The sequence below is a fragment of the Nycticebus coucang genome, chromosome 2 (genome assembly GCF_027406575.1).
Source record: "Nycticebus coucang isolate mNycCou1 chromosome 2, mNycCou1.pri, whole genome shotgun sequence".
In the NCBI taxonomy this organism is placed as follows: Eukaryota; Metazoa; Chordata; class Mammalia; order Primates; family Lorisidae; genus Nycticebus; species Nycticebus coucang.
The window spans coordinates 57319370-57463548 of NC_069781.1; the positions used below are offsets into that span (position 1 = coordinate 57319370).

Consider the following 144179-nt stretch of genomic DNA (forward strand, 5'->3'; position numbering starts at 1 on the left):
GCCCCACCTTCAGAGAACCTAGAGACCAAGGCTCAGGGTCACCCACCTCCCCAAGCCCAGCAGCATCTTCAACATCCACAATGGCCTTGCCCTTCTCTGTCCTGATGGCCCTGGTGGTGCTCAGCGGCACGTCCATCTGCTCTCTGGGCTGTGATCTGCCTCAGTCCCACAGCTTGGGCAACAGGAGAGCCTTGACTCCCCTGATACAAATGAGGAGAATCTCTCCTTTCTCCTGCCTGAAGGACAGGAGTGACTTCAGATTCCCCCAGGAGGAGTTGGGTCGCAGGCAGCTCCAGAAGACTCAAGCCGTCTCTGTCCTCCATGAGATGACCAAGCAGACCTTCAACCTCTTCAGCACAAATGACTCATCTGAGGCTTGGAATAAGACCCTCCTGGACCAGTTCTGCACTGGCCTCTATCAGCAGCTGAAGGAGCTGGAAGCCTGTCTGATGCCAGAGGAGGGAATGGAAGAGACTGCCCCGATGAACCTGGACTCCATGCTGGCCGTGAGGAGCTACTTCCAAAGAATCGCTCTCTACCTGAAAGAGAAGAAATACAGCCCTTGTGCCTGGGAGATCGTCAGAGCAGAAATCCTGAGATCCTTTTCTTCATCAACAAGCTTGCAAGAAAGATTAAGGAGAGAGGAATGAGACTGGTTCAACGTGGCAACCATTCCGTTGACATCGTCACTATCTTACTCTTTCATGTGTTCTGCCATTTCAAAACTCTCAATATTGTTATAACCAACCATTATCGAATCAACTATTTCAAGTATTTTCCAGAATGTCAGGCAAAATGGTCTTCAATTTTATAGCCACTTACACATGACCTTTGATGATGGATCTCTTTGTTATTTATTGAAATATTTATGTATTCAACTATTTGTAGGATTTAAGTTATTTTTGTTCAACAAATAATGTGAAACTTTATGATGTTAATATAATAAAACATGTTCTCGAAATTTATCCAATTTATTAATTTGCTTTGTTCATTAACTATTTGCTACTGCTACTGGAAAACTTCTGGTATTTGTTTATTCTTCTAAAATGGAACTCCAAGCTTGATTACAAAATGTGATTAAGTAATGCATTGTACAATTCTTTTACCTGTCATTGTTATACTCAGGATATAAGTCAAAATTAGTCTAATGTAAGCTACTGCTGTCTGTTTCATTCAGCATATAAAGATGAAAACAATAAATACAGTTCTTCACTATTGAAACTTTGGTTCTGGGAGGGAAAGAAACCTAAAAACAGTAACCATAGCCAATTCGTGTCAATTAAGTAAACGTTATAATGAGAACGATGAGAAATCAGGGCAATCCTCTCGGAAGAAGGTAGACTAAGGTATGCCAGGAAATAAAAAATAAAAGCGGCGATATTCTTTATAAATTGACAGGTAAATATGTAAGTGAAAATGTCTTTTATGACTTGGGGATGCATGAGTTTGACATTTGCAAGCAATTCAATGCCTGGAACATTATGAGGGCAACTGAAAGGACAAATGATGAAGGTGGTCTTGCGGGGAGAGATAGCAAGAGAGTGAAACAGACTCATGCTTGATTCTGAGGACCTTCCACTCTTAGAAGGACTGGAGAGAGCAGCTGCTATGGAAACAGTGGTGATATACCTTACATCAGAAGGACAGGGAGAATGGCAATAAGAAGGTCTTAAAGGAAAGAAATGTGCTCAGAAGAAGAATCAGTGGACTTACGGAAATGTGGATTGAAGGTGTCCACTCTATCAGGAGAACAGACAGCACAGCGAGAGGTGTTTGGGTGGAAGTCATCAGTGGAAACCACACTGGAGTAGGTGGAAAAGTGAAATGGGACGAGAGAAATCAGTGTCTCGTATACAGAAAATGTTACGGTTATGGGAAGGTTGCCTTGGAAATGGACAGGAGAAATAGGATTGAATCTTCAAAAGAATGAGGGCGATTTTGTATCAGCATAGTTTTTCATTCCATAAAGTATGTGTACCTCTGAATAGATTTTGCGGTTTTGATATATTTGTAAAACATATCCATATTTTAAATATATTTTATTTATTTCAATCATAACATAATACATTCTTCCCAATTATACTGGATCATCAGTTTTGCATTATGTGGACTATCAGGGAAACTGACAAACTTCCTTCATTAAAAAAATTGGGAAACTGGAGCAGATGACCTCTGTCTCATTAATAAGGTAAAGAAGGAAAACCTTGGGGAAAAAACTACCTGAAACTACTACAGAACCAAAATATGTAGACAGGGCGAACAAGAATAGTCTATAACTATGAAGTAAAGAGAGATTTGGCAGTTCTTGCAGAAATTCACAGTATCAACCTTACAGCATCAGATGGATTACAAATGACAACAGAGTTCTACCTTGCAATTCCATTCTGCTTGCTTCAACAGGTGATGCTCAGGAACCCAATAAACCTCTCTGAGACCTTGTTTTCTCATATAAAATAAATGTGTTCTCTCTATTGTATATTTGTGAATCTTCAGTGAACACATGGATTTCAAAGCACTTAACGAAGCATTCTCCATTGAGTGTGGAGTTATTAACAAGATCTGGTAGGTGTTTCCCTATTTTTCTCCATAGTGCTGTAGATGAGAATGTTACTTGTCTTTCTATAATGCTCACAGTAACTGTGTCCTTCCATTCAGGGAACTAAGTTCCAAAGGAGGCAGCCTCACGAAACAAATTTTGTAACAAATGGTAGAGAGGATTCCAAATCGTCACTCCCCTTTTCAAACACGTGTTCTCTCTATACTCAGAAATTAATGGCTCGTATGAGTGCCTGAAAGGGGAATTATCGTCTAGGAGGAATTCAGAAAAAACGCAATATCTATTTAGTGAGTCTAGCCCTTGGCACATGCCCACCCTCATCCTCACTCAGCATTCCACAATACACCCTCCTAGCACGTGGGTTTCCTGCCTCACCAGGCAGAAACCCCATGGGACCCTGGTCATTCACTGCCTTCATCTTCCGGACCATAAGTACAGAGCTGCTTTCTGTTCTGCTGTCATTCGGGCTTCATGGTTTCCCTAAAGAGCAGAACGCCACAAGTAGAAAGCAGAGCTTACAGAGAACACCTGTGCTCTGCAGTGACATCTGCAACGCAGAGGTTCGAGGATTTCCGCTATGACATCATGACAGATGTATCTAAAATGAAAGAGAAAGCAGGGTCTAGCCTGTGTGTGGGCACTTGTAGACCTCCCAGGGGATGACAGCCCCCTGGTGGCCAGAAGTGACCAGGGTGGCCACTAAACCAGACCTGAAGGCTGGTTTCAGATCTATGCAGAAATTTCACCACTTCCTGGGGATTTCTCTTCCTTCCTCAAAAGCCAACTCCTCAGCAAGAACAGATGCCATGTGTCATCGGCCTGTTTCCTTACCCCTGCACTATGACAAAGAGAATGAGTGTGTGGCTTGGGGCACGACATGGCATCCATGGGATTGGAATTTGGGAAGAGAGTGACATGTAGTCGCTGTCTACAGCGGGCTGTGTAGACCAGGGTGTCCACCCGAGCATCACACCCTTCCCCTCCTGAAGGTTCCAGGCAACAGGCAGACCTGCCAATCTGGGTGGGAAACTCAATACCATTCAGGAAAAGCTCCGGATTCAGAGTGCAATTCTCCTATGTGAAGTATTTTGTCCCCTTGCACATTGCACTCCAAGGGTGAAGTCAGAAAGAACCCGTTCCACAATTATTTACATGATTTGTCCATTTTTAAACATAATGCTTTTTTTCTGTTGAGATGTTCAAGTTTCTTGTATGTCCTCAATATTTATTCCCTGTCACATGGGCAGTTTCCAAATATTTTCCCCATGCTTCTCTTTTGAGTCTGTTCATTGCTTCCTTTGCAGTGCAGAAGGAAGGCTTTTCGTTCAATATAATTCCATTTATGTAATTTTACTTTTGGGAGAGGCTCCCAAATCATAACTCAGGTGTTACACATCAACTCTTCTCCCAGACCAATGTCTGGAGTAGTTCCCTAAATGTTTTATTCTAGTAGTTTTGTTGTTTAGTGTCTAAGATTCATGATTCTTATCTGTGTTCAATTGGTTTTAAGAGAGTGGGGTGGGGGTCCAGTTTCATTCATCTGCATATGGATATTCAGTTTTCTCAGTCCTATTTACTGATGAGACTCCTTTTCCCAATGAGCATTCTCGGCACCTTTGTTCAGAATAAGTTAGCTGTAGATAGGTGGACTGATCTCCAGTTTCTCCACTGTGTTCCATTCTTCTGTGCACCTGTTAGTATATAGCATGCCACGCCATTTTGCTTAAGACAGCTTTGCCAGATATGTTGAAGTCTAGTAGTGTGATCCTTCCAGCTTTCTTCCTGTTGCTCAGGATTGCTTTGGGTGCTCATGGCCTTTTGTGGTTACATAGACATGTTGTTTTTGTTTTCTTCCTATTTCTGTGAAGACTGTCATTGTTATGTTAGTAGAAATTGAAGTGAATCTATAGCTTGCTTTGGGTAATACTGTCATTTTAACAATACGATTCTTAAGATCGACAAGCACAGGCTGCCTTTCTATTTGTTTGTCTCCTCTGCTATTTCTTTCCCCAGTATTTTGTGGGTTTTTTATTGTAAAAGGTTTCCATCTTGTTGGTTACTTTTATTCCTGAGTATCTCATTTCATTTTCATACCTATTATAAATGGGGTGACTCTTGATTTCCTTGCTAGTAAATTTGTTATTTTTTTATGAACCAAAATCAAAAATCTAAGTACACTAAAATAAATGTTGAAGATTGAAATTTTAAAATATTTGAAGAATTTTGAAGAATTTTGCTGTATTTCATTACATTGAGTACTATAATACACATATTTTTAGAATTTTACAATTATTTCTGCTATTTCACACATTATAATTTTTCTAAGTAAATAAATCAGATTAAAGTCACTGACCAAACTTAGTCATGAAGTTAAGTTAAAAGTCAATAGCTAGTAAACAGAACTGCTGCATTTTAACTTAAACTTTTCATTTGTAGTACATTTTCAACCCTGCATTGAATACAGAGATTCGTTGGCATTCATTGTATAAAAAGTGGAGAAATACATAAACTACATATTAAGAGATGCAGTTTACCTGTATGAAAGGTTTACAGAGCTTCAATTCGAAATAATCTTAGAAGGCTCACTGGTCAAGGAGTGGGGAGACAATAATGAAAAGAACACGAAAATAACATGGGTGAGAAAATGCTCTAAACCCAAGTAGAGGGTGCATCAAGAAAGCAAAAACAGGAGTAGAAAGTAATGCGGGGACATCCAGAAAGCAGAAAGTAGTTATGTTCCCTATTTAAGACCAAGGCCCAAAGCACCATCTTCAGAGAACCTGGAGACCAAGGCTCAGGGTCACCCACCACGCCTAGCCGAGCAGCATCTTCAACATCCACAATGGCCTTGCCCTTCTCTGTCCTGATGGCCCTGGTGGTGCTCAGCGGCACGTCCATCTGCTCTCTGGGCTGTGATCTGCCTCAGTCCCACAGCTTGGGCAACAGGAGGGCCTTGACTCCCCTGGTACAAATGAGGAGAATCTCTCCTTTCTCCTGCCTGAAGGACAGGAGTGACTTCAGATTCCCCCAGGAGGAGTTGGGTGGCAGGCAGCTCCCGAAGGCTCAAGCCGTCTCTGTCCTCCATGAGCTGACCCAGCAGACCTTCAACCTCTTCAGCACAAATGACTCATCTGAGGCTTGGAATCAGACCCTCCTGGACCAGTTCTGCACTGGCCTCCATCAGCAGCTGAAGGAGCTGGAAGCCTGTCTGATGCCAGAGGAGGGAATGGAAGAGACTGCCCTGATGAACCAGGACTCCATGCTGGCCGTGAGGAGCTACTTCCAAAGAATCGCTCTCTACCTGAAAGAGAAGAAATACAGCCCTTGTGCCTGGGAGATCGTCAGAGCAGAAATCCTGAGATCCTTTTCTTCATCAACAAGCTTGCAGGAAAGATTAAGGAGAGAGGAATGAGATGAGTCCGACGTGGCAACCATTCAGGTTCACACAGTCACCATCTCACATTTTCATGGGTGCTGCCATTTCAAAACTCTAAATTTTGTTATAACCAACTGATATCAAATCAAATGTTTCAAGTATTTTCAGGAATGTCAGGCAACATGGTCTTCAATTTTATGGGTGCTAGCCACTTACATATGACCTTGATGATGGATCTATTTATTATTCATTTAAATATCTATGTATTCAACTATTTATAAGATTTAAGTTATTTTTGTTCAAAAAATTATGTGCATGTATGGTGCCCCATGATCGCATTAATGTACACAGCTATGATTTAATAAAGAAAATGAAAAAAAACATAAAATTATGTGCAATTTTATGATGTTAACATAATAAAATATGTCCTCTATATTTAGTCAGTTTATTAATTTGTTTTGTTCGTGAAATAGTTACTAAGGGAAACTTCTCGTATTTGTTTATTCTTCTAAAATGGAACCCCAAGCTTGATGATGAAACATAATTAAGAAATGCATTGTACAATTCTTTTACCAGTCATTATTATATCCAGGATATAAGTAAAAATGAGTCTAATGTAAGCTACTGCTGTCTGATTCATTCAGGATATAAAGGTGAACATAACAAATACAGTTCTTCCTGTATTGAACCATTGATCCTTGTAGGGAAAGAAACCTACAAACAATAGCCATAGCCAATTCATGTCAATTAAGTAAATGTTATAATGAGAACAATGACAAACCGGTGCAGTCGTAACAGAAGAAGGTAGACTAAGGTATGCCAGGAAATAAAAAATAAAAAGCAGCGATATTCTTTACAAATTGACAGTTAAATATCTAAGTCAAAATGTCTGTTCCCATTTGGGGATGCATGAGTTTGCCATTTCCAAGGAATTCAATGCCTGGGACTTCACACCTGGCAACTGAAAGGACAAATATGAAGGTGGTCATGTGGGGAGAGAGAGCAGAGAGTGAAATAGACTCAAGCTCGATTCTGAGGACCTTCCACTCTTAGAGGGACAGGAGAGAGGAGCTGCTATGGAAACAGGTGGAATACCTTAAATTAGAAGGACAGGGGAAATGGTAATAACAAGATCTTTAAGGAAATAAAGGTGCTTAGAAGAAGAATCAGGGGACTTATGGAAATGTGGATGGTACTGTCCACTCTACCAGGGAAATAGACAGCACAGCGAGAGGTGTTTTGGTGGAAGTAATCAGTGGAAATCACACTGGAGTAGGTGGAAAACTGAAATGAGAAATCAGTGCCTCGTCTACAGAAAATGTTAAGTTTATGGGAAGGTTGCCTTTGAAATGGACGGGAGAAATCCGGTTGAACCTGAAAAAGAATGAGGACGATTTTGTATCTGCATATTTTTTTATTCTATAAAGTATGTATATCTTTGGATAGATTTTGCGGTTTTGATATATTGGTAAACTGTATCCATATTTTTAATATATCTTATTTATTTCAATCATAACATAATAAATTGTTCCCAATTATACTGGATCATCAGTTTTGTACTATATGGACTATCATGGAAACTGACAAACTTCTTTCAGAAAATAAAATTGGGAAACTGGATCAGACAATCTCTTTCTCATTAATACGGTAAAGAAGGAAAACATGGGATAACACCACCTGAAACTACTCCTGAACCAAAGAAATGCAGACAGGGCAAGAAAGAATAGTCTATAATCGAGAGATTGGGGAGTTCTTGCAGAAATTCACAATATCAACCTTACAGCATCATATGGATTACAAATAACAACAAAGAGTTCTACCTTGCAATTCCATTCTTCTTGCATGAACAGATGATGCTCAGAAATCCACTTAATCTCTCTGAGATTTGGTTTTCTCATAAAAAATAAATGTGTTCTCTCTATTGTGTATTTCTTAATCATCTATGAACACATGGATTTCAAAGCACTTAACGTAGCATTCTCATTGAGTAAGGAGTTATTAAGAAGGTCTGGTAGGTGTTTCCCTATTTTTCTCCATAGTGCTGTAGATGAGAATGTTACTTGTCTTTCTATAATGCTCACAGTAACTGTGTCCTTCCATTCAGGGAACTAAGTTCCAAAGGAGGCAGCCTCACGAAACAAATTTTGTAACAAATGGTAGAGAGGATTCCAAATCGTCACTCCCCTTTTCAAACATGTGTTCTCTCTATACTCAGAAATTAATGGCTCGTATGAGTGCCTGAAAGGGGAATTATCGTCTAGGAGGAATTCAGAAAAAATGCAATATCTATTTAGTGAGTCTAGCCCCTGGCACATGCCCACCCTTATCCTCACTCAGCATTCCACAGTACACCCTCCTAGCACGTGGGTTTCCTGCCTCACCAGGCAGAAACCCCATGGGACCCTGGTCATTCACTGCCTTCATCTTCCGGACCATAAGTACAGAGCTGCTTTCTGTTCTGCTGTCATTGGGGCTTCATGGTTTCCCTAAAGAGCAGAACGCCACAAGTAGAAAGCAGAGCTTACAGAGAACATCTGTGCTCTGCAGTGACATCTGCAACGCAGGGGTTCCAGGATTTCCGCTGCCTATGACCTCATGGCATCTGTAGCTAAGGAAAGAGAAAGCAGGGTCTTACCTGTGTGTGGGCACTTGTAGAACTCCCAGGGGAAGACAGCCCCCTGGTGGCCAGAAGTGACCAGGGTGGCCACTAAACCAGACCTGAAGGCTGGTTTCAGATCTATGCAGAAATCTCACCACTTCCTGGGGATTTCTCTTCCTTCCTCAAAAGCCAACTCCTCAGCAAGAACAGATGCTATGTGTCATCAGGCTGTTTCCTTACCCCTAAACTGTGACAAAGAGAATAAGTGTGTGGCTTGGGGCATGGCATGGCTTCCTTGGGATTTCAGTCTAGGAAGGGAGAGACATGTAGTTGCTGCCTACAGTGGGCTATGTAGACCAGGGTGCACACCCAAGCATCACATCCTTCCCCTCCTGAAATTTCCAGGCAACAGGCAGAGCTGCCAATCTGGGCATGAAACTCAGGAAAAGCTCCGGATTCAGAGTGCATATTCTCCTACGTGAAGTATTTTGTCCCCTTGCATATTGCACTCTGAGGCTGAAGTCAGAAAGAAATTGTCCTACTATTGTTTACATATTTGTCCATTTTTAATCATAATGCTTTTTTACTGTCGAGATGTTTGAGTTTCTTGTATGTTCTCAATACTTATTCCCTGTCAGATGGGCAGTTTCCAAATATTTTCCCCATGCTTCTCTTTTGAGTCTGTTCATTGCTTCCTTTGCAGTGCAGAAGGAAGGATTTTCATTCCATATAATTCCATTTACATAATTTTACCTTTGGGAGAGGCTCCCAGATCATCACTCAGGTGTTACTCATTAACTCTTCTCCCAGACCAATGTCTGGAGTAGTTCCCTGAGAGTTTTCTTCTAGTAGGTTTGTTGTTTCATGTCTGAAGTTTGGTCTGCGCTTTGTTTTTATAGCAGTGCCATGCCATTCTGGTTAATACAGCTTTACTGGATATGTTGAAGTCAATAGTGTGATCCCTCCAGCTTTGTTCCTGTTGCTCAGGATTATTTATGCTACTCATGTCCTTTTGTGGTACCATACAAGTATTTTTTTCTTTTTTCTATTTCTGTGAAGAACATCATTGATGTTAGTAGAAATTGAACTGAATCTGTAGCTTCCTTTGAGTAATACTCTCATTTTAAGAACCTAATTCTTAAGATCCACAATGATGGGCTGCCTTTCTGTTTGGATGTCTCCCCTGCTATTTCTTTTCTCAGAATTTTGTCCTTTTGTTTCAAAAGTTTTTCATCTTCTTGGTTACCTTCATTTCTAACTATCTCATTTCATTTTTGTACCTCTTATATATGGAATGTTCTCTTGATTTCTTTGTTAGTAACTTTGTTATTATTTCATAAACCAAAATTAAACATTGAAGTACACTGAAATAAATGTTAAAGATTGGAATCTTAATAGACTTTAGCCTATTTGAAGAATTTTTCAGTATTTCATTACATTAAGTACTCTTATATGCATATTTTCATAATTATTAGTGTTGTTTCACACATTACAATTTATCTACATAAATAAATTAGATTAAAGTCACTAATGAAACTTAGTCTTGAAGTTAAGTTAAAAGTCAATGGTTTGTAAAAATAATTTCTTAATTCTGACTTAAAATTTTCATTTGTAGTACATTTTCAACCATGCAAATGAATATAGAAATTCAATATTGCCATCCATTGTATAAAAAGTGGAGAAATACATAAACTACATATTAAGAGATGCAGTTTACCTGTATGAAAGGTTTACAGAGCTTCAATTCAAAATAATCTTAGAAGGCTCACTGGTCAAGGAGTGGGGAGACAATAATGAAAAGAACATGAAAATAACATGGGTGAGAAAATGCTCTAAACCCAAGTAGAGGGTGCATCAAGAAAGCAAAAACAGGAGTAGAAAGTAATGCGGGGACATCCAGAAAGCAGAAAGTAGTTATGTTCCCTATTTAAGACCAAGGCCCAAAGCACCATCTTCAGAGAACCTGGAGACCAAGGCTCAGGGTCACCCACCACGCCTAGCCGAGCAGCATCTTCAACATCCACAATGGCCTTGCCCTTCTCTGTCCTGATGGCCCTGGTGGTGCTCAGCGGCACGTCCATCTGCTCTCTGGGCTGTGATCTGCCTCAGTCCCACAGCTTGGGCAACAGGAGGGCCTTGACTCCCCTGGTACAAATGAGGAGAATCTCTCCTTTCTCCTGCCTGAAGGACAGGAGTGACTTCAGATTTCCCCAGGAGGAGTTGTGTGACAAGCAGCTCCAGAAGGCTCAAGCCATCTCTGTCCTCCATGAGCTGATCCAGCAGACCTTCAACCTCTTCAGCACAAACGACTCATCTGAGGCTTGGAATCAGACCCTCCTGGACCAGTTCTGCACTGGCCTCCATCAGCAGCTGAAGGAGCTGGAAGCCTGTCTGATGCCAGAGAAGGGAGTGGAAGAGACTGCCCCGATGAACCAGGACTCCATGCTGGCCGTGAGGAGCTACTTCCAAAGAATCGCTCTCTACCTGAAAGAGAAGAAATACAGCCCTTGTGCCTGGGAGATCGTCAGAGCAGAAATCCTGAGATCCTTTTCTTCATCAACAAGCTTGCAGGAAAGATTAAGGAGAGAGGAATGAGATGGGTCCGACGTGGCAACCATTCAGGTTCACACAGTCACCATCTCACATTTTCATGGGTGCTGCCATTTCAAAACTCTAAATTTTATTATAACCAACAGTTATCGAATCAAATGTTTCAAGTATTTTCAGGAATGTCAGGAGACATGGTCTTCAATTTTATAGGTACTAGCCACTTACATATGACCTTGATGATGGATCTATTTATTATTCATTTAAATATCTATCTATTCAAATATTTGTAAGATTTAAGTTATTTTTGTTCAAAAAATATGTGCAACTTTATGATGTTAATATAATAAAATATGTTCTCTATAGTCATCCAATTTATTAATTTGCTTTGTTCATTAAATATTTACTAACCAAAACTTCTTGTATTTGTTTATTCATTTAAAATGGAAGTCCAAGCTTGATTTTGAAACATGATTAAGGAATACATTGTACAATTCTTTTACCTATCATTGTTATACTCAGGATATAAGTAAAAATGAGTCTAATGTAAGCTACTCTGTCTGATTCATTCAGGATATAAAGGTGAACATAACAAATACAGTTCTTGTTCTCTTGAGCCTTTGATCCTTGTAGGGAAAGAAACCTACAAACAATAGCCATAGCCAATTCATGTCAATTAAGTAAATGTTATAATGAGAACAATGACAAACCGGTGCAGTCGTAACAGAAGAAGGTAGACTAAGGTATGCCAGGAAATAAAAAATAAAAAGCAGCGATATTCTTTACAAATTGACAGTTAAATATCTAAGTCAAAATGTCTGTTACCACTTGGGGATGGATGAGTTTGCCGTTTTCAAGGAATTCAATGCCTGGGACTTCACAACTGGCAACTGAAAGGACAAATATGAAGGTGGTCATGTGGGGAGAGAGAGCAAGAGAGTGAAACAGACTCAAGCTTGATTCTGAGGACCTTCCACTCTTAGAGGGATGGGAGAGAGTAGCTGCTACAGCAACAGTGGTGATATACCTTACATGAGAAGGACAGGGAGAATGGCAATAACAAGGTCTTTAAGGAAATAAATGTGCTTAGAAAGAGAATCAGGGAACTTACGGAAATGTGGATTGAAGCTGTCCACTCTATCAGGAAAACAGCACAGTGAGAGGTGTTTTGGTAGAAGTATTCAGTGTAAACCATACTGGAGTAGGGGGAAAAGTGAAATGAAAAACGAGAAATCAGTGCCTCGTATACGGAAAATGTTATGGTTATGGGAGGGTTGCCTTTGAAATGGACAGAAGAAATGAACCTGGAAAAGAATGACAGCAATTTTGTATCTGCATAGTTTTTCATTCTATCAAGTACATATATCTCAAAAAACAAATTTTAAAGTACATATATCTCAAAAACAAATTTTGTAGCAAATGCTAGAGAGGCTCCCAAATCGACCCTCCCCTTTTCAACATGTGTCCTCCCTATACTTAGAAATTGATGGCTTTATATGAGTGCCTGAAAGGGGAATTACCATGTAGGCGGAATTCAGAAAAGATGCAATATCTATTTAGTGAGTCTAGCCCCTGGCACATGCCCACCCTCATCCTCACTCAGCATTCCACAATACAACCTCCTAGCACGTGGGTTTCCTGCCTCACCAGGCGGAAACCTCATGGGACCCTGGTCATTCACTGCCTTCATCTTCTGGACCATACGTACAGAGCTGCTTTCTGTTCTGCTGTCATTGGGGCTTCATGGTTTCCCTAAAGAGCAGAACGCCACAAGTAGAAAGCAGAGCTTACAGAGAACACCTGTGCTCTGCAGTGACATCTGCAACGCAGAGGTTCGAGGATTTCCGCTATGACATCATAACAGCTGTATCTAAAATGAAAGAGAAAGCAGGGTCCAGCCTGTGTGTGGGCACTTGTAGAACTCCCAGGGGATGACAGCCCCCTGGTGGCCAGAAGTGACCAGGGTGGCCACTAAACCAGACCTGAAGGCTGGTTTCAGATCTATGCAGAAATTTCACCACTTCCTGGGGATTTCTCTTCCTTCCTCAAAAGCCTACTCCTCAGCAAGAACAGATGCCATGTGTAATCGGCCTGTTTCCTTACCCCTGCACTATGACAAAGAGAATGAGTGTATGGCTTGGGGCAGGACATGGCATCCACGGGATTGGAATTTCGGAAGAGAGTGACATGTAGTCGCTGTCTACAGCAGGCTGTGTAGACCAGGGTGTCCACCCGAACATCATACCCTTCCCCTCCTGAAGGTTCCAGGCAACAGGCAGACCTGCCAATCTGGGTGGGAAACTCAATCCTATGCAGAAAAAGCCCCGGATTCAGAGTGCAGTTCTCCTATGTGAAGTACTTTGTCCCCGGGCACATTGTCCTCCAAGGGTGAAGTCAGAAAGAACCCGTCCTATTATTGTTTACATGATTTGTCCATTTTTTATCATAATGCTTTTTTTTCTGTTGAGATGTTCGAGTTTCTTGTATGTCCTCAATATTTATTCCCTGTCTGATGGGCAGTTTCCAAATATTTTCCCCATGCTTGTCTTTTGAGTCTGTTCATTGCTTTCTTTGCAGTGCAGAAATAAGGACCTTGGTTCAAAATGACTCTATTGACGTAATTTTACTTTTGTTTCCTGTGCTTTCCAGGTGTTCCTCATAAACTCTTCTCCCAAACCCATGTATGGAGTAGTTCCCTAAATGTTTTATTCTAGTAGGTTTGTTGTTTCGTGTCTAAGGTTCAAGGTTCTTATCTGTGTTCAATTTTTTTTAAGAGAATGAGGTTGGGGTCCAGTTTCATTCACCTGCATATGGATATTCACTTTTCTCAGTCCTATTTACTGAGAGCAGGCAGCTCCTTTTCCCAATGAGCATTCTTGGCACCTTTGTTCAAAATCAGTTAGCTGTAGAGAATTGGATGGATGTCCAGTTTCTCCATTGCGTCCCATCCATATCCTGTTAGCATATAGCAGTGCCACGCCACTTGGCTTAAGACAGCTTTGCCAGATGTGTTGAAGTCTAGTAGTGTGATCCTTTCAGCTTTGTTCCTGTTGCTCAGGATCACTTTGGCTACTCATGACCTTTCGGGGTTCCATAGAGATGTTGTTTTTGTTTTCTACCTATTTCTGTGAAGACTGTAATTGGTATTTTAGTAGAAATTGAAGTGAATCTGTAGCTTGCTTTGAGTACTACTGTCGGTTTAAGAATACAAGGGTTTTTTTTGTTTGTTTGTTTGTTTTTTTTGAGACAGAGCCTCAAGCTTTTGCCCTTGGTAGAGCACTGTGACATCATAGCTCACAGCAACCTCCAACTCCTGGGCTGAAGCGATTCTCCTGCCTCCACCTCCCAAGTGGCTGGGACTACAGGTGCCCCACAGGACACCCAGCTATATTTTGGTTGCAGCCGTCATTGTTGTTTGGCGGGCCCGGGCTGGATTCGAACCTGCCAGCTCAGGTGTATGTGGCTGGGGTCTTAGCCGCTTTAGCCACAGGTGCTGAGCCAACAATACAATTCTTAAGATTGACAAGCATGGGCTGCCTTTCTCTTTGTTTGTCTCCCCTGCTATTTCTTTTCTGAGTATTTTGTGGGGTTTTCGTTGTAAAAGGTTTCCACCTTGTTGGTTACCTTTCTTCCTGAGTATCTCATTTCATTTCATAACTATTATAAATGGGGTGTGTCTTGATTTCCTTGCTAGTAACTCTGTTAGTTTTTTATGAACCAAAATCAAAAATCTAATTACACTGAAACAAATGTTAAAGATTGAAATTTTAGAAGACATTAGCCTACTTGAAGAATTTTCCTGTATTTCATTCCATTGAGTACTGTAATACACATATTTTTATAATTTTACAATTATTTCTGTTATTTGGCACATTATAATTTATCGAAGGAAATAAATTACATTAAAGTCACTACCCAAACTCAGTCATGAAGTTAAGTTAAACGTCAATAGCTGATAAACAGAACTGCTGCATTTGACTTAAAATTTTCATTTGTAGTACATTTTCAACCCTGCTTTGAATACAGAAATTCAATATTGCCATTCATTGTATAAAAAGTGGAGAAATACACAGACTACATATACAGAGATGTAGTGTACCTGTGTGAAAGGTTTACAGAGCTTCAATTAAAAATAATCTTAAAAAGCTCACTGGTCAAGGAGTGGGGAGACAATAATGAAAAGAACATAAAAATAACGTGGGTGAGAAAATGCTCTACACCCAAGTACAGGGTGCATGAAGAAAGCAAAAACAGGAGTAGAAAGTAATGTGGGGACATCCAGAAAGCTGAAAGTAGTTATGTTCCCTATTTAAGACCAAGGCCCAAAGCACCATCTTCAGAGAACCTAGAGACCAAGGCTCAGGGTCACCCACCTCCCCAAGCCCAGAAGCATCTTCAACATCCACAATGGCCTTGCCCTTCTCTGTCCTGGTGGCTCTGGTGGTGCTCAGCGGCACGTCCATCTGCTCTCTGGGCTGTGATCTGCCTCAGTCCCACAGCTTGGGCAACAGGAGGGCCTTGACTCCCCTGGTACAAATGAGGAGAATCTCTCCTTTCTCCTGCCTGAAGGACAGGAGTGACTTCAGATTCCCCCAGGAGGAGTTGGGTGGCAGGCAGCTCCAGAAGGCTCAAGCCATCTCTGTCCTCCATGAGCTCACCCAGCAGACCTTCAACCTCTTCAGCACAAACGACTCATCTGAGGCTTGGAATAAGACCCTCCTGGACCAGTTCTGCACTGGCCTCTATCAGCAGCTGAAGGAGCTGGAAGCCTGTCTGATGCCAGAGGAGGGAATGGAAGAGACTGCCCCGATGAACCAGGACTCCATGCTGGCCGTGAGGAGCTACTTCCAAAGAATCGCTCTCTACCTGAAAGAGAAGAAATACAGCCCTTGTGCCTGGGAGATCGTCAGAGCAGAAATCCTGAGATCCTTTTCTTCAACAATAAGCTTGCAAGAAAGATTAAGGAGAGAGGAATGAGACTGGTTCAACGTGCCAACCATTCCGTTGACACCGTCACTATCTTACTCTTTCATGGGTTCTGCCATTTCAAAACTCTCAATATTGTTATAACCAACCATTATTGAATCAACTATTTCAAGTATTTTCCAGAATGGCAGGCAATATGGTCTTCAATTTTATAGGTACTGGCCACTTACACATGACCTTTGATGATGGATCTATTTGTTATTTATTGAAATATTTATGTATTCAACTATTTGTAGGATTTAACTTATTTTTGTTCAACAAATAATGTGAAACTTTATGATGTTAATATAATAAAACATGTTCTCTATATTTATCCAATTTGTTAATTTGCTTTGTTCATTAACTATTTGCTACGGAAAACTTTTGGTATTTGTTTATTCTTCTAAAATGGAACTCCAAGCTTGATTACAAAACGTGATTAAGTAATGCGTTGTACAATTCTTTTACCTGTCATTGTTATACTCAGGATATAAGTCAAAATTAGTCTAATGTAAGCTACTGCTGTCTGTTTCATTCAGCATATAAAGATGAAAACAATAACTACAGTTCTTCACTATTGAAACTTTGGTTCTTGGAGGGAAAGAAACCTAAAAACAGTAACCATAGCCAATTCGTGTCAATTAAGTAAACGTTATAATGAGAACAATGAGAAATCGGGGCAATCCTCTCAGAAGAAGGTAGACTAAGGTATGCCAGGAAATAAAAAATAAAAGCGGCGATATTCTTTATAAATTGACAGGTAAATATGTAAGTGAAAATGTCTTTTATGACTTGGGGATGCATGAGTTCACCATTTGGAAGGAATTCAATGCCTGGAACTTCATAACTGGCAACTGAAAGGACAAATATGAAGGTGGTCATGCGGGGAGAGAGAGCAAGAGAGTGAAACAGACTCATGCTTGATTCTGAGGACCTTCCACTCTTAGAAGGACTGGAGAGAGCAGCTGCTATGGAAACAGTGGTGATATACCTTACGTCAGAAGGACAGGGAGAATGGCAATAAGAAGGTCTTAAAGGAAAGAAATGTGCTCAGAAGAAGAATCAGTGGACTTACGGAAATGTGGATTGAAGGTGTCCACTCTATCAGGAAAACAGACAGCACAGTGAGAGGTGTTTTGGTGGAAGTCATCAGTGGAAACCACACTGGATTAGGTGGAAAAGTGAAATGAGACAAATGAAATCAGTGTCTCGTATACAGAAAATGTTACGGTTATGGGAAGGTTGCCTTGGAAATGGACAGGCGAACTGGGGTTGAATCTTCAACAGAATGAGGGTGATTTTGTATTGGCATAGTTTTTCATTCCATAAAGTATGTGTACATCTGAATAGAGTTTGTGGTTTTCATATATTTGTAAAACATATCCATATTTTAAATATATTTTATTTGCTTTACTTACTGTGTTCTTGGCTGTGCGGAAGATTTTTAGTTTGATCAAGTCCCAGTAGTGTATTTTTGAAGCTGCTTCAATTGCCCGGGGGGTCCTCCTCATAAAATACTCGCCCAGACCAATTTCTTCAAGGGTTTTCCCTGCACTCTCCTCTAGTATTTTTATAGTTTCATGTCTTAAGTTTAAATCTTTAATCCAATGAGAGTCTATCTTAGTTAATGGTGAAAGGTGTGGGTCCAATTTCAGTCTTCTGCAGGTTGCCAGCCAGTTCACTCAGCACCATTTATTAAATAGGGAATCTTTTCCCCACTGAATGTTTTTAATTGGCTTGTCAAAGATCAAATAATGGTAAGTAGCTGGATTCATCTTTTGGTTCTCTATTCTGTTCCAGATATCTACTTCTCTGTTTTTGTGTCAGTACCATGCTGTTTTGATCACTATCGATTTGTAGTAAAGTCTGAGGTCTGGTAGTGTGATTCCTCCTGTTTTGTTTTTATTTCTGACTAACGTCTTGGCTATTCGAGGTTTTTTCTGATTCCATATAAAATGAAGTATTGTTTTTTCAAGATGTTTAAAATATGACAGCGGAGCTTTAATAGGGGGTGTGTTGAAATTATATATTGCTTTGGGTAGTATGGACATTTTGATAATGTTGATTCTTCCCAGCCATGAGCATGGTATGTTTTTCCATTTGTTAACATTTTCAGCTATTTCTTTTCTTAGAGTTTCATAGTTCTCTTTGTAGAGATCTTTCACGTCTTTTGTTAGGTAAATTCCCAAATATTTCATCTTCTTTGGCACTACTGTGAATGGGATAGAGTCCTTAACTGCTTTTTCAACTTGACTGTTGTTGGTGTATATAAAGGCTACCGATTTATGGATGTTGATTTTGTAACCTGAGACGCTGCTGTATTCCTTGATAATTTCTAGGAGTTTAGGTTTAATAACCAGAATCCACAGAGAACTCAAACGCATCAGCAAGAAAAAAACAAGGGATCCCATCGCAGGCTGTGCAAGGGATTTGAAGAGAAACTTCTCTGAAGAAGACAGGCGCACGGCCTTCAGACATATGAAAAAATGCTCATCATCTTTAATCATCAGAGAAATGCAAATCAAAACTACTTTGAGATATCATGTAATTCCAGTGAGACTAGCCTATATCACAAAATCTCAAGACCAGAGATGTTGGCGTGGATGTGGAGAAAATGGAACACTTCTGCACTGCTGGTGGGAATGCAAATTAATACATTCCTTTTGGAAAGATATATGGAGAACACTCAGAGATCTAAAAATAGATCTGCCATTCAATCCTGTAATTCCTCTGCTGGGCATATACCCAGAAGACCAAAAATCACAACATAACAAAGGTATTTGTACCAGAATGTTTATTGCAGCCCAATTCATAATTGCTAAGCCATGGAAAAAGCCCAAGTGCCCATCGATCCACAAATGGATTAATAAATTGTGGTATATGTACACCATGGAATGTTATGCAGCCTTAAGAAAGATGGAGACTTTGTCTCTTTCATGTTTACATGGATGGAGCTGGAACATATTCTTCTTAGTAAAGTATCTCAAGAATGGAAGAAAAAGTACCAAATGTACTCAGCCCTACTATGAAACTAATTTGGGGCTCTCACATGAAAGCTATAACCCAGTTACAACCTAACAATAGGGGGAAGTGGGAAAGGGAGGGGAGGGAGGGGGGTGGTGGGTAGAGGGAGGGGGATTTGTGGGATCATACCTGTGGTGCATCTTACAGGGGTATTTGCGAAACTTGGTAAATGTAGAATGTAAATGTTTTGGCACAATAACTGAGATAATGCCAGGAAGGCTATGTTAACCATTGTGATGAAAATGTGTCAAATGGTCTATGAAGCGAGTGTATGATTCCCCATGATCATATCACTGTATACAGTTATGATTTAATAAAAAATTAAAATAAATAAATAAATAAATATATTTTATTTATTTCAATCATAACATAATACATTATTCCCAATTATACTGGATCATCAGTTTGGCACTATGTGGACTATCAGGGAAACTGACAAACTTCCTTCATTAAAAAAAATTGGGAAACTGGAGCAGACGATCTCTGTCTCACTTACAAGGTAAATAAGGAAAACCTGGGTGAAAAACCACTGGAAACTACTACGGAACCAAAGAAATGCAGACAAAGCGTGCAAGAATAGTCTATAACTGTGAAGTAAAGAGAGATTGGGCAGTTCTTGCAGAAATTCACAATATCAACCTTACAGCAGCATATGGATTACAAATAACAACAAAGAGTTCTACCTTGCAATTCCATTCTGCTTGCTTGAACAGATGATGCTCAGAAACCCAATAAACCTCTCTGAGACCTTGTTTTCTCATATAACATAAATGTGTTCTATCTATTGTATATTTGTGAATCTTCAATGAATACATGGATTTCAAAGCACTTAACAAAGCATTCTCCATTGAGTATGGAGTTATTAACAAGATCTGGTAGGTGTTTCCCTATTTTTCTCCATAGTGCTGTAGATGAGAATGTTACTTGCCTTTCTATAGAGCCCTAGAAACTGTGTCCTCCCATTCAGGGAACTAAGCTCCAGAGGAGGCAGCCTCAAAAAACAAATTTTGTAGCAAATGGTAGAGAGGCTCCCAAATCGACCCTCCCCTTTTCAAACAAGTGTCCTCTCTATACTCAGAAATTGATGCTTTATATGAGTGCCTGAAAGGGGAATTACTGTCTAGCCAGGAATTCAGTGAAGATTCAATATCTATTTACCCTGGCACATGCCCACCCTCATCTTCACTCAGCATTCCACATACCCTCCTAGCACGTGGGTTTTCTGCCTCACCAGGCAGAAACCCCATGGGACCCTAGTCATTCACTACCTTCATCTTCCGGACCATGCATACACAGCTGCTTTCTGTTCTGCTGTCGGTTGGGCTTCGTGGTTTTCCTAAGCAGAAGGCCACAAATAGAAAGCAGAGCTTACAGACAACACTGGTGCTCTGCAGTGACATCAGCAACACAGTCGTTCCAGAATTTCCGCTGCCTATGACATCATGGTAGATGTAGCTAAATAGAAAGAGAAAGCAGGGTCTAGCCTGTGTGTGGGCATTTGTAGACCTCCCTGTGGAAGACAGCCCCCTGGTGGCCAGGAGTGACCATGGTGGCCGCTAAACCAGACCTGAAGGTTGGTTTCAGATCTATGCAGAAAGTTCACCACCCCTGGGGATTTCTCTTCCTTCTGCCAAAAACCTACTCCTCAGCAAGAACAGATGTCATGTGTCATCAGCCTGTTTCCTTACCCCTGCACTATGACAAAGAGAATGAGTGTGTCGCTTGGGGCACGACATGGCGTCCTTGGCATTGGCATCTAGGAAGAGGGAGACATGTATTTGCTGCCTACAGCGGGCTGTGTAGACCAGGGTGCCCACCTGAGCATCACACCTTTCCACTACTGAAGGTTCCAGGCAACAGGCAGAGCTGCCAATCTGGGTGTGAATCTCAAAACTATCCAGGAAAGGTTCCGGATTCAGAGTGCATATTCTCCTATGTAAATTATTTTGACCCCTTGCACATTGCGCTCCAAGGGTGAAGTCAGAAAGAACCCATTCTAATATTGTTTACATGATTTATCCATTTTTTTCTTCTTTTTATTGTTAAATCATAGCTGTGTACATTAGTGCAATCGCCTGTACCCATTCTAAGATGCACCATAGATGTGGCCCCACCCAATACCCTCTCTCCACCAAAACCTCCCCCCTCCCTTCCCCTTCCTTGGCCCTTTCCCCATAGTCTTGTGCTATAGTTGGGTTATCATCTTCATGTGAAAGCTATAATTTAGCTTCATAGTAGGGCTGAGTACATGGGATACTTTTTCTTCCATTCCTGAGATACTTTACTAAGAAGAATATGTTCCAGCTCCATCCATGTAAACATGAAAGAGGTAAAGTCTCCATCTTTCTTTAAGGCTGCATAGTATTCCATGGTATACATGTACCACAATTGGCTAGTCCATTCGTGGGTTGATGGGCACTTGGGCTTCTTCCATGACTTAGCAATTATGAATTGGGCTGTAATAAACATTCTGGTACAGATGTCTTTGTTATATTGTGACTTTTGGTCTTCTGGGTATACACCTAGTAAAGGAATTATAGGATCGAATGGCAGGTCTATTTTTAGGTCTCTAAGTATTCTCCAAACATCCTTCCAGAAGGAACGTATTAGTGGGCATTCCCACCAGCAGTGCAGAAGTGTGCCCTTTCCTCCACATCCACGCCAACATTTCTGGTTTGGGGATTTTGTTATGTGGGCTACTCTTACTGGGGTTAGGTGATATCTCAGAGTAGTTTTGATTTGCATTTCTCTGATGATTAAGGATAATGAGCTTTTTTTCATGTGTTTGTAGATCTTGCATCTGTTTTCTTTAGAGAAGTTTCTCTTCAAGTATCTTGCCCACCCTGAGATGGAGTCATGTGTTCTTTTCTTGTTAATACTTTTGAGTTCTCTGTGGATTCTGGGCATAAGACCTTTATCGGAGGTATAACCTGCAAATATTTTCTCCCATTCTGAGGGCTGTCTGCTTGCTTTACTTACTATGTTCTTGGCTGTGCAGAAGCTTTTTAGTTTGATCAGTTCCCAGTAGTGTATTTTTGATACTGCTTCAATTGCCTGGGGAGTCCTCCTCATAAAATATTCACCCAGGCTGATTCCTTCAAGCACTTTCTTCAAGTATTTTTCTAGTTTCATGTCTTAAGTTTAAATCTTTTATCCAGTGAGTCTATCTTAGTTAATGGTGAAAAATGTGGGTCCAGTTTCAATCTTCTACAGGTTGCCAGCCAGTTTACCCAGCACCATTTGTTAAATAGGGAATCTTTTCCCCACTGAATGTTTTTAATTGGCTTGTCAAAGATCAAATAATGGTAAGTAGCTGGATCCATCTCTTGGTTCTCTATTCTGTTCCAGACATCTACTTCTCTGCTTTTGTGCCAGTACCATGCTGTTTTGATCACTATGGATTTATAGTACAGTCTCAGGTCTGGTAGCGTGATTCCTCCTGCTTTGTTTTTATTGCTCAGTAATGTTTTGGCTATTCGAGGTTTTTTCCAATTCCATATAAAATGAAGTATTATTTTTTCAAGATCTTTAAAGTATGACAATGGAGCTTTAATAGGAATTGCATTAAAATTATATATTTCTTTGGGTAGTATGGACATTTTAACAATGTTGATTCTTCCCAGCCATGAGCATGGTATGTTTTTCCATCTGTTAACATCTTCGGCTATTTCTTTTCTTAGAGTTTCATAGTTCTCTTTGTAGAGATCTTTCACGTCCTTTGGTAGGTATACTCCCAAATATTTCATCTTCTTTGGCACTACTGTGAAAGGAATAGAGTCCTTGACTGTTTGTTCGGCTTGGTTATTGTTGGTATATATAAAGGCTACAGATTTATGGGTGTTGAATTTGTAGCCTGAGACATTGCTATATTCCTTGATCACTTCTAAAAGTTTTGTAGTAGAATCCCTAGTGTTTTCCAGATATACGATCATATCATCTGTGAAGTGTGAAAGTTTGATCTCTTCTGACCCTATGTGGATACCCTTCGTTGCCTTTTCTTCCCTAATTGCAATGGCCAAAACTTCCATTACAATGTTAAAGAGCAATGGAGACAATGGGCAACCTTGCCTGGTTCCTGATCTAAGTGGAAATGATTTCAATTTAACTCTATTCAATACAATATTGGCTGTGGGTTTGATGTAGATGGCCTCTATTAGTTTAAGAAATGTCCCTTCTATACCAATTTTCTTAAGTGCTCTGATCATGAAGGGATGCTGGATATTATCAAAAGCTTTTTCTGCATTAATTGAAAGCACGCCACCTACCAAGACTTAGCCAGAATGAAGTGGAAATGTTGAACAGGCCTATATCAAGTTCTGAAATAGCATCAACTATACAAAATCTCCCTAAAAAGAAAAGCCCAGGACCAGATGGCTTTATGTCAGAATTCTACCAAACATTTAAAGAACAACTAGTACCTATACTACTAAACCTCTTCCACAATATAGAAAAAGAAGGAATATTACCCAGCACATTCTACGAAGCAAACATCACCTTGATCCCCAAACCAGGGAAAGACCCAACAAGAAAAGAAAATTATAGACCAATATCACTAATGAATATAGATGCTAAAATACTCAGTAAGATCCTAACAAACAGAATCCAGCAACACATCAAAAAAATTATACACCATGACCAAGTCGGATTTATCCCAGAGTCTCAAGGCTGGTTCAATATACGTAAATCTATAAATGTAATTCAACACATAAACAAACTTAAAGATTTATCCATTTTTAATCATAACTTCTCTTCTAAATGGAAATGAAACATACCTGTGTATGCTATTCATTTGCTGACTCTCATACCTGACACAGTTATCCCTTCCTTCATATTCTCAATCCCATTCTTCCCTTCCATGTCTCAATAGTTTCCTTCCTCTTGATCTAGAAATCCCTCCTGCACCCTCCTCTTGGCTTCTCATTAACCTACACTGCTGGTATGTACAGCTGTTTGCTGTTCTCTGGAGGGATATCTTCATCAATTTTTCCTTAAGTATATAAAGCCACTGTTAAAAGCAGAAGTTGTATGAAAGTTCTAGGTTTTGTATAAACTCTTAAATAAAAGACGTTTTACTATTCTTACAAGAAATATTTCCGGTGGTGAAAGAATTTTACTGTTAATAATGATATAATAGTAGCTGTAGCAAAAAGGAAATATAGGCAATGCCCTAGTTCTAAATATCCCCCTGATGTATCACTCGTACTTATGAATGGAGACTATCATAGGTAATCGGTAAATGTACCTATTCCAATTTACATCCACATTTAACAGAACTTATCTCGTTCCTAACCTGGGGATTGCCTATAAGTCTTTTTCCATATATAAGGAACTATGAATACAGTTACATGGGAATTGCGCCACCTACTGGCCACAGTGGACAAAGACAGCCGCTGAGTGTGTGGAGAGCCACCTTTTCTGTTTTCTGCAGAAGTCCACCCTTTGGCCAGAGATTTTCTTTCCTTCAGAGGCTTTTTCCTGGAAAGAATTGACCACAGTAGTAGAATAAGTCCATTTCCTTAACTTTTATATCTTAGACAGGAAAAGTACTCCCAGATTCAGTCAGGCTATTTCCTCCTTGGATAATGGGCAGCTATGTGGGGAAAGTGTCAGAAAGCGTCCCTTGCCCCTAGCCTGCTCAGCCTTCCAGAGCCTCCTGACTTATCAGTCCCTTTTATGTCAAATCAATCTGTGTCGGCAACTGCAAGAGAAATCAGGGGGAAGCTCCTGTTTGATGGTGCCTTAACTCTTTTTGAAGAGTTTTACAAATTGATGCCTATTATCAGGTTATGTGCCTTGACTTTATAATCAGGAAAAAATTCTCATTCTCACTTTGAATAACAAAGGAACTTGCATCACTTTCACCTCGATTCGGTAGTTAAGAGAGATGGAACATAAGCAAAGGAATTTCAGAGAACACATGATTGGCAGTTGATATCTAGGGACTATTTGGGTAGAATTGAGAAATATTGAGGTAAACAGCATGATACTGTAATTATAGCAGCTAATTAGAAAGCATGTATGAACTGCCCAAGTGTGAATTGCTCAAGTAGCAGGGAAGAACTTCAGTTTTGCAAGGATATCTCAAATGTCTGTCTCAGCTTAGAGATAGTCTTCTCTCTTATGGATGGGATAGAAGGCCCTAATATAACATTAAAGGATTTTTGTCCCTTACCTTTTTCCCTCCTCTACTGCTAGTCAGGGAAGCAGTTTAGGAACAAGGCCACACAGACATTTTTAAATAAACCAGGCTCTGTCCTTATGATTTCCTAATGCTTCTTAAATACTGTGACTCCTTTCATTCTTTCTTATACTTTTTTGTAAATTACCTTTTCAGGGTGCTGAAAAGTTCTGATTTGGCTGTTTACTGTCACATTGCCCTGGAAATCTTTCTAGCCATATCTTGTTTTGTATCCTGAATTATTAACTTATTATACTTATTATATCTTCTACAGTATTGGGGACTGAGCAGCAGGTCTGAAAGGACTTGAGCAGGGTTTGCAGTGGGTTCTGTGAGTGCTGAGCTGCCCAACCTTCTTGTGTCTGGCTGAGGAGTCAGACTTTATTCCCCCCTCCCCACCTCAGTTGAGGCACATCTAGTCCATCTGAGAAGGGGCACAGGGAGGCAGATTTCAGTGCCCCAATGCCCAGGGAGACATGAAGAGGGGTCACTTTGCAATGACAGCTGGAGATAGCCAAGGTTTTCCAGACTCAGGCAAGAATATGAATGTGGCCCTACCCAGACACTTTCTGTCCTGTGTTTCATGAGCTACAGGGGTCAAAACCCACTGATGTCCAGTCTGCCACCAAAACATATGAAATTGAGTAAACCTTGCCCACACATCTACACCCAAAGATCTAGGAAAGAATCCAGGAGGTCATTTGTACCTCTGTTTAGATGCTTCCACTTCCAATTCCTGAGGAGATTGGACCAGGCAAATGAAACTCCCCTGCTAAAAAACCAAATTACATGTCATGAATTTGAGAGAGTTGAAGAACGAGAAGCAGAAAAATTGTGTGACCCACCACCTTGCTTTAAAATTTCCTTAGTTTTTCTTACTTCATCATGACTTAGAAAGTAATACAAGAGTGGAAAGACAAATCTTGTCCAGTAAACCACCTTGTGAAAAGAAATATCATGGGGGCAGAGTAAGATGGTGGATGAGAAGGATCATTCAGCTGAGCTCTCATAGAAGGACCAAGGAAAAAGAGAGAACCCAGCCATATGTGGTGCGGGGACCTTACCCAGAGTCATAGCTCAGGGAGTACTGATAAGGTCTTGGTGGATAGGGGCTACCATTATGGGAAGGTCATGAAAAAGGTCTTAGTCAATATGAGACCTGCCCCTGAAGGATTCCTGTGAGCTTTAAGATGTCAACCTGGCAGGGTAATAATACTGAGGAAACAATCAGGTGATCACTGAAAACAACCAAGTGTAGAATAAGGACCATAGAGGTTGCTGGCTGTGCTGTCTGTCTCCAAAACAACCCACAGTACCACCTAGGGTCCTGGCAACATATTATAACATACTGTCATCAAGAGCAAGGACTTCTGTTTATTTGGCCATAGGAAGGGTTTGGCTTTGCTCAGGCTGAGGCCGCTTCAAGACCTAAGCTCTGAGACAAGGCAATTTGAAGTAAAGGAGGCAGTGAGAAGGGAAAATGAGGACAGAGAGATTAACAAGAAAAAAGAACACATGACAAGAAGCCCAGAGAAAAATTCAGGCAACATGAAAAACCAAAACAGAGAAACTCCCCCAAGGGACCATGAGGCAGCTACTACAGAAGAGTCCACCTATAAAGAATTAATGGACTTGACAGAAAAGGAATTTAAAATATGGATTATAAAGACAGTAAGTAATGGACAAGAAAATGGAAAGACAAAACCAAAAGGCAGATAAGAGATATATAGAAAAGATATGGCAGAGCTTAAGGAAATGAAGGAGACAAACAGGGAATGTAAAGATGCAGGGAAAAGTATCAAAAAGAGGTTAGACGATGGAGAAGAAAGAACCTCAGAGCTAGAGGATAAAGTTTTTGAGTTAACCCAGACAGTTAAGGAGGCAAAAAGGAAGAGAGAGAAAGCAGAACAGGCACTTAGAGAACAACAAGACTCCATGAAGCATTCAAACATACAAATGAAAGGGATTCCTAAAGGGGAAGAAGATTGGCCCAAAGGAATGGAAGCCCTTCTGAAGACTATTATAAATGAAAACTTCCCAAGTTTTACGAAAGACCCCAACATACTCCTTTCAAATGAATGTCGAACCCCTGGTCATCTCAACTCAAAGCCTCTCCAAGACACATTGTAATGAACCTGTGCAAAGTCAAGATGAAAGAAAAAATTCTGCAAGCAGCCAAGAGTAAACGCCAATTGACCTACAGAGGCAGAGCCATTAGGATGACAGCAGACTTTTCAACTGAAACCTTACAAGCCAGAAAAACATGGTCATCCACCTTCAACATTCTTAAACAAAATAATTTTCAGCCCATAATTCTGTATCCTGCTGAACTAAGCTTCAAAATTGATGGATAAATCAAATCCCTTGCAGATATACAAGCATGGAGGAAATTCACCACAAGACCAGCTCTACAGGAAATACTTAGACCTATTCTACACACTGACCATCGTAATGGACCACCAGCAAAGTAAACATGCAAAAGCTAAAGGTCAAAACTTAGCTTCCACAATGGCACAAAGGATAAAACTATACAATGGACTTACACAAAATAAGATGAATAGAATTCTATCACACTTATCAATTCCCTCAATAAATGTCAATGGACTGAATTCATCACTGAAGAAGCACAGGCTGGCTGAATGGATAAAAACTGTATATGCCATCCATATGCTGCCTCCAGGAGACACATCTGGCCTTAAAGGACAAGACTCAGGATTAAGGGATGGAAAACTGTATTTTAAGCAAATGGAAATCAGAAGAAATGAGTGGCTGCAATCTTATTTTCAGATACAAGTGGATTTAAAGCAACTGAAGTTAAGAAAGACAAAGATGACTGGTCAAAGGAACAATGCAGCAAGAAGAAATTTCAATTTTAAACATTTATGCAGCCAATTTAAATGCTCCCAAATATATGGAACAGTCCTTGATTGGTCTAAGCAATATTATATCTCATAACAACACAATAATCAGGGACTTTAACATCCTTCTGACAGAACTGGACAGATTCTCTAAACAGAAACTAAACAAAGATATAAAGGACTTAAATGTGACCTGAGAAAAAATGGGATTAATAGACATATACAGAACACACCATCCCAAAGCTAAAGAACATACATTTTTCTCATCAGCTCATGGTATGTACTCAAAAGTAGACCACAACCTAGGATACAAATCAAACCTCTGCAAAATTAAAAGAATATAAATTATACCTTGTATTTTCTCAGAACAAAAAGCAATAAAGGTGGAACTCAACTCCAACAAAAACCTTCATCCCCACACAAAGATTGGGAAATTAAACAACCTTATGCTGAATAATAGTTGGGTTCAGGAAGAGATAAAAGAGGAAATTATTAAATTCTTCAAACATAACAACAATGAAGACACAAGGTACCAAAACTTTTAGGATACAGCAAAAGCAGTCTTAAGAGGGAGAGTTACCACATTAGATGCCTACATTCTAAAAAAAAAAAAAAAAAAGAAAGAAAGAAAGAGAACATCAACAAACTCACAAACCAGCTTATAGAATTGGTAACAGAAGAACAATCTAATCTCAAACCCAACACTCCAAGAAAGAAATAGAAAAGAAGAAAATAAATAACCAAAATAAAAGAGATTAATGAAATTGAAACAAAAAATTCAGAAAATTAATGAAACAAAAACTTGACTTTTCAAAAAAATAAATAAAATCAATAATGTTTGGCCAGATTAACTAGAAATAGAAAAGTAAAATCTGTAATAAACTCAGACAGAAACAATAAAGGGGAAATAACAGATGCCACAAAAATACAAGAGATCATCTTTTTACTACAAGAAACTCTATGCCCAGAAATTTTACAATGTGGATGAAGTGGATAAATACCTGAAATCATACCCTCTCCCTAAACTTAACCAAGAAGAAATACATCTCTTGAACAAATCAATTTCAAGAACTGAGATCAAACCATACAAAATCTTGGGGGAAGGGAAAAGATGGCTGACTAGTAGCAATACTAGGCAGAGACTCCTGACCAGAGGGAGAAAAACTGGACAGAATCAGACTCTATGAAACAAAAAGTGGGAAGTTGAGCCAAGAAAGAAGTTCAGCAAGCTGTGAGTCCAAGGAAGAGCATTCAAGTAAACAAATTATAGGTACAAAGCCTATCACCTAGAGGATGGGAGACCCATTCCCCAAGCTGGAGGCTCACTTTGGGCTCTTTGCAAGTGAGCAGGGTACAAAAGACCTCTCATTTTATTTCACTGGAGAGAGCTGATAAACACTGGGTCTCTTTTTCCAGGCAGGTCCCACTTATGAACCTAGACACTACCCTGCCCAGCATAAAATTGAACAAATATTTTCCCCACAATTCTGAACTCCCAATTCATCCCGCTCCTCTCACATGGAAGTGTGAAGTTCTGCCCACTGCAGAGCCTAGAGTGTTTGGTCTATTCCTGAGAGATCTGGGCATAGCGTGGACCGCAGAACATAAGCACAGAATCTGTGACTCATAGGGAAGAAGGAGAGCATGGGAATAAAGGGCATGTGGCAGGAGGAGGAGCAGTTCCTGGTTATGACTATGCCTGGCCAGCAGTGGGGTTGACCCTTGGTTCTGGTTGTGTCTGGCAGGAGGGGGTGTAGAAACCCTGGCTCTGAAGGTGCCCAGAAGTGGGGGAGTAGACTGAGCTCAGAGGGTGGTGGCATGGTCCTCAGCTCCAACTGAGCCAGTGAGCAGAGATGCAGACTCCAGTGTGAACTGAGTCCAGCAGACAGGGGTGAGGATCCCTGGCTCCAGCTGAGCCAAAGCAGAGGCATCCCAGGTGTGGATTAAGCCCTGCAGAGAGGGCGTGATCCTCTGGCTCCAACTGAGCTGAAGACCAGAGATACAGATGCAACAGTGGACTGAGTCCAGCAGGTTGGGGCATAGACCCTGGATCCACCTGAGCAGGCGAGCAGAGAAGTGGATGCCCAGTGAAATCTGAGTCCAGTGGTAGGGTACCATACCCCCTGCTTTGACTGTGCCCAGGGGGCAGGGGCACTGACTCCCAGTTGGGACTTTGACAGGCAATTGGCAGATCATCAGAGGGGACTGGGTGCCATACCCTCAGAATTGCAGGACAGAACTCTCTGTGGATTTCAATCCACAATTAGAGACACTTGTATCCCTCTCTGTTGAGCAGGGTTTGTACTGCCCAACACAATTTGATTGGAACTCATGTCTGGGGCTGTCCACCCAGGGACATTCTGAGGTTGACCTTTGAAGTTCTGTAGCAGAAAAGAACTGAATAGTGTGGGTAGGGTGCCACAGCTGTCTGTATCTCTCCCCAGCTAATTAGATTTAAACCTAATACCATGACTTCATAGGATAAGGTAGAGGTTGATTTCAAAATAGGGCCAGACTTGTGCTATCTCACCAAGTAGGTTCTCAGAGTCTCTGGCCAAAACTCTGAAAGGGGCCTTTGTAACGTTGTAGGGGATAAGCCACAATTATAAGGACTAGCACTTTGATAACAGGCTGATTAACGCTACTACCTGGAACCCCAATTCAATCTCACCCTATCAGCTTTTTTTTTTTTCAAAGAGACAGAGTCTCACTTTGTCGCCCTCTAGTGAGTCTCACTCACTCACTAGAGTGCTGTGGTGTCACAGCTCACAGCAACCTCCAACTTTTGGGCTTAGGTGATTCTCTTGTCTCAGCCTCCTGAATAGCTGGGACTGTAGGCACCCACCACAATGCCCGGCTATTTTTTTGTTGCAGTTTGGCCAGGGCCGGGTTCAAACCAGCCACCCTCGGTATATGGGACCAGCACCCTACTCACTGAGCCACAGGCACTGCCCTCACCCTACCAGTTTTAATAACCAAACAGTGAAAAATAATCATGGGATAGAACCAATGAAATAACTCTGGCAACATGAATAACCAAAGTAGATCAACCCCACCAAGGAATGACAAAGGAGATACAACTGAAGATGCCATGCATAGACAAATGGCTGAAATGTCAGAAATCGAATTCAGATGACAAATAAGATGAATAGAATGGAAGAAAAGATAGAAATTGAAATCCAAAGAGTAGTTCTAAAGTTGTCTCAAGAAATTAATAGTTCCAAAGACAAAGTCACCAATGATATGGACACAATGCAAAAAGAGATAGCAGAGCTCAAGGAAATAAAAAAATTATTTGAGGAGCTCTGAAATACAGTAGAATTCTTCAGTAATAGAGTTGATATGACAGAAGAAAGGATCTCTGAAATTGAAGACAAAGCTTTTTAACGTTACCAAACACTCAAAGAGAATGGAGTGTAAAATGGAGAGTAAAACAATGGAGAGTAAAAACTGATCATTCCCTGAGAGAGTTGTGGGATCACTCCAAAAGAACAAACATTCATCTTATAGGAATTCCTGGAGAGGGGATGGTCCTAAAGGTACAAATATCTACTTCAAGAAATTATGAGGAGAATTTCCCAAGCATTGCAAGAGATATAGAAATTCAGATAGTAGACAGTTTCAGAACCCCAGCAAGACTCAGTCCAAATAAAACATCTCCTAGACCCATTGTGATTAACTCTGCCACCGTTAAGATGGGAACGAGAAAAATTCTGCAAACACCCAGTTGTAAGAAAAGCATTACTTACAAAGGGAGAAATATTAGAATGACTGCACATCTCTCAGCCAAAACCTTTCAAGCCAGAAGAGGGTGATCATCAACTTTCAATCTCTTAAAACAAATCAACTGCACATCTCTCAGCCAAAACCTTTCAAGCCAGAAGAGGGTGGTCATCAACTTTCAATCTCTTAAAACAAATCAACTTATGCCCAGGATTCTTTATCCACCTAAACTTAGTTTCATTTATGATGGAAAAATCAAATACTTTACTGACATACACATGTTGATGAAATTTGCCATAACTAAATCAGCTCTCCAGGATATTCTCAAACCCATCCTATACAATGACCAGCACAATGCTCTACCACCAAAGTAAACTCACCCAGCATTCTTTGAACAAAGCCCAACTTCCACAGTGGTGAAAGGAATTAAAAATATCCACTGGACATTTGAAAAACATGACACCCAAAACACTATCATGCTTATCAATTCTCTCAATTAATGTGAATGGTTTAAATTGTCCTCTGAAGAGGCACAGGGTGGCTAACTGGATACATAAACTCAGACCAGATATCTGCTACATACAAGAATTTCATCTTACCTCAAAGGATAGAAATAGACTCAGGGTGAAGGGATGGACTTCTATAATACAGGCAAATGGAAATCAGCAGGGGTTGTTATTTTATTTGCAGATACAATTGACTTTAAACAAACAAAGATAAGGAAAGATAAGGATGGTCACTACATATTTGTCAAGGGAAACACCCAACATGAAGGAGCTTTCGATATTTAACATTTATGCACCTTATCAGAATGCTCCTCAATTTATAAAGCAAACCCTAATGGAGTTGAACAACTTGATATCTTGATATCAAGATAACAACTTGATATCTTCCTATAATAATTGGAGATTTTAACACCCCTTTGACAATTTTGGATAGAACCTCCAAGAAGAAACTAAACAAAGAAATAGTAGACTTAAAGTTGACCCTAGAACAAATGGACTTAACAGACCTTTACAGAACATTTCATCCTAATAAAACTGATTATACATTCTTCTCATCAGCCCATGGATCATCATATCTTAGAACACAAGTCTAACCTCAGCAAATTTAAAAGAATAGAAATTATTCCTTGTATCTTCTTGGCCCACCACAGAATAAAAGTTGTACTCAACAGCAACAGGAATCTTCATACTCAAACAAAGTGATAGAAACTAAATAAGCTTAGGCTGGGTCAAAGACAATATTAAGAAGGAAATCATCAATTTTTTGGAACAAAATGATAATGAAGACACAAATTATCAAAACAGGTCTAAGAGGGAAATTTATAGCATTAGAAGCCTTCATCAAGAAAACAGAAAAAGAGGAAGCCAACAACTTAATGGGTCATCTCAAGCAAGTGGAAAAGGAAGGACATTCCAACCCCAAACCCAACAGAAGAAAATAAATAACCAAAATTAGAGAAGAATTAAATGAAACTGAAAACAAAAAATCATTCAGAAGCTAAACAAAACAAAAAGTTGGTTTTTTGAAAAGATTAATAAAATTGATAAACCTTTGGCCAAGCTAACCAGAAACAGAAAAGTAAAATTTCTAATATTGTCAACCAGAAATGATAAAGGAGAAATAACAACAGACACCACAGAAATTCAAAAAACCCTCAATAATTAAAAAAAACCCTCTATTCTCAGAAATATGAAAATCTGAAGGAAATGGACCAATACCTGGAAATAGACCAATACCTGAAAATCTGAAGGAAGTGGACCAACCAGAGAAATGCAAATCAAAACTACCCTGAGATACCATCTAACCACAGTGAGAATGGCCCATATCACAAAGTCTCAAAGCTGCAGATGCTGGCATGCATGTGGAGAGAAGGGACTCTTTTACACTGTTGGTGGGACTGTAAACTAATACAACCTTTTTGGGAGGAAGTATGGAGAATCCTCAAAGAACTCAAATTAGACCTCCCATTTGATTCTGCAATTTCATTACTAGGCATTTACCCAAAAGAAAAAAATTCTTTTATCATAAGAACATTTGCACTCAACTGTTTATCGCAGCTCAATTTACAATAACCATAATGTGGAAATAGCCTAAATGCCCACCAACCCAGGAATGGTTTAACAAGCTGTGGTATATGTAAACCATGGAATACTATTCAGCCACTAAAAATGATGATGACTTTCTCTTTCATATTAACTTTATCTTTTGTATTAACCTGGATGGAGGTGGAACACACTCTTCTTAGTAAAGCATCACAAGAACGGAGAAACAAGAATCCAATGTACTCAATTCTAATATGAAGGCAATAGATGAGCTAATACAAGGTGGGGGCAGGGAAATGAGCAAGTGGGAAGAGAGGACGAGGAAGGGGGATGGAGATCACACTTCTTGGGGGCAAGACACAAGTATATGAGGGACTTTATCTATCAGATTCAATCAGTGTAACCTAATACTTTGTATCCTCAATAAAAAAAAAAAAAGAAGTTTCAGAAATTTAAAATGAAAAAAAAAAGTCACAAACAAGTAAAGGAAAAAGGCCTCTATGATACAATAGCTGGGGGCTAAATTCCCTGCCTTGTAGAGTGAGGCAGAGGAACAAAGAACCTCAAGAGAATCATGCTGACTGGATGAAAAAGTGAAAGTCAATAGTTTCTATAATGTAAGCTTCTAATGAAAGACACCATTACTGGGTCTCCTTTCCCCACCTGAGAAACACAGAGGATAGTAATAGCTTAAGTAAAAGAATTAAACAATAACCTCCATATCTGAATACTGAAGGGAAAATAATTGTAATTGGATAATTCCTTTACTTCCTTAGACAAAACAAACTTTTACTATCAGAATCAGAGAATTGTTGACAGGATACTTGGGGACGTAGGTCAGGTGAGAAGGATGTCATCCCTGAGAGTTGGGCTTCTAGAGTGTTTAGGGGCAAGGGCAAGAGTGTTGAAGGGTTAATTGTTCTGCTGATAAAGAAACAAGTCCCTTCTCAGTAAAAGAGTTCTAAAGACATCAGGATGTGGTGAACCAGCTCTCTAAAAGCATCTCTGGAAGAGTTTGGGTGGAGGACACTTTGCTACCACAGAGGAGAAGATGTCACTAACTGTGATGACTACCTCGTGAGTGAGATAATGCCAGGAGTATAAAGTAGGAGTATAAAATCTAGGGATTATAATCTCCACTCTCACATGCACCTGGGAAGAATGAAGATTTCTACTAGGATATTGACACAGCCAGAGGAGCGCTACAGGCCTCAGTAAGAAAATGGTGGGAAGAAAGGGCAATGTCTGTTCTAATCCTGACCTTGTGGTCCCAGTGAAGTGTAACTACTGACCTCCATGAGTGTTTCCTACCAGGAAGAAAGGCATCAAAGAAGCTTATTTACTATCGTCATTCTCTGTTGTGAATAAAATAGCAAACAAATCTTCATTCTTGATGCTAAAGAACTTATTTTCCCCAGATGGTCTGGTAAAGCCCTAACCAAATAGAGAAACCCAAAGGGCCTGACTTCCTATGTTAAAGAAGGAAGGCAATAAGTGGAAACTAGCATATGGGCTAAAATGTGTGCCTAGAACATAGAAAAGCTGTGTGCGTGTTTAAAATATTCAATAATAATATATACCGGTAACAAAAGATGAATACCAGTCATGTTTGAGCACCTCTTGTAATTGCAGAAGTCAAATGTGACTTGAATATTACAATTGTAATATACTTTTTTCTTTTCTTAAAATGTGTATATATATTTTTGGCACATATGTCTGTATTTATATAGTTAGTATATGTGTGTTTCAAGATCTATATATATAGGTATAATAGAAAACCTTATGGCTTTAGAACAAAAACATGTTTCATTTGATTGATAAGTTTCCATTTGTATTGATACATCTGCAGTTTACTTTCTTCCTTTCTTTTTTTTTTTTTTGTAAACTGATGTTTATTTTCCTCCAACTTTATTTCCATCTCATTTAAGAGCCTGTGGAGGAACAGCTTAAGACCACTCAGTGGTTGTTCCTACCCATTCAGTGGCCTGAGCAGTGAGAGCTGCAGACCAGTCTTCAGTGGCAGGCTGGGCGCTCCAGTCTTCAGTGAGGACCTGCTGAATAGGCACAGAGGGCTCCTGCAGCCTGCTGACCAGTCTGCAACCTCTGCTTGCGTAGCAGTAAACTCAGGCGCTGGAGCAGTCCATTCACCCTGAAATTCCTCCTTGGTCACAGCTTTCTCAGCAGCAGCCTGCTCTTCCTTTTCAATCTCTTCAGGATGTCTGTACAAGTAGAGATCAGGCATGACCTCCCAGGGATGTTCACAGGAGATGGTGCCACGCATGCGGAGAACTTCCCAGGCCGGCATCCACCACATCAAACCTACTGAGTGAGCTCCCTCATTGTTGCATGAGATGGCAATGGCCACATAATGCAGAGGAGAATCTGTGTTACACAGAACATTGGTAGGCAGGTTAACATAAGATGCCTCTGTGAGAGGCTGGGGCTCAGTAACCAGTAGAAGAGGAGGCTCCTGGAAGGCTGCCTGGATTTGGTTACTGAAGGTTCCAGGAGTGAAGCGGCCAGCAATAGGAGTGGCTCCAATGGCAGCAGCAAACTCCAGCACAACTCGCTGACCAGTATTCTTAGAGGATATGACACTGACGTCAGCAGGGTTTTCTTTTTTTTTTTTTTTTTTTTTTTTAATTTTTTTATTAAATCATAAGTGTATACAATGATATGATTATGGGGCATCATACACTCACTTCATAAACCATTTGACACATTTTTATCCCAGTGGTTAACATAGCCTTTCCGGCGTTATCTCAGTTACTGTGCCAAAACATTTATATTCTACATTTACCAAGTTTCGCAAATACCCCTGTAATATGCACCACAAGTGTGATCCCACCGATTCCCCTCCCTCTACCCACCCCCCCTTTCCCACTTCCCCCTATTGTTAAGTTGTAGCTGGGTTATAGCTTTCATGTGAGAGTCCCAAATTAGTTTCATAGTAGGGCTGTGTACATTGGATATTTTTTCTTCCATTCTTGGGATACTTTACTAAGAAGAATATGTTCCAGCTCCATCCATGTAAACATGAAAGAGGTAAAGTCTCCATCTTTCTTTAAGGCTGCATAGTATTCCATGGTATACATATACCACAATTTATTAATCCATTCGTGGATCAATGGGCACTTCGGCTTTTTCCATGACTTAGCAATTATGAATTGGGCTGCAATAAACATTCTGGTACAAATATCTTTGTTATGTTGTGATTTTTGGTCTTCTGGGTATATGCCCAGCAGAGGAATTACAGGATTGAATGGCAGATCTATTTTTAGATCTCTGAGTGTTCTCCATATATCCCTCCAAAAGGAATGTATTAATTTGCATTCCCACCAGCAGTGCAGAAGTGTTCCCTTTTCACCGCATCCACGCCAACATCTCTGGTCTTGAGATTTTGTGATATAGGCTAGTCTCATTGGAGTTAGATGATATCTCAAAGTAGTTTTGATTTGCATTTCTCTGATGATTAAAGATGATGAGCATTTTTTCATATGTCTGAAGGCCGTGCGCCTGTCTTCTTCAGAGAAGTTTCTCTTCAAATCCCTTGCCCAGCCTGCGATGGGATCCCTTGTTTTTTTCTTGCTGATGCGTTTGAGTTCTCTGTGGATTCTGGTTATTAAACCTTTGTCAGAGTTATACCCTGCAAATATCTTCTCCCATTCTGAGGGCTGTCTGCTTGCTCTGCTTACTGTGTTCTTAGCTGTGCAGAAGCTTTTTAGTTTGATCAAGTCCCAGTAGTGTATTTTTGAAGCTGCTTCAATTGCCCGGGGGGTTCTCCTCATGAAATACTCACCCAGACCAATTTCTTCAAGGGTTTTCCCTGCATTCTCCTCTAGTATTTTTATAGTTTCATGTCTTAAGTTTAAATCTTTAATCCAATGAGAGTCTATCTTAGTTAATGGTGAAAGGTGTGGGTCTAATTTCAGTCTTCTGCAGGTTGCCAGCCAGTTCACCCAGCACCATTTGTTAAATAGGGAATCTTTTCCCCACTGAATGTTTTTAATTGGCTTGTCAAAAATCAAATAGCGGTAAGTAGCTGGATTCATCTCTTGGTTCTCTATTCTATTCCAGATATCTACTTCTCTGTTTTTGTGCCAATACCATGCTGTTTTGATCACTATCGATTTGTAGTAAAGTCTGAGGTCTGGTAGTGTGATTCCTCCTGTTTTGTTTTTATTTCTGAGTAATGTCTTGGCTATTCGAGGTTTTTTCTGATTCCATATAAAACGAAGTAATGTTTTTTCAAGATCTTTAAAATATGACAGTGGAGCTTTAATAGGGAGTGCGTTGAAAGTATATATTGCTTTGGGTAGTATGGACATTTTGATAATGTTGATTCTTCCTAGCCATGAGCATGGTATGTTTTTCCATTTGTTAACATTTTCAGCTATTTCTTTTCTTAGAGTTTCATAGTTCTCTTTATAGAGATCTTTCACGTCTTTTGTTAGGTAAATTCCCAAATATTTCATCTTCTTTGGCACTACTGTGAATGGGATAGAGTCCTTAACTGCTTTTTCAATTTGACTGTTGTTGGTGTATATAAAGGCTACCGATTTATGAATGTTGATTTTGTAACCTGAGACGCTGCTGTATTCCTTGATCACTTCTAGGAGTTTTGTAGTAGAGTCCCTAGTGTTTTCCAGATACACAATCATATCATCTGCGAAGAGCGAGAGTTTGATCTCTTCTGATCCTATATGGATACCCTTGATCGCCTTTTCTTCCCTAATTGCGGTGGCTAAAACTTCCATTACAATGTTGAAAAGCAATGGAGACAATGGGCAGCCTTGTCTGGTTCCTGATCTGAGTGGAAATGATTCCAATTTAACTCCATTCAATATGATATTGGCTGTGGTTTTGATGTAGATAGCCTCTATCAGTTTAAGAAAAGTCCCTTCTAGACCAATTTTCTTGAGTGTTCTGATCATGAAGGGATGCTGGATATTATCAAAAGCTTTTTCTGCATCAATTGAGAGAATCATATGGTCTTTGTTTTTTAATTTGTTTATGTGCTGAATTACATTTATAGATTTACGTATATTGAACCAGCCTTGAGACCCTGGGATAAAACCAACTTGGTCATGATGTATAATTTGTTTGATGTGTTGCTGGATTCTGTTTGTTAGGATCTTGTTGAATATTTTTGCATCTATATTCATTAGTGATATTGGTCTATAATTTTCTTTTCTTGTTGGGTCTTTTCCTGGTTTGGGGATCAGGGTGATATTTGCTTCATAGAACGTGTTGGGTAGTCTTCCTTCTTTTTCTACATTTTGGAACAGGTTGAGTAATATAGGTACTAATTCCTCTTTAAAGGTTTGGTAGAATTCTGACGTGAAACCATCTGGTCCCGGGCTTTTCTTTTTAGGGAGGTTTTGTATAGTTGATGCTATTTCTGAACTTGATATGGGTCTGTTCAACATTTCCACTTGATTCTGGTTAAGTCTTGGAAGGTGGCGTGCTTCCAAGTATCGGTCTATTTCCTTCAGATTTTCATATTTCTGAGAATAAAGTTTCTTGTAATATTCATTAAGGATTTTTTGGATTTCTGATGAGTCTGTGGTTATTTTGTCTTTGTTGTTTCTGATTGATGATATTAGAGATTTTACTCTTTTTTTCCTGATTAGGTTGGCCAGAGGTTTATCTATTTTATTGACCTTTTCAAAAAACCAGCTTTTTGATTTATTGATCTGTTGTATTATTCTTTTGTTTTCAATTTCATTTAATTCTGCTCTAATTTTGGTTATTTCTTTTCTTCTACTGGGTTTGGGGTTGGAATGTTCTTCCTTTTCCAGTTGCGTGAGATGTCCCATTAAGTTGTTAACTTCCTCTCTTTCCGTTCTCTTGAGGAAGGCTTGCAGTGCTATAAATTTCCCTCTTAGAACTGCCTTTGCAGTGTCCCAGAGGTTCTGATAGCTTGTGTCTTCATTGTCATTTTGTTCCAAAAAATTGGTGATTTCTTTCTTAATCTCATCTCTGACCCAGCTATCATTCAGCATAAGGTTATTTAACTTCCATGTTTTTGTATGGGTATGCAGATTCCTGTTGTTACTCAATTCAAGTTTTATTCCATGATGGTCTGAGAAGATGCACGGAATAATTTCTATTCCTTTAAATTTACTGAGGTTAGACTTGTGACCTAAAATGTGATCAATTTTGGAGTAAGTTCCGTGGGCTGATGAGAAGTATGTGTATTCAGTTTTGTTGGGATGAAATGTTCTGTAGATGTCTGCTAAATCTAAATATTGGATGGTTAGGTTTAAATCTAAGATTTCTTTGCTCAGCTTCTTTCTGGAGGATCGATCCAACACTGCCAAGGGAGTGTTGAAATCTCCAACGATTATGGAGCTGGAGGAAATCAAGTTACTCATGTCTGTTAGAGTTTCTCTTATAAATTGAGGTGCATTCTGGTTGGGTGCATAGATATTAATAATTGAGATCTCGTCATATTGAGTATTACCCTTAACAAATATGAAGTGACCATTCTTGTCCTTCCTTACTTTTGATGGTTTAAAGCCTACTGTATCTGCAAATAAAATTGCAACACCTGCTTTTTTCTGATTACCATTTGCCTGAAATATGGATGACCATCCTTTCACCCTGAGTCTGTATTTGTCTTTTAAGTTGAGATGTGACTCTTGTATGCAACAAATATCTGGCTTGAGTTTTTGTATCCAGTCAGCTAACCTATGCCTCTTTAGAGGACAGTTTAAGCCATTCACATTGATGGAGAGTAAGGATAAGTCTGGTGGAATTTTGGGTATCGAGTTTTTCAAAGGTCCAGTGGACATTTTTAATCCTTTCGCCAGTGTGGAAGTTGGAGTTTGATCCGAAGTTTCTGAGTGAGTTTACTTTTGTGGTATAGGATTGGGTTGGTCATTGTGGAGGATAGGTCTGAGAACATCCTGAAGAGCTGGTTTACTTATGGCAAATTTTTTCAACATATGAATGTCATTGAAGTATTTAATTTCTCCATCATAGATGAAACTCAGTTTAGCTGGATACAAGATCCTGGGTTGAAAGTTTTTTTGCTTTAGGAGATTAAAAGTTGATGACCAGCCTCTTCTTGCTTGAAAAGTTTCAGCAGAGAGATCTGCAGTTATTCTAATATTCTTACCTTTGTACGTTATAGTTTTCTTTCGCCGGGCTGCTTTGAGAATCTTCTCTTTCATGTTAACTTTAGTGAAGCTAATTATGATATGTCTGGGAGATGGCTTTTTGGGGTTGAATCGTGCTGGGGTTCTGAAGCTGTCTGCTATCTGAATTTCAGATTCTCTAGGCATGTCTGGAAAATTTTCTTTCATAATTTCATGTAGAAGGGCCTCTGTGCCCTTGGCTGCCACTTCATCAGTCTCCGAAATTCCTATAACCCTTATGTTATTTTTTTTCGAATTATCTGAGAGCTCTCTGAGTGAGTGATCCGTTTTTGCTCTCCATTTCTCTTCCTCTTTGAGAGATTGGGAGCGTTCGAAGACTTTATCTTCAATGTCAGAAATCCTTTCTTCTGCTTGCTCCATTCTGTTACTGAGGGATTCTACTGTATTTTTCATATCTTTGAGGGCTGTAAGTTCTTGTTTCAGTGTGTCTAAGTCTTTGGTGGTTTTGTCTTTAAATTCGTTAAATTCTTGAGACAGTTTTTGAATTTCTCCTCGAATTCCTAATTCCATTTTATTAATCTTGTCTGCAAACCAAATTCTGAATTCGACTTCTGACATCTCAGCCAGTTGTTTATGAATGGGATCTTCAATCACATCTGCCGTATCTTTTCTTGGGGGGGTTGATCTATTCTGGTTATTCATGTTACCAGAGTTTTTCCGCTGATTCCGCCCCATGGTTTACTCCCTTTGGTTTTTCCCCTGGGGTTTTATCGAGGGCCCGTACAGTGTTGTGGCCTGAGAAACTGGGGCCCTGTCTGGTGTGGTGGAGCAAAGTGGTTCTGTCTTGTTTTCAGCTGGTTTCTGTTCTATCCTATTGCAACTTCTACTCTGGCTTGAAGTCTCAGCTGTGTGGAAAAATCAGCAATTAAGTCACCCCGCCTGCCCACCTCTGGCCCCAGTTGGAAAAGGAGAATCAAACCTTCCTACAATCGCACACCCAGGGCACCACCTGAAAAGTCCTCAGTCTATTAGCCCAGTTCAAAAGGTCCAAATCAACTGTCTCAATCGGCACTTGTCTCAGGTGGAAGGGTTCAAGAGGTCTCTGGGAATTGGATCACAGGGGCCTGGTGACTCCTCTGAGACAGCTCACCCCAGTGCAGCGTGGAGTCAGGAGGAGCCACCCCGCAAACAGAGCAGTCTGGGAAGGTTGACGTCTCCTTCCCCACTCTGCCCCTCCGTCGGACCCAGTCACTGGTATCTCTGCAGATGGCTAACCCAGTTGCCTGCAGTGAACAGACACTCCAGGGGTTTGCACCTGCCTGAATCGCGAGGAAGTCTGCCAGGCCCCCGCAGACTGCCGCTATCTAGCAGGAGGAGATGGGGCCTGACATCTTTGAGTGTTTGATGCAGGTGATGGGAAGGAGGTGTTCACTCAGGCTTAGCCCCGTCCCTGATGGATGCTGCTAACAGAACAGAACAGAACAGACAACTTTGTGAGGTTCTGTCTCTGTTCCTGTCGTCGCCTACAGGAGACGGGCTGTTTTGAGTTCAAACGTCTTTGCTGCTGGAGAATTGCGTCTGAACACCTCTCTGGGTCGGCCCCGCCCTGGAGGCTTCTGGGTTTGTGAGCCGTGACACAGGTGGCCTCCTCTGGTTGCCCAGGGAGACAGGGGGTGTGGCCTCAGAATATCCAGAAGTGAGCGTTCTGCCGTTAAAGAAAAAACGGCTGTTGATCTACCTCCAGGGAACTGCTGCTCTGGTGTGGGCACTCAGGCGACCCTTTTCTCCTCTGTCGCGCGCCCCAGAGTCAGCACTGAGCGGCCGCAGTTTGTGCTGGGTCCACACCCCTTAAGAGATCCCCCAAGAATCAGAACTCTTGGGGGATGGGCCCCCAGACCCGGATTGGGAGTGGGGCGGGGGGAAGCTAGAGTTTCATTCAGTTTCACGCAATACTACGGTCCGGGGAGGGCTCCTGCACTGCACCGCAGGGAAGTGCCGCCAAGGCTTGATTTTCCCTCAGCAGAGTGCCCTCTCCTCGCTCACGTATCCCAGAGTCAGCGCTGACCTGACACAGCTCAGGCACTGTGCACTCCCCTGGAGAAATCACCCAAGGAGCCGAACTCCGGAGGGATAGGCCCTCAGACCCCGAGTGAGAGTAGGGGCTCTCAGCTCTCAGCGGGGAGGCCAGAGTCTTATTCAGTCTTGTGCCCGGGGAGGGCTCCTGCACTGCACTGCAGGGAAGTGCCGCCAAGGCTTGATTTCCCCTCAGCGGAGTGCCCTCTCCTCGCTCACGTATCCCAGAGTCAGCGCTGACCTGACGCAGCTCAGGCACTGTGCACTCCCCTCGAGAAATCACCCAAGGAGCCGAACTCCTGGGGGATAGGCCCTCAGACCCCGAGTGAGAGTAGGGGTTCTCAGCTCTCAGCGGGGAGGCCAGAGTCTTATTCAGTCTTGGGCCCCGTATGCCCGGGGAGGGTTGGTGCACTGCACCGCAGGGAAGTGCCGCGAGGCGTGACTCCCCCTCAGCCCGGTGCCCTCTCCTCACTCGGCGCGCCTCAGAGTCAATGCTGACCAGTCGCAACTCGGGGACTGTCCACTCCCCTTGAGAAATCACCCAAGGATCCGAAGTCCTGGGGGACAGGCCTCCAGACCTCAGTGGGCGGGAGGGGAGCGCCGGGGATTCAGGGTTGCCGGCAAAGGATTCCCAAAGTTTTATTCAGCCCTATGTCCGGCAGGAGAACGCCACGGCACCCCAGTAGGGGAGGTAGGTCCAGTTTTTAGAAGGTCTCTCCTGTGGAGTGTAGTGGGAGGGGCTTTAATTTCTGCCCACTTGTTCAATTGTGGGGCTACAGAGCCGGTCTCATGGGGGAGGGGGACTCCCGTCCGCTTGGTGGTGGATTTTGTACCTTTTGTTTGCGTCCTTGAGATCACAACTTGCCTCAGCGGTGTTGATGTGCGTTCTTCAGCCTTCTCTCTTGGTGAGGCTCAAGTCCACCAGGATACTTACTAAATTCCTGTCCCTTAACTCTCCTTCTGGATGGGAGCCTTTGTTGAAAGCTGGCTTCAGTCCGCCATCTTGTCTCCCCCTCCGTCAGCAGGGTTTTCAGTGGCAACAATGGCCCGAGCTGCCAACAGAAGTTTTTCCCAGGTCCTCTTCAGATTTATGATGTAGATGCCATCACTTTGCCTTTTGTAGATGTACTGTTCCATTTGGAAGTCAAGGTTGGTGCCACCTAAGTGGGTTCCTGCTGCAAGGAATTTGAGGACATCCTCCTCCTTCATTTGCTGGACATCAAGGGCTCCAGACATGGTGAAAATTTCCCTTTAAGTTATGGTGGGAATCCAGAACAACACCGTACGGGCCCTCCCTGAGTGGTGCAGAAAGCTGAAGTTTACTTTCTTATTAAAAGGATTTGTTCTGTAAAATTTGGATTCAGTTAAAAGCCTGTACTCAAGAATCCAGAAGGCCACATGTAGCCTTAAGGCCCAAAGTTCCTCACCACTTCAAGGAGAGTACACAAATGAAAACAACAAAGAAAAGGGAGTACAAGTGTAGAGAAATGTTCAGAAAATGAAAGCTACTTGTTTCCTATTAAAAGACACCCATAGAAAGAACAACTTCACAGGCCCAAGCGCAGCTAGGCCAGTTGTAGCCTCACTGCCCAATGGCTCTCCAGCTCTCCTGCTCCCCCAAATGAAGGCCCCTGTGATGTGCAGCTGGGGCCCTGTTGCATCTCTGGGCAGTGACCTGCCTCAGAGTCATGGTCTGCTTTGCAAGAAGACCTTGCTTGGTGCTTTGGGGCCAAATGAGAAGGATCTCCCCTTTCCTGTCTCTGAAGAATAGAAGTGACTTTGGATTCCCCTGGGAGATGGTGGATAGAAGCCAGCTGCAGAAGGCCCAGGCCATGCCTGTCCTCCATGAGATGCTCCAGCAGATCCTCCTCCCTTTCCACACAGAGGTTCCTCTGCTGCCTGGAACACAACCCTCCTGGACAAACTGCACCCTGGACTTCACGAGGAGCTAGGACACCTGGAAACTTACTTGCTGCAGGCCATGGGAGAGAAAGCCTCTGCCACGGTGACTGAGGGCCCCACACTGATCTTGAAGAGGTTCTTCCAGGGAATCCATCTCTACCTGCGGGAGAGAAGAAATACAGTGACTGTTCCTGGAAAAGTGTCAGAGAGAACATCATGAGAGCCTTCTCCACATCAACAAACTTGCGAGAAAGATTGAGAAGCAAGAATGGAGGCCTTCGGTCATCTTGAAATGACTTTCATTGACTAATCTGCCCTGTTGTACTTGCACATGTCTTTGGTCATTTCAAAAGACTGATCTCAACTTTAGTCACAAAATTTATTGCATTAATTCTGCAAGTATTTTGTCAGGGTTTTATGCAAGTATAGTAAAAACACTCACATTCAGGAGCATTAGCTTCTAATGTGTTATTTATTGTTTATTTATTGATTTTTACTCATTTGTTTATTCTTGTATCTTATCATATTATCAATATTTATGTTTTTCATATAACAGCTGTTTGCCTCTACATTGGATTAAAATTAGAAAACATGTTCACCTTTCCATTTTATTATATTAGATACTGTATTTTATTATCAGTTAAACTCTTATCAAACAAAACTTCTTGAATTTGCTCATTCTAAAACCAAAATCCAAATGCTGGTTTTCTGAATCAAAATGAAGAATAAATGGTAGTATTCATTTTCTTATTCATTTACTCCATTCGCATAATATGTATAAAGTGAGTACCAAAGTGGCAGATTTTGGAATTACTGTCAAGAAATACAAATGAATAAAACAAATACAGTTTCTTCTGTGTTGAAACTTTCACTTTTATAGGAAGAGAAACAGAAAAGCAGTATCAACTTCACTTATTTGAAATACTACAGAAATATATAAAAGAAACTTGAGGTGCAAGTGGTACTGGGAAGGAAATAAAATTAACTGTCTTTTCTAAGGGAGATGTGAAAGTGCAGAGTATTACTGGCAATTGGAAATATGGGTCTAGAATGAACAACAAATGCCATAGGCGAAAGTACTAATTTAAGATTCTCCATTGCATGTCTGTAGTGAGGACATGGGAATGAATATAGTCATTTATAAATAGAGGGGACAATAAAATGAAGACCGAAACCTTGTCCTGCAGACCCTCAGCAATTAAAATTAGGGCAAACAAAGAGAGTCTGCAAAGGGCACTGGGGCTGAGAGTCTACTGCAGTTATAAGGACAAGTAGGGAAGAGTCAGGGGGAGACTTGTGAGGGAAAGACACTGGTGCTTTCAGGGAAGATGAAAACTGACATGTCCTAGTGGACCCCAAAACAAATGCCTCAAAACTAGCCAAAGTTAGTTCAGTGGACTTAATGGGATAGAAACCAGATGAGCATAGGTTAAAGAGGAAACACAGAGGAATTAAAAACACTGCATATAGAAAATTATTTTGAGAAGCATGTTTGTTGAATGAAATTATGAAATACGATGGCACCTGCAGAAGAATGTGAATTAATGACTCTTGTATATTTTTTCATGTTTCTGCAATATCTTTTTAAAAAAACATGTTCAGAAATTAGATATATTGACAAAAACCTACGAAGGGTTTTAACACTTGATTTAAATAATTGCTTATTTATTTGGGTAAAATAGTAATTTATCAGTGTTCTAATTTATGTTACTTTTTAATGGGCAAGCAATAATTATTACCCATTTGCTGGCTAATTTCAGATTTATTCAATCATGTTATTATTGGATTTCATTTTATTCTGTTATTTAATTTTCTCTAGTTTTGTTTGCCATATATATTATGTATTTATGACTTTATAGTTTCTAATCAGTGACATACATTTTCTGAAAAATATAGCCGTATTATTTGATAGACACTTGTTTTTACCCTCACCTAGGTTCAAAGAGCTGAACAGTTCTTTTTTCATTTAAATTATTAAATGTCTAGAATGGAGAACTAAGCCTCTCTCTAGGCATATTCCTCTTTTGACCTGTCAGTTCCTTCTCTTATAAATCTGTTTTTATGTTCAATTCTTTTTTATTTCTCTTTTAAAATTTATGACTGACACTTAATAATTGTACATATTTATGGGGTACAATGTTATGTTTCACAATATGCATACATTGTGTAATGATCAAATCAGGATAATTAGCACATCCATCACCTTAAACACTTACCATTTCTTTGTGATGAGAACATTCAAAAACACTTTTTCTAATTATTTTGAAATACACAGGCAGTCCCCAATCCGACTGACATGTGACTGCACTTATGAACAGAAGCTATTACAGGTAATAGGTAAATGTATCTGTTTCAACTTATATACAAATTCAACTTAAGAACAATTCTATAGAACCTATCTCATTTGTAACCTGGGACTGCCTGTAATGAACTATGGCTAACTCTAGTCCTCCTGCTATTTTGTCCCTAGTCCATTAGGTTTTTTTTAATCTACACTATAAGTGATAATGTAAACTGATTTCTGTTAGAGTGTCAGGCAATATTTCTAGAAAATTTTTTTGAAATTTTCTTTCCTTTTTTTAAATTAACGTTCAATACCTTTCCATCATAACTTATTACTGATAATACACTATCTTGGAGATTACTTGCTTTATTAATTGATTAGTAAACTTCCCTTATTGCTATATATTTTTAAATTTCTAATACTTTAAACATTTAATTATTCTTATTAAGCTGGATAAGGCTAAGACTCCATCTCTAATTTTTAAAATAATATTGTTTATTATTTCCTAATTAACTTAATTGTTCTGTGGTAGAGAGCTTTAGTTTCATGAAAATCAGAAACATTTGTATATTACAAAATGATTAATTATAATGCGTATCAAAGAATGAGACACATGATAAAAATAAATGAAAGAAATTGAGTCAGAGAATCTTTCAATTATTAAATACAAAACACGTATTAAATACAACATAATATTAACTACAAGATAACGTTGTACAAGATGTACAATAGCCACCAAAATAAGAATGACCAGGGAAAGGAGAGAGTTTAATAATTATATTAACTCAGACTTTAAATAATTGCTAAATTTAGAATCATTTTGCATTGATCCTCCCATTCTGCTCTAGTTCCTATGTGTAATCCTGGGCAACAGTCTTCTGGGTCTCAGTTTCTCAAATGTAAAGAGAAGTGGAAATATTCATGGAGTTGTTGCATTAAACCATCATATGCATTGTGAAGAACTTCGCAGTGTACCTTCCAGGGAATGAGTTTTTAATATATAGTAACCATCTTCTTGTTTTTTAATGTGTAAATCTATCTCAGAATAGCATTTTTCTACTAAGTACTATGAGACTGTACTATCATTTGTTAGAAAACGATTGAGAATAGCTGACATTCTATGGAATCCTGGGAGAAATCCTAGAAAAGATGGAAAACTGTCAGTCCTAATGCCCGAGGACCGATTTTATTTTTAGTCAGCAAGCAGTGGCAAGTGTCAATATGTGATAGAGGGAATCCTCTTCTAGCGTGAAGTGGGGAAGACACTTATCAGCGAGTCCCGGCGCGGGGCAGGCCTTCCTCCCACGGCCTTCGCAGTCCCGCTACGGAACCCAGTCGCTTCCTTACTATCTCGTACTTCCCTTCACCTTACGTACTGCCGCACAGATGCTTCTGGTTTTGTTTGCTTTCTGGCTTGGAGGTTTCTATTAAAAGTAGGAAGACACGAGAAGGAAGGACAGTTAAACGGGAGTTCTAAGTTTTTCAAAACCGTGAGAGTGTAACTGTGTATGTCCTGAGGGAATTCCCCTGTTACAAAGGCGTAAGAGGAAAACTGTTTACTGCGGGGGCTGAAGAAATGCTGTTGTGGGAAGTGCGCCCCCTGCTGTCTACGTGTTACAAGCGCAAAAACCACATCTGTTGAGAGAGCAAGTCCCTGTAGAGACTTTATTTTTTCTTTTTTTATTATTATTATTTTTTTTCTATTGTTGGGGATTCATTGAGGGTACAATAAGCCAGGTTACACTGATTGCAATTGTTAGGTAAAGTCCCTCTTGCAATCATGGCTTGCCCCCATAAAGTGTGACACACACCAAGGCCCCACTCCCTCCCTCCATCTCTCTGCTTTTCTCCCCCCCCCACATAACCTTAATTGTCATTAATTGTCCTCATATCAAAATTGAGTATTCTATGCACAAGTCCAGTTCCTGTCTTGCAATTCGCCTCCGAAATGAAGAACAAGCCCCAACCCGGAAAGAATGACCTAATGCTGGAATAAGATCTTCATGTTCAGCTGTAGACAGGACCTGGCCTCTTTGGGCAATGGGCAACTCTGGAGAGAGACAGATTAAAATGCATTGCCTGCCTCCAGCTTGTTGTTCATGTTTCAACTTCCCAACTAACCTTCCTTATCCGCACTGTGGGGTGGAGCTGGACAAACTCAGCGTGGAACTGCAATAAAGGATTAAGGGAGATCTCATATCCGGTGTTGTGTTGCGAATAAATTGTTTCACTAATTCTTTCCAAATATCCCCTCCTGTGTGATTACATAATTATGAAAATATATTCACCATCAAATTGAATAATATTACTGGAAGCCCTTCCACATAGAGTCAAATAGAGAGTTCAGATGTGTATTAGGAACTGTTAGAGAATACTAACGTTGCCAACTGACATAGGCTTTTTCATTGAAGCATATGGATGTCAACAGAATTTGGAGGTGTTTTGTAACCTGCACAATATTGTATTTGATGACATTAATCAGGAGGTAAGAATTATGTGTGTGTATCACATGTTGTTCAGGAGGCACGGAAGGTCATCAATTTGAGAGAGCTTTGCCTGGTATAACCTAGCTGATACTTTAGCTTGTGTTTCTATAAATTGTGGATGAAGAGAGTCTTAGTAATATTTTTATAGTTTCTATATTTTGTCTTTCTTTCCTCTACTACTGCTTGTGGGCGAACCATGTTAGAAGCAGGGGAAGACTTGGCAATTCTTGAATTTCTCTTTCTCTCTTTTTTTGATGACCTAATACCTTTCAAATGTTATGATCCTTTCTATTCACAGGGTGTTAGATAAGGGATGCATGTGAGATATATGTAATAAATAGTACATATCATATATACTATATATCTTCCCCATATAGAAGATATTGTGTTTTAAAAGATCTACACATAATATTTTAAATACCATATACATTAAATACACATGTTGTAATAACTTCTACAACACCCTATGAAGGTCTATATATGCACCTATATACATTCAGATAAATTTGAGATACTTTCTATTCATCTCATTTTATATATTTAATGTGAAAAGATTATCCTAGTTACCTTGTACTGTCATCTTGACCTAAAACTCTCTACAACCTTGTGTTGTTTAATACCCAGATGTTATGAAAGTATTAGGAAGCTAGAGGAGGGACTCACTGCATATCCTTACAGCCAGGCACAAGTCCCACAGTGGTTCTGGACCTCAGCCGCCTGACAAAATGCGTGTGGTCTATTGGGGAAGAGGACAATGGCTTCTGCTACAGGGACCAGCAGACTCTGCAGGGAATCACCATGCAGTGGCAGCTGAGTGTGATCATGGCTCCTCTTGGCCACCTGCGCACACCCCGTGCTTCAGTGAACAAGGCCCTGTGGAGGTCCAGCCAGGCACAGGAAAAGTAAATTACAGAGCTGCAGCACCAACACTTGCCTACATCTAATCAGTTGGAAAAGAATCCAAGAGCTTACTGCAATGATATTTAGGCACTTTTAAGCTCATATCTTTCTCGAAGAGACTACCCCAGGTACCCATTTGATGCTCATTTGCTCAGTAAGTAAAAAGGAGCATCAAGAACTGTGAGGAATTTGTAACAACCAGCAATAGCTCAAGACATTGCAATGTAAGGAACTTGGTAAATTTTGGTATCTTGGGTTTTTGTTTGCACAGATTAAATAGACATCATCTTTTTTACATGTAAGCGTTTTCATTTGGCCAAGGTAGAGGTCTTCTGGCTTCTCTTGTGACGATCATGGTGGGATGCTACATTACGTTCTCTGTCTCCAGCTACAATGTAAGGTAATTTGAGTTGCAGGATGACTAATTGAGTCTGAAAGTGGAAAGTCAATAAAGACAAACAATAAATCCTTCATACAATGCAACATACACACAAAATCCAAATTTTTTTACTAAAAATACCAGCTGTCTTGGCCAAGGGAAGTATTCAACAAATACAATTAAGAAAACAGGACTGGTTTACAACAGGTGAAGAGAATTGATGACCAATTTAATTGTGCCACAAAAAAGTCTATTCCCCAGGGAATTGTGCCAGTTATGCATGAAGCAATTGGGAAGTGAAAAGAAAGAACTTACCACTATTTATCTAGGACTGTATTGGAGAAAGTATATGTTGATTCTCAGCAACCTCTCTTGTTCTTGTGGACAGTGATAACCCCAGAATGTGACAGATTCCAGGCTGTGCAGTTAGAAGGCCTGGATTCCAACACAAGTCTGTAACTCTGGGATAGTTACTGTCTGTGACTCTACCTTCTACTCTATAATTTAAGACAAATGAAAAGACAGATATCTGCTCGTTTTGTTAACTGATGAGACAGAAACAACCAGAAAAGGACTTTCTCATGTAGCAGCTTAAGAAATAATATTAAATAAATTCCTGTATTTTAATAATATTCATTATTAATATTAATAATATTCATTATTCATTCATTAATAATATTAAGAAATAATATTAAATAAATTCAGAGTGTTCACAGATTAAATCATAAGCATTAATATGCTTAGAATAGTGTCTAATCATAGTAAATGCTCAATAGTATTTTTGTTTTAATATTTTCATATAATTATTTAGCTATATGGGGTATGAATGATCTTCTTTGATATCATCCAGGTTTCTGAATGGATTCACTAACCATATGACATGCTCAGAGAAGAATAAAATCCATTATTTTACCAGATATAATTAATAAAATTATTGTTAAAAGAAAAACTTCAGACAAATTCAATTTAACAGTTTATTTAGCAAAAAAAAAAAAAAAACTCATTTATGAATTGGGCAGCCCTCAGAACTAGAATGAGTTCAGAGAACTCCACCCAGCAAGGCTGGTGCAGAGATTTTATAAACTAAATTCAGAAGCAAAGTAGAGAAATGACCTCATTGGTTATGGCTAAGCATCTGCCTTATTTGAGCATTGAGTGATGATTTGGCTGCCTGTGATTGGATGAAACTTGAAGTATAGTTTGTTACACTTCTAAGTTAGCTTTCGGTCTTGTTTAAATACACAGTTAGGTTACAGTTCACTATGCTGGAATTCAAAGTACAGATACAGCCTTAAGCTAATGGCCTCCTGCTTATTTAACATTAATAAATTGCTGTTTATATTTAAAGCGAATATATTAGGAATTCATTAGTGTAGTTCCCTTTCCTTGCCTCTCAACAGACTGCATCTGAGAAAAAAATGAAAGAATAATTAATTGGTATGCTTGATCTTGCAAAGTTTATGACCAGCCATTATACAGAATGCCTCTCCTTTTGGCCCCTGCTGGAAGCAGTCAATTTGTTGCCCTTTCTTTACTTCTCTCTGCCCTTCATTCTCCAGCTTTGCTGTAGACCTGAGTTCCTAACTTGTTGCAGTGAGTTTAGCTTCATTATATATGGTCATTTTTTTAGACAAGGAGTTATTTCTACAACTTTTAACACATTCTGACTTGCACATACTGACATTCTCTTTTGCTTATATAGAAAGTTGAATTAAGAAAATAAAATTTTAAACCTGATATTATGATACTGAAGGGAATAAATATTTTCCATAGCTGTTATGTTAAACTCAAGCTAGTACAAAAGTTTTGAGACAAACTGTATTATAGTCCATTATAGCACCTGCAAGAAACACGGCTGACAGCATCCTTTCTGATTCACCCGTGCAAGTTTCAATTTGCTCATCTTCATTTGTTTCCATCCAGGTGGATTTTATGTTTCTTGATTTTTTTGTGTATTTCACAACTTTTCTTGGATTAACTCATCTCAATCAAATATCTTGTGATATTCTTTATTGGGTGGTTGCAAAAGTCTTCAATAGAATCCCCTGGTTTTCTTCCCCTTACCTAAGTTCTAACCAAATCTGCCAGGTATGAATGTGAATGATAATGTAGTAAGAGATGTCCTTTTATCCTAATGACCCAGGTATCAACTAATTTGATAGGCTATAGATGGCACCAGCAAGCAGATATCTTCTTTATATATGGGGGAAAATTATCTAAAGTATGTATTTTTGCCATCAATAGCTAAATAACTTTTGTTTTGCCTAGATTTTTATGCATTCATCAATTTAATTTATTAGATTGTTGTTCCTTTATAAGAAAATTAGCTTTATTTTCATTACTGTTTGTGAATTAAAAGAACTTTTTGCCTCGTTTTGTCTCATGTTTTTATAGGGAAAAGTTTCTACTGTAGTTCTTCCTGTATGTAGGTCATTAAGAAAGTTGTTATATTTCACAGTAAATGAAAGTTAATTAGCAAAAATCTAAACTGTGCATGTATACTGTACTTTTATCTTAACCTTTTAATGGACAATCCTGAAAAATAATACAGGAAAAGAGTATAAAGTTTTCCCACATTTTTCAGTTTTCGAAATTATAAAAAATCCAAAATTGTAAAATAGATGATGAACAAAAATTCAAATTCACTATGAGCAATAAATATACTTTTAATATTATATGATGGTCACATATATTAGTGGTTCTCAAAGTGTGGGGGGGACAACCCCTGGGCCTCTTTCTGGGGTCTTCAAGTTCCTACCTTTTCTAGGCAAAATTTCATTCATATGCTTCAAACAAAACAATATATCACAGAGATTGAATACAAAGCAGATATCAGAATCCAGCTATCTTTTTCTAAGCCAAACATTCAAGAAATATGAAAACTTGAAAATGTTACCACTCTTCCCATTTATTTTGTTTAGAAAAATAGTGATTTTTTCATAAAAATTTATCTTTATGTTAACATATTTCCTCGTGTTATTTTTCAATGAATAAATATTTAAATTTTTCTCAGTTTTAATTTCCAACATGGAAATACAAATAAATAGAAACCAAACAAGCACAATCTTTTTGGCAGGGGTCTCCATAATTTTTAAGAGTATCAAATGTGTCCTGAATCCAAAACATCTGAGAACTGCTGATGTTGATAATATTTACAGGTACATATTTGGGTGGTTAAAAGAGATGGGTCTTATGAATTTATAATGATATTAACCATTTTTTATTGGTGGTCCTATTCACATCACAGGAAAAAGAAATGTGGTATAGCTATGGTGGGTAGCAACTGTGGTGTAGCTCCAGATTTCAATTGGAGGAAACTTCATTAGAAAAGGATGTGGGTGGGAGGTATTTAGGATACAGAAAAGGATGAAGAAGTTGGTTCTAAAATGATACACTCCACAATAATAAAATGAATGGAAATCTTGCCCAAAGTCCTAATGACACTAGAAAGTTTTGCTTGGCAACCTAGAAAGCTCCTGTGAAACTTGGGAACCACAATGGAAAAGGCTTCATTCAGGGTAAGGGGAAGAAGAGACTGTCTCCCCCTCCTCCACCTGCTGCGGCCCTCTCACCCTCACTCAGTGTCTCAAGCTGCCTCTGCCCAGGCTGGGGTTTCTCTGTAACCACAAGCCAACAGCTGGTGGGGCAGAGAATCAACCTCCAACCCCGTGTGGAAAGACAGAAGATGCAGCTGAGATCTATTTGCCACCCACTCCCTGAGACACGTCTCTGTTCCTTTTCCCTTTCCCACATCCTGGATAGCTTGTCACAGGCCTCCGACAAGAATCATTCCTCAGTTTTCCTCCTGTCACCTTAGGAATCCAGGTGGGTCTAGTCTGCTTCAGTTGGGGCCCTGCCTAACTCTTGCTAACCACCCCTCCTCCCATATACAAAACAACCAGAGGGTAGTACACTTTGTGTTCCAGCCATAGCTGAAATGGTTTTACCAACAATTTGATGGCCCAGAAACACACAGCACTGCCCACTCAACCTCACCCGCCGCGTCTGCCCTGATACTCACTGCTAGAAACCCCACATTGGCCCTCTCTGATACACAGTCCCGTCGGTCTCCAGCCTGGGTTTACTTTTCTCTTTGGACACCAGGCAGTTCTCTGAGCTGGGCGCATTTACTTCCCATGACTTTTCCGGGGGCTGGATGAAGCCAGGCCAGGGCTGAGGAGAGAGCACGTGGCCACCACATGCAGCAGCGGCTGCAGAAGCGTTGGCTCCAGTCTCTACTGACCCGGGGCTTGTCTCCCTGCTGGTTTTCCCTGAGAGCTTATTGTCTCTGGAGAAGTTTCTGGCACTTGTTCAAAGTGAAACAGCTCAAACCAAAACCCCCTGCGTAATTAAAGCTCACAACTAAATTTGGTTTTATTTCATCATCAGGGAGTCTGCAAAAATAACAATGAGGTGATGCAACAAGTGAAAAGGAAACTAAATGTGAGTTGCCAAGTTGGAGTTGGAGGATGGAACGGGGATTCCCCTCTGATCTGGCCCTTGGCTGAGGAGGCTGCATTTTATCTTCACCGAGCAGAGGATTCTGCTGGTTGCCAGGAAGCTGCTTGTGTTTTCCTGATGACGACATTTAGCTCCTTGAATGGTGGAGAGCACCCAGAAACGAGGGAGGGAGAGTGTGCCCTTGCAGATGGCTGGTGTGTGTGCTAAGTGCCAGGGCTCTGTCCACAACCCGGGATGTTTGCTGTGACAGGCTTGGCTCGGTTGTCCAGTGGCTTTTTCTGCTTCTCCCTTGTGAGTGACGGAGCAGGCACTAAAACGTTGCCTGGCTAGTTCTCTTGGGATTACCTCACCTTCCCACGCACAGACCTAGAACATTAGCGAATAATCTAAGCAGATTCCAACAGAAGAGCTAAGCTGAAAGGAGTCAATGGCAGGCACCATTCTGGGCGAGCTCCATCAGTTAAAGAGATCAGCTCTGATCATGCTGTTAGGGGGCAGCCTGGTGGGCATCTTAATTTTACAGGTAAGGAAGCTGAGCACTAGAGAGGTCTATTTTCCTCTCCGGTGTCACGAAAGTGAAAAATAGCGTTCTGGTGCTCAAGTTCTAGTAGTAACATTCAAGGCCTGTTATCTTTCCCAGATCTCACTTTCAGACCCTTTGGAAGTAGGGAAATTTGGACTCATTCTCAGCTCTTATTTTTCACTCATTTTTCTTTTTTATAAAACGCACAATTTTGCCAACTCTTTGATTTGGCTCCTGGTTCCAAATGTACCTTTTCCCAGTGTTCAATTTTTTCAATGCCCTTTGCCTCCTCCCATCAGGTATAAAGTGATGGTAACTTGTAGCTACCGCTCCCTTTTACCCCTCATTTGGGGCTCGTGACTCTGCAAATACACCACTTGTAACAGGACAGGAATTCTGTTCTGTAATTCATGGCTTGTTTTTTCCTGTCTCTTTCAAAGGATTAGACTTTTTCTATCTGAATTTTCTATTCTATGCTATTCATTCATTAACAGAGTAGCCCATGGTAGGCACTCAAGTATTTTCTATTCATTATTTAAATGAATTTATTTAGCATATATTTATATATTTAATATAATTCATTATAAATATATTATAAGTCAATACACGGTAAGATTAATGTTTCATATATTCAAAACTATTAAGAAATGAGTATAATTGTGATGGATGTGTTACTTAGTTCAATGTAAGCATTTCACATTGTATATCAAATCAGTACACTGAACCCCATAAATGCATCCATGTACAAAGTTATGATTTAATAAAAAAATAAAAATATTAATGTTTCATATATTTAAATATTAGATTAATATGTAAATTTAATTGATTGTTTAAAATATTATTTAATAAGTGCAATGCTAGGAATATGTGCTTTCATGAGCTCTGACTATCAAATATGATCGAGTTGTCTCAGCAATGTTTGCTGAGAGTTCATTTAATGGAACAAGTTCTCCTGACAAAAATTTAAGCATCTGCTATATATTACATACAAGTACAATGATAGGCGATGTGAACAAAGAAAAAATAAAATTCAAAAATAAAAACCATTTGTTGAGAAGAACTTAATATTATTTTAAACAAGTGTAGCCTCAATACATGTGGGTCTTCTTGCCTCTTTTATACACTTTGGGCTACAGGTAGAATCTAAAGGAAATATAAATTCATCATCACAATTCTTTAAAGTACAATAGAGGTCTCACTGAAGGCTCTTGAAGTGATAGCAAGGTGAGAATTATGTCATAAGATTATTCAGTAAAATACATTTACTTCCTGGTTTAACAGTCATAGAATAAAATAGAAAGCTAACCACCTCATTGTATGAAAATTAAATAATCCAACCCAGATAAAATAAAAGCATAGGATATGCTGGAAAATAAAAGCATAGGATATTCTTATAACATAAAGATAAACATACTATGTAAAATATCAGCAAATCAAACCCCAAAATGTACGGTAAATAAGTAGAATTTATCTAAGACCTCTATGATAATTCAGGATAAGATAATATGTTCATGTAATTCAGCACAGTAGTGTGTGACATGGAACAAAACATACACTAATCTTTTTTTAAAAAATAAACTTCATTGTATATGTTTAAGGTATACAACATTATGTTATTGGATACATATAAATAGAAAAATAGTTTCTTTAGTCAAACAAATTAACATATCCATCATCTTACATAGATACCCTTGTTGGTGGGAAGAGTGGATAAAATCTACAGATTTTGCAGATATCTCTAATATAATACAATTTTATTAATTTTAGTCTTCATGTTATACATTAGATCTCTAGGTTTGTTCATTCTACAAATCTATGACTTGTATACTCTGACCTATATCTTCCCATTTTCCCCACTCCCCTGTACTTGGAAACCAATGTTTTAATCTATCTCTGTATATGTGGCATTTTTTTTTTTTTTTGGTTTAGATTTCCCACAGAAGTGAGGTGATGCAATATTTTTCTTTCTGTATCTGACTTATTACACTTAGCATAATGTCCTCTAGTTTCATCCATGTTGTGGGAAATGGTGGGATCTTCTATTTTAGGCTGTATTCCAATTCCTTTTCCATTCATTCATTGACAGTCACTTAAGTTATTTCCACATCTCAGATGTTGCGAATAATGCTACAGAGTACATGAGAGTGAATGTGTCTTTCTGAGGTGGTGAACTTATTTATTGGTATATACACAGAAGAGGAATGGCTGGGTCAGGTTCCTAATTTCCTTAGGAACCTACATACTGTTTTTCATAAAAAGTGCACCAATCTTCATACTCACTGATGGTGTATGAGGGTTCCCTCTTTCTAGACAGTCTCCAATATTTTTCTCTTGACTTTTTTGGAATAACCATCCTAACAGGTATTAGGTGATTATCTCATAGTGGTTGTGATTTGCATTTCCCTGATGATTAATAATAATGTTAAGTACCTTTTCATATACTTATTGGACATGTTTATGTCTTCTTTGGAGAAACATTTAATTGGGTCCCTTGCCCATTTCTGCTGTTGAGTTGAAAAAGTTCATTACAAATTTTGGACGTTAACTCCTTATCAGATACATGGTTACAAATATCTTCTTCCAATTCATAATCTCATTGGCATCAGAAAAACCCAAACACTTCCACATTAATTAGAAAGCAACACCTTAGTCTATGGGGGGCTTAAAAAGTAGTTTAACTCTAATAAATGTTATTGGATCTATTAGGAATGTATTCTAATGTAAGTACAGCTCAGCTAATAGAAGCTAAAATAATGAAAGCAATTGCTTATGGACATAACTGTAAGTCTGTAGAACAATATTCCCAGCAGCAATGATTGAGAGGTCTCATTTTTCCACATCTTTGCCAACATTTGCGTAGCTGCAGTTCTGGAGTTGTAGACCTAGACTTCAAGTAGCAAGGAGATCCTGCAAGAATATGACCCAAGAAGTGGGCTTTTCTCCCCTAACAGCTTTCCCAAGTGATTGTCCCAACATCCAGTTTTCTCACTGGATTAAAATACCACTTTCATTCTATGTAAAGGTCTAATAAATTCAGTTTTCACTGTTTCAACCTCATTCTGTTTTCTTGACTGATTTTTCTATTCTTGCAATCATACCACTTGGTTTCAATTTTTAGGATCATTTGGTATTTGAAAAGGCAAGTCCATCTGTATATTTCCTCTCTGCAGATTTTCTTAGATTTTCATGTATATCATTTTTTTCTTGATATATTTTGCAGTCAGCTGATCAATTTCCATCTAAAAATCTTGTTGATGTGTTGTTTTGGAATGCACTGAATTTATACATGAATACGCAATGCAGCCATTTAAAAGAAGGCTGATTTTTAGGTATCAAGAGAGAAAATTTTCTATTATTCAGTGACAAAACAAATTAAAGAATGATATGAATGGAATAATAACATTCACTTACATATGCTATATATTCCTATAACATTTATTGAATACATAAGAAAATGACTAAAAGGATACCCAGTAGATTACTAACCATGTGTTAGTTAGAGCTCAAAGGTGGGCTTTTAGTTAGTTAGAGCTCAAAGGTGGGCTTTTTACCTGTATGAAGGTTTAGTTAGCTAGTTAGAGCTCAAAGGTGGGCTTTTTACCTATATGAAGGTTTCAAATCTTCCAAATTTCTGACAATTTACTGACAATCCTGCAAGGAAGGTGTTACTATTTACTATGACAATATATTCATATGTATTTTATGAATCTAAGTAAACTTGAGAAGTTCTCTTTCGTTCTTTAAATTCACACTCTCCAGGGCAGCTACTGTTTTTGCATTTGTTTATCCATCTTTCAGCAAGCTCCAGCCCTCCTTGCTCTCTTGGCCTCACTCTGAGTGGTCATGAAAGACTTTTTCTCTCGGGAGCAGCTTTATTTGTGCATCTGTCCTTCACCTCAATAAGCCTGCCGAAAAGATAGTTGGGAGACACAGTTTGTCCCCTTTACAGAGGGCAAGGGAGGAGGTGAGAATCCTTTTACTTGCATATTTTTCTCTCCGTTACATAAATTTTAAAAATAAATATTTATAACCAGCACAAGGCTATGCCTAATATATGTTCTATGAAAAAAATTATCATAAATAGGGCAAAGAGAGAATAACAAGAGCTCATAACTTTATAGGTTTCCATGAAGATCTTGGTTAGGTTTTTTCTGTATTTTATGTGATAAGGTAACACCTTTCATAATATTATAGTCACGTTTTCACTACTTCCTAGGACTCAGTTTATGAAAAATTCATAACTGGCATTACCCTCTTCATGATCAACAAGGACCTGATTAACAAATTTGGTAGACTTTTCTCAATTTTAAGTAAAAACAATGATAACCATCTATTTTTGGGTAGGGCCAACTGTTATTCTATACTGCACACATTATCTCATTTAATCAATCCAACAATCCTTCAAGGAAGGTGTTATTATTCTCATTTAAAAAAAGGAAACTGAGGCTGCTCAAAAAGCTTCAGTATGTTTCCTGAGGTCATACAATTAATCAGCGTTAAGCCAGAATTTAAACATCCGTTCAAATTGAACAAATTGCATGCCCTTACCCACAATAATATAATGTACTGATAATCAGATGTTTGTGCAAAACTTTAAAAACATTATTTAAAAATTTTAATTATGGTAAAATGCACATACCATAAAATCTGCCATCTTATTTTTATGTGTACAGTTCAGAAGTGTCAAGTATATTCACATTGCAAAACCAATCTCCAGAACTCCTTTCATCTTGCAAAATTGGACCTCTATTCCCATTAAAACAGTAACTCCCTGTTTCCTCCTCCCCTCAGCTCTTGAACTTTCTGTATCCATTTGACTATTCTAGGTGACTAATGTAAGTGGAATCAGATGGTATGTCTTTTTGTGACTGCCTTATTTCAATTAGCATAATGTACTCCTGGTTCACCCATGTCGTAACATGTATCAGGATTTCCTTCCTTTTTAGGCTGAATAATATTCCATGGTACATATAGACCACATTTTGTTTATTCATTCATCCACAATCCATGGACATTTAGATTGCTTTTACCTTTTAACTATACAGTGGATAGTAGAAGCTCAGTGTATGTTAACTGAATAAGTGCAGTTATTATAATGTCATCGCTGGTAGTCACAGCTGAGCTTTTTTGTTTTTATCATGCTTCTCTGAACACAAGCATGTAAGTATCTTTGGGGGATACGTGATAATTCTATTTTCACAAAGGAACTGCAGTACTCTTTTCCATATCTACTGCACCAGTTTACATTTCCACAAGGATTCCTATTTTTCTACTTCCTTACCAACACACTTCTTTTCTTTTTTCTTGATAACAGCCATCCACTCAATGCAAATTATTTGTATTTTGTTTGTGTATTCTGGATATAGACCCTCATCAGATAAAAGATTTGCAAATAGTTTCTCCTGTGGCCTTTTTACTTCCTTAATAGTGCCATTTAAACACAAATCATTTTTTAATTTTGATAAATTTCAATTTATTTTTTTCTTTTGTTGCTTGTGTTTTGGATGGCATCTCTAAGGATCCATTGGCAAATCCAAGTCATAAAGATTTATCCCTATTTTTTTTGTTTGTTTGTTTGTTTAAGACAGAGTCTCACTATGTGGCCCTTGGTAGAGTGCAGTGGCATCACAGCTCACAGCAACCTCAAGCTCCTGGGCTTAAGCAATTCTCTTGCCTCAGCCTCCCAAGTAGCTGGGACTACAAGTGCCCACCACAATACCTGGCTGTTTTTTGTTGCAGTTGTCATTGTTGTTCAGCTGGTCCAGGCCAGGTTCAAACCTGCCACCCTCAGGGCATGTGGCTGGCGCCATAACCACTGTGCTATGGGTGCTGAGCCTATACCTATGTTTTCTTCTAAGACATTTATAGACGTAGCTCATGCATTTAGGTCTTTGCTTTATTTTGATTAATTTTTATATGATGTAAGATTGGAGTCCAATTTTGTTATTTTTCATGTGAATATCCAGTTGTCTCAGCAACATTTGTTGAAGAGATAGTTCTTTTCCCATTGTGTGGTCATCATATCCTTGTTAAAAATCAATTGACCATAAATGTATGGTTTTATTTCTGGACTTTCAACTATTTCATTGGTCCACATGTCCTTTATGCCTACTCCTGTGATTAGTATAATTTATAATATATTTTCAAATCGGGAAGTATAAGTCCCTTAACTTTGTTCTTCTTTTTTCATATTGTTTTGAGTTTCCAGAGTCCCTTGAAATTCCATATAAATTTTAGTATTGATTTTTCCATTTCTGGAAAATTGACCATTGGTACTTGAATTACAATTTTATAGAATCTGTAGATCATTTTGGAGAGTATTGCCATCTAAACAATATTAAGTCTTCCAATTCATGAGCACGAGATGTCTTTCCATTTATGTAAGTCTATTTAAATTTCTTTTTTTTTTTTTTTGTAGAAACAGAGTCTCACTGTACTGCCCTCGGGTAGAGTGCCGTGGCATCACACGGCTCACAGCAACCTCCAACTCTTGGGCTTACGCGATTCTCTTGCCTCAGCCTCCCGAGCAGCTGGGACTACAGGTGCCCGCCACAACGCCCGGCTATTTTTCTGTTGCAGTTTGGCTGGGGCTGGGTCTGAACCCACCACCCTCAGCATATGGGGCCGGTGCCCTACTCACTGAGCCACAGGCGCTGCCCAGTCTATTTAAATTTCTTTCAGAATTTTTTTTTTAAGTTGCTTTGAAATGAAGGCAATTAATCATTGCCTGGGTACAGTGTCATGGCATCATCATAGCTCACAGCAACCTCAAACTCTTGGGTTCAAGGCATCCTCTTGCCTCTGCCTTCCAAGTAGCTGGAACTATAGGTTCCTGCCACAATGCCCAGGTAATTTTTCTATTTTTAGTAGAGATGGGGTCTTTCTCATGCTCAGGCTGGTCTCAAACTCCTAAGCTCAAGCAATCCACCTGCCTCAGCCTCCCAAAGTGCTAGAATTTCAGGTGTAAACCACCGCACAAAGCCTCTGAATACCTTGGTTTAATTTATCCCCAAGTATTTTTAAAATGTTATTGTAAAAGGAATATTTATCTTAATTTTTTTGATTGTTCATTGCCAGTTGTTGTAATTTGTTTTCTGTTGCCCTATTCTGGAGGCTGAGAAGTCCTAGAGCATGGTACTGGCACCTGGTGCGGGGATTATTTCTATTTCATAATACACTTGTAGGGCTTCACATGGTGAGAAGACAAGTACAGGAGAGGCAGAGACCTTGCTTTTATAGCAAACTCACTGATGGATTTTTTTGTGTGTGTATGTGGATATTTAGGATTTGTTATGCTTAAGGTCATGTTGTGTGTGAAGAGAGATAGTTGTTTTCCTTCTATTCCCATTTGGATGACTTGTGTTCTTAATTTCATATAGCAATAATCTTTAGCTACCAGCCCCTATCCTTGGATTCCTCGGAATTCCCTCATGATGTCTGGTGAATGCTAATTTGCTTCGTGGTATTTTCTCTCATCTAATGAGGATTTGACTGAAATTTTTTGCTATATACAAATCATTTTTTTTTTTTTTTGAGACGGATCTCACTATGTCACCCTCGGTAGAATGCTGTGGTGTCATAGTTCACAGCAACCTCAAACTCTTGGGCTTAAGCGCAAATCAGAATCCATTTTCAGACTGAATACCAAAGAGTGTGAGTTTGAGAGGTGCTAATGTATCCTCATTCTCTTGATTTTTCAAGGGTATACCATAACCTAACCTCATCTATCTTCTCTACAGGACAGCTTTCTAGAAGACCATATGCAACTTGAAGTCAGAACTGAACTCTTACTCAACATTATGCCCTAGAACATAGCATCACACTTAATATGTAGTGTATAGTAGGAGCTTAAGGTATGTTAAGAGTAGTTATTATACTATCACCACTGATAGTCATAGCTGAGCTTTTTGTTTTTACCAATATTTTAAATTTTTATGAAGACATAACAGTTGTACATATTCATGGGATACATGTGGTATTTCAATACAAACATAAATGTGGAAATGATCAAGTCAGGTAATTGGAATCTGAGTTTTGAGAGTCAAATAAAATAATGAATACGAAAGTATCTCGGATAAAAGGACATTGCAATATGAATTATTATTAAAATCATTTTGATTATATGGATACTTCAAGTTTGTGCTTGAAATATTTAGAATACAAGAAGAAGAAATGGGACCTCGGGGCCTGGTTAAGCTTAGTCATTCTTCCTTCCTCAGCCTTCTCCAGCATTCTCCAGGATCCACAGATAGATATTGAATTGATGTCCCTTGCCTTGCTTGGGTCTCCATTAAACCTTGAAGCATCTCTAGTTGTTACAGTTACCAAGAAGGTCACTGTGCTCATGCCCTGCGATTTTTTTCTGTAGAATATTTTCTTTCTACCTCTGAGCTATGTCTTGGGGTGATCACATTCAATCTCTCCTCAAAATGTACAATATGGCTTCCTGAACTAGAACTTGAAGGGGGAAATAATGTACACTGTGCCATGACCAGGCTAGGCTCATCTTTATTTTGTGGGATCAGGCTTTGGGTTAAGCTTTTATTCAAAAAGTGTGTACAAACAAGAAAATTGTTTTTTTTAATTGCCTTCATTTCAACGCAACTTAAAAATAAATAGTAGTCTTTTATAAAAGATAATACAAAACAAGTGTTTTATAATATTTTAAAAACTGTAAGCAATAGACATTTCAAATAATTTAAATACATAAATAAAAATTGTAAAAGTTATTTCAGCTTTAAAAATGGATTATACATTTCTCTGTTCTTAAGAGCTTGTGATAACTTAAACCATTTGATATAGTTTTATAATAATCCCATACATTTCCTAATACTTATTTTTCATCTGGCATAAAAATAGAGATGAGGGTTGCACTTAGCATCTTAGAAAATAACAATTGAGTTGAGCAGGTGAACTCTTTAGAGAATCAACATCTTTCCCCTTCCTAAGTTTTCCTGAGAGCTTGTTTGTGCAGAGCAAGCACCAGCTGATTTCCACTCTGATAACCTCCCTGGGATAGCAGACGAGCTCCTCTTTCAGATACAGACAGATACCTTGGACAGACATCTTCACAGCCAGTCTGCAGTTCTCACTTCCGGGAGTGACTGTTCCACCTTCTTTTACTTCCCCAAACAGGTCTCCAAGGCACTGAGCTGCTGATAAAGCCTAATGAGAAATTTTTCTAGAAGGATCTTATCCCAAGCTGCAGGAGAGTCAGTAGCGTTGAAGAGGTTGGAGATGTGTTGGAGCCTTTCATGCACAACAGCTGTGGCTCATGTCATCTACAACTGGGCCCCTTCCACTAGCATCTGAGGAAATCTACAGTCAGTCCTGTCCTTCAGACACAACAGAATGGAGAGCCTCTCCATGTGACTCCCTCTTGCTCAGAGGCAGGCCACATGCCAGAGAGCAGGCAGAGCTGGAACACACTATCACCAGGGCCAGCAGCAAGTCTCAGCAAGTTCTCAGGGCTTTGGGTGATGAATACTTTTTAAATATTGTGTAGTGAAATGTCCATTTTCTGGGTTTTCCTTTTTTTTATGTTTTGCTTTCTATTTTTACTTTTTTTTTTTTTTCAGTAAAGTCATTTAAAAGTGTACATTTCTTGACAGGAGTCCTTGCATGGAGGCTCCAAATTGAGAGTGCCTGTTCAATATTCACCACAATATAACACCTTTTCCATATGCTCTGGGTTGTTCCAGGAAGAAAGTCTAGATAAATTCAGAGAAAGGAAACATATTTGTGCCACAAAGGGTGATTTTTCCAGATCAGCAGGGAATATAAAAGAATATAAGAAACAGATTAGGATGTTTTAAATTTCCTGATTTACAATTTCTCCACCCTTTAAAAACTTTAAATTGTATATGTATTTTATTTTATTTATTTATTTATTTATTTGCAGTTTCTGGCCGGGGCTGGGTTTGAACCCACCACCTCTGGCATATGGGGGTGTCCTACTCCTCTGAGCCACAGGCGCCACCCTGTAAATGTATTTTTAAAATGTCACCTGAGTGGAGAACTGTACAAGAAAATGACAATCTCCTGAAAACAAAGATAAAAAGAATAATAAAATGGATTCTTTAACCCACTGGATAATGTCCAGAACTAGCAAGTGGAAAGGTAGCTGTATCCTACTCAAGAATATAGTAGTCACTCCAGAACAAGCAAATAGTACTTTTCCGTAACTAGAGAATATGGGGATTAGAAATTGAAGTGTAACGTCTCAGTGGGAAAGGCAGTCCAATGGCTGTGGCAAAGGAATCTATGGCTGGACCTGCTGCTGTTCAGGCCATGGCCTCAGCCCACAGTATAGCATGGCCTTGGGTTCTTCATTATCCTCCCTTGTTATATGTAAATGATAATCACACATACTTCAATAGGCTGTCATAAAGATTGGATGAGAATATGTGCTTATTACAATGCTTGGACAACATAAGCACTTGGCACCTATTTAGCCACTTTTACAATGGAGAAAACTAATTCATCCAACTATGGAAATGGAATGGAAAATACCCTGAAATAATCTGTTTCCGTTCCTTTAATTCTCAGCTCAGCAATACATATTTTGATTTCAACTTTCATTTTTTATGTGAACAAGAGCATGTGACTGGAGGGAGTTCCCATTCCAAATAACTAACATCTATTAGCATGTGGGGCCCTGACTGCTCAAACGTGGACAAAATGGCCATCCAGTGTATGGTCCAGTTTCTTTTAAGTGTGGGCTAGTGTGACTAAATCCCTATGTATGATGAAAAAAGTGAACACAAACATGAGTAATAAATACACTGATCTTGCAAAGCTGAAAACTGGACCTTTGAGAGACAGCCTGCCTTAAAGAGCCAACTGCCCTCCCACTGGATTCTGTCTGTGGCCATAAGACATGCTTTCACTCCTTAATCCTTGGTGTTAAAGTTTTGTAAGTGACATTTTGCCATTTGGAAAGAAAAAAAAGTCACTTCCTCTTTCTGAAATGCACATTCAGTGCCTTTGTGAATTATTCTTTTTTGCTTACTTTTAATATCTAGGAAAGTTAAAACACAGAGAGGAATTCTGATGTCTTGAAAATCATGTTCCCTCTTTTTTTCCCTTACAACATTTTCTCTTCCTTTGTTTGCAAAGAATCTCAAGGTAGAAATAGAAAAGATTTTAAAAGCACTAGAACAACTTTGACACGGTGAAAAACAGATATGAAAGGAAAAGGAATCATTTTAAAATTATATAAAAGAACAAAAAACAAAAGGGCTATTTAACCAGTTTTCCAACAGAGCTGGGAGCATGGCCTGGTCCAGGACAATGAAGCAGCAGACACAATTTCACTGTGTCAACTCCTAGGTAGCAGTAGTGGTCACACTTTTCTTGAGCACAAAACAGGACAGTTAAGCATTTTGATAGAGGTTGAGCTCAGTATAACAACTGGCACATGGAATGTGAAACATTTTCTCAATTAAGTAGAATAACTAAAACCAAATTTCACAAAATAGATGTCATTAAATTACTTAAGGTGTATCAATTCGACAACGTTGGAGAATTCTTCCCCCTTATGAAGAGATGACATTGTATCCAAAGAAATAGAGAAGTCACTGCAGACCATCCTGGGACATTCATACACAGACTCTGTCTAGGGGATACTTGAGTTGAAAGCAGGAAATCTAGAAGATTAAAAATTTAGTTAACTCCAATGCAGCTCCATCTCCTCTCTTTATGTTGTCACAAATTGTATCTCTAAACATTATTTGCCCATCAATACAGGTTAATAATTATTGCTGGATGTATTTTACTTTCAGATCACATAAGAAATGGTTAAGGAGTACAAAAATACTGACATTTATATTTACCTATGTAATTATCTCAACCAGAATTCTTTATAGGCTACAAGTTCCTGTTGAATGTCCTTTCATTTTAGACTAAAGGGCTCCTTTTAACATTTCTTGCAAGGTCTACTGATAATGAACTCCATCAACTTTTGTTTACCTGGGATTATTTTTATTTTTCCTTCCTTTTTGAAGAACAATTTTGTTAAACATAGATTCCTCGCTTTTTTCTTCTTTGGGAATCTTAAATATGTTATCCCATTGACTTCTGGCTTCCGTGTTTTCTGATGAAAGATTTGCTATTAATTTTATTGAAGATAGCTTGTATCTGAAGAGTCATTTCCCTCTTCCTGCTTTCAAGGTTTTCTTTTTGTCTTTAGCTTTTAAAGTTCAATTATCCTGTGTGTTAGAACTGTTTGACTTTATAGTACTTGGAGTTTGTTGAGATTTTTCCCTTTCTCTTCCATGTATATTTTTTTGATGTGTAGATTAATTGCTTTCATCAAATTTGAGAAGTTATTGACCATTATTTCATCAAGTACTTTTTCTGCCCCCTTCTCTTTATCCTTTCCTTCTGAGAATCTCATTAGGCATATGTTATATTCTTGATAGTATCCCATATATCTCATAGACTCTGGTCATCTTTCCTCATTCATTTTTTCCTTTCTGATCTTCAGATGGATAATTTAAATTGCCCTATCTTCAAACTTATTGATTTTTCTTCCTGTTCAAATCTGAGATTAGATCCTTCAAGTGAATTGTTTTACTTATTGTACTTTTTAGTTCCAGAGTTTCTGGTTCTTTTTATAATTTCTTTCCTTTTATTAGTATTCTCTATGTGGTCAGTCATTCCTCTACTCACTTTGAAACAGTTTCCTTTAGGACTTTGAACATATTTAAGACAGCTGGTTTAAGTTTTTGTCTAGCAACTGGGATTCAACATCTGGGATTTTTCAGGAACTTTCTGTTCATTATTTACTTCTCCCCTTGCATATGAGCCATACTTTTTGTTTCTTGTATTTCTCATAATTTTTCATTGAAATTTGGAGGACACTTTAATAATGTAATGTGGCAACTCTGATCATTATTGCTCCCAACCCCCAAGAGCTTGTTATTGCTACTTCTTGTGGGTTGTTGTTATTTATTTAGTGAATTTTCTGAACTGATTTTGTAAAGTCTGTATTCTTTGGCATGTGTAGCCACTGAAATCTGAAATCAGTTAGTTTGGTGGTCACCTAATGATTGAACAGATATTTCCTTAAGTATCTGGAACCAATATATCTCTCAGTTTTTAGCCAAGAAGCTCCATGTGCATGTTTGGGCATGACTGCAATACTCAGGCAGTTTACCACCTTGCCTTAGCTTTCACTTCCTGTTTTTTGCAAAACTAAATGTCAGACAGAGGTGAGAGATTAGGTCTTTCCTCTGCGTGCACACAGTCCTACCTATCCATAATGCCCTTCTCGATTCCCTGCAGTATGCCAGAATTTTTTATTTATTTATTTATTTATTTTTTGTTGTTGTTGTTGTTAAATCATAGCTGTGTACATTGATATGATCATGGGGCATCATACACTAGCTTCATAGACCGTTCGACACATTTTCATCACACTGGTTAACATAGCCTTCCTGGCATTTTCTTAGTTATTGTGTTAAGACACTTACATTCTACATTTACCAAGTTTCACATATACCCTTGTAAGATGCACCGCAGGTGTAATCCCACCGATCCCCTTCTCTCCACCTTCCTCCCCTCCCTGCCTTCCCTTTCCCCCTTCCCCCTATTCTTAGGTTGTAACTGGGTTATAGCTTTCATGTGAAAGCCATAAATTAGTTTCATAGTAGGGCTGAGTACATTGGGTACTTTTTCTTCCATTCTTGAGATACTTTACTAAGAAGAATATGTTCCAGCTCCATCCATGTAAACATGAAAGAGGTAAAGTCTCCATCTTTCTTTAAGGCTGCATAATATTCCATGGTGTACGTATACCACAATTTATTAATCCATTCGTGGATCGATGGGCACTTGGGCTTTTTCCATGACTTAGCAATTATGAATAGGGCTGCAATAAACATTCTGGTACAAATATCTTTATTATGACATGATTTTTGGTCTTCTGGGTAGAGGAATTCCCCAGTAGAGGAATTACAGGATTGAATGGCAGATCTATTCTTAGATCTCTAAGTGTTCTCCATATATCTTTCCAAAAGGAATGTATTAATTTGCATTCCCACCAGCAGAGTATGCCAGAATTTTTAAACGCCCTTATGGGCATCTTATTTCTCAGCTTTCCCTGTTAAGCTGGTTATTCTTTGGTGCAACTTTTTTTTTTTTTTTGCCGTTTTTGGCTGGGGCTGGGTTTGAACCGGCCACCTCCACATATGGGGCCGGCGCCCTACTCTTTTGAGTCACAGGCGCCGGTGCAACTTTTATCAATCACCTCAGGTCGCCACTATGTTAAACACTAGTCTAAAAATCTTTGGCAAACATTCTTCACACAGAAGCTTTTATCATTGGGTGAGCTCCCAGATAGGTCAATTAAAGATAAACCGTTCCATTGAGATATTTAGAGTCCCATGATGATAATCTTTAGGAATGGGCCCTTGAAGGTGCTGCAGCTCCATTCTGCTCTCTCTGGTAGCAAAAATGTGGCCTGTTAGTTTTTAAGCTTACCCCTGCACTTGAGAACAGGTAATACAGCTAGTGCTACTTAAAACACCACAGATCTTGCTGTGTTGACTGAAATTTAGCTGTTTTCCTTAAATAAATGCTTCTAGGTTGCTGAAGGCCTTTGGTTCATTTATAATATTCTGAAAAGTTTTATTCTGACAATTTTTGTCTTTTTTTTTTTGTACTTTCATGAATGGCTAAATTTTTCGGAGATTTTTACTCTTATTGTTACTAATGGTACCCCTCTCTACCCACTTTTACAGTAAATATCTGAGAAAACTGACCCTCAGGACAAAATTGGGCCCTCCTGAACCATTAATTGGAACATAATATCAAGGTTTGACAACTCTGATATTTTTTTGCCTTATTAAAAATACAAATCAAATGAACACAACGATGTTGTTATAATTACTTTTCTATGTGAATATTTATTTCCTTTTTTTTGAATCATTTAACAAAGATAAGAAAAAAGATTGCCTTTGAGTAAAAAAAGATGACTATAGGGATCAAAAACTGTAAGTTTCACATTTTTAGGTTCACTGTTATGAGCTAGATTATTTTTGTACTTCATTTGTACATTTGTGTCTTTGTTTTTAAAGACATCAAACTGTTCTTTTAATTCTAATTTCCTGAATTGTTCCCAGCTGGAGGTTATGAAGAGTGCGATATCAGTACAGCCCAATCTGTGGGCCAGTATTTGGCCTATATCCAGTAGGTGGCAGCATAACACCAGGCCTACATACCGTTGGTTAGGGGTGGCAACAGTCAAGAGTCCAAAGCTGAGAGCCTGGAGGGCAGAGAAGTCGCTTAAAATGTTTTATTCTTTTCTTGTTTTGGCTTGATCCAGGCCAATACTGTATCTGAATCACCTTTAAAAGCCTACAGAAATAGGAGAGTGTGGTATGAGGAGTGACTGTGGGTGCTTACATACTGTACTTAGACCAAACAGAATTCATCTGTCGCCTTGCATAAAGGTTGGTGTAGAGACATCATAAAGCAATAGTCTATACAGTGCTCAAGTAAAAATTTCAATTGTTTCCATAACTGTAAATGTACCTTGCTACGGTTTCGAATATATGTCTTGAAAAACATGTCAGAAGCTATTAGGAATAATGGCAGCAGTATTTTTATCATTCAGGCAGGTTTTGAATTACAAAATGAGAACTATCTTCAAATTCAGTTTATAGGCTAGTCTAGAATAGCAAACCCATCATTTTATAGCCATATGCTTCTTCTTAAAATGAAAAATGTTCAGTTTAAAATGATCACTACCCCATGACTCCTGAAAATTTCCAATAAATATGTTTAGTTAAGTAGCACTGACACAGTATACTGCATCCATCCAAACTGCATTCATACTATGAGCATCCAAATTGTAATGTATTTTTATTTTCTAAAATCAGGAATGAATTTCTCTTCAACAGTTTCTTGTTTATTTATGTGTGAACATAAATTTGCATGCATATCTGCTCATATCATGTTTTGTTATATATACTTACCAGGTAGACAAAAAAGCAATAGTCCCAGTAAAAACATTATAAAATTTTTAATTCAAAAATTAAGAGAGAAGTTAAGTTTCTTTTTAAAATATGTATTTTTTAAATAAACAAAATTCAATTTATTACAATGCATCATTACATGGAAAATGCTGATTTTTAGAGTGTACTAAAATTATTAAGTTTCTACTCAATTATTACTAAGTACCACTTCTAATCAAGACTTAAAATAAAAAATTTGACCTTAAGAATATTCTGATCTGGTTTTATCATGGTACATAAAATTTTAACAGTTTTAACCATGAGATAAAAGCCATAAATATGAGAAATGATAGCCTATTTTAGACCAATTTGGGGATATTATTAACAATGTAGTTTTATGAAGGGTTCAAAATGTGATTACCTTGAATAATCTGTGAAAGTGCTGGTGAGGCAATACTCTCCATATCTTCCCACAGGGGAGAAGGAGAACTGATCTCAATGAGGGAATATTGAATACTGGGAAAATGAAGTTCATATTCTTTTTTTTTTTTTTTGTAGAGACAGAGTCTCACTTTATGGCCCTCGGTAGAGTGCCGTGGCCTCACACAGCTCACAGCAACCTCCAACTCTTGGGCTTATGCGATTCTCTTGCCTCAGCCTCCCGAGTAGCTGGGACTACAGGCGCCCACCACAACGCCCAGCTATTTTTTGGTTGCAGTTCAGCCGGGGCCGGTTTTGAACCCGCCACCCTCAGTATATGGGGCCGGCGCCTTACCGACTGAGCCACAGGCGCCGCCCATAAAGTTCATATTCTTTCAAACATTCTAATATTTTAGTCAGTTTTGTCACATTTTATCTTTATCAGCTGGGGGTAGTGACTAATGCCTGTAAACCTAGCATTTGGGGAGGCAAAGGTGTGAGGATTGCTTGAGGTCAGAAGTCAAAGACCAGCGAGAACCTGTCTCTGAAAAAAATAGAAAAACTAGTCAAATGTGGCAGCAGGTACCTGTAGTCCCAGCTTCTCAGGAGGCTGAGCCAGGAGGATTGCTCAAACCCAAGTTTGAGATTGCTGTGAGCTATGATGATTCAATGCACTCTAGCCCAGGTGACAGAAAAAGACATTGTCTCAAAAAATATAAAGTATTTTTATTATTTTCAAAATGAATCTGTTCTCTGCCCCTGATAAAATACTGAAGATGAATGATGATTAATAAAATACTGAAAATGCCATGCTTCATTGGACAATTAACCAGTGAGTGTGGCAGTAAGATGCCTTACAGAAAGATTAACATTTACTATTCTGCCCATATCTCTTCCACTTCTATTTTGGGTTTAGGGGAAAAGGCAGAAGTTTGTCTGAAAACTCTTAGAGTTTTGACTTTTGAAATGTAGAACTTCCCTCATTTGACTTCCTTTCCCTGACCTCTTTCAACCTGTGCCTGGGGTCTATCTTTGTATCTAATGAATTTTTTTAAATTATATATCTGATTATTGCTTTTGTCCCATTTACACTGTAACTTTGTTTGCATATCATTTCCTTTTTTTTTTGTTGTTTGTTTTTTTGTTTTTTTGTTTTTTTGTGTGGTTTTTGGCTGTGGCTGGGTTTGAACCCACCACCTCTGGCATATGGGACTGGCACCCTACTCCTTGAGCCACAGGCGCCACCCTTCCTTTTTTTTTTTTTAATCTACAGTCAAGTGTAGCTTTGGAAAAGTCTCCTCCAGACTATGCCTTTGTTTTTTCATGGCACTGATTCTGTCTTTGGGGTCTTGTAACACAGCCTACAGTTCCATCACTGTCTATAATCTTGCCTTATTTTATCTAACAACTATTTTGTTTTGTTTTTATTAAATCATAACTGTGTACATTGATGCATTTATGAGGTTCAATGTACTGATTTGATAAAAAATGTGAAATGCTTAAATTGAACTGATTAACACTTCCATCACAATTATACTCCTTTCTTAATAGTTTTGGAATGTACCATTGCACCATGCACATTAGGTGAGATTCCCCCCAAATACCCTCCCTCCTCCTGCTTCCCTCTTCCCTTCTCTCTCCTGTTCCCTTCTACTCTAGAGACTATTGTTATATTTTACCATTCATATGAATGTCTAGGTGATTATATATTGATTTCATAGTAGTATTAAGTACATTGGGTACTATTTTTTCCATTCTTGATATACTTTACTAAGAAGAATATGTTCCAGCTCCATCCAGGTAAACATAAAAGGTGTAAAGTCTCCATCTTTTTCATGGCTGCATAGTATTCCATAGTGTACATTTACTACAATTTGTTAATCCATTCATGGGTTGATAGACACTTGGGCTGTTTCATGTCTTGGCAATTATGAATTGGGCTGCAGTAAACATTCCAGTGCAAATGTCTTTGTTGTAAAATAATTTTTTATTATCTGGGTATATACCTAGTAGAGGAATTGCAGGATCAAATGGTAGGTCTACTTTTAGTTCCTTTGAGTATTCTCCAAACTTCTTTACAAAAAGTCGTATTAGCTTGTATTCCCACCAGCAGTGTAGAAGTGTTTTTTTCTCTCCCCATCCAAGCCAAAAACTGTAGTTTTGGGATTTTGTGATGTGGGCTAAACTTACTGAAGTTAGATAATATCTCAAAGTGGTTTTGATTTGCATTTCTCTGATAATTAAAGATGATGAACATTTTTTCATATGTTTTTAGGCCATGAACCTGTCTTCATCAGAGATGTTTCTGTTCGTCTCTTGCCCACATAGAAATGGGGTTATTTGTTCTTTTCGTATTGGATAGTTTGAGTTCTCTGTGGATTCTAGTTATCAGACTTTTGTCAGAAGCATTACCTGCAAAAATTTTCTCCCATTCTGAAGGTTGTCTGTTTGCTTTACTGACTGTGCTCTTGGCTGTGCAAAAGCTTTTTAGTTTGATCAGAACCCAGTAATGGATTTTTGGTGTTGCTTCAATTTCCCAAAAGGGTCCTCCTCCTAAAATATTCTCCCAGGCCAATTTCTTCAAGTGTTTTCCCTGAACTCTCTTCTATAATGTCTATAGTTTCATGTCTTAACTTTAAATCTTTTATCCAGTGACAATCAACTGTTGTTAACAGTGAAAGGTGGGGGTCCAGTTTCAGTCTTCTACAAGTTGTCAGCCAGTTCACCCAGCACCATTTGTTAAATAGGGAGTCTTTCCCTACTGAATGTTTTTGATAGGCTTATCAAAGATCAAATGACATTAAGTAGTTGGGTTCATCTCTTGGTTCTCTATTCTTTTCCATAAATCTACCGCTCTGTTTTTGTGCCAGTACCATGCTGTTTTGATCACTATCGATTTATAGTATTAGCCTGAAGTCTGGTAATGTGATACCTCCTGAGTTGTTTTTATTTCTGAGTGATCTATTGGCTATTCAAGGTTTTTTCTGATTCCATATAAAATGCAACACTATTGTTTCATGGTGCTTTAATAGGGATTGCATTAAATCTGTAGATTGCTTTGTGTAGTATGGACATTTTAACAATGTTGACTCTTCCCAGCCATGAACATGATATATTTTTTGATTTTTTAACATCTTCTGCTATTTCTTTTCTCAGAGTTTCATAATTCTCTTTATAGAGATCTTTCATGTCCTTTGTTAGGTAAATTCCCAAATATTTCATCTTGTTTGGCACTATTGTAAAAGGAATAGAGTCCTTGACTATATTTTCAGCTTGACTATTATTGGCATATATAAAAGCTATTGACATGTAAGTATTGATTTTGTATCCTGAGATGCTGCTGTGTTCTTTGACCAATTCCAAGAGCTTTGTAGTTGAGTCCCTGGGATTTTCCAGGTATAGGATCATATCATGTGCAAAGAGCGAGAGTTTGATCTCTTCTGACCCTATTTGGAGGCCCTTGGTCACCTTCTCTTGACTGATTGCAATGTCTAAGACTTCAATTACTATGTTGAATAACAGTGGAAATAGTGCTTAAAAATTATAGAAGAGAGTTCAATTACTATGTTGAATAGCAGTGGAAATCCTTGCCTAGTTCCTGATCAGAGTGGAAATGTTTTCAATTTTTCTCCATTCAATACAATATTGGCTTATATAGATAGTGCTTAAAAATTATAGACAAGAGTTCAATTACTATGTTGAATAGCAGTGGAGATCCTTGCCTAGTTCCTGATCAGAGTGGAAATGTTTTCAATTTTTCTCCATTCAATACGATATTGGCTGTGAGTTTGATGTAGATGTCCTCTATCAGTTTAAGAAATGACCCATGTAAGCCTATTTTTGTTAAGTGTTCTGATCATGAAAGCATGGATGTTGGCTGCATATTATCAAAAGCTTTTTCTGCATCAATTGAAAGAGTCATATGGTCTTTTTTCATTTATGTGATATATTACATTTATAGATTTGCATATGTTGAACCAACCCTGTAACTGTGGAATAAAACCAACTTGATTATGGTGTATAATTTTTTTTTTTTTTTAGCATTTGTTATATTTTTATTTTAAATTTTGTATTTTCCTCCCTCCCTCCTTCCCTCCTTCCTTCCTTCCCTCCTTCCTTTCTTCCTTCCTTCCTCCTTCCCTTTTTTTTTTTTCTTTTTTTTTATTGTTGGGGATTCATTGAGGGTACAATAAGCCAGTTACACTGATTGCAATTGTTAGGTAAAGTCCCTCTTGCAATCATGTCTTGCCCCCATAAAATGTGACACACACTAAGGCCCCACCCTCCTCCCTCCATCCCTCTTTCTGCTTCCCCCCCCATAACCTTAATTGTCATTAATTGTCCTCATATCAAGATTGAGTACATAGGATTCATGCTTCTCCATTTTTGTGATGCTTTACTAAGAATAATGTCTTCCACTTCCATCCAGGTTAATACGAAGGATGTAAAGTCTCCATTTTTTTTAATGGCTGAATAGTATTCCATGGTATACATATACCACAGCTTGTTAATCCATTCCTGGGTTGGTGGGCATTTAGGCTGTTTCCACATTTTGGCAACGGTAAATTGAGCTGCAATAAACAGTCTAGTACAAGTGTCCTTATGATAAAAGGATTTTTTTCCTTCTGGGTAGATGCCCAGTACTGGGATTGCAGGATCGAATGGGAGGTCTAGCTTGAGTGCTTTGAGGTTTCTCCATACTTCCTTCCAGAAAGGTTGTACTAGTTTGCAGTCCCACCAGCAGTGTAAAAGTGTTCCCTTCTCTCCACATCCACGCCAGCATCTGCAGTTTTGAGATTTTGTGATGTGGGCCATTCTCACTGGGGTTAGATGATATCTCAGGGTTGTTTTGATTTGCATTTCTCTAATATATAGAGATGATGAACATTTTTTCATGTGTTTGTTAGCCATTCGTCTGTGGTCTTTAGAGAAAGTTCTATTCATGTCTCTTGCCCATTGATATAAGGGATTGTTGGCTTTTTTCCTGTGGATTAATTTGAGTTCTCTATAGATCCTGGTTATCAAGCTTTTGTCTGATTGAAAATATGCAAATATCCTTTCCCATTGTGTAGGTTGTCTCTTTGCTTTGGTTAATGTGTCCTTAGCTGTACAGAAGCTTTTCAGTTTAACGAAGTCCCATTTGTTTATTTTTGTTGTTGTTGCCATTGTCATGGCAGTCTTCTTCATGAAGTCTTCCCCCAGGCCAATATCTTCCAGTGTTTTTCCTATGCTTTCTTTGAGGATTTTTATTGTTTCATGCCTTAAATTTAAGTCCTTTATCCATCTTGAATCAATTTTTGTGAGTGGGGAAAGGTGTGGGTCCAGTTTCAGTCTTTTACATGTAGAAATCCAGTTCTCCCAACACCATTTATTGAATAGGGAGTCTTTCCCCCAAGGTAAGTTCTTGTTTGGTTTATCAAAGATTAGGTAGTTGTAAGATGTTAGTTTCATTTCTTGGTGTTCAATTTGATTCCAAGTGTCTATGTCTATGTTTTTGTGCCAGTACCATGCTGTCTTGACCACTATGGCTTTGTAGTACAGACTAAAATCTGGTATGCTGATGCCCCCAGCTTTATTTTTGTTACTAAGAACTGCCTTAGCTATACGGGGTTTTTTCCGGTTCCATACAAAACGCAGAATCATTTTTTCCAAATCTTGAAAGTACAATGTAGGTACTTTGATAGGAATGGCATTGAATAGGTCGATTGCTTTGGGAAGTATAGACATTTTAACAATGTTAATTCTTCCCATCCATGAGCATGGTATGTTCTTCCATTTGTTAATATCCTCTGCTATTTCCTTTCTGAGGAGTTCATAGTTTTCTTTATAGAGGTCCTTCACCTCCTTCGTTAGGTATATTCCTAGGTATTTCATTTTCTTTGAAACTATGGTGAAGGGAGTTGTGTCCTTAATTAGCTTCTCATCTTGACTGTTATTGGTGTATACAAAGGCTACTGACTTGTGGACATTGATTTTATATCCTGAAACATTAGTGTATTTTTTGATGACTTCTAGGAGTCTTGTGGTTGAGTCTTTGGGGTTCTCTAAGTATAAGATCATGTCATCAGCAAAGAGGGAGAGTTTGACCTCCTCTGCTCCCATTTGGATTCCCTTTATTTCCTTGTCTTGCCTAATTGTATTGGCTAGAACTTCCAGCACTACGTTGAATAGTAAAGGTGACAGAGGACAACCTTGTCTGGTTCCAGTTCTAAGAGGAAAAGCTTTCAGTTTTACTCCATTCAGTAAAATATTGGCTGTGGGTTTGTCATAGATAGCTTCAATCAGTTTTAGAAATGTGCCACCTATGCCTATACTCTTCAGTGTTCTAATTAGAAAAGGATGCTGGATTTTATCAAATGCTTTTTCTGCATCTATTGAGAGGATCATATGATCTTTATTTTTGCCTCTGTTAATATGGTGGATAACGTTTATGGACTTGCGTATGTTAAACCAGCCTTGCATCCCTGGGATGAAGCCTACTTGATCATGATGAATGACTTTTTTGATGATAAGCTGTAATCTATTGGCTAGAATTTTGTTGAGAATTTTTCCGTCTATATTCATGAGTGAGATTGGTCTGAAATTCTCCTTTTTGCTTGGGTCTTTTCCTGGTTTTGGTATCAGGGTGATGTTTGCTTCATAGAATGTGTTGGGGAAGATTCCTTCTTCCTCAGTTTTTTGGAATAATTTCTGCAGTACAGGAATAAGCTCTTCCTTGAAGGTTTGATAGAATTCTGGAGTGAAGCCATCTGGACCAGGGCATTTTTTAGTTGGAAGCTTTTTTATTGTTTCTTTGATCTCAGTGCTTGAAATTGGTCTGTTCAGGAGCTCTATTTCTTCATGGCTAAGTCTAGGGAGAGGGTGTGATTCCAAATATTGATCCATTTCCTTCACATTGTCAAATTTCTGGGCATAGAGTTTCTGGTAGTATTCAGAGATGATCTCTTGTATCTCTGTGGGATCAGTTGTTATTTCCCCTTTATCATTTCTGATTGAGGTTACTAGAGATTTTACTTTTCTATTTCTAGTTAGTCTGGCCAATGGTTTATCTATTTTATTTATTTTTTCAAAAAACCAACTCCTTGTTTCATTAATTTTCTGAATGATTCTTTTGTTTTCAATTTCATTGATCTCTGATTTGATTTTGGATATTTCTTTTCTTCTACTGGGTTTAGGCTTAGATTGTTCTTCTTTTTCCAATTCCATAAGATCTCTTGTGAGATTGTTGATGTGCTCTCTTTCTGTTTTTCGAATGTAGGCATCTAAAGCGATGAATTTTCCTCTCAAAACTGCTTTTGCAGTATCCCAGAGGTTTTGGTAGCTTGTGTCTTCATTGTTGTTATGCTCAAGGAAGTTAATGATTTCCTGTTTTATTTCTTCCTTCACCCATCTGTTATTCAACAGAAGATTGTTTAATTTCCATGCCTTTGGGTGGGGTTGAGCATTTTTGTTAGAGTTGAATTCCATCTTTAGTGCCTTATGGTCTGAAAAGATACAAGGTAAAATTTCAATTCTTTTGATTCTGTTGATATTTGTTTTGTGTCCCAGGATATGACCAATTTTGGAGAATGTTCCATGGGGTGATGAGAAGAATGTATATTCTTTATCTTTGGGGTGTAGTGTTCTATGTGCGTCTATCAAGCATAGTTGTTCTAGGGTCTCATTTAAATCTCTTACATCTTTGTTTAATTTCTGTTTAGAGGATCTGTCCAGCTCTGTAGGAGGTGTGTTAAAGTCCCCTGTTATGATGGTATTATCAGATATCATATTGCTCAGACTGAGTAAGGTCTGTTTCAAGAATCTGGGAGCATTTAAATTGGGTGCATAGATATTTAGAATTGAAATGTCTTCTTGTTGTAGTTTTCCCTTGACCAATATAAAGTGACCATCTTTGTCTTTTTTGACTTTAGTTGCTTTAAATCCACATGTATCTGAAAATAAGATTGCAACTCCTCTTTTCTTCTGAATTCCATTTGCCTGAAAAATTGTCTTCCAACCCTGGACTCGGAGCTTTAATTTGTCTTTTGAAGCCAGGTGTGTTTCTTGCAGACAGCAAATGGATGGCTTGTGTTTTTTAATCCAGTCAGCCAATCTATGTCTCTTCAGTGGGGAATTCAAGCCATTAACATTTATTGAGATAATTGATAAGTGTGGTAGTATTCTATTCGTCTTATTTGGTGAGAGTCCATTGCTTAGTTTTATCTTTTGCATCAGTGTGGAGGTTAGGTTCTGTCCTTTGATTTCTGAGTTCTTACTTTGCTGCTGATCCATTGTGGTGGTCAGTGTGCAGAACAGGTTGAAGTATTTCCTGTAGAGGTGGTCTTGTTGTGGCGAATTTCCTCAATGTTTGTATATCTGTAAATGATTTGATTTCTCCGTCAATTTTGAAGCTTAGCTTAGCAGGGTACAGAATTCTGGGCTGAAAATTGTTCTGTTTAAGTAGATTAAAGGTAGATGACCATTGTCTTCTTGCTTGGGAAGTTTCATTAGAGAAGTCTGCAGTGACTCGGATGGATTTGCCCCTGTAGGTCAACTGGCGCTTACTCCTGGCAGCCTGCAGAATCTTTTCTTTTGTCTTGACTTTGGACAGGTTCATCACAATGTGTCTTGGAGAAGCTCGGTTAGAGTTGAGGCAACCCGGGGTCCGATATCCCTCTGAAAGCAGTGTGTCAGACTCTTTGGTGATGTTTGGGAAATTTTCTTTTATAATATTCTCTAGTATGGCTTCCATTCCTCTGGGGCATTCTTCTTCCCCTTCTGGAATTCCTATAACTCGTATGTTGGAACGCTTCATAAAGTCCCATAATTCTGACAGTGAACGTTCTGCTTTCTCTCTCTTCTTTTCTGCCTCTTTTACTGTCTGAGTTATCTCAAGAACTTTGTCTTCTACCTCTGAAATTCTTTCTTCTGCATGGTCTAACCTGTTGCTGATACTTTCCATTGCATCCTTAAGTTCCCTAATTGACTGTTTCAGTTCCTTCAGGTCTGCTATATCCTTTTTATATTCTTCATATCGTTCATCTCTTATTTGATTCTGTTTTTGTATTTCCTTTTGGTTATTTTCCACTTTATTAGCAATTTCCTTCATTGTTTCCATCATTTCTTTCATTGTTTTCAACATGTGTATTCTAAATTCCCTTTCTGTCATTCCTAACATTTCTATACTGGTGGAATCATCTGCAGTAGCTACCTCATGGTCCCTTGGTGGGGTTGTTCTAGACTGGTTCTTCATGTTGCCTGGAGTTTTCTGCTGATTCTTCCTCATGAGTGATTTCTTTTATCTATTTCCTTGCCCTAATTTTCCTTTCACTTCCTCTTGCTCTTTAAGTTCTTGTGCCTGTGGACTAAGGGTTACAGGACCAGAAGGGTGAGAAGGTTGAAGAGCAAAAAAAAAGGGGATGAAAGAAAGGAGGACCGAGTGATAAGAAAAAAAAAAAGATAGAGAAAGGAGAGGGGGTGGGTATAAGGAATATTGACAAAAAGAAGAGAGGCACAGAAAGAGGGAGACAAGGCAATATAGGTGTACAGTAGGGTACTTTGACACAACCTTAAAAAACCCCACCTTCTGGGGGTGCCCAGTTGCGTGGTTCCCTTGAGGTCAGCAGCTCTTTGCTAACCTGATCAGACACAGTACCCCACCTCCACCAAGTAGACAGGAAAGACAAAAATGCTATAAATCAAACCAAAACAAGCAAACAGAAAACTTTACAGGGATAAAATTGGGTGAAAAACCAAATTATATCGGTAGAAACACTAGCAAAAATGAAGTTGAAGTTATTAAAAAAGGCAGCAATGGGAAATTATAATTAAACTAGGAAAATTGAGAAAGAAAAAGGGATCTGTGTGGAAAAGATTGAAATTAAAAAAACAAAAGAACATCAGCAACGTCAAAATAAACAAACAAAAAAAACAACCAAACCAAAAAAAAAAAGAAAAAAATACACAACCAAAAACAAAGCAGTTTGTATATGTTATTGAATATTGTCTGGGCAACACGTGGTCTTCTGGGGTATGAGATGTTAGTCACAGTTCTGATACGACTGGAGGCTGCTGATTTCTCAAACCCCAGCAGGTAGACACCCTAAATATCTCTTCAGCCTACTTAAAAGGCACTTTGAACTTGTAAACTTGCTGAGCAGAAGCTTTCCCAGCTTTCTCGCTGGAATCGCTGCTGAAGTGGCTATCCACTTACTCAGTGTGCCAAAACCGGTCTCACTCTGCCCCTGAGGGTTAGGGCTGCAAGGCGGCTCAGACCCCACCCTTAGGCTACTTGGTTGCTGGGTTACCAGCTCCCACCCGTTTCTAGCTCTGCGACCCTGAGGGCGGAGCTTACCGGGGCAGATCACTGACAATGGATCCGTGTGACCCACCGTCAAACACTATTAGCTCCGTCTGGCTCAGCGGCTCAGACTGGGGCCCTAGACAACGGCCAAAGTTCTCCGCACTCCCGCTCAGGCCTTCCCCAAGGCAGTTCAACTCAGTGCCAAGTCCAAGGACATCAAAACAGTTCACAGGTAAGGCCTTTCTGGTTTGCAGTCTCGCTGCTACTGAACTTACAGTTGTGGGCGGGTTTAGACGGATTGAACACACGCGACCACTTGCCGGTTTTCCACGGTTTTAGTCCTCCTCTTGGGGTCCAGAAGTCTCTCACTGACTCCCTGTATCCTCATAGGAGTGATGATAGGCAGTTCCCACCAGCCAGAGATGCCTGGAGTCCTATCTCCCCAGACTCACGGTGCCCAGATGCAAGGAAGCTGTTCATGGTGTATAATTTTTTTTGATATGTTGTTGAATTCTGTTTGCTAAGATCTTATTGAATATTTTTGCATTGATATTCATTAATGATATTGGTCTATAATTTTCTTTCTTTATTGGATCCTTTCCTGGTTTGGGGATCGGGGTGATTTGGTTCACAGAATGTTTGGGAAGTATTCCTTCTTTTTCTATGTTTTAGAAAAGGTTGATAATATAGGTAATAGTTCCCTTTTACAGGTTTGATAGAATTTGGATGTGAAGCCATCTGGTCCCAGACTTTTCTTTTATGGGAGATTTCACATAGTTGATGCTATTTCAGGGTTTGCGATAGGTCCATTCAAGATTTCTAATTCTTTCTGTTTGAGTCTAGGAAGGTGGCATCCTTCCAGGTATTGGTACATTTCCTTCAGATTTTCATATTTCTGAAAATAGAGTTTTTTGTAATAATCATTGAGGATTTTTTTTTTAATTTCTGAGGTGTCTGTTGTTATTTCTCCTTTATCATTTCTGATAGATGACATTAGAGATTTTACTTTTCTGTTTCTGGTTAGGTTGGCCAAAGGTTTATCAGTTTTATTAATATTTTCAAAAAACCAACTTTTTGTTTTGTTGATCTTCTGAATGATCCTTTTATTTTTAATTTCATTTAATTCTGCCCTAACTTTGGTTATTTCTTTTTTCTGCTGGGTTGGGGTTGGAATGTTCTTCATTTTCCAGTTGCTTGAGATGATCCATTAAGTTCTTGGCTTCCTTTCCTTATGTTTTTCCAGTGAAGGCTTCCAATGTTATAATTTCCCTCTTAGGACTGCCTTTGCAGTATCCCACAGGTTTGGATTTGTCTTCATTATCATTTTGTTCCAAAATTTGGTGATTTCCTTCTTAATCTTGTCTTTGCCCCATCTATCATTCAGCCTAAGATTATTTAGTTTCCATGAATTTGTTTGGTATGAAGATTCGTATTGCTGTTGAGTTCAACTTTTATTCCATGGTCATCTGAGAAAATATAAGGAATAATTTCTATTCTGTTAAATTTGCTGAGGTTAGACTTGTGTCCTAAGATATGATCAATTTTGGAGGATATTCCACCGGCTGATGAGAAGAATGCATATTCAGTTTTATTAGGATGAAATGTTCTGTAAAGGTCTATTAAGTCCATTCGTTCTTGGGTCAGGTTTAAGTCTAATTTTTCTTTGTTTAGTTTCTTCTTACAGGATCTATCCAAGACTATCAACGAAGTGTTAAAATCTCCAACTACTATAGTGCAGGAAGATATCAAGTTGTTCATCTCCATTAGGGTTTGCTTTATAAATGGAGGAGCATTCTGGTAAGGTGCATAAATGTTAATTATTGAAAGCTCTTTATGTTGGGTGTTTCCCTTGACAAATATGTAGTGACCATCCTTATCTTTCTTTATCTTTGTGGGTTTAAAGCCAATTGTATCTGCAAATAAAATTGCAACCCCTGATTTTTTCTGGTTTCCCTTTTCCTGTATTCTAGATGTCCATCCCTTTACCCTAAGTCTATTTTTATCCTTAAGGTAAGATGAGATTCTTGTATATAGCAGATATCTGATCTGAGTTTTATGCATCCAATCAGACAGCCTCTTTAGAGGACAATTTAAACCATTCACATTAATTGAGAGAATTGATAAGCATGGTAGTGTTTGGGGTGCCATGTTTTTCAAAAGTCCAGTGGACATTTTTAATCCTTTCACCACTGTGGAAGTTGGGTTTTGTTCAAAAATTTCTGGGTGAGTTTACTTTGGTAGTAGAGCATTGTGCTGGTCATTGTGGAGGATGGGTCTGAGAATATGCTGGAGAGCTGGTTTACTTATGGCAAATCTCTTTAACCTGTGTATGTGATTAAAGTATTTGATTTCTACATCACAGATGAAACTCAGTTTAGCTGGATATGGGATCCTTGGCTGAAGTTGTTTTGTTTTAGGAGATTGAAGGTCAATGACCATCCTCTTCTGGCTTGAAAAGTTTTGGCTGAGAGATGGGCAGTCATTCAAATATTTCTCACATTGTAGGTAATGCTTTTCTTACATCTGGCTGCTTGCAGAGTTTTGTCCTTCATCTGAACTTTGGCAAAGTTAATCACAGTGTGTCTAGGAGATGTTTTATTTGGACCCCAGGAGTCTTGCTGGGGTTCTGAAACAGTCTACTATCTGAATTTCTGTATCTCTTGCAATGCTTGAGAAATTGTCCTCCATGATCTCTTGGAGTAGATCATCTATACATTTAGGACCATCCTCTTCTTCAGAAATTCCTATAAGATGAATGTTTGTTCTTCTGGAGTGATCCCCACAACTCTCTCAGGGAATGATCAGGTTTTACTTTCCATTTGTCTGCCTCTTTGAGTGTTTGGTAACATTCAAAAGCTTTGTCCTCAATTTCAGAGATCCTTTCTTCTGCTTGGTCAACTCTATTACTGAGGGAGTGTATTGTATTTTGCGACTCTTCGAATAACTTTCATTTCCTTGAGCTCTGCTATCTCTTTTCACATTATGTCCATATCTTTGAATTTATTAATTTCTTGAGACAACTTTAGAACTACTCTTTGGATTTCAATTTCTAACTTTTCTTCCATTCTATTCATCTTATTTGCCATCCATATTCTGAATTCAATTTCTGACATTTCAGCCATTTGTTTATGCATGGCATCTTCAGTTGTATCTCCTTTGTCATTCCTTGGGGAGGGATTGATCTAGTCTGGTTATCTGTGTTGCCAGAATACTTCCATTGGTTCTGCCTCATGTTTATTTTCCACTGTTGGGTAATTAGAACTGGTAAGGTGAGATTGAATTGGGGTTCCCAGGTTAATCAGCCCCTTACCAAAGTGCTAGGCTTTGTAATTGTGGCTTATCCCCTACAACCTTATAAAAGACCCCTTTCAGAGTTTTAGCCAGAGACTGTGGGGATCTATTTGGTGAGCTAGTGCAAGTTGGTTCTGTTTTGAAATCAGCCAACTTTCACTCTATCCTAAGAAACTATGGTATTAGGTTTAAATATGGGCTATGGAGAGATAGACAGCGATATTGCCCCACCCCCACCATTCAGAACTTCTGTTTTTTTCTGCTACAGAAATTCCATGGACAACCTCAGAGTGTCCCAGGTAGACAAGGCTAGATGAAAGTTCCAATCAAATATTCTCAGTACTAACAGTACTAACCCTGCTCAACAGAGAGGGATCCAAGGGTCTCCAACAGCTCAATTGGAGCCAGGGGTCCACACCCCGGCCCGCCAGACTCAGTCCACACTGGTGTTCGTTTCTCTGCTCGCAGGCCCAGTTGGAACCAGAGACCATGCCCCCACCTGCCAGTCTCAGTCCACACCCAGCACTCCTCTGCTTGCCAGCCCAGCTGGAGTCAGAGGAACACACCCCCACCCACCAGTCTCCATCTACATCTGGCAAGCCTCTGCTGGAAGGCTCTTTTGGAGTCAGGGACCATGCCCTTGCCCAGGTCTCAGTCCACAACCAGCAAGCCTCTGCTCACTGGCCCAGTTGAAGCCAGGAACTAGCCCCACCCGCTGAATTCAGTCCACACTGAGCAACCACTCTCTGACAGTCAGAACTGGAGGTTCTGCATCCCCTCCCACCAAACACAGCCCAGATGGTCAACACCACCACTGGCCAGGCAAAGTCATAACCAGGGGATTGCTCCTCCTTATGCCAAGTGTCTCTTTCTTCCCACACCCTCCTTCTTCTCTACTAGTTACAGATTCTGTCCTCATGTTCAGCAGTCCACCCTATCCCGAGATCTCTCTGGAAAAGACCAAACTGTCTGTGCTCTGCAGGGTCAGAACTTCAGACCACCAAGGAGGGGGAAGGGTGACTTGTGAGCTTGGAATTGTGGGGAAAATATTTGTTCAATTTTATGCCAGGCAGGGTTGTATCAAGGTTCATAAGTACAACCTCCCTGGAGAAAGAGACCCAGTGTTTAGAGGCTCTCTCCAGTGAGGTAAAATGAGAGGTCATTTTTTTCTCTGTTCCCTGGCAGAGAGCCCTCAGCAGGCCTCCCACTTGGGGGGAGGGGTTTCCTGTCCTCTAGTGGATAGGCTTTGTTCCTGTAATTTGTTTTCTTGAATGCTCTTCCTTGAAGTCATGGCTTGATGAACTTCTTTCTTGGCCCAGATCCCCACCTTCAGCTTCATAGAGTCCAATTCTGTCCAGTTTTTCTCCCTCTGAAGAAAAAAAGTGGAACAACAGTTGCCTGGTGTGGACTGAATTCAGCAGGTGGGCCTTGAGTCAGAAGCCTCTGCCGAGGGTTGCTACTAGTCAGTCATTTTCCCAGACTAACAACCAATATATTTAATAATAACTGGATAATTGAAGGAAGTATAAACATCAAAAACATGAGAGTAATGTGAAAAGTAAAGCATAAAGCAAAGTTGAGAATCAAACACATATTTATTAAGTTAATAAATATAAACTGCTTAAACCTCTCTATTAAAACAAAAAAAAGTCTTGCTTAGCTTAATATTGCAAACCCCATAATTGGAAAATCTTAAAATCAAATGCTACTAAAACAATAAAAAAGTGAGCAATACAGAGGAAGCTAATCTATAAAGTAAATAGAAAAGACAATACTAATATCAAAGAGACACTGAATAATATCAATATGTTTGGCACTGGCATGGAGGGTGTGCTGAGGAAGACTACTGGCCTTGTGGAATTGGCTGTTTGTGAGAGTTACATGAGAGGCTAAGAATATTGTATACAAATATTCTTGATGTTCTTGAGCAAATCCCTAAAAATGCAGTGTACAAAAAGTATACAGAACAGATTACAAATGAGAAGCTGGCTATGGTTAAAGCAGAACCAGATGTTAAAAAATTAGAAGACCAATTTCAGGGTGGCCAAATAGAAGAGATGATCCTTCAGACTGAATGTGAACTAAGTCTGGCAAGAAAAATGATGCAATGGAAACCATGTGAGCCATTAGTGGAAGAGTCTTCCGCCAATCAGGGGGAAAGTCCAGTATAACTGTTATTAAATGACTTTGGTGGGCTGATGGGAAATTGGTGTAATTTAATGTTCTATTATGTTTAAAATGTGTCTAAATTATTGACATTATCAAACTGATGCAGAACCTATTATAAAGACTTGTTTAAATTAGTGATTATGGTAATAAGTTCAGGGGAACCAGCTTTTGATTTGAAAAGTAGTCACACAGATTATTTCAAAGACATTTCTTTGAACAGAGAAGTTGTAAGAAGACTGGAAAATTAATTAGAAAAATTTCTACAGGTCTTCAATGCAGAGGACAGAATTGAAAAGTAAAGTATCTTTAGTAGTATCTTCAATACGTCATTTAACGTTTTTAACTTCTTGACAAAAAGAAAAGGCACTTGATTATTGTTGTTCGAACAAATTTATAGGTTAGTAGTGAGAATGAGTATTTTCAGATGTCATGATATAGCAAAAGTAGCTGATAAAATTTGAAATTGTTGTTAACCTCCTTGGCTGTGATCTTAGGTATATAAAGTAAAATTTAAATATGTAATTATATATCAATTACCAAGTTCCTCATAAATGTCATTTTTCTTAGTCTTTAAAAAATGTCAATATCAATCTTCACCAGAATTCAGTGAAAATTTCGGAGGATAAATATACACAGGTAATAAATAGAATCCATAATTAAATTATATATTATATGCTTGTAAATCCCAGCTCTTGGCAGGCCAAGGCAGGTGGATTGCCTCAGCTCACGAGTTTGAGACCAGCCTGAGCCAGACCGAGACCTCAGTCTCAAAAAAAAAAAAAAAAAAAAGGCCAGGCTTTGTGGCAGGCACCTGTAGTCCCAGCTACTTGGGAGGCTGATGCAAGAAGATCACTTGACCCCAAGAGGTTGAGGTTGCCGTGGGCTAATGCACCAAAGCACTCTACCAAGGATGACCAAGTGAGACTCTGTCTCAGGAAAAAAAAAAAAAAAAAGCATGAAACTAGAATTCAATATGAAAGATTAAGCAAAAAATATTAGTAGTCTGTACAAATGTAAACAAAAATTGCATTGTAATACTGGATAGCACAATTCGATTATTCTAAAAATATAGCCTAAAAAGATAATAAAGACAAGAAAAATTTAAAATATGATTGAAAACAGATACATTAGTGGCTAAAATTCTGAAGCACTAAGTTATAAATCAGAATAAGAAATACAAGTTTTCTAATATTCATAAATCATTCATAAAATTTATCATATATTAGAATACAAAGGAAATATCAGTATTTCCCCAGAACAAAAATATTATAAGTTTCATGCTAAGATCATAATGCCTAAAGTTAATTTCAAAACAGTTTTTAAATCAAACATTTAAATATCTAAAATTATACTGACAAATTACAGTAAGTCAGGGAGAAAAAAATAAAATGAGAGTTAAAGCACTAGTAAAATTTGTGGAAAGAATCAAAGTCACATGCTGAGGTAAACTCATAGCTTTATCAAACATCTAAATTGAAAATACACTGGACTCACTTATTAAAGTCAATGAAAAGACTTTCTAAACACACTAATGTAAACAATAAAATCTTATGTTTACTGAATGTTCACTCTGCAACCCAGACTGCATGAAGCACTTCACAAGAAGTACTTTTCCCTCAACAGTCCTATCAAGCTCCTAATAATCTTATTCTCTCTCAGCATGTCAGTAAATAATGACTATCATTTATTGAGCTCCTAATCTGTACAAGATCAAGAGGCCATAGAAGGTATTAAGTAGCAAAGCAATGATTCAAATCCAATGTATCTTTTCACATTCTATATGCTTTCCACTGTAACAGGATTCAAAATCATGTTAATAGACTAATTCATCCAACTAAGAAGACTGAATACTAGAAATATATTTATACATTGCACTGTGTATCACAGAGCTTGATAAGTGCTTGTTCCATAAGGATTAGTTTCCTGTTGAATTTAAACAAAAGTAATGAGTTTTAAAATGCCACTATATAAAAAAGCCTATTAATATGCTTTGCACTTTGAATGTATCTCCTTTACCAGTGCAAGATTTCATAATGTATACATTGGTTATTTAGGAAATATCAGTTTACTTAGTTATCCAGAACTTACAAATATATGTAAATTTCAATCTATAAGCATCAAACAATCCATTCGGTTGCATCACTGTTATTATTACCACAGAAGTTTCTAAGTATTGGAAAGTTGTCAACCTCACAGTGGCAGATACAAATTTTTCCAAAATTTCGATTTTCTATCAAAAGCTCAACTATTATAACTGAAAATAAGTACTTTCGGTTGTTTTTCTTGATATGACAGATTCATCTTATAAATATTTTGAAAAAGAATGTCTGTCAAATAGCCAAGTCTGAATAACTATTATTTGTCTGTCATTCTTTCAAATAAAAATATGATTCTGTGAAAGAGTGGTTACTTTAGCTCACAACTCAATCACATAAGTACATTTCTTTGACACATCATCTTACTTCAGTATGTACTATAAGTGTAGTCATGTGGAATATTGAAAAGCCTATGACAACAACATTAAAACATATACTCAAAACTAAGGATGTGGTAAATCCTTAATTTTTACCACATCCTTAATGGCACTCTTAAGTGAAACTGGCATTTTGTTTTAATTCAAGTAAATTATAGTGAAAAATGTGAGACTTACTAGTACATATTGGGAGTACCACTGCCTTGACTGACACATAGATACCTGGTTTCACCCACCATTGTCGTTGAACCATCAGTGCAAGTTTCACATGGTGAAAAGGAAAATAATGTCTTGATATTATTATAGAAATTGTTTTGACCTTATGGAGCCTCTTAAAGTATCTTGGGGACCCCCCAGGAGTTTAAGGAACACATTTGAGAACCTCTGGTCTAATAAATTTCCCTGCAATTGCTCTGGAGAAGCCCTGTTCAGTTTTAAATCCAAAAGTTACCTTCTTTGGCTCTGAAGCCCAACACCTTTCACGTACGCCTGTCCTCGGGCCCCTTCCCATTTCTCCAGTATCATCACATGCTCTTCTCACTATCCACCAGTATGGCACATCAACTCTGGCCTTTTTCACTTCTTTAAATGAACCAGCCCTTTCCTGCTGCAGGGCCACTCTACAGTTTTATTTATTTATTTTTTCCCGGGAAATTTTTCTCTTCACATGATACTTAACAAATTTCCATTTATCTTTCAAGTCTCATGTTTCATATTATTTCCCTGGGGGAAGGATAAAGTGCCCATGACATTCACTGCCATGACATTTTTTACCTCTCCTGTGTAGCCCAGAGCCCATGGGCCTAATGTAAACACCTAACCACATTATAGCCACTTCTTCAACAGCTGTGTCTTTGCTCTAATGTAAGTTCCACAAGGGCAAGGACTATAGATCTGAACTCAAGATCTATCCCCAAGGCCAGTGTGTGAATGACTGAATGAATTGCACCCTATCCTTTCACATTTAGTGGGCCGAATTAGGATTTGGGGAAAGATTTTCTTTAACAAGAAAAGTCTTAAAGTTAACAAATAAAACTAAGTAACATCTTTATTAATCTGAAAAATTTAAACATGCTTTATAAATAATCAAACATGTAAATATAAACAGCATCAAAAATGAATTGATATATTTATGAAAATAACATTTTATGACCTGAATTTCATCCACAAGGAATCAATTAAATTTGCTCTGTTCCTGAAAATAGTTAAACACAGATGCGCTTAAGATTACTGAAAATAGTATGCTAAATACAATTCAATTTACTTTATCAATAAAGCCAAAAACAACAGTTTTGGAAATGACTAAACAATAAAAGATCAAGCTAGGACGTTTGCTGCTGAGAATCATGTTCCTTCTCACCTCCTAAGTTTTCTTATTAGCTTGTTAGTGGAAAGAAAGAGCTTCCTGATTTCCACTCTGACAACTGTCCAGGCACAGTCACTGAATTACTTATTGTTCAGGTAGGGATGGATTCCCTGGAAGAAACTTTTCTTTTCTTTCTTTCTTTTTTTCTTTTCTTTTGAGACAGAGTCTCACTTTGTCGCCCTTGGTAGAGTGTCATGGTGTCACAGCTCACAGCAACCTCAGACTCCTGGGCTCAAGTGATTCTCTTGCCTCAGCCTCCTGAGTAGTTGGAACTACAGGCACCCGCCACAATGTGCAGCTATTTTTAGAGATGGGGTCTTGCTCTTGCTCCGGCTGGTCTTAGAACCTGTGAGCTCAGACAATCCGCCCACCTCAGCCTCCCGGAGCCTGGAAGTAACTTTTCCTGGCCATTGTTGAGCCCGCACTTTCCATGGTAGATTCTTCCATCCTCTTCACCCAACTGATCTCTTTAGATTTTCCAGCTGTTGATGAATGCCAGTGTGAAGTTTGTCCAAGAGAGTTTTATCCTAGGCAGCAGAGGAGCCTTCGTGGTACAGAGATTAAAGATGTGCTAGAGCATCTGGTGGAGGAGAGATGGCTTGAGCCTTCTGAAGCAGGCTGCTATCCAGCAGCTCCTGAGGATTTTTGGAGTCAGTCCTTTTAGACAGGAAAGAAGGGTCCTATTGGTCCAGAACTCTAAAGATCTCCTTCTTTCCCAAGTCTAGGTTCTGTGGTAGGTTGCAACTAAGGGAGAGCTGAAAAAGGTCATGTCCAATGACTTTAGTGAGGAGAATGGAAAGCCATGGGTAAGTTCCAAGAAGAGGCTCATCTTGGGAGACTGGAGCTTTGCCCCAGCTTCTCTGAGGGCCTTCAGCCTGTGTCCCTCTTAAATACCAAATATAAGATCTCATTTCCTGAAGTTCCTTTAGATCGTTCTATTCTCTCTTTAGGGCTTTTCCTTTTCTTCAGGGACCTTGGAGGAAACTCCTTTGTATTTATACAATTGAGTTAAAATTATTCATGAAAAAATTAGAAGTCCCCATTCAATGGGACTTTGAAATAATTCAAAATGACTTTAAAGTAATGGCGGAGCTATCTGGATCTTTCTTCCTAAGACTTTTTTAAAAAGTCTCCTTTTTACCCCTCTAGATTTCCATCTTGGAATTGTTGATATCCCAGTTCATATGTGTAAGATACATTTTTTATGTGCATGAATCTCACTCTAATTTTTTGCTATATCTTCAAATACCAGGCACATGGTAGTCAATTGAGGTGAAAGATGGAAAAATCACAATGAAGCTTCTCAGAGGAGCAATAATCTTACTTGACTATTGAGTGAAGCAAAAAAGCAAAGCAAGCTGGAACTTGCAGAGAGATAGGTAAGCAGAAGTCAAGATGAGTAGCGGACATGATGAGTAAGACTTCAAAGAGCTAAAGAGAATTTCTTGAGTAATTATATTTGTAAAATACACATGAAAATATTGCCAAGATTAAAAATTTGAACAATTCATACAAGTGAAAAGCCTACCATTGACCTGTTAGAGTATCCACCTCTTATTTACAGCTAATACTTCAAAATTTACCCTTCTAGTCATTTTCCCACGAATGTATTCAACAAATTTATACATAGAGAAATATTTAGTGTATTTAAATAAATGTTATCATTTCATATATATCATTTTTTCAATTTGTTTTAATTTAATAACAGATCTTACAGATTTTTCTCTATTAGTACATAAAACTTCTGCATTCTTTAAAATTGCTGGATTGTGTATTCATGTACAAGTTCTACACATTTACAAACAATATATATATTTTTTGGAGCTTTTTCTTTTTTTTTTTACAGTTTTTGGTTGGGGCCACGTTTGAACCCACCACCTCCGGTATATGGGGCCAGCAACCCACTCCTTTGAGCCACAGGTGCTGCCCTACAAACAATATTTCAACAATATTTCTAGATGGAACTTGACAAGCTGACTGCAGAATGTCTCAAGAAAAAATGATACACGAGAAAACATGAGAAAGGAAGAAATATACAAATATACTTGCCCCTATAAATACCAAATGATGCTATAATGATACAGAAATTGAAACCAAGTTGGTATATTGTAAGAATAGAGAAATCGGTTAAGAAAACAGAATAGAAGTTGAGAAAAGAAAATTGAATTTATTGGTCCTTGCATAGAATAAAAGTAATGATTCAAACAAATGGGCAGGAGTTTGAAACCAGCTTAAGCAACATAGCCAAGACCCCATCTTTACAAAAAATACAAAATCTAGCTGGGCATGATGGCATGTGCCGGCTACTTGGGAGGCAGGAGGATTGCTTGAGTCCAGGAGTTTGAAGTTGCTGTGAGCTATGGTGATGCCATGGCACTCCAGCCTAGGCAACAGAATAAGAACTCATCTTAAAAAAAAAAAAAAAAAAAAGGTGGGAAAACTGGATGTTGGGGCAATCATCTAGCCATTTTGTGGGGGGAACCTAATCCTGTGTCACATTCTTGCAGGTTCACTCATCAGGTTTAAATTTACAATAAAAATCGGGGATATATCACACAACTATTATAAATGCCCAGATCCAGAACACTGACAGCACCAAATGGTGGTGAGAAGTGGAGCAATGGGAATGCTCAAGCATTGCTCCTGGAAATATCACTCAATTAAATGGAATGAACAGATGCCTTCGTTACTTTAGCCTCAATTAGCTGTAAGCTGTAAGTTGTCATTACTTACAATAGAAGTCATCCTCAATCGATGCAAAAACATTTACTGAGTTAAGCTAGTTATTCAAACTCCAATAGGCTAAGCAAGGTAATGCTTTGTAATTAATGTGGGAGTTTTTTGTTACCTATTGAGATTAATGTATGTTATTTCCCCCTTTAATGTAGTGAATACATGAACGGAGCATCTTATATTACTCTAGAGGTCTTGGTAAAATTCTAATTATTCTTAATACATTTTTAGTTTGAATTGTTAACATTTAAAATGGCATTTTTAGCTTTCTAATCATCAGACTGTCTTATGATTTTCTTTCTCAATTTTGTTAACTAGATTGTATCACTTTATTCTCTATGTTCCGTTATACATTTTATTTTCCACTTTATTCTATGTTTTGTTAAAACATGAACAAAATGTGTTTTAGTGAATAGTCTTATGAAATGCTTTTCTGCTTTGCTATCTCCTAAAAAGCCTTTAGTGATGACGGACATTGCACCTTAAAGATTTTTGATGACGGGTTTAAATTTTCTTGAATGCCACATGACGCCCAAAGAGTCAGTCTAAGAAAAAGCAAGAACACCACTTGTATTGAGATTTCATTCGTCTAAAACAATATTGTAAGTTCTTTCAATACAAATGTATTTTACTTTTTCTTTGTTGACATAATGTATCACCATTCTCATTGATATAGCAACTGCTTAAATACTTGCCAAGAGAACTCATTTCATTAAATGAACTCTCAGCAAATATTGCTGGGACAACTCCATATTTTTATTTTCAGAATCTCTTCAAAACTTGTATTGCTAGCCGGTGTTTATTCAACAAATAGTACTTGAATTCCTGCGATGGACTACTGTGCTAATAATAGGAATAGAAAGTTCAGAATGAAAATGGCTAATCTTCTGGAAGAGATAGGAAAAAGCAAACCACTAGTTACAGAACAGAATTGTAAGTGTTCTATTGCAAGTACTTTTGAAAAGACTCATGGGCTCTGAACAGGGGTAAAATGGAAAGATATTCATAAGTAATCAGCATTTTAACTGATAGGAGGATGCAAAAGATAGTGAAAGAAATGGATAATGGGAAAAGGGACCTATGTGTGAAGGATATTTGGAATCAAGAGCTAACTCAAAATTTTACATTTTATAAAAAAGATAAATGAGTGAAAAATAAGAGCTGAGAATGAGTCTAAATTTCTTTACCTCCATGGGGTCCAAAAGTGAGAGATGGGAAAGGATAACGGAACTTGAATGTTACTACTAGAAATTGAGCACCAGAATGCTATTTTTTACTTTCGTGACACCGGAGAGGAAAATAGACCTCTCTAGTGCTCAGCTTCCTTACCTGTAAAATTAAGATGCCCACCAGGCTGCCCCCTAACAGCATGATCAGAGCTGATCTCTTTAACTGATGGAGCTCGCCCAGAATGGTGCCTGCCATTGACTCCTTTCAGCTTAGCTCTTCTGTTGGAATCTGCTTAGATTATTCGCTAATGTTCTAGGTCTGTGCGTGGGAAGGTGAGGTAATCCCAAGAGAACTAGCCAGGCAACGTTTTAGTGCCTGCTCCGTCACTCACAAGGGAGAAGCGGAAAAAGCCACTGGACAACCGAGCCAAGCCTGTCACAGCAAACATCCCGGGTTGTGGACAGAGCCCTGGCACTTAGCACACACACCAGCCATCTGCAAGGGCACACTCTCCCTCCCTCGTTTCTGGGTGCTCTCCACCATTCGAGGAGCTAAATGTCGTCATCAGGAAAACACAAGCAGCTTCCTGGCAACCAGCAGAATCCTCTGTTCGGTGAAGATAAAATGCAGCCTCCTCAGCCAAGGGCCAGATCAGAGGGGAATCCCCGTTCCATCCTCCAACTCCAACTTGGCAACTCACATTTAGTTTCCTTTTCACTTGTTGCATCACCTCATTGTTATTTTTGCAGACTCCCTGATGATGAAATAAAACCAAATTTAGTTGCGAGCTTTAACTGTGCAGAGGGTTTTGTTTTGAGCTGTTTTACTTTAAACAAGGAATCTCTCAGGGAAAACCAGCAGGGAGACAAGCCCCGGGTCACTAGAGACTGGAGCCAACGCTTCTGCAGCCGCTGCTGCATGTGGGGGCCACGTGCTCTCTCCTCAGCCCCCTCCTGGAACAGTCATGGGAAGTAAATGCGCCCAGCTCAGAGAACTGCCTGGTGTCCAAAGAGAAAAGTAAACCCAGGCTGGCGGCAGACTGGAATCTGTATCAGAGAGGGCCAATCTGGAATTTTTAGCAGAGGGAGTTCAGGTAGCACATGGTAGATTTGGATAACTGCAAGGGCCAAAGGAAAAATTCCCTTTTACCCACTGAAGCTTCACTGAAAATCAACTGACAAAAGACATACCAATTCATTTTATCCTAGTTTTATATGATCCAGGAGCATTCAGAATATATCCAACAATACCATCTGATGCTTAGGCCAATGAAGAATAGACAGCCATGTGGAAATACAGTGAGAAAACAAGGGTAAGATTGAATGCGGACAGACTGAGAGGAAACCTAGTAAGGCCTGCCTGTTCACACTGTTTTAGCCTCTCTGTGCAGCATTCCTTCCTCACCGGTATGGGGAAGAACCCTCCCTTAAATGGGGTCATATGATCTACAGTCAAATAAAGTAGGTCAGATAATTTATTTATGGCCAATTGTACACAGAAAAATGGGAGGAAATTGCAGTCATTAATTGCAAGTTTCATGGCTGCCTTGGGGAAAGAGATTCTGGTTTCTGTAACCATGGGGCAGAAGGATTCTGGTTTCTATGGCTAGCCTCTGGGGAGAATGTGGGGCCAGAGACAGGAGGGAAGGAGAGGCAGAGAGAAACTTTTGCTTCTGATGCTTTCATCCTGGGGTATTGTTGGAGCTTCAAGACAGCCCTGTGTATCCCTAGGCCATCATTTCACTGAGGGGAACATTGCAGCTGTGGCTAGGGGTACAAAATATGAAATCCTCTAGTTGTATTTGTATATGGGAGAAGGGGCCCTTCCTTACTATAGGGAAGAAAAAGTAATATCTTTTTCTGACCCTTCAAGGCTCATGGCTGACACCCTATGAGAATAAGAAATTAATAGGAGAAAACTATTGCTATTTTTTTTTTTTACCAAATTTTTATATGACATGGGAGCCTTTAGAAATAAAGATTCAAAAGCCTAGGGAAAACTGGGTATATTTATGGTTAGGTTCAGTGAAAAATGGAAAGTAAAAGGAAAGAATGTAAAAGTATATTGGACAAAAGGGATTACTAAGTGGTAGCAATACGAGAACTTAGCAAAGCCTCATTGTTCAGATTATTCTTGGCGTCTCTGTGCCTTCAGGTATAAAACAAGACACCTATTACATGAGGGTCTTATGACCTAGTTTCAGGGGAAATAGGTCAAAGAATTCTTTTATGGGCCAGCTTTCACAAAGAACAGGTGGAATAGGTCAGGGAGTGACCTTCTTGCTTCTGAAATTTTCCTCAATTTCCAAGATAGCATATTTTGGGATAGCAAATTCTGAATCCTGACATTAGCAAGAGTTAGGCAGGGCCCCAAGTGAAGCAGACGAGACCCACCTGGATTCCTAAGGTGACAGTAGGAAAATTGACAAATGATTCTTGTCGGAGGCCTGTGACAAGCTATCCAGGATGTGGGAAAGGGAAAAGGAATAGAGACGTGTCTCGGGGACACGTCTCAGCTGCATGTTTTGCCTTTCCATATAGGGTTGGAGGTCTGAGGGTTGATTCTCTGCCCCACCAGCTGTTGGCTTGTGGTTACAAAGAAACCCCAGCCTGGGCAGAGGCAGCCTGCGACGCTGAGTGACGGTGAGAGGGTGGCAGCAGGTGGAGGAGGGGAAGACAATCTCTTTTTTCCCTTACCCTGAATGAAGCCTTTTCCATTGTGGTTCCCAAGTTTCACAGGAGCTTTCTAGGTTGCCAAGCAAAACTTTCCAGTGTCTTTAGGACTTTGGGCAAGATTTCCATGCATTTTATTATTGTGGAGTGTATCATTTTTAGAACCGAATTCTTTGTCCTTTTCTGTATTCTAATTACCTCCCACCCACATCCTTTTCTAATGAACTTGCCTCCACTTAAAATGTAGAGGCTGGGTGCAGTGACTCGTGCTTGCAATCCTAGTACTCTGGGAAACCAAGGTAGGAGGATTGCTTTAAGCTCAGGATTTGAAGACCAGCCTGAGTAAGAGCAAGACCCTCTCTCTACTAAAAATAGAAAAATTAGCCTGGCATGCCAACACATACTTATAGTCCCAGCTCTGGCAGGCTGAGGTAGGATGATGGGTGAGCCTGGGAGTTTGAGGTTGCAGTGAGCTACAGTGATGCCACCACTGTAGCTATCCTGGAAGACAGAGTGAGATTGGGTCTCATAAAATAAAACATAAAAAAAAAAAAAATCCCAGAATTCTGGAATTATACCACAGTCACCACCGAAGGCCTGGACATACCACATTTATTGTCTTTTGATGTGAACAGGACAGCCAATAAAAAAGAGATTATTACTACGAACCCATGATACTCATTCCCAATTAACCACCCACATAGGTGCTTGTAAATATTATCATTATCAGTAGTTCTCAAATGTTTTGGCTTTAGTACCTATTGATATTCTTAAAAATTATGGAGACCCCAAAGAGATTTTGCTTGTGTGTTTATAATTATTTGTATTTGTCATCTTAGAAATTTTCTTTATTTATTTATAATAAAAATACACATATTCATGAAATAGAATGAAAATTAGTCCCATTCAAAATTAGTTCAATGAAAAAATAATTTCATTTATAATACAATAATAATTAAGCATTAATTACATTGGAATAAACCTTGGAACAAATACCCAATACATATGAAGCCAGCAGTAAAACTGTTTTAAAAGACATTTTTAGTATAGCCCAATAATATGGCAAGATTCACTGTATACCTTCATAGAGTGTTTAATATATCTTATTAAATATTTAATGAAAATGTAAACATTTTGACTACTTAATAAATATTCATTAATAAATAAATTAATACTACATATTATTTGATAAATAAATATGTATTTCTCAGGTGGAAGAGACAAATGCCTTGTCTTGATCTTGACAACCTCCTTCTGCAATTGGTTTTCCTTCTTAGCGATGCTTACCACTTTCCATGTGCTTAAATGTCACTTGCTCACTCATAAAAATAACAGGTGAGAGAAGTAGCTTAATCCTCACTCTTGATCAAGGAGAAAAAAAATTAGTCTCAGTTTTTAAGGAAAAAACTATGTAATAATGTAATATTTTCCATTGGTTTCTCGCTTAAATTAAAAATTCAATTATGTCAGTTCTGCATGTAAGGAGCTTGGAAGTGGCCACTCTACCCTAACAAAAGGTAAAATGCTTAACAAGATGTAAAATCCAACAACTTTTTTTGGATGCATGAGCAGAGACAACACAGAGCAAACTGTGGACCCCAAGACTGGAAAGAGAGGCAGGCAAAGAAAGCAAACTGGAACTTAGACAGGAGCAGCAACTCGCCACGGGAAACGCCTGTGGGGGCCAGTGCTGGGGCAGGCAAACCTGAACCGTACCTGATAAACTACTGAAGGCCCAGGGCACACTTCTACCCTGCTGGTGGGAATGCACACTAATACGTTCCTTCTGGAAGGATGTTTGGAGAATACTTAGAGACCTAAAAAATAGACCTGCCATTCGATCCTATAATTCCTTTACTAGGTTTATACCCAGAAGACCAAATATCACAATATAACAAAGACATCTGTACCAGAATGTTTATTGCAGCCCAATTCATAATTGCTAAGTCATGGAAGAAGCCCAAGTGCCCAACGACCCACGAATGGACTAGCCAATTGTGGTACATGTATACCATGGAATATTATGCAACCTTAAACAAAGATGGAGACTTTACTTCTTTCATGTTTACATGGATGGACCTGGAACATATTCTTCTTAGCAAAGTATCTCAAGAATGGAAGAAAAAGTATCCAATGTACTCAGCCCTACTATGAAGCTAAATTATAGCTTCCACATGAAGGGTATAACCCAACTATAGCACAAGACTATGGGGAAAGGGCCAAGGAAGGGGAAGGGAGGGGGGAGGTTATGGTGGAGGGAGAGTAATGGGTGGGGCCACATCTATGGTGCATCTTAGAATGGGTACAGGCGAAACTTACTAAATGCAGAATACAAATGCCTACATACAGTAACTAAGAAAATGCCATGAAGGCTACGTTGAACAGTTTGATGAGAATATTTCAGATTGTATATGAAACCAGCACATTGTACCCCTTGATTGCACTAATGTACACAGCTATGATTTAACAATAAAAATAAATAAATTAAAAAAAAACTGGATAGGACTTAGTTATAAATTGACCTGGTTCTCACAGTAAATAGCAGAGAAAAAATCCACTAGTGCTTCCAGCAAGGAGGGTTGGGAAGCATTGGGAAGTACTTCATTCCCTTAACAAGATCTGTCTTCAGGAGAAACTGGTTAGTTAACTATAGCCTGAATGACTTGAGGAAGGGAAATACCCAGCTCCATCTAGTTCTAGCCTCCCACGTGGCAGAAGGAAAATACCATCCCCTGCCCATTCTAGCCATCCTGTCCCACCTAAGGGGAGGCGTGGAGGGAGCGCCGAGAAACACTTGCAAAACTCACATTCCAGAAGCATAAGCTCACTGAAAACTGAGACCTAATCATGGGACTTTAGGACACTACCCCTCCCCAATCTCTTACTGACATATTTTTAAAGGCGTATTTGCAGTAGTGAAATAACAAGGCATTCTAAGAGAGGAAAAGCAGAATTTGAAGAGACAGAGCAAGCAGGGATTTGTAATTACTAGACTGAGAATTTTATGTATATATATATGTATATATATATGTTGAGATGGGGTCTCCCCAGGCTGGTTTTAAACTCCTGGGGGTCAAACAATCTTCCCACCCCAGCCTCCCAACGTCCTGTGATCACGGGAGTGAACTGCCATGCCAGGAGGACTGGGAATTTTATTTTATTCTGTTTTATTTTATTTTAAATCAATTAATTAATTTTTTTTTTAGACAAGAGTCTCACTTTTTCTCCCTCAGTAGAGTGTCATGGACCTTTCTACAACCTCAAACTCTTGGGCTTAAGCAATTATTTGGCCTCAGCCCTCCAAATAGCTGGGATTACAGGCCCCTGTCACAGCTCCCGGCTATTTTTAGAGACTTTGAGTTCTCGCTCTGGCTCAGGATGGTCTTGAACCTGTGAGCTCAGGCAATCCACCCACCTCAGCCTCGAGGACTTGGAATTTTAAAGAATGGTTAATATGTTTAGGACGGTAATAGATAAAGTAGACTGCATGCAAGAACAGATGGGCATTGTACCTAGAGAGATAGAACACCTAAGAAATAACCAGAAAGAAATGCTAGTGTTCAAAAGCAACGTAAAAGCATAGTAAATTCTCACAATTTTATTTTGCCTTTGTATCCATTTTGAGTACAAGTTTAACTTTGTCATATCAAAGCAGGCCTCAGTCACCCTTGACACAGTTTCCAGTTCTACACCACACCCAAATGGCTCAAGTAGGTGGTCAGAGATAAAACTTAGTGGCATCTCTTCAGCCTACCAGACTGTGTTCTCTGTTTTCCCATTCTTTCTTTTAAGCCATTCAGGCGTATTGCCCATGAACTTAAAGTGACACGTGCACTATTCCCTTATATTCAATATATGCTGCTAGTTACCCATTTACCCCCACCCCTCCTTTGACTAACTCTTCATTCCTGCCTCACTTGATCCAGGAACTGAGGACTACCCTCATTATACTCTCCTTCCTAGGATCTGTAAGTAAAATCTTTGGACATTTTTCCTATAGTGGTAGAATATTGAATTTGCACCTTTTATTTGAAGTACTAGGAGCTGCCCCAGGCTAGATTTTCCCTAGGACTCTGGAGAGATCCCAAGCTCAGACTTCTAGCAGCAGAACAGTAGTCAGGCAGGCATAAATTGTGCAGAGGCCAGACTAGCTATACAGGCATCTGCCAGTGTAAATAAGATTCCTGTGTGAGCCCAATTCACTCCCAATTTGGACAACAAGGCATTAGGCCACCTGCCAGGTAAAAGACCTATCTCATGAAAAGCACACTATAAACACCCATGTCTAGCTCCCCTTCACTGCCTTACTATTAGGGTAGGGTTGCTAGCCACAGTGGTACAGGAGTTTTCTATTAGCTGGGGCTGTCAAAATAATCTGAAATTAAATAATACCTTTGATGGGCTTATCAGTAGACCAGACAAGGCTGAGAGAAAACAATCTCTGATTTGAGGATTTATCAATAGAAACCTCCAAAACTAAAAAGCAAAAAGAATGAGGAATGGAGGGAATAAAGAACAAAATATCCAAGGACCGTGCAATAACTACAAAAGTCATAACATATATGAAATGAAAATATCATAAGGAGTAAAACAGAAAACAGGATAGAAGAAATGTTTGAAAAATAATGACTGAAAATTTCCTCAAATTAATGTCAGATAACAATCCACAGATGTGGGAAGCTCAGAAACACCAACCAGGATAAATACTTGAAAAACTACACTTGCACACATCATTTCAAACTACAGGAAGTCAAAGATAAGCAAAAAATCCTGAAAGAAACCCCAGGGGGAAAATACCTTACCTATAAGAAAAGAAAGATAAGAAGTATATCCAATATCTCCTCTGAAACTATGTAACAAAAAGAAAGTGGAATGAAATAAATCAAAAATTACGAGAAAACCCACCAACCTAAAATTCTACATCTTGCAAATTATCCTTTAAAAGTGAAACAGAAATAGAGACTTTCTCAGAAAAACAAAAATTGAGAAAATATGTTATGGGTAGACCTGCCTTGTAAGAAATGTTAAAAAGAAGTTTTTTAAAGAGAAGGAAATGGATATAGATCAGAAACTCAGATATAAAGGAAAAGCATCAGAGAAGGAATAAGTGAAGGGAAAGTGAAAACTTCTTTTATTCTTAGTTGATCTAACATGTAACATTTTGTTCAAAATAAAAATAGCAATTATGTATTTGATATGTATACTTATACATTAAGCATACACACATACATATATATACACATATACTTATGTATGTTTGTATATAAGTGAAATGAATAACACCAATTCTACTAGAGACAAGAGAGAGAAATTAGGAATATTTTGTTACTATAAAGAGCTCACACTCTCTGTGAAGCAGGATAGTGTTATTTCAAAGTGGGCTTGGATTAGTTGGAGATGTATATTGCAAACTCTAAGCCCACCACCAAAAAAAAAGTAAAGATGTATAATTTATATGTTATCAAAGGAGAGAAAATAGAACTATATAAAATGCTCAGTTAATACCACAAAAGACAGAAAAAGAATGGAGATAAAATTAGGAACAAGAAACAAGGGCAACAAGTACAAAACAGTTATAAAATGTTAGATATTAATCCAACTGCATCAACAATCACATTGAATGTCAATAGTTTAAATGCACCAATTAAAAGATAGTCAGAGTGGATCAAAAACAAGCCCCCACTGTATGTTGTCTACAAGAGACCCATTTTATTATTTTTTTAATTTTTCCAAGCCAAGATAAATTTTAATATAAAGTGGATTTCAGACCAATGCAAATTTTGCATCATGACAAAACACTTCATTTAGATCATTATCACAAGCAAAAAAAATTGTTTTATTGATGGTTAGGGCTTATTATCTTTGCTAAGTAAGATATAAACAAAAAGTTCTATTAATTTGATTGGAGACACAAATTCACCCAGATTCTGTGATTCATTGTAGAAGGATAGAACTGTATCACTCCCAAAGTAAAGTCAGACTTGACTTCTGCAATATAAATATCTCTCCATTTAATCTTCATTCTACTTTGGGCAGCATGGGCAAACATTGCAGTTTACCAGGGAAGATATGAACAGGCTATTGTTCTGGTGTATGGCAACCCTTGAACAATGTAAATGTTAGGGGTAGTGAACCTCCTCACAGTCAAAAATCTACATATAACTTTTGACTCCCCCAAAACTTACCTATTAATAGCCTACTGTTGACCAGAACACACTGATAATACAAACAGTTGATTAACATATATTTTGTATCTTATATGTATTATATACTGTAGTCTTACAATAAAGTAAGCTAGAGAAAATGAAATCTTATTTAAAAAATCATGAAGAGATGTTGGCGTGGATGTGGAGAAAAGGGCATACTTCTACACTGCTGGTGGGAATGCACACTAATACCTTCCTTCTGGAAGGATGTTTGGAGAATACTTAGAGACCTAAAAATAGACCTGCCATTCAATCCTATAATTCCTTTACTAGGTTTATACCCAGAAGACCAAATATCACAATATAACAAAGACATCTGTACCAGAATGTTTATTGCAGCCCAATTCATAATTGCTACGTCATGGAAAAAGCCCAAGTGCCCATTGACCCACAAATGGACTAGCAAATTGTGGTACATGTATACCATGGACTATTATGCAGCCTTAAAGAAAGATGGAGTCTTTACCTCTTTCATGTTTACATGGATGGAGCTGGAACATACTCTTCTTAGCAAAGTATCTCAGGAATGGAAGAAAAAGTATCCAATGTACTGAGTCCTACTATGAAGCTAAATTATAGCTTTCACATGAAGGCTATAACCCAACTATAGCACAAGACTACGGGGAAAGGGCCAAGGAAGGGGAAGGGAGGGAGTATGTTATGGGGGAGGAAAGGTAAGGAGGGGGCCACACCTACGGTGCATCTCAGAATGGGTACAGGTGAAACTTACTAAAGGCAGAATACAAATATCTACATACAATAACTAAGAAAATGCCATGAAGGCTACGTTGAACAGTTTGATGAGACTATTTCAGATTGTATATGACACCAGCACATTTACCCCTTGATTGCACTGATGTACACAGCTATGATTTAACAATAAAAAAAAGAAAGAAAAAAATCATGAAGAAGAGAAAATATGTCTACTATTCATTAAGTGGAAGTGGATCATCATAAAGGTCTTCTACCTCTTCATCTTCATGTTGAGTAGACTGAGGAGGGGCAGGAGGAACAGGAGAGGCTGGTCTTGCTCTTTCAGTGTTGGCAGAGGTGTCTCATAAATCCTATAGGCTTTTTTCCCCAAAATATTATTGGGGTACAAATGTTTTTGGTTACATGTATTGATTTTGTTATGCTTGAGTCAGGGCTATAAGTGTGCCCATCACCCAGGTAGCGTTCATTTTACTAAATAATAGGTTTTAGCACACCTTTCCTACCTGTTTGATTTCCAATGAATTTTACTTTCCTCTGTGCACTTGTGTGCTCATTAGTTAGTTCCAATTAAATAGTCAGTACATGTGGTATTTGGTTTTTTACTCATAAACACTTCACTTAGCATAATGATCTCCAGTTCCATCCAAATGTTGCAAAAGACCTTAATTTATCCTTCTTCATGACAATGTATTCCACATTGTACCTATACCACATTGTGTCAATCTACTCATGAACTGATGGGTTCTTGGATTGATTCGATATATTCACAATTGTGAATTGTGCCATAATAAGCATCAGCATGTAAGTGTCTTTTTGATAAAATGACTTCTTTTTCTTTGGGTAAATATCTAGTAATAGGATTGCTAGATCAAATGATAAGTGCACTTTTAGTTCTTTAAGGAAACATCATACTGTTTTCTACAGAGGTTGTACTAATTTGCAGCTAGAGTAACATCACAGGGGACTCCTGCCCACTGACAGATACCTAAGGGAGACCAGAACAAGAGAGGGGGTAAAAGAGCAAAATCAACTCCTGACAGCCAAATTGGGAATCTCAGATGGCTCCTCCCCCAACAGGCAGACTTTTTGGTTAGGTGGGGCCACTTCAGCCCTTCCCTGGAGGTCTGGGATTAGAACTTTGACCCCTACCAAGACTCCTTACCAGCTTTTCTGGAGCCTGAGGGTAGGCTCACCCAACCCAGTCCTGCCTGGCTTTACTTCCCCTGCCTCTACTGTAGTAGACAAAAAGGCCAGTAGGCTTTCTTCATTCTTTTTTATTTTTTTCTCTCCTCACTGAGGATAATTTTAAATAACCTTTCTTCAAGTTCCCTAAGTCTGTCTTATGCTTATTTGAGCCTGCTGTTGAAACTATCACATTTTTTTTTCATTGCATAATGGTGTCCTTCAGCTCCAAAATTTCTGTTTGGTTCTTTGTTATGTTTTCTACCTCTGCTGAACTTCTTGTTTCATTATTGTATTTTTCTGATTTTACTAAATCTGTGTTCCCTTATACTTCACTGAGGTTCTTTAAAATTATATTGAGTTCATTGCCAGGCAATTCATGAATCTTTATTTCTTTGACATCAATTCATTTTGTTCCTTTGGTGGTGTCATGTTTCCATAATTCTTCATGATTCTTATAACCTTGCATGCACATTTTTAAAAGTAGATACTTTCCAGACTTTGTGGACTGGTTTAAATACAGAAAGAACTTCACCAGTGGGATAGAAGGTAGTGGGAGAGGTACACTGGCTAGGGCTTAGGGTCCCAATTACAGCGGCCTGTGGGTGCAATATCTCCTATGCTCCAGCAGCTATAGTCTATGACATTCACAACAGTGTAATATTTGACAGTGAGAGCAGTGGAAGGTCTGCAGTAACTGTTGGGGCTGTGTGGTCCTCAGTGGCACTTCCATGTCCAGCAGCAAGGGACCAAGGCAGATGGCACTGGGGGCCAGGGTGGCCAGTGGTATGTTTACATTCACCTATAGAGACCAGTTTCAGGTGTATGTGTGGTGGGAGAAGCCATCTGTAGGCACGCCAGTGGTAGCAAGGGCCAGGATACATAGCAGGAGCCAGGACCAACTGTGGCATGGTGGTGGTGTCCAGCAACAGAAGTTATAGCCAGTTGTTTGTATGCATACAGCCACAGGGCATAGCTAGTGACTTGCACATGTGCAGTCATCGGAGCCAGCTATGGGTATGAACATGGAGTGGGGGCTGGCACTGGGGATTTGAGTTGGCTGCATGAATGCACATGGCTGCAGAAACCAAAGTTTGTGGTGCATGTGTGCATCTGCACGAGGCAGCTACAGTTGTGAGTGCAGTGGTGGTAACTAGGGCCAGTGGCAGGGGTCCAGGGTATTTTCAGGAGTGTGCATGCAGTGATCATGCTCATTCCCAGGATCAGGACTCTTGCAGTTACACTAGCCAAGGCAGCTCTGCCAGGGACAAGCAGGGAGCATAGTGGCTCAGGCAGCAAGAATTTGTACCAGTAAAAAACTGTGGAGCCCTTGGCAGCAACAGCTTCAGAGTTACACAATAGCTGTTCTGGACACTGGTTTCCTTGGTGATGACAGCTGCTGAGACCCTCTGTGGAGTAGGTCACTGGGCTTGTGACAATGAATACTGTAGGGTCTCTGGTGGTGAAAGCTGTTGGAGTTCTGCAGTGGCCATGTGGGCTGTAGAGGTTCTCAGTGGCAAATGTTGCTGGGATCCTCTGCTGAGTAGGCCACTAGTTCCATACCATAGTACTACTTGGCCAGCTCCCTATGGATGAACATTTTTCTGTCACTATGATACACTCACACTTCTGCAGGAATGGTTATAGGTAAATTCCTATTCATGGTATTACAAGTTAAAGGAATAACTGTATTGTTTGAAATTTTGTATTTTAAAATATAGTCAGATAGACCATTTGTGGCCAAAGTCTTCAAGAGCAGAAAACATCATCTTTTCTGAGCCAGCCTCAAAACTACATAGCATTACTTCTACCATAGAAGTTAATTCAGATCAAAAAGAGGAGACATAGACCCCACCTTTTGATAAGTTAAACCAAAGTTGCACTGTAGACACCATACGGAATGGTAGACTTTGTTCAGGCTAGTTTGGTGGGGACCTTCTCCACTCTCCAAAAGTTTTTGTAAACTTATACTTTTATTGAGAGCACATTAGAGTACACATTCTCTCATACCCCCTTGCAAACCTGATTCATCTAAAAATGTTATGTCATTAGTAGTTTAATCTTCATTTTTAGAACAGTGACGTTAAGTAGATTTTTATATCTTTATTGGTCCCTCATATTTCTTTTCCTGGTGTCTGGCTGTTTATAAACTTCTCTATAAGATTGTTATCAATTTTAGGAGTCTTTTGTAAGTGAAGAAAATTATCCCTTCCTAATTGAACCTTATAAGTACGTTTTTAATATTGCTATTTCTTCTTGACTTTGTTTTTCACTGTACTGAGACTTACAATTTGTCTATAGTCATATCTATCATTATTTTCTCTTATAGTCTCTGGGTTTTATGTCTTTCTGGGAAAGATCTTCTGTACCCCAATATTATCTTTACTATATCAATTTTTTCCAGATTTTGGTCATTGACCTTATAACTTGTTCCATATAATATTGTACTGACCATATAGTATTTAACCACACTTTATTTCCTGGAAATAATTCCCCTTTTTCCAATAGATTATTTTTAATTTAGTATTGGGTTCCAGTTGCTAATATTTTTTCCCAGATTGAGGCTTTTTTCTAGGGCTAGATCTTCCCAAACTTCTTCTTATTCACCAAAATTTAGAGTTTTTCTTTTATTTATAATTATTCCCTTCATATATTTCTTTATTTCTGCATTTTGCTAATTCTAATTTGTATGGTTTTATATAATTTCTTGATGTTTTTCAACTCCTTTGATGATGGCATATTACGATTTGGATCTACTTGGTATCCATGTACTCCTGGGCTGTGTTCGTTATTTGTGGAGATATTCTACTCCCTATTATCCTTTTCTAATAGCAACTTTATATGAGATTTCTTCTCAGTACTTTTCTGTTCCTCAGTTTTAAAAGAGCTTATTTTTCCTTAACTAGAAGCAGTTCAGGGTGGCTTTCCTAACTTCATAGAGCTCCCTCTTCTGTTGCATTTGTGAAGTGTTCAAAACACAGCGGCTTGCTTTGTGGGTTGTCCACCCCTCCCCCACACTCCAATCCCCGCCCCCTCACCCCCCGCCCTGGGTCTTCTCTTTCCTTGCTCTGTTGTTTCTGTCCAGCTTATAGCACTTTCTCGTCAGCAAAGTGCCCTATCCCACAAGGGAACTGTGGCTGGTTGATTTGAAAACTTCCCACACCCTAGACTATTCCTTGGACTTTCAGAACTTTCCAAGACCCTCTCACAACCCCCTACTATTGCCCTGGACAAAACCCCTTAGAGTTTCAGCTGCTATTCTCTGGCTTTTCAGAAAATAAAAACATCCCTCAGTATCCAATGTGGATAGTTCCCAGTTCCTCTCCCCCACCAAGATGCCAAAATCAGAGGATGCTCAAGTACCTTTTATAAATGGTATAGTATTTTCACATAACCTACACACATTCTTGTATACTTTGAATCATCTCTAGATTACTTATAAAGCCTAATACAACGAAAATGCTGTGTAAATAGTTGTATTACTGAACTTTAAAATTTTTTGTTATTTTTTATGGTTGTATTATTATTTTTTATTGTATGGGGTTTTGTAAAAATATTTTCAATCTTCAGTTGGTTGAATATGTGGGTGAAGAACCTGTGGACGTGGGGCAGTGATTGTACCTTGCGGCTGTTTTGAGGTTCTTGAGTTTTCAGGCCGTTTGCTTTTCTTGGCTTTCTTCCAAATCTTTTTCTTTGCCTTATCAATTCATTGAAACTTTATAAGACATTAGAAATCTTCACAATCTGTATAGCTTTTCCCCTAACACATATAACATTAAACAGGAGTTCAAATGGGAAGGAATTCATACAATTTAAATGACATAAGAAAACTGAAAAAGGGGAACTGAAAGTGGGAATTTCCTCTGAAATAGAAAAGAGCATCTCATATAAATAGGCCATACCCATGGAGGAAAGACATTCACACTGCCTACTTCTGAAGCCTCTGCTTCAGCAGGCACACAGGTTGTAGGCAACGCTGTTCCCGTTTTCATCATGACCAACAAGTGCATCCTCCAAGCCATCTTCCTGCTATGCTTCCTCACTATAGCTTCTTCCATGAGCTCCAGCTTGCTTCGGTTCCACCAGAGAAGCAGCACCTTGGAGTGTCAGAAGCTCCTGCGGCAATTGAATGGAAAACCTGAAGATTGCCTCAAAGACAGGATGAACTTTGAGATCCCTGAGGAGATCAAGCAGCCACAGCAGCTCCAGAAGGAGGACGCCGCGTTGTTCATCTATGAGATACTCCAGAACATCTTCGGGATTTTGAGAAGAGATTTCTCTACCACTGGCTGGAATGAGACCATTATAGACAACCTCCTTGCTAACTTCCATCAGCAGATGGACTATCTGGAGACAATCCTGGAAGAAAAACTAGAGGATGAAAGCTTCATCAAGGGAAAAATCACAAACGTTCTGCACCTGAAGAGTTATTACTTAAGGATCACGTGGTACCTGAAGGCCAAGAGGTACAGCAGCTGTGCCTGGACGATCGTCCAAGAGGAAATCCTCAGGAACTTCTTCTTCATTAACAGACTTACAGGATACCTGAAAAACTGAAGGTCATCTATAGCCTGTGCTTTGGGGACTATGCAATAATTTCAAGCATTCTTCAACCGCCAGAGACTCATTAAGTGGCCTACAGCTAATACACTGGCTTTGAAAGGACGATGGAGAACTTAACAATTTAATTTATGAATTATTTTTATTTGCTATTTAAACTTTGACTTTGGAAAATAAATTATTTTACATACAAAAGTCAACGTGGCAGTTTGAATTTTAACTTGATTTATATAACTACGCATATTAAAATTGCTGAGCACCTGGTGTTCTTTATAAAATGTACCTGGAACATAGTACAGTCCCTGACTCCTGCCTTTGATGAATTTTAAAATCCAAAGAAGCCACATGGAATATACGAGGTAATAGATAATAAGGGGACTTGAGCCTTACTGGGGAATAAATTTGGCATGAACTGCTATGAGATTGAAAGAGAGGAGGCAAGCAGGAGGCTCTGGAGCTAGACTCTGGGTGCCCATTGCTCCTGCTTGGTGCATTGTATTAGGTTTTGTAAGAAATCTAGAGATGATTTAAAGTATACAAGTTTCCCCAGCAGTAGAGTTAGAATCTGGCTGGCCACTGGGGTAGCCAGAGGAATATGTCAGCTCGCGTGTTTACCCTAAGCCATCTCCTGTTATTTGGGGAATACTTTGCTCCTGGAAGAATTTAAAAATATGTATGTGTGTGCCCCCACAAGCTTAGGGCACTTCCATGACACTGTTCAGCAGCAGTTCCTTTATTGTGCTCTTCGAGGGATAGCTGAGGTATGTAGGTCTCTTGGAGGAGCTGAGGATTTCTGTTTGCCGCCAGGGCTACAAGAACCAGAGGAAGAATAATCCTCCTTCTACTCTAGTCATCTGGTGAATTTTCTCCCCAGTTTTCAAAAATACCTGTCTGTTTCTATCATCCCCCCACCATGTACATACAGAATGCCAGGAATATCATTATTCGGTTTTGCTGCTGCTCTGCGTCTCTGAAGCCAGGACCGAGACAGGTACAGAAGTCTAAGTTTAGCTGTAAGGCCAGGGTGAAGCCAGAGAGCATGGGAGAAAGGGACATTCAGGCGGCATAAAGAGGGGACTAATTTTTCCCAGAGATTACACTGGGAAAAATCAAGCTTTCCTAGGAGGTCTTTCTGCACATGGCCAGCATGTGCCAACTGGCTAGGTTTTTGCCTTGGTAGTGAACCTCTTGGGAACTTGGATTATTAAGGCTATTACTGTCATTAGCAGCTTCCATTTACTGAGCGATTCTAGTCAAACAGACACTCTGTGCTGAGCTCCTATGTAGGTAATTGGATTTAATCCTCTTCCCAGGCACCCCTCAGGTAGGCTCAAGTACATTATTGACATTTTATAGGACAAGAAACTAAATCTTGAATGTGACATGGTGACCTCATTTACTCCATAGTATTTGGAAGTTTCAGAAACAAGCACGAAGGGCAGAATCTTTTTATTTGTATCCAGACGTTTTCTCCAAGGGCAGTACAGAAATCTGCATTCCTTTTAAAGGAGTCAGCCTTCAGGGGAAGAAATATGCCCATCGATCCATGAATGGATTAATAAATTGTGGTATATGTACACCATGGAATATTATGCAGCCTTAAAGAAAGATGGAGACTTTACCTCTTTCATGTTTACATGGATGGAGCTGGAACATATTCTTCTTAGTAAAGTATCTCAAGAATGAAAGAAAAAGTATCCAATGTTCTCAGCCCTACTATGAAACTAATTTATGGCTTTCACATGAAAGCTATAACCCAGTTATAACCTAAAAATAGGGGGAAGGGGGAAAGGGAGGGGAGGGGAGCGGAGGGAGGGTGATTGGTGGGATTACACCTGCGGTGCATCTTACAAGGGTATATGTGAAACTTAGTAAATGTAGAATGTAAATGTCTTAACACAATAACTAAGAAAATGCCAGGAAGGCTATGTTAACCAGTGTGATGAAAATGTGTCAAACAGTCTATAAAACCAGTGTATGGTGCCCTATGATCGCATTAATATACACAGCTATAATTTAATAAAAAAGAAAGAAAGAAAGAAAGAAATCTGTCCAGAGTTCCAGAGAAGCTACTTTTGTGCAGACTATGAACTTAGGGCTCCCCCTTCCGGCTCGATGTGGGTAACACACCTCTGTGCAACCCAGAAGTGCCATCCTGGTGGGCCCACTACAATTGACGCTATCCAGTTAACTGCCCTGTAAAACAACCAAGCTTCCTTCTTCCTCAACTCCCCACCTCAGCTCTGCCAGAAGCCCTTCTGCACCTGGTCTCCCTTTGGTACGAAGTCAAAGATAAGATCAGTAAGTAGAAACACGGAGTCGAGGCTGTGTCTAAGCAAATGTCTGGTAAAGAAGTCTCTCTCAGCAATGGGCCCCAACTGTCCGCTGCCTCCTCTGGCTGAACTGCTAAACTGGCCCAGAAACTGGGAAGTTGCTGGAAAAGCTTTCTCTCTGCCTATGTGCTGGGGCCGGAAAGACCAGGGAGAAACTTCCTTTGCAGAATTATAAATATTGTGGCACAGTTGAGCATGTCAGCCCATCCTGAATACCAAAAGTATAAATACCAATTAACATTTATTCCAATAAAAATAAAGGAGACTAGCCCAAGGGTATACATTTGCATATGCTGAACAGATGACTATGTATGAAGGGTGAGGTAAAATAATATTATTTAAGCAGGCAGAAGAGTATCTCATAAGGAGAACATTCTTTGTTTAGAAAAATACCTCATGGACCTCTTGAGACAGAAGGTGAGATCTTGAGGTTATGCGTGTAGCAATGGAAAGATAGTGAATCATCTATTGCATGTTTTTGTGTGTCAGCTTGTTTTTAAGTAAAAAAGAGACAAAAAGAAATCCCTCTCCCCGCAAAAGTCTGGAGTTGTGCTGTTTCCTGGAACAAGGAAGACAGTGAAAACCTCTTGGTAGAGATGAACAAAGAACTTTCCAGAATGGAGTGCCTCACAATTTGAAATTGTGTGCACAGATATGCTGAACTCTTTCTACCATCTTCTCCAAAACTTTAGTAAAGATTGAGACCCACAAACTGTCCTTGTATATGGAATTTCTATGCAAAAATCAAATAAAGTGTCCAGGTCCATGATTGAAATAGTATGGAGAAAAATCATGGGGTGGCCAGACCTTCAAAATGAACCAAATTAGTGGGAACATAAGGCAAAGCAATGACCTCAGATCCACCTTCTTTCTTTCCACATTGTGCCTTAGGAATCCAAGAAAACCATGGTGAGCACTCTGCTTCCATAGAACTAGATCAGTGGATGCACTGTCTCATCTGTCTTCTGAGTAAGAAGACAAGCTAAACATTTGAGCTACACATCAATATGTAGAGGTGTCCTAAACACATGACCATGCAGATGGATGCAGGGTTGTATCAGTGCACATCTATGTGAAGTCTTTTTTGCAGTTAACAATGCTGATATTAAGGCACTTTAGGTGGGCTTCAACACTTCCAGGTACTCAGATTACACCTGATCAGGGACTTGTTCATAAAATACTCTTAAGAAAATGAAAAGAACATACCACAGACTGGGAGAAAACATTTGCAAATCACACATATGATAGAGAACTACTTGAATCTAGATTACATTTTTTGAAAATACTCTGAAAAGGCCAGAGAAGTGGCTCACGCCTGTCATCCTAGCACTCTGGGAGGTCAAAGTGGGTGGATCCCTTGAGCTCAGGAGTTTGTGACAACCCTGAGCAATAGTGAGATCCAATATCTACTAAAAATAGAAACAATTAGCCAGGTGTTGTGGTGGGCACCTGTAGTCCCAGCAACTCAGAAGGCTGAAGCTAGAGGATCACTTGAGCCCAAGAATTTGTGGTTGTTGTGAGCTACGATGCCACTGGCACTCTATGACTCTATGCAACGGAGTGAGACTCTGTCTCAAAAAACAAAAGCAAAAACAAAACCACAACTCTGAAAACTCAATAATAAGGAAACAACCCAATAAAAATGGGCTGTATATTGGAAGAGATGTTTCACCAAAAATTATGCACAAATAGTTTATAAGTACACGAAGATGGTAAAGCCTTGCAGGGCATTTGTGGTGCAGTAGGTCAGAGAATGAAAGTGAAATGGTTTGATTACAGAGAAGCCCGTCCCAGCAGGGCCCTTTCTGAGGAACGTCCACCAGCCCTCTTGGCCGAGCTTTGTATGATGCATGTATGGTCTGCCCAGCAGAGATGGTAGGGCCCTAATCAACATGGATTTTTGCCTTGGGTGGCCCGGCTGTGAGACATACAGAGAGAGCCAGAGTTTGGTAGGAGACTCAGAAGGTGAATGGCATCCAGAACCAGACCTTGCCAATTGCAGTTGTTTTCTCCAAATCTGTAGCATGGCTGCTTATTGTGCTTAAAAAATGGACTGTTTTATGGGTCCTCTTGTTCTCAACATTAATTGTTGCTTTTAAAATCCCAGTTTAAATCTTTAAAATTTCCTAGAATAGTTTAAAACAAACTCACTCTACTGATGTAGTAGGATCGAGTTAATTGCTGAACACCTTAATTGACTTGATGGAAAGAACAGGCAGTTCCTGGGTTATTGACAAACTGACTTAACAGGATCCTGTACTTACAAAGTAAGTGGGAGCTCCCAAGGCTCCCACTAAGGATAATTTATAATTGAATAATGGAACTAGTTTCTTCCACACATGTAAGCAAACCCTCATGGCACAAGCAGTTCCTTGGCACAGCATCTTTATACCAGCAGCTAGTCTCATAGACAGAGAAGCTGCTGACAGAAACACAAGAACATGAAGAATCAGAAGATCCAGAACCAAGAAAGTTGATGACAAAAGAATTAGCTGAAGCCTTTAATCTCATGGAAATGGATTTGCTAAGCTTGAGGAGCAAGACCCTAACATTGAGCAGTCTATAAAGGTTTGCCACACGATTAGTGAGAGCATCAGCTGCTACACGGCCATTTGTGATGAGCTTTTTTCTTTCTCAAGAGACTGACTGCAGTGGTAGCTCAACTCCTCCAGCAACAGAATCAAACCCTGATTCTCCAGTACCCACTCCATCCTCTCAAAGTAGGTATTAACCTACCTTCTTACCCCTTGCAGTAAACAAGACATCCATACAGCGTTACATGAGTGTTAACCTCTAAAATTCTTTTTTGAAATTTCTCCTATCCTCTATCTAAACTTTTTGTATGAGTTTGTTTTTATGTTCTCTTTGTATGAATTTAAGAAAAAGAGCACAAAGGTTTTTGTAGTTTGTTATTACATTACAGGGATATTATTATTATAGCAATATTATGCCATATTGTTATTACCATATTATGAGCAATTATAGTATTGTTATTGTAATTATTATTATTACAGTATCCATGCTATTCATCAGGAGTCTAATTTAATACAAATCCAACCTAATGATGTTCTCAGAAATGTATCTTGTCTATAACTAGGGACCACTTGTACTCCAGAAACTGGTTCACATCGAACAGCTATCCCCAAATCAGCAAATTTGTTTCAATTGACATTCTGTTTTGAAATTCCTGCTTTGCTTTATAATTTTCTGTGTAGGATATTCTTAGAAAACCTAAAAGGCATTATTTAAATTATACCCCCCAACAGTTAGCTTAGGAATTTAAAAAAGGGGAGCCCATTTCAGAAGACCTTCCTGGTACTTACCCAAGAGAAAAGAAAGCTGTTTCTATACAAAGATTTGTACATGAATGTTTGTGAGAAGCTTTTATTTCAAGGTATTTATGAGGGGTACAAATATTTTTGGTTACATATGAATTTTGTTATACTTGAGTCAGGGCTATAAGTATTCCCATCACCCAGATGACATTCATTGTACCCATTAGGTATGATTTTACCCATTCCCCACTCTAGATTTCCACTGGGATATATTTCCCATGTGTACATGTTTGCTCATCGGTTAGTTACAATTTATTAGAGAGAACATGTGGTGCTCGATTTTCCGTTCTTGAGACACTTCACTTAGGATAATGGTCTCCAGGTCCATCCAAATTGTTGCAAAAGGCATTAATTCATCTTTCTTTTATGGATGATTAGTGACATTGAGCATTTTTTTCATATGTTTATTGACTATTTGTCTATCTTCTTTTGAAAGGCTTCTGTTCATCTCTTTCACCCACCTTTTAATATTTTGTGTTCATTTGTTTTGTTTTGTTGATTTGCTTGAGTTCTTTGAAGATTCTGGTTATTAGCCACTTATCAGACATATAATTTGTATTTTCTCCCATTCTGTGGTTGTCTATTTGCTCTGTTGATTGTTTCCTTAGCTATGCAAAAGTTTTTTAATTTAATCAAGTGCCATTTATTTATTTTTGTTGTTGCTGTAGTTGCCATTGGGTCTTAGTCACAAATTCTTTGTCTAGGCTGATATCTAGAAGAATTTTCCTGCATCTTATTCTAGTATTCATATGGCTTCATGTCTTACATTTAAGTCTTTGATCTATCTTGAATTAAATTGTCTAATTAGTAAGAGAGATGGATCCTATTTCATTCTTCTGCATATGGCTCTCCCAATTTTCTCAGCACCATTTACTGATTAGGAATTATTTCCCCAGTGCATATTGTTGTCTGCTTTATCAAAGATCAGTTGATTGTATGTGGGTAGTTTTATATCTGGGTTTTCTGTTTTGTTCCATGGTACTTTTATGCCAATACCATGCTGTTTTGGTTATTACAGCCTTGTAGTATAGTTTAAAGTCTGGCTATATAATGCCTTCAGATTCTTTTTGCTTAAGATTGCTTTGACCATGAGGCCTCTTTTTGGAACCCAAATGAAGTGTAGAATTATATTTTTAATATCTGTGAAATATGACATTGGTAGAGATCTTTCACCTCCTTGGGTAAGTATATTCCTAGGGTCTTTTTTTTTTTTTTGTAGCTATTGTGAATGGTATTAAGTTTTTGATTTGACTGTTAACCTGACAATTATGGGTTTATAGAAATGCTACTGATTTGTGTACATTGATTTTGTAACTTGAGACTTTAATGAATTTATTTATCAATCCCAGGAGTCTCTTGGTGGATTCTTTGGGGTTTTCTAGATATAAGATCATATAGTCAGCAAAAAGCAATAGTTTGACCTTTTCTTTCCCTATTTGGATTCCTTTTACTTCTTTCCCTTGACTGATTGCTCTAGCTATAACTTCCAGAACTATGTTAAATAGAAATGGTGACCATGGACACACTTGTCTTATTCCAGTTCTTTCAGGGAATGTTGTTAACTTTTCCCTCTTCAGTAGGATGTTGGCTGTGGGTTTTTCATATATGGATTTTATAATTTTGAGAATGTTCCTTCTGTGCCTAGTATCTTTAGAATCTTGAGGGCTTTTATCATGAAAGGGTGCTGAATTTTGTTGAATGCTTTTTATGAATCTATTGAGATGACTTTGGTCTGTTTTTGCTTCTGTAGATGTGGTGAATTACATTTATTGATTTATGTATGTTGAATCATCTTTGCATTCCCAGGATTACCTAGGAACTACTGAATATACATTCATCTCTTCAACACAGGGAACATTATTCAAGATTGACCATATCTTAGGCCATAAAACATGTTTCAACAAATTTAAAAAAATAGAAATAATATCATGTATCTTCTTATATCACAGTGGAATAAAACTAGAAATCAACTCTAAGAGAAATACTCAATTCTACACAAAATCGTAGAAATTAAACAACCTGTTGCTGAATGATTATTGGGTGAATAATACAATGAAGACGGAATTCCAAAGATTCTCAAACTGAATGACAAAGGGACACAAGCTATCAAAAATCTATGGGAGTCAGCAAAAACAGTTATAAGGGGGAAAATTCACAGGCTTAAATACCTACATTAAATGCCAAAAATATCACAAATTAACAATCTAATGACACATTAGTTAATCTAATGATACATCCCAAAGAACTAGAAAAGGATGAGCTAATCAAACCCAAAGAAATAACTAAGGTTAGAACCAAAACAAACAAACAATGACAACAAAAAATACAAAGGAAAATGAAACAAAAAGTTGTTTTTGAAAAGATAAAGAAAATTGATAGACCTTAGCTCTCTTGCTAGATTAACCAGGAATAGAAGACAAAGGACCCAAATAAGCTAAATCAGATATGACAAAGAAGACACCACAACTGATACCACAGAAATACAAAATACCACCTTTGAATACTATGAAAATCTCTATGTACATATTCTTAAAAGTGTAGGAAATAGATGCATTTCTGGAAACATACAACCTCCCAAGATGCAATCAAGAAGAAATAGAACAGAACAAACTATTAACAAGCAACATGGTTAAAATCTTCCAACAACAAAAAGCCCCAGACCAGATGGATTCACAGCTGAATTTTGTCAGACATATGAGGAAGAGCTGGTACCCATACTGTAGAAATTATTCCATGACATCAAGAAGGACAGAATCCTCCTCAACTCATACTGAAGCCAGTATCACCTTGATACCAAAGCGAGGAAAGGACACAACTACAACAAAACTACAAATCAATATACCTTATGAATATAGATGCAAAAATCCCCAGTAAAATACTAGCAAAAAGTTCAACATCATGTTAAAAAAATAATCCACCTTGACCAGGTAAGGAGCTTTATTCATAATAGCCCCAAATTGGAAATGCTTCAAATGTCTATCACAAGTGACTGATGAAAGAAATTGTAGCACATCCATTAAATAAAATACTATTCACTAGTGAAAAGAAATGAATCACACAACGACATGGATGAATCTCTAAATAATTATGCTGAGTATAAGAAAACAGACCATTATAAATTAAGTTCTATATTGTCCCATTTATACAAAATCCTAGACAAGAAAATTCAATTAATGGATATTTAGATTCCTTCCCTTTTCACTATTGCATTCAATACTGCTATAAACACAGCTGTACAAAAACCTATTCAAGCCTCAAATTTCACTTCTTTGAGGTATATCCCCGGAAGTGAAATCCCTGGATTATATGGCAATTTTATGTTTAATTTTTTGAAGAGTCATCAAGGCAACCATTTTTAAGTTGTGACTTCATAATGAAAATATTTGCAATGATAGCATAATGCAGACACAACAGTAAAAGCTACATCACTTAAGGACTTTCTACAAGGGATTCTGCTGAGAGTGTTATATATATATCCTCCTGAGAACCCTGTGAAGAAAGTGTCATTCTATCCTTTCATACATTAGAAAACTGAGGTTCCGTAGGGTCAAGCAATTTGCCCAAGTGCACAGTAGGTAAAGAAGAGAGAAATATTTAGAACTGGAGACCAAACTTTTCACTACTTATAATTATCTAGTATTACCCAAATTATTGCATTTATGCATCTGACTATGTAGCATTAACGTTGTGATTTAAGAAAAGGACCAGGAAGCTCTATTGCCTGGTGGGTCACACTGTGGCACTAGAGGTCCTGGCTTTGCACCAAGTGCTGCTCTAACTTCCAGTGGTTTGTGAGGACTTTTGCAGGAAGGGCTGCTCTTCTCACTCAAGCAGCTGGTCTCTCTTTCATCCCCATTCAAACCCTTCTCAGACTTTCTCTCTCTCTCCCTTTCTCCCTCTCTTCCTACCCCAACCTTTCTTCGGGGAGAATAACAGGAAATTCCCATCTGCTCCCTCACCAGACTCAACAGATAATATTTTCTCTGAAGGTTGTGGTAAGTAACTGTCTGAATCATGAGTCATCATCTTCCCCAACAAAGCTGCATTTCCTTCTCTTGACCACTGCAGTTTTCTCCTCATACGAGCAAGAAGGCCCTGTGTGCAGTTTCCCTCTCAAGTCTGACACAAGCTGCTTTTGTTATCTCATAGAAATGTTTAAGAGCTAAAATGACTTACAGTGTTTAATGGAAATACACGGAAAATGTCTCTTTCCCTTCATTTTTAAATTTTTGGGCTCATTTTCTTTTTTATGAAAACCCAGAGGTAAAACAAATAATTTTCAAAGTAGAAGATGACTTACTAATTAAGAAATGCATGAATTAGAAACCTATGAATTTAAAAGTACAAATATTTAAAAAACATTTGCTATGTTCTAGGGAGAAAAAGCACAAGGCGCGAAGTAACAAACCGGAGAGCTAATGTGGGTTCTGCCACTTCTAACTACATGATCTTGGGCAAGTTACATAAATTGGAAATAGCTGTTCCCCCAAACTCTTCAAGATTGCTGCGAGAAATAAATGTGAGAATAGGATGTATGACTTGGTCCAGCACAGAGCCTTGCCTATGGAAGAGACCCCATGTTTAACTTATCTATAAGTGAATAAAAATTATAGAAATTCCTTACATAAAAACAGATGGGCTTCTGGAGCACTTGTGCCTAAATTCTATACAAAAGGCAAGTTGTTAGGAACTAGATAGTTGATAACAATGTTCTCATAATAGGATCTAAATGAATGCCATTTTTATCAAAGTCATATTTATAGATCTTGGGAAGGCATGTTCAGCATAAATGATTACAAAAGATAAATAAAACATTCTAAAATACCAATTTCAACATTGCCATAAGTGTCTCCTAGAAGTTTATTTAGGAAGCAAGACCAGTTGTTTCACAAATCTTTGAAATGTCAAGAAAAAAGAGGGGTAGAACACGCAGGTTCAGAGGGTGGGGAGAGTGATCAGGAAGGAGAACCAGTCTTTGCTGATCTCTTATGATGGATTTGAACTGTGTGCAGCTCTTTACATGTTACACTGGGCATGTCTTGCTGCCTGCCTGGCATCTAGAGCCAACACCCACAGCTGTGGGAGGCAGGCAATGCCCAACTCTGGAAATAGGCATCTTACCTGGCTGAGCCACTGAGAACACTAGCATCTCCATGGCCACCATGAAAGTGACAGAAAGAACTTTTGCTGGGATGGTGGAAGAAAGAGGAGAAATGGCAGGTGCCTGGTCTAGCAGGATGGCCCCATCTAACTGTGCAGCTTGTGTCTGGCATATGTCTAAGTGGCGCCCTTCTGGGATAACCTGCCAGGTACCACACTGGAAGACTCATGTCAATTCAAAGGAAAGTAGATGGGAAAGATAGTCAAAGATACATTCCTGAAAGTAGTATTTTAGCCATACCTGAAGCCAGCTAAATCCCTAAAATGTTTCTGAGCCTTGAAATAGGGTTAAATGGGATTGGAAAATAAACTAGAAACCTGTCTACCTCCTCACCAGGGATGCTTTTACTCACTAACAGCCCTCACCTTTTAAAGCAATCCACCTGTATATTCCTTCACCCTAAATTTTGCAAAGCATACTTCAGATAGATCTGCCCATCCTTAGAGGTATGCAAAGCCCTGACTGGCCCTTCCTTGCCCTTCCTGTGTGACTCATCAAGGGCAGCAATTTATGACACTGCCTGCATACTCACCAGTGAGTGCTTTGCACTGGGCTTCAGCTGACTTAAAGGAAGATAGCTAGGGCTTCAGAGTTAAATTGCCCTCACATTTCTATTTAATAGGTATGTCCTAGAAATACACAGTTTTGTCTTTCAACAAACACTTCCTAAGTGCATATTGAATCCCAGACCCTGTGCTAAAGCACTGGGCTCACATAGACAAACAAGATATGGACGTTCTCCTCAGGAAGCTCATTTTCACAGGAAGGAAACAGATAAGTATATGACTAAAAATGATAGAATCGTGATAAATGCCATTCTAACACAATGAACAATTTCCTGTGGAAGCCCACACAAGAGTATGATTTATTCTATCTGGCGGGATGAGTGGCCTTCATGAAGAGTTAATATTTGAACTTGAAGAGATAGTAGCATTTTAAAATAAAAAGAATGGGAGGGGAGGTCATGTCAAAAAGGAGGAAAATCTGAACAGAGCCATGAAAACACAGGGCCTGTTCAAGGAAAGTCACAAAGTATAGTGCTCCTAGACAATAGGGGTTGGGTAAGAGTGGGAAGGAAATGAAGCCGAAATTTGAGGTAGGGTGGCTGCTGAGGGCCTAGAGAGCTGGCTCTTAAAGCTGAAGATTGGCATGGTTGGACACCCATTGGAGGTAGGAGCCTGTGGCCACTGCTGGAAGGACAGGTGGAGCAGGGTGAGCCTGGAGTCGGAGAGGTGCCGAGGGTCCGAGCAGGAGGAGGCAGTCTTTAGACACATACTGTCGATTTCAGTTCTTTGTAAGCCTCAGTATGCCCTTTTTTTTCTTCGTGTTCACAACTTAACTTTACAGAGATGGATTTTTGAATGGAATAAAATCACAATTGTCAATTAGACTCAGAAGCAACAGTTGGTATTGTGATGAGCCACTCCCGCCACCTCGGACCCTCCTCTCTAGTGGAAGAATTTGGTAGGCTCCTCAGGCCGCTGTAACAGCATCCCACAAACTGGGTATCTTAACACAATGGAGACTTGCTGTCTGAGTTCTGGAAGCTTCCAAGCTCCAGGTGTCCCCAGCATTGATTACCTCTGAGGGCTATGAAGGAGAATCTGCTGCAGGCCTCTCCCCTGGTCCCAGGTGCTTGGCAAGCTATCTCTGGAGTTCCTGGGCTGCTGCCCCATCACCCTGCTGTATCTAAATTTCCCCTTTTTGTAAGGACACCAGTCATCTTGGATTAAGGGTCCAACCTTATTCCAGGAGGAATAAGGTCGTAACTTAATTATGCATTAAACAACTGTATTTCCAAATAAGATTGCATTCTGAGCTATTGGGGATTATTGTCAAAGTATGACTTGGAAGTGTGTGGGAGAGATACAATTCCATCTGGAACACATAGAAAGAGGAAATATCCCTTTTTCTTTTCCCCTAGGTATTACTTTCTGTGTTGGGCGTGGGGGGCATGGATATCAACTTTTCTCTCAAGTTTTGGCCTGAATAAGGGTTCCAACTGCTGCAGGAGGAAGCTGGGGTAGACAATTTCAACATTCCTTAAAATGCTGCTACAAAGCCAAACTGAAAACCAAGCAGCTAAAATGCCATAGAGACATTAAGTTAAGTGAAATAAACCAGACACAGGAAGACAAATACACGATCTCACTTGTATGTGGAATCTGAAAAAGTTGACCTCATAGAAATAGAGGGTAGAATAGTGGTTTCCAGAGGCTGGGACAGTTGGGCAAGTGGCTGGGCAGGAGGGCTGGAGAGATGTTGGTCAAAATACACAAAATTACAGTTAGATGGAGAAAAGTTCAAGAGATCTATCCTATAACATGGTGACTATAGTTAATGATGATACATTGTATTCTTAAAAAATGCTGAGAAAGTGGATATTAAGTGTTTTCACCACAAAAAGGAACTATGTGAATGTGAGACAATTTCGTCTTTAATTAGCTAGATCTAACCATTTCCCAATGTTTGTATACATCAAAACATCATCTTGAGTATGATAAATGCATATAATTATACTTATCTGTAATTTAAAAAATAAGTTTAAAAATAAATAAAATGACATAGAAGTCTTCAAAGGGTTTTAAAATGATTTCTTCCATTTTAAAGAAGCTTTATAAATACCTCAAAGCACAATATATGTGATGAATTGGCCTTAGGCAAATTGGCCTCTGTTGGGCACATGTGAATTTTAGCATCTCTTGAGGAAGTATGGGCCACGTGTATGAAGGGGTGGAACATTCAATATTATAATAGCTTCTTCCCCTTCAGGCTGCAAAAAACTTGGTCTCCTAAACTCCAACATTGCTTTGAATAGTATGCCTTAATTATTTACTGTTAAATCACATCCTGAAGTAGGAAATGTGGTCTGCACGAGAGATCCATTTTCTATTTACCTAAATTTCTTCTTATTTCTGATGGCCTAATTGGATTTATTAAGCCAAGAGTATCCAGTCTCTCTAGACTACATTATAATACTTTTTATAAGGATTGGCAAAGAAGGGGCTGTTCTCAGATTGCTTCATCCCCAAACCTTGGTTTCACCCCGGGGCTCTTGTTGGCTTTAGAAGTATATGTTAAGGTAGGGAAGGTAGATAACTCCAGATTGCACCTATTGTCTGTATAGGACTTATCTAGCACAAAGCCTGGAATATAGTAGGTGCTCAATAAATGGTATCTTTTTTCTCTCTTTGCAAGCCACTGTTACCTATTATTCTCTTGCTGAAACATAGGGGACTCTATTGCAAAGCACACCCATGTCTAGCCAACATAAAATTTCACAAAATCCCTGATAGCTCAGACAATTATTCTCTTCGGTATAGTTAAGAACAACAATGTGGTCATACAGTTGTCTAGCACGAAGTCCATGTGTATCTCAACTATATTCATAACATGAGAAAATGGTCCAGTGGTCTCGTCTCTTCTACCTCTATGTCCAATAAGCTTTGTGTCGTTCATTACACAGTGTCACAAACATTGTTGTCTAAACTCAGCCCCACACTGGAAATGTCATTAGTTGTACATTTTTAGGCTGACCTCACTCTTTATCTCCCGGTATCTTAGCCGTATAAACACCAATATGGAAAAGATGACAGGGACAATATTCTGTCTTTAGATGTCTTATTACAGAGTTGTAACTGATCCCTAATGAGCCCCTGTCCCCCTTTTCTCTCCTTGCTTCTCTACCCTATCATTACTTGGAAATGTAAAAACACAGGCAACCCATTGGCTGAGCAATTAGGAACACTCAGGGCCAAATAACCTTATAATGGTTCTGAGCAAGGATAGTGGGCTATCAAACTGTGACAACTCCCACAGAGACATCACCACTTATCAATAACAGTTTTTCCACCAACAGTCTAAATACTCTCCTGACATTTCTTCTCTTTCTCCCTCTTCTGCCCCTCCTTCTTTGTCTTCCCTTCCCTCTCCCCCTCTCTCAATTTGCTAGAAGTAAATAAGTGGTAATGGCCCAAAGAGAAAATAGTAGGGGAGTGAAGCAGTGGAATAACACTGCTGACCATAAAGGTGGTATTCTGACCTTAATGAATTTCTCTCATTGATCAATCAGGAGAGTGTCCCTATGAAACCCATTTTCTGATGGCACCTTGCAGTGATAGTAAGTGGTCACCTACCTGGTTGTTTGTGAAACAAAATTTGCCTCCAGTAGAGAGTGGCCCATCAGTGATCTCACTCACCATCAACTAAACCAAAATAGAAGGAAATACATTTTAATAGATTTTCCCCCCAGGTCTGACCACACAGTAATAAGGATTGCAGGTGTCCCAAAACAATGATCTTCAACAAGTTGCATTATTATTTCCTCCTGGTCAAATAACTAACACAGGAGCACACCTCCTAGTCACAGTGCCCTCTGCCTGGATCTCATCTTTCTTAATACAGCACTTGAATTTCAAAAAATAGAGTTGTCAAAACACAGATTAGATATTTTGTGTTCAGGTAGTTGAGCACTAAAAACTTGAGTAAGGTGCTTCAAGTAGTAGAGTAAATAGCAGTGGCAAGATTCCAAGATATGCAAAACTTTAATTGGCTCAGGTAATAGTATTTATTAACTATTTTCATTTATTAAGTGGAGGGAATTGATTTAGGATACATTGAGTGACAATTGAGAAGTTCTTGATTTTCTATGTATTTGTGCACTGTGCATGTGTGCACTCATTCTACACATGTGAATTGGACATGTCTCACATATAAAACAGAGACACAAGGCCTGCCCTCAGTAAACTCAGTCTTGTTGGAGAAGATGAGCCATTACAAGGCAATATAAGTGCATTCCCAGAGGGATGAGAGAGCTGCAGAAGTACAGGGAGTGAAGACAAGTCCTTGACACCCATGGCTAGATTCTCTAGTTGATGAGTAGACATTCAATAACAAAGGACAACGTAGTTTGACCATAGTAATGAGCTTGCCTTCTCTGGTACCTGCTCATGCCTTCCCAATCCACCCACCCGATAATCCACATGCCCTCAAAGAACAGATGAGGATTTCAGCAGCCACGCTCAGGACTCTTTCAACTGAAAGAGATAGAAACTTAACTCCAACTATGCTAAGTAAAAATGAGATTTATTGGAAGGATTGAATTGCTCATAACATCACAGTAATTTTGCAGGAAGCTCGGGAATCCCAGGTACAGAAATTGGAGATTCAGTTCTATAAGAAATCTTTTCTACCCTTCTCTCGTTATGAATTTCCATGAGCAAGGACAGGAAGGCAAATCAGGAATCTCATCTTTATTGCTCTATGATCATAGGAGGGAGGGAGGGTTTTATATACACTATTTTGAGTTTCTATAATGCAACGGCATTGTTTTTGTGAAGAGAATACTAAATAGTGTAGAGAATTAAGTAATTTGCTTTAAGTTAAATGGATGGCAAAGAGCAGGGGAAGAATTCAAGGCCAGGTTGATCATTTTGATGCCACAACTACTTCAATGCACCCCACTGCCTATCAATGTGTGTTGAATGAGTGAACACATCAAAGCATAACTCATAAATCTGAGTGAAAGGTAAACCCTTTCCAGATCCCCCTTGGTTTCACTGTAGGCAATTTTCATCCAGCCTACTGAGCTGCCAATAGATTAATTTTACTATGCAAGATCCCCCAAAACTGAGACAACTCCAGTCAAAAATAAAAAAAAAATAAATGAAAAAAATTTCCAAAGGTTCTGATTGCTCTGGTCTTAATGGGTACAGACTGCTTCCTGGAAGATCATCAAGTGCTCCCCAAGAGGAAGTGCACCATGAGAGATGGAAGAGTCTGGGTCGGTAGCTGACACCACACAAATGGTGAGAACATCTTCTGGGCACTTAGTGTGACTGATAATACATCTCTCTAGACCCAATAACCCTCACTCTTGGAATGTGCTTTGAAAATAATAAATAAGTATGAACATATACTTTAAACCTGCAGTGCTGGGAATCTAGGTCTATAGTGGCAGAGTACCACGATAGCTAACAAAGATAGTCATGGTTGGAGGACATCCTCTTATTTGCCCTAACTCCTGAGATACTTCAATAGTCCTGCACTGGCCACTTTCCTACATATTGCAGCAGGAAGACCAACACCTCTGACTTGGCAGTGCTGTCAGTCTGCAATGAACAGGCCCAAGAGAGACTGATCAGATACTCCAAAAATTTACATTTGTATGCCTTGGAAGAAAAACTTACTTTTTGGAACATCTGAACTACATGACAGAAGGGATTGCCCCAGGAGAAAGAGGAAAATGTTCTGGGTCATACAAAGCTTGACCCAATTAAATACAAAAAGAGATGTGAAGGTCCTGGTTCAAGATGGCAGATAACCTCTTTCTCTTCCCAACATCTCTTTGAAATAACAAAAATCAGGTTATTAAAGAGTTAGTCGGTCAGGAGATATTACCTAATGATGGAGTTAAGTGTATCATTTATAATCATATTTATTCTACAAGTACATTATTTTATTATGCCTATAAAGTTACCAATGAAGACTAAAAATAACATAACTATTTCTATTAGGAATGCATTCAGTTGTAAGTAATGAATAGCCTTATTAGCAATAGCTTAAACCAAAAGGTGGCTATTTTGTCTACAAAAGATCCAGGCATAGGCAATCAGGGCAAGCCAGCTTTTTAACAATGGTGCCTGGGAGTTGGGTACTCTCTGCTCCATCATTTGTGTGTATGTGTGTGTCACTGCTACACTCATCAACTTATGGCCATAATATGGCTGTTGTACCCCCAGGCCTTGCCTTCACATGCCATCAAAAAGTAGGAGCGGTGTTATCTCAACTGGAAAACCAGGTGGTTTCTCTGAGTTCCTCGTCTTCCAAATAGAGTATAGGGATGTGGTGTTTATAGCTGGACTTATTGTCCCTGTTAATTAAAAAAAAGAAGAAATGGAAAATGGGTAAAAGTGTAAAGAAACTATAATCTAGTCTTGGAAAAAAGAGGTATAGGAAGTGATACTAATAAACATTATATTTTAGAAGTTACAATCTAAATTGGTAAATCAATAAATAAAGGTAATGGTAGATTGTTCAGAATTATGGGGTTTACAATAAATGGTAAAAAAAAAAAAAGAAAGTTAACAGGTTGGTTGCCTCTTTAGATTGGTAATGGGGATAGCAAAGAGGGAGAGGATTTTTTTTCATTTAATTTCGTTGTTTCAATCATTTTTATATTGGGTGCATAAATAATAATAATCATAACTGTAATAAAGTAATAATAACTGTAAGGAGAATAACATGAGCTTGTTTTGTAGTTCAAGCAGGTGAAACAGATTAGATTTGTAATAAATGTATCTGACACCAATGTTGAGCACATAGTATATGCTCAACAAATATTTGTGAGCAAAAGAAAAATAAGTATTTTATAAAATGATTTTTAAATAAAAAGTAAAACTAAATATTTACACACTCCGAAGAAAGGATCATTAAGGAGTGACAAAAATTAGAATATATGATGATCTTTCATTTAATTAGTGCTATCTCAGACTTTTGATTGTTGCCACACTATAGTAGAAAGAGAAAATAATGGCTCCTGACTCAAGAAAGGCAGTTCCTTTAATGTCCTTTCTCTCAGTTCCCCCATCTGTAAAATGAAAATAAGAATACCTTTTAAATTCATTTTTAGGGGATGTTTTTCCAGAAAGATGTAGGAAACTATGCCAAAGAGCATTAATTATTCATGAAAAACAATCATTAGTCACTAATTCCATGCTTTAAAGATAACAAATACCCAACATTAAGATAAAAAACAGGAATTGAATACAAGATAATGTAACTTTCAGATTATATTTTTTGAGATATTAAAATATTCAGTAACTGTTATGGTAGTAGAAGGAGGCAGAAAATAACAACCAAAAGCCTTAAAATTGTATATTCTCTTTAATTCACCAATTCTGTGTCTAGAATTTTATCCTATGGAAATAATTAGACAACTTTTGAAAAGGTATTATATAAAGATGTCTATTAGTTTAGACTTTGTAATATCCCAAATTTGAGAGAAAAACATAAATTTCTAAGCATAAAAGATAAAAATTAATCTACAGTTTCAAATGCCATCCTAGGTAGCCATTAAAAACAATTTTGCTAAATCTCCATGTATTGTCTTGGAAAGTATTCCATTGCCAATGTATTGGTAAGTGACAGAAATATATTTTAAAACAACATACATACTGTCACCCTATTTTTGTGAGCAAAACACACAGATATGAATAGAAAAAGGTTGGAATTAATAAATTTATGAATAATTTTCTTCTTTGTATTTTTTCAGTAGCAGGAAATGACTTGTATATTCACCTAGTAATAATAAAGCTATCTTGGGTTTAAAGACTAAATTCATTGTCTTCAATCTGATCACAAGCCTCATGAGTCATTTGCCCTAGTTGTACCCTGACATTCCATTTACTTCACATGTCCTGACAAGACCCCTGAGAGCATGGAAATAAGCTCTGCTTGATATCATTATAAGCCCCAATTTAATTTTTCAGAATCACATAATAGTACTGCTTAATACCTAGATGTACTTTTGAAACGTGATCACCTGCTCATAAAACTTTGTCCTTCGTAGAAAATGCACTAGATTAGGATTTAAGAGGTTCCAGGATCTCTCCCTTCTCTGTCATTAGCTTGTGTGGGCAAATTTCTCTACAGGACTTCTTGGGGGCCCATTGGGGATTTCAAAAGCTTAAGGCTACATGAACTTTACTTCTGTCATTCAAAGATTTAATATTTTGTTGGGTTTCTCTCTCTCTTTAGGATTATAAGTGAATGCAAAGAACTTTTCCCACTGGTTTTTATAGATCCAAAACAGAAGGCCTTGATTAAAGGACATTTATATATGAATTGTCACTCTAACAGTTTATAAACTGTGTGATGTTGAACAAATCAAATTTCTTAACCTTTCTAAGGTTCAGCCTCATCACCTTAAAAATGGGCTAATAAAATGATCTACCTCTTAAGCTCAAGGAATGAGATATTACATCTAAACCCTTTGTCACAATTCCCACAGATAAGAAGCACTTGACAAATGTTAGCTGTTGTTTTCTTTGGCTACATCACTGACTCTCATTTGCCCAAACAAAGATTAAGCCTTAGTAATAAGGGAACATACCAGATTGAAGAGAAAAACCCAAGTTGTATTTAATATAAACCAACTTTCATGTTGACGATAAGCAGGAATTTATTGAATTGATGGAAAAAAGGAAGAGATTATTTCCTGTGTACCAACAAAGGAATTCTTAATACACAAGAACTTAGAGTCATCTTTTCTTATCATTCATAAAACAATTTGTTTTAAAAGGCTTAACAGCAACCACAACTTGTAATGTTGTAATGAAGCCAGCTCTTTGTTTCATAATAGTTAAATAATTATTTCATTAAAGTTTGATTTCAAAAGACTTTCTATTCATTTTCATTCAAAAGTCTTCCTCAATAAATTGCATTTAAATAGTTTTAACATCCAGGCTTGTACAAAGATTGCCTGTGATTTTAGATAAACACAGTTTTTAGTTTTTTTTTAAAGCAACACTTGAAAGTGCTCTTGTAATTTAACCCCCAAATTCTGACTTCCAAATGGAGAGTAGGAGATTTGCCCAATATGTGATGAAGAATCGTGTTTTCATGTTCTTTCATTTTGGCAGCAACTCTTGTTTCAATTGAAAACATTCCCCTACCATTACGGAAACCCAGAGGGCAATCATGAGTTAAGTAAGTCCTGGAAAATAAAACTGAGAGAAAAGACTGGAACAACATGTGGTTGTCATTTTCAGGGCCACAGAGAGGGGAAGTGGTTTTCCACTGCTAGCTAAGCAAAGGCAAGCACACGTACACATTATTGTGGAGGGCAGGCAGTAAAAATACAAAGAGATGGTGGTTCGCCTTTTTCATTTATGGTGAAGCAGGTGTTAACTGGCCCTGCAGTTAAGATTGTGTAGTTAGGGATCTTGATGCCAGTTCATGTTTGAGATCGTGGTTTTGTAAGTCTATTAGTGACCGCTCACAACCACCCTGAAAGCTGTGTCCATCTTGCTATCTCAGGCTTCTCTTCCATAAAGATGACCCTTAGGAGTTCTCCAAGACCACAGTTAGAAGTTCAGTTGGAAATCACTATCCCTGGATTTTTTGTCTTAGAGATTATCTGTCTGTGACAAAAAATTTTTTAAAAGGCAGTGTTTTTGTTTTACAAGACTAGGTTGTGAAGAAAGTCTTAATTTATAGAAATCCCTATGTCATTCTTTCAGCCTCCTTTAAAGCTTGTGGTCATTTTCCCTGTCTTTGTTGTTTAATCTCCCCTTACCCACTCAGTCTTAAATCCTGCTTTATCATGCTCACGCAAACAAGACACAGACATAAGTTATCTTAATATTTACTTGGGGAATGCAATTCACCTTCCTGCCAACCCATCGCAGGCATTGCCAGCTGATTACAGCACTCTTCCCAGTCAGCCCAGGCGAAGCCTCAGAATCCTTCCTACTCCAGAAAACTAGGACCGGTTGATTTGAGATGAAACCTCTTTGTTATCTACAATTTAGAGCATAGTCCTTGTAACCTTGTAGCTCCTTCACTCAATAACATTGCCTGGATGGTCCTGGATGCGTTTGTTAACCTTTCTGAAATTCATTTTCCTCACCTGTAAAAATAAATAAATACGATATACTTGCTCCTCATTAAGTCTGTAATAAACAATGTGTATATAAAAACACTATGCAAGCATATAAAATGATTGTTAGTATATTTAATATTACATGATAAATTTTATTCCACTCATTTTAATTGTATTCATCATGACTATGTTTTCCCTTTAGAAAATTCTAGCCTGCCTTATACATAGTGGTGCATTATCCAGCATGGAACCCAGACACAATTTCCCAGTCAATGTAACTCCTCATCCTCATTCTTTACTCACTATTAGTGATGTTACCATTTGATAACAACCCGCATTCACGGTGTATTCACACTATAATCTGCCCCCATTAAACAAATTGCAAAACATAACATCTCAAAGAAGGATTTTAAGACAATATCTTGATTGGCTTCACTACCTATTCATCTGCGGGTCTCTGGACTGTTCTTGCCCTCGGGGTGGGGGCAGCCAGGCCTTCCCCTCCCTATCTGGGTAATGATGGTATTGCTCCTGAAGAGGAAGGGGAAAGGGGTAGTAACAGTGGCCATGGTGGGATTAAACATTGATTGAGCACTTCCAGTCACTAATCTTTATAACAACCAGATGTGATAATATTATCTTCCCCTTAGACATCAGGAAATTAGTACAGAGGTTCAACAACTCGCCATGCTAGAAGGACTTTGAAATGCATGTTTGTGATAAGATACAATTAGTTAAAACAAAGCCTTGAAAACCATACCAAATACCTAAAAAGCATTTCACCCAGAAAGAGCCACCCTTGATTAGAACAAGGATAAGCAGCATGCGTAGATGAAGGAAAGCTGCAAATAAAGGCAAGGACACCCACATCTTTGTTTTCATTAACCTGATGGTTGATCTTTCAGGGAAGATAGTTTATGTCCACCACAGTTCTAAGTGAAACATACATATTGCTAGGCAATACACTATAAAATTTTTGTTTATGATTAAAAAGTAGTAGGTGAAAAGTACAAAACACCAGGAATGAACAGGAGCAGGGAATCCTAAAATCTCCTGCAAGGACAAAGCTCCTGCAGATACATAAACCTGGAGATATGGAGTCTATGCAATTAAAGGGGATCCATATCCAGCTCCATCTTACAGGAAGGGACGGCAGCATGACGGGGCTCACCAGGACCAGCCAGAGCTTGCTGGATTGGGCCGTGGTGCTTCTCACTGCTAGGGACCTCTCTCTGGACTGTCACTTTCAAAGGCACAAAGGACAATGGGGAAATTTTACAATATTTGGAAAACCTAGGAGGAAAATTCCCTCTGCAATTGTCTAAAAGGACAGAAACAACTTCTGATTCCCCCAGGTTTTAAAAAGTGACCAGTTTTCAAAGGACAGCACTCTCGTTGCAAATCAAGAAATGCTGTGACAGATCTTCAGCACATTCACCCTGAATGTCTCCTGATCTTGGAATGAAACAGCATAGAGAGACTCCTAAGTGGGCGTTATCAGCAAATGGAAAGGACAGGGGTATGAGTGCAGCAGGAAATTGGGCAGGAGAGCCATTCACCATCAAAAAGGGAGAATATCGCACTTAACCTAAAGAATTATTTCCAAGGGATCCACGACTTCTTACAGTACCAAAAACATAGCAGCTGTGCCTGGAAGGTTTTTCGTGTAGAAATTCGAAGATGTCTTCTATTTATTGAGCAGCTTACAAGAAGACCCCAGGACCAAGAAGCTGGTCACTTACATAGATCACTAATTTGGAATTGATGACTAATGTCACTTCAAATGCCTCCTCAAATCAATTTGATATTTCTAAGCAAATTTAGGTTTTGTGATTTAAAAGAATATTTTAAGCCTATTTTCTGAATTAATAAGATTATTCTTATTTTCAAATCCAAATTTGACAATTGTAATTTTATAATTTATGTTTTATAATTTATATTTATAATTTATGTTTTATGATTTATATTTATGATTTATGTTTTATAATTTATATTTATAATTTATAAATTAAATATTCTTCAATTATAATTTTATGATGATATATTTTATAATTGTATAATTATATATTGTCAATTTTAACTTTATAATCATATATTTTATAATTTATGCTTATAACTTATAAATTAAATATTCAGTATTGAATAATTATATTTGATGATTTTACATTTACATATAATTTTTAATTAAGTATTTTTTTATTTAGTTTTCATAATTAATGTCTTCTTCAGTATTCAGTATTCAGTAGAATAAATTCAGTATTCTTGTAATTTTGCTCGAAGAGTGATCTTCAGACTTCTTCATTTGACAAAGAAAATACTTATCATAGAGGGAAGGGGATTGAGAAGAAAAAGAGAAAATACTTATCATAAATTATCATCACCATCTAGCAGGGAAGACTATCTTTTAAAGGCAGACAGATGATGATAGCAGGACTATCAGCCTGATGAAAAAGATTGTGCTTATGATTAAAAATTTGGTGGTTTCTGTACTTAATAAGTCCTAAACTTGAGCTGGGGAAATAGGAAGAAATCTTCTATTCAAATACCACTCCAATCCGGTGCATGCATATCTGATATTCTGTATATTTTATGTGGTTTCCTAAAAGAATGAGAACACAATAACAAAAAAGGATAAAAGTGATGGACGTAAGAAAAGTAAGAGGGAAAGGGAGTGTCTTAGTCAGTTTGGGCTGCTGTGACAAAACGCCATAGATGGGGCAGCTTATACACAACAGGAATTTATTTCTCACAGCTCTGGAGGCTGAGAAGGCCAAGTGAGGAGTGCCTGCAGATTCTGTGACTGATGAGGGCCCACTTACTGGTTCACACACAACAGTCTTTTCACTGTTGTCACATACACAAGTTCCCTTGGGTCTATTTTAAAAGGGCAGTAATCCCTTTCATCAGGGCCCCACTCCTGTGAGTTAATCACCTCCCAAAAGGCCCCACTTCCAAATACTATAACCTTGGGGGTTGAGATTTTAATACTATGTGTATGAATATTGGGGGAGACACAAATTTTAAAAGCACAGTAGGGAGAAAGATAAGGCAGGCATCCTGGAGATGTACTCCTCAGAGCTCTCCCAGGGTAGCAAATAGGGAAAGCCCCACTAGCCCCGCTCCCCATTCTTAGACTTCCCATTGCCTCACCCCAGGCTGAATTCCCCACCTGAGTCCACCAGTGACAAATCATAACTCAGTGGGCGTTCATTCAGTGCTGTCGTCGAGCCCATGTGAAGCTTGAGACCACATTCTCAGTATCGAAATTTATTCAGTGTTTTTGTTTTTCTTTTCCTATTTCTAGGTGAAATTATAACAAAGTAACTTCAGTGTTCAAAACAGAGTGAAAAGATTCTCTTCATTGGCCAGGGTGATTGAATGAAAATTAAATGATTGCTGAGCTAACAAGAAAAACTTCCTTTACATAAGAAACCAATTATTTACTATTGGGTATGCAAATTACTCTGGGCAAAGTTTGAATTTAAATGTACTAACATCATTTTTTAAAGAACTCTACAAGAACTTATTTTAGAAAATGAAGAACGATCTCTAAAATGTTACCCAGCTTTGATTATTACATATTGTGTGCCTGTATTAAAATATCACATATACTGTACAATACATACAACTATTAGATATCCATAATTTAAAATAAAATCATTTTTAAGTCAAGAAAGTTGCTAATTATATTCTTATGTTATTAAATATTGGTCTTAACATAATTCTTTAAAGAGGGGAATGCCTATCATCAGCACTTAAACCTAGATCATCAGTGTCCAGCGTAAAATAATTTCCCTGTGTAAGATAGTGTCCCACTTTATTAAAGAGCAGCTCTATAAAATAGGACCTTCTGCAATAATGGAAATGTTTTCTTTGTTGTTCAGTATAGTGGACAATATACCTATGGCCACTGAATACTTGAAATGTGGCTAATGCAACCAAGGGATTGCTTTTGAAATTTCACTCAATTTTAATTATGTTAAATTTAAATGACACATGCAGCTGCTGGCTATCCCATTGGACAACCCAATACCAGATGCCCAAGGATTCCTGAGTAAAAGGGAGGACATGGAAGAAGGCAATTTTCTGAAGCTGTCTCGGCCATTTCTTAATGTAAAACACAAGTCCTATAACCATATAGGCACTCTGTCACCACGCCATGTAATTGCCTGCCTCTACACCCTAGCACTCTCTATGCTGCTTACCCTGCTTGCCATCTGGCAGATGATAAGTTTTGGTTATGTGTTTATTCCCTGTCTTCTTGCAATAAAACATGACTGTGTTCAGTTCTGCAATTATATGCCCACACACGTACATACAAATATACAACTGAGTGGCCATGCCCAGTGAGTTTGCCCACATCCCTGTTGTGTGACAGGTGCCTGGATAACTATTGACTTGGATGCCTCAACTATGGATAGTCTGTGCCTGCAGCAATTATGACTGGATTTTTGAGTGGATCTGCCATGTTTTGAGGGCCTCTGGACCCCAGGAAAGGCTTCATTAATTTGGGGTTTTAGAAATAATGAGTTAATTGAAAGGAATAAAAAAAACACTACGGTTGTTTTCAGAGGCTTACTAAACAGCTATTGTAGACACTTATAGGCTATTAGAGCACAAATTGTGTTCTGCATCAAATGGTTATGTAATTTAATCACCAATTTAATTAGTCACCAATTCTTTCTCCTTAAGCCAAAGGAGTCCAACTATGACTGTGCATTGGAATCCACTGTGGAGCTTCCAAAATGTGAGATAGAAGCAAAGGAGGCCAGAGAATATCTCAGGGGACGGGAGAATTCATGGAAGCCAAAAAGGACACCAAGTCTGGGACCCACACGTGCCATTTGAAAAGTTTCTCCATTTAGGGCAGTGGTCTTCATTTCTGGCTTTCCAGAAGTCTGCATGTCTGGGCCTCACCCCCAGGAATTCTGGAGATCTAGGATGGGAAGACAATGTACACATTTTGATATGGCAACAGCTGGAGCAAAAGGTAATCAAGGCCCTGAGCCCATTAGTTGTATCTTAACATGTCTAAAGGTGATAGATTCAATTGCTTTAATAGGACGATTCCCCCATGGCTGGAAATGGAAATGTAATGGTCATGGAAGGGTGTCTGAACAGCTTCAGATGTAATTAGGTTGAAGGGAAAAACATAACTGCTGGAATTTTAGATCAGTGTGAAGATTAGCCTACATTTTGTTTCATAAGTACTGCCTTTTAGGGTTCTGAAGCAATTTTTTAATTTGCATTTGGAAAAACAGCTATGTGTATAAAAGCACTGTTTGATCATTTCAACTGGCCTGAATTAAAATCCTAGCTTTACTGCTTGCTAGCAGGGTTAACCTGGGGTAACTTGCTTAAGTTATGTGAATTCCGGTACCTTCATCTGCAAGAAGACAATCAATAGTACTCCTACCACAGCTTTGCTGGAAGAGCAAACGAATTAATTTACATATGGTGTTTAGCAACTAGCAATAGTCAAATCTTGATGTATTTAACTATCATTGGCATTATTTTTATTAATACTGTGATTTGGTCCATCTTCATCACAGTTCCCATAAACATAAGGCAGTTTATTTACCTCAGTTATAAATGAGGCAAAATGAGACATGAATTAATGATTTGCTTTGCATTCTATGCAGAACCAGAATATACAACAGAACTCTCAAATTTTCACTCACATACATATACAGCTAGTCTCTCAAATACAAGCAAACCTTAACACCAAGTGCACCAAAAGTACTAAACAGTCTGAGATTATTTTTTACTGTGAGAACCGAAGCAATTTTTAAACATATATAGGCTCAAGTTCTTTATCATACCTGCAGTGGGTCACAAACTCTTTAAGAATCAAGTAAATCTAATTGTATTGGAGCAAAATATAAATAATAGTAAAAGAAAGAAGTGTTGACATGCAGGGAAACATTCAAACTCATGTGAATCATAAGCTGCCCTAAGCTCTGTGAGGCCTCAAGGGAGCTGTGATATGAATGAATACAAACAACAACAAATCAATACCAAATTTTATGTATGAAACACATCCGAGAAGAAGTCACATTTGTGATATTTTCCATTTTTTAGAAGAGTCTCGACACCTGTATCCATTGTTGAAAAGCCAGTTAGCACCTTGCCTGACACAAAATCGGCCTGTGACAATGCTGGTTTGTTGATTGGGATGGAAAAGTAAGTTAAAGAATAGAAAATAATGTAAATTCCCCTTTGAAAATTGTCAGGATTATACCAACCATGACGATACAGAAAATGAAGTAGAAACATTCCAAGATTCATAATCTATAACAATGGAGATGATTCTAAAGAGGTAAAACAAATCAGTTATATCAAGTATTAGAATATACCAAATAATTGCAATTTGAAGGGTAGGTTTATTTTTTATATGTGTATATTAAAGTAAGACAGGAATAATTAAGTTGTCCAAAGGTCAAATACAAAAAGTGAGAAAACGGGGAGACAAAGAACAACACTCACATGGAGGTTACAAGTAAAATGTAGTAACCCATTCACTTAAAAAAAATGTCAAGTTCTCCTCACTTCAAGAGCTCATGTGTGTGTACATAGCATAATACAATATATTTGTTCATAACTGTGACTAAATTCTTGACCAAGGGTTAAATTGTATTTAGTATTTAATTTCTTTTATTATTTATTTTTTTAGATACAGTCTTGCTATGTCACCCAAGCTAGAGTGCCATAGCCTTAGCCTACGTCACAGCAACTTCAAACTTCTGGGGTCAAGCAACCCTCCTGCCTCAGCCTCCTAAGGAGCTGGGACTAGAGGTACCCACCACAACACCCACATACTTTTTCTATTTGTAGTAGAGACAGGGGTCTCATTCTCAGGCAGGTCTTGAACTCCTAACTTCAGGTGATCCTCCTTCCTCAGGCTCCCACAGCACTGGAATTACAGGCCTAAGCCACTGTGCCTGGTCCCTCAACTTGTTTTCTTTTGTCTTTTTAAATATATATGATTATGGATTAGTTCCAGTACCAAGAGAACCAATCACTTCTCTTGTACATATTCTCTAAAAATGCAAAATCCAGGGTGGCGCCTGTGGCTCAGTGAGTAGGGCGCCTGCCCCATATACCGAGGGTGGTGGGTTCAAATCTGGCCCCGGCAAAACAGCAACAAAAAAATAGCCAGGCTTTGTGGAGGGTACCTGTATTCCCAGCTACTTGGGAGGCTGAGGCAAGAGAATCACCTAAGCCCAAGAGCTGGAGGTTGTTGTGAGCTGTGATGCCATAACACTCTACTGAGGGTGTCACAGTGAGACTGCCTCAAAAAAAAAAAAAAATGCAAATTCCAGAAGAAAGGGCAATTTATTTTTTCCTTATAAGGCCCTCCTTTTCTGGTAAAGTATTTTTTGTAGAGATAGGGTCTTGCTCTTGCTCAGGCTGATTTTGAACTCCTGACCTCAAGTGATCCTGCTTCGTTTGGCTCCCAGAGTGCTAGGATTAGTGTTTAATTATAAAAGTCAGGAAAACAGATATACAAAAATTAAAATTTTTTTTTTGTATTTCTGTGATTGAGGAATCCTCAATCAATCCTCTATCAATCATAGATTCCTATGATCATGTCAGTTATACAGAAAATTCTCCTGTATAACTGATTCTGGTTCTGATGGAACCAGATGATGGAATAATTGATATCACACCACAAACAATTATGAAACTTGACAAAAAAATATGAATCAACTGTTTTCAGAAACTGGACAAGAGACTGTAAGTGCTGTGATCCCTGAGGAAAGAATAATATGTAAGGTGAGCTGCACATTCACACCTCTTTTCTGTCTACAGGCACTTTACAAACTGTGGCACAAGAGAAGTAAATCCCTCGCAGAGAGCAGGAGTCTTGCTGGTAAAGAAAACAGAGACTGGAGGTCAAGGCTGAGGAAATGGCTGAATTTATACTGTAGGAATTGGAAAAGAGAAAGCCGTGCAGTGACAGATCTCCAGATGTCTACAGAGTTGTCCCCTTGTGTCTTTTTGATAAACTGTACAGTCCAAGGCAAGAGAGAGGTATTGGAGTTCTAACCAGGCTGAGCAAAAAGACCTTGCTAAAGACCCTGTTTCTTTATTTGAAACCCAAAAAAAGTCCTGTCTTAGAAAGACTACTTTAACCCTAGTCATGGCTATTATAACCTGCCAACAACAACAGCAGCAACAACAAAACACACTTAGGCAGGAACAAACTGTCTGCCAGTAAACTGTCAGCATAAAACCCAATACCTTCAAAAGTACAACAAAATCCAGATTTTCAAAAAGTAGTATCAATTCTTTCTTTCTTTTTTTCTTTCTTTCTTTTTTTTTTGGAGACTCACTTTGTTGCCCTCAGTAGAGTGCCATGGTATCACATAGCTCACAGCAACCTCAGACTCCTGGGCTCAAGTGATTCTCTTACCTCAAGTAGCTAGGACTATAGGTGTCCACCACAGCACCGGCTATTTTTTTTTTTTTTTTTTTTTGTAGAGATAGAGTCTCACTTTATGGCCCTAGTTAGAGTACCATGTCATCACACAGCTCACAGCAACCTCCAACTCCTGGGCCCAAGCGATTCTCTTGCCTCAGCCTCTCGAGCAGCTGGGACCACAGGCACCCGCCACGATGCCCAGCCATCTTTTGGTTTGCAGTTCAGCCAGGGCCGGGTCTGAACCCGCCACCCTCGGCATATGGGGCCGGCGCCTTACCGACTGAGCCACAGGCACCGCCCAACACCGGCTATTTTTTAGAAATGGGGTCATGCTCTTGCTTGGGTTGGTCTTGAACCCATGAGCTCAGGCAATCCACCTGCCTTGGCCTCCCAGGGTGCAAATTAGTATCAATTTCTAACAGTACACAATTAGATATGTGAAAAGCAGGAACATGTAACACACAAGCAGGAGGAAAATAATCAATAGAAATAGACTCTAGAGATAGCTCAGAAGTCAGAATTATCAGACTCAGAAATAACTATTTTAAATGTTCAAACATGTAAAGGAAAAAATATGGACGTATGTGAACAGACAGAAATTTCATCAGAAAAGGGAAGCTGCTATTTTAAAAGGAAAGAAAATGAAAATATTACAACTGAAAAATATATCTGAAATGAATAACTAGATAGGTTTTTATCAAGATTGAACACTGCAAAAGAAAAGCTCAGTGGACTTGAAGATAGATCAACAGACACTTCTTAAGTAAAGCATATCATTGATGACTTGCGATATGGAAAAAAAAGCCTAGATTACAAAAAGGGGGTGGGGGGAGACAGAAAAATAGGTCTGAGTGACTTATGGAACTGAAATCCTAGAAAGAGATGGAGACAGGAAAAAATGCTTAAACATAACTTAGAATATTTTGCCAAAATTGTTGAACTATTAATTGATTTCATTAAGTCCCATTTATTTTTGTTGTTTTGTGTTTGGCTTTGGGGTTTTAGTCATAAATCACTTGCTTTAGCCAGTATCTAGAAGAGTATTTTCTTTTAGAATTTTTATGGTTTCATACCTTACATTTAAGTCTTTAATTTATCTTGAATTAATTTCTGTATATGCCAAGAGATAGAGACCCTATTTCATTTACCTCAGTGTGGTTTATCCAGTTTTTCCAGCATCAATTATTGAATAGATTTTCCTTTCCCCAGTTTATGTTATTGTCTGTTTTGTCAAAGACCAGTTGGTTATAGGTAGGTGATTTTGTTTCTGAGATGTTCATTCTGTTTCATTGGTCTATGCCTCTACTTTAATACCAGTACCATGCTGTTTTGGTTACTATAGCCTTGTCATGTAATCTGAAGTCAGGTAATGTGATGCCTCCAGATTTGTTCTTTTTGGTTAAGATTATTTTGGCTATTTGCAGTCTTTTTGGTTACAAATGAGATTTATAATTATTTTTTCTGGATCTGTAAAATATGACACAGATGTTTTGATGGGAATTGCATTACTTAGGGTAAGATGGACTTTTTTTTTTGTTTTACATTTTAATGATGTAGAATCTGCCAACCCATAAGCATGGGATGTTTTTTCATTCACTTGTGTCATCTATGATTTCTTTTCATCAGCATTTTGGAGTTCTCCTCGTAGAGATCTTTAACTTCTTTTATTAAGTATATTCCTAGGTATATTATTTTCTTTGTAGCTATTGTGAATGGTATTGAGTCCTGGATTTGACTCTCTGCTTGACTGATATTAGCATATAGAAATGCTACTGATTTAGGTACATTGATTTTATAACCTGAGAGTTTGCTGAATTTATCAAATCCTAAAAGTCTTTTGGAGGAGTCTTTAGGTAGGGATGTCATTAGCAAACAAGGATAGTTTGACTTCATCTTTCCTGATTTGGATGTCCTTTTGCCTGATTGGTCTGGCTGGAATTTTCCATACTATGTTAAATAGAAGTGGTGACAATGACCACCCTTGTCTTGTTCCAGTTCTTAGGGAGAATGTTGTCAACTTTTCCCCATTCAGTAGGGGAAATTTTTAAGATATGTTACCTCTATGCCTAGTTCATTGAAAGGTTTTGTTTTTTGCTGTATCATGAAAGTGTGCTAAATTTTATTGAATACTTTTTCTGCATCTGTTAAAAAGATCATGTAGTCTTTGTTTTTGTTTCTGTTTATGTGGTTAATCATGTTTGTAGATTAGCAAATCCTTTCTGATCCTATGTTGGACAAGGTCCTATTCCACTCCAATGTCAGAAAACATCTGACACATTTTGTGTGTTGCACTCTACACAATGCCTCAACTTGCTCGGGAATTGCATAAAATGAAAATACATATACCAGTTATGGCTTCTAGGAATGATTTTCCAAGTGATTTGAAAAAGAAAGAACTTCAAGAATATGAATTATATGCCTATCAATGTGATATGAAAATGATATACCTCTCATTCCATGAAAATAGATTGGTGACAATGGTCAGTACATTCTTTAGCTCTCAAACACAGTTGATCATTGGTTATAGGAAGAAACAGCCTTTTCAATTTGAAAAAACCAACAGTTATGTTAGAAAACACAAAGTTTATGGGAAGAGTGGACAGAGCTGATCAGTACTGTGCATATAACAGATTTACAAGGAGGTCCTACAAATGGTGCAAAAATTCATCTTCCGGATGATTGGAAGTTGCAGTTTTAAACAGCTGCATTCTTTACTCATTAGATAAGAGGGAGAGTGAGGGAAAAGTGCAGACACACCTTTCTTACAGGAGAAATCTCATCACTCAGCTTGTGAACAATGTGAGGAACAGAAATTCAAGAAAGAGGGGAAGACCCTCATCTTCTGACACTGAGGAAAGGCTAAATTGGAAGGTGCATTTCATAATGCTAAATGAAAAAATCAATAAAGAAATGCATGGTTTGCAGCAGGAGAAAGGTGGAAGGAGAAAAAGCATTTTCAACTATGAGACTGTAAGAAGAAGGCTGGACTTCATATTGGAAGTTGCTTCAAGAAGTGTCACACTCAAAAAAATTATAAAAAATTTTTTTTAATTATTTTGTGTAATCTAAAATAGATAGTAAAATAATCTGGTGAGTTCATATTTATATTTTTCTCTTTTAAAACTGTAAGATAATTGAT

At 38.6% G+C, this 144179-nt stretch overlaps 5 protein-coding genes and 3 pseudogenes across 6 annotated transcripts; 7 read left to right on the plus strand and 1 right to left on the minus strand.

The window, feature by feature from the left end:
* The first annotated feature begins 80 nt into the window (after positions 1–80).
* Positions 81–650, plus strand: LOC128567296 (interferon alpha-5-like). Its single transcript, XM_053564431.1, has one exon. The coding sequence runs from the start codon at positions 81–83 to the stop codon at positions 648–650; it is 570 nt and encodes a 189-aa protein (XP_053420406.1).
* Positions 651–5399: 4749 nt separating this feature from the next.
* Positions 5400–5969, plus strand: LOC128566433 (interferon alpha-10-like). Its single transcript, XM_053563315.1, has one exon. It carries the CDS (start codon positions 5400–5402, stop codon positions 5967–5969), a length of 570 nt encoding a protein of 189 aa, XP_053419290.1.
* A 4588-nt stretch (positions 5970–10557) lies between these two features.
* LOC128565966 (interferon alpha-10-like) lies at positions 10558–11127 on the plus strand. The gene has a single exon (XM_053562838.1). The coding sequence runs from the start codon at positions 10558–10560 to the stop codon at positions 11125–11127; it is 570 nt and encodes a 189-aa protein (XP_053418813.1).
* Positions 11128–15486: 4359 nt separating this feature from the next.
* LOC128566392 (interferon alpha-5-like) lies at positions 15487–16056 on the plus strand. The gene has a single exon (XM_053563282.1). The coding sequence runs from the start codon at positions 15487–15489 to the stop codon at positions 16054–16056; it is 570 nt and encodes a 189-aa protein (XP_053419257.1).
* Positions 16057–35751: 19695 nt separating this feature from the next.
* Positions 35752–44337, minus strand: LOC128565343 (40S ribosomal protein SA-like; annotated as a pseudogene). The gene is made up of 2 exons (XR_008374246.1): positions 44085–44337; positions 35752–36493 (listed from the first exon to the last, which is right to left on the minus strand). The product of XR_008374246.1 is annotated as a 40S ribosomal protein SA-like (transcript).
* A 212-nt stretch (positions 44338–44549) lies between these two features.
* LOC128596814 (interferon omega-1-like) lies at positions 44550–45244 on the plus strand (annotated as a pseudogene).
* A 42515-nt stretch (positions 45245–87759) lies between these two features.
* On the plus strand, positions 87760–88109 carry LOC128574864 (NADH dehydrogenase [ubiquinone] 1 alpha subcomplex subunit 5-like; annotated as a pseudogene).
* A 22507-nt stretch (positions 88110–110616) lies between these two features.
* IFNB1 (interferon beta 1) lies at positions 110617–111180 on the plus strand. The gene has a single exon (XM_053581765.1). The coding sequence runs from the start codon at positions 110617–110619 to the stop codon at positions 111178–111180; it is 564 nt and encodes a 187-aa protein (XP_053437740.1).
* The last annotated feature ends 32999 nt before the right edge of the window (positions 111181–144179 follow it).

What these genes read in the sequence shown, in the direction of transcription:
- LOC128567296 (XM_053564431.1), top strand. Translation starts at nt 81, where the DNA reads ATGGCCTTGCCCTTCTCTGTCCTGATGGCCCTGGTGGTGCTCAGCGGC.
- LOC128566433 (XM_053563315.1), top strand. Translation starts at nt 5,400, where the DNA reads ATGGCCTTGCCCTTCTCTGTCCTGATGGCCCTGGTGGTGCTCAGCGGC.
- LOC128565966 (XM_053562838.1), top strand. Translation starts at nt 10,558, where the DNA reads ATGGCCTTGCCCTTCTCTGTCCTGATGGCCCTGGTGGTGCTCAGCGGC.
- LOC128566392 (XM_053563282.1), top strand. Translation starts at nt 15,487, where the DNA reads ATGGCCTTGCCCTTCTCTGTCCTGGTGGCTCTGGTGGTGCTCAGCGGC.
- IFNB1 (XM_053581765.1), top strand. Translation starts at nt 110,617, where the DNA reads ATGACCAACAAGTGCATCCTCCAAGCCATCTTCCTGCTATGCTTCCTC.